The 144,179-nt window shown below is 41.0% G+C and overlaps 1 protein-coding gene across 2 annotated transcripts; it reads right to left on the bottom strand.

The window, feature by feature from the left end:
* Positions 1-33,735: 33,735 nt before the first annotated feature.
* Positions 33,736-139,698, bottom strand: sema6a (sema domain, transmembrane domain (TM), and cytoplasmic domain, (semaphorin) 6A). 2 transcript variants are annotated; one of them, XM_028577548.1, is made up of 19 exons: positions 139,353-139,698; positions 91,920-92,100; positions 90,963-91,080; positions 79,362-79,422; positions 78,003-78,065; positions 77,232-77,333; positions 69,895-69,985; positions 68,435-68,554; positions 67,842-67,930; positions 65,083-65,300; positions 63,186-63,317; positions 60,794-60,949; positions 58,116-58,289; positions 56,316-56,456; positions 56,065-56,142; positions 51,257-51,315; positions 50,392-50,412; positions 46,763-46,942; positions 33,736-35,641 (listed from the first exon to the last, which is right to left on the bottom strand). In XM_028577548.1, the coding sequence occupies exons 2-19, from the start codon at positions 92,017-92,019 to the stop codon at positions 34,479-34,481; spliced, it is 3,066 nt and encodes a 1,021-aa protein (XP_028433349.1). In that variant the 5' UTR covers positions 92,020-92,100; positions 139,353-139,698; the 3' UTR covers positions 33,736-34,478. The 2 variants fall into 2 exon arrangements, with proteins under 2 accessions (XP_028433349.1, XP_028433350.1); XM_028577549.1 differs by lacking the exon at positions 46,763-46,942.
* Between the last annotated feature and the right edge of the window lie 4,481 nt (positions 139,699-144,179).

The following is a 144,179-nucleotide window of genomic DNA, read 5'->3' as shown; positions in this document are numbered from 1 at the left end:
AGCTGTCAAAAACAATAAGAAGCATAGCACAGGTAGCACCACCACACAGGCTTTGTCATTCAGAGGTCATACCACTGCTGCTGTCCTGCTGTCCCCATTGTTCAAAGCAGATACATCATTATATCTTTCTGACCAACTTTCTGTCCTCCTATTCATTCCTGCTTTCTTTCTTTTCAAAGTCTTTGCTCCTCCAAACCCTCCCAACCATGACCGTGATGTCTTCCTAAAACTCCCATCTTTCTCTGTCACTCTCTGTTTCTGCTTCCATGCCCTGCCTAGCTGGCTGCACAGTTGGCAAAAATGATTAGGCACACTCATTCAACTAGCGCCTCTCTGTTGGTCCGCTGCCCTAGGTGGCAGCGCTGGGCACCCAGCCTAGTCTGGCTCAGTCTGGTCTCTTTTCCACTATAGAGCCAATCTGGCCCTGCCAGGCCTTACTCATGATTCACATCGTTTGCTTTCTCCTCGTTCCCCAACATTATTTCTTTGAGTCATCTTTTCATCCTGCTGCCAGCCGAGATGCTCAGCCAGGTGGGCAGATTTTCCAATAAACAAGTTGCAGTTTTGATCTTGCGTTATGATATTATGGAGCCGACCTTGGCACAGTTTAAGTGCACCTGGCCCAAATGAACTAAGTTTGCTACCGTGCCATAACATTTTTTAGTTTTTGTACTGTTTTCTCTCTGATGCATTATACGTATGCTGTTGGACATACTGTGGTCTGTATCTGTCACTGATGTGATATGGAAGCCTTGATATTGAATGTCCCCTTGACCTTTATGTCACAAACACAAAACAAAGTGTAGAGATAGGTCTATGCCAAACTTTATACAGTAGCTAACATCCTTAAGCCTGGCTCAGACTACAGGAGTTTTAAAATCCTAACCGATTTTGAAATCTGGTTGCAGCACACACTTGAGGAGAATCTTTGCAGATTTTCTTCCCTCAAATCTTAAACATGCTCACACTACAAGATTTGTAAATAGTGGGGCATCACACACTACAAGATATTCCTAAGATTATCTTGCCAGATTTAGCACCTCACGTGACGCGATCTCACGGGGAAGCGCATGTAAACAAAATGGATACTGTGTCATGGCAACTTGCTGTAGTAATACTTATCCTTTGTACCAATAAAAAACAAAAGAAAATAAAACGAGCGTGGACGATAATATTATTCAAACAAACTATCGTATTTTCCGGACTATAAGTCACACTTTTTTTCTCAGATTCTCATAAATTGGCCTAAAACTCCTGTAGTCTGAGCCAGGCTCAAGTCTGCCTAAGTCTGGCTTTTGGTTCGTCTCGACGTTGGGGCTTGCAGCTTTGAAATATCCAGTCAGCTTGGCGATTTTTCCTAATAGCTGTGATGTGCAAAAATTAAAGATGCGTATAAACAGTTGAAGAACAGCAACTCATTCATTGGACAATAAAGACAGCCTCCCCTCTTTTACTTTGTTGTTTCATATAAAACTGTAATCATACTCTATGTTAAAGGGAGACACTTTATAAGCCCCTTGGGGTTTCTTGTCTTCCTTGCACGTTTTTTATATGATGGATTGGTTACCGTGTACAAAATATTTTAATGTGCTTAATAAAGAAGCAAGAAAAAAAAAAGTTGAGGGTAAGGACCATTGATGACAATTTTAATATTTCTAAAATGCTTCTTGGCAATACTTGTGCCTTTATCTATCACCACCACCTCTCTCTGGCCATTTGGTCTGTTCTGGTTCCACACAAAGCAGTCAGGTTCTGAGCAGCCAGTGTCTGCTGAAGACATCTCTGGAGTCTAGCTGGCACCGCCAAGACACTACAGCACTGTCACCACGCACTAGTCTCTCTCTGTCTCCCTGGTCATTCTTTCATGGCCTTCTGTTACGCCACTTGCTCTGCCTCTTTCTCTCTCTTGCTATCCTCCCTCCTCACAAAACCTCATCATGTCTTGCCTTTTCTCTCAATACGTGTGACATCATTTCTGTTGTTTGTTCTTTCTGTCTTGTCCTTTCTTTCTCACTCTCTTGCATCTCTTTGTTCTCAGTGTGTAGCTGTGGCAGACACTGTGGTGGCTGTGTCGTAGTTCATTGTTTGCAATTCTGATAAGTTTAAATTTGTTATGATTAGTGTGATTTGCATGCGTTTCTGGGCATCATGACAGGGAACAGTCAATGGCTGTCAGTGCTGTTTAGGGTTGGTTTGTGTTGCAGGGTAACGAGCGGTGGCAGCACATGCTAACATGCTGCCATGTTTCTTCTCATTTTTATTCCTCTGTTCTGTCCCATTTGATTTTGTTTGGCTCTGCTGTTATTGCTGTTGTTTGTACCTTTCTTGTGATTGAAGTTTTTGGATTATTCTTTAATGTAAAACTTTATAATTGTTGTGTTTGGTGTTGGGCGAGTGGCCTTGCCCTTCCCTGACTTTGTTTTGTCGTCATCTTGTTTTTGCTGTAGATGTTATTTTTGTTGCTGTTTTCATTTCTGCAAGCATGCCACCGCCCTGCCCTGTGATGTCCTAGGCAAGGTGGTACGGGGTGTGTATCTGCAGGGCGTCTGCAGCAGCGGTGTGTTGCGTAAACAGTCTCAACACAGATGGTGCAGCATGCCTCTACACATGGCAGGTTCACAGCTCGGGGAGCTCACCGTCCTCCTCTATCCCTCCCTCTCTCTCTGTCCCCTGTGTCTGTCAATGTCTGTCACTCTCTGTGTCTCTTTCTGTCTGCAGCACCTGCTGCACCTGTCTCTATTGGTGTGCTTTGCTGTCTGTCTATGCTGCTCTCCAGTCCTGCAGAGGAACCGCACTTAAAGGATAAATACAGTTTATTATATCTTCAATCTTACTTTCATAATTTTTTAACACCATTTCTACTTGTTAAGATAACACTGTACCCACCCAAGTAATCTTTGAGATCAATCAGCAACATTGCGACCACTTTACTTACAGGTAAAAGCAATTGTAAGTGCACCCTTAGTTGGTACTGTATAATGTAAATATGTCCATCCTATGTCCTACAAATTACATTTATACACCACAAATTGGTTTTGCCAGTTATGTTTGTAGAACCGTCTTACTACAATTCTTTCTTTTTTCTTCATCCGATTTCTTTTTGATGATGTTGCTGTTTTCTCCACATATATTGGTGAGTGTGATGTTAGTAAATCATTCACCTGTTCTCTCTCTTTGTCCTTTTTACAATAATACAAACAAGTGCACTGCACACAAACTGTGACGTTTATCCAGCTGCCTGTATACTAAGAGTGTCGAATGTAGCTGAGTCCTGTGAAATGGATTGAAATGAAATGCAGGCAAGAACAAGTTGAAATCTGCAATATGTGTAGTCACCAGTTTTACCCCTTACAGGCTTGTGCAAAACACTCCCTGCCTTTATTGGCTTTCCTGCACTTTACGCTTTGGTCTGCTTGTCATCAGTAATAGAGAAATGAAATGAGAAAATGGAAAAATGGAAGTTTGCTTGCTTTTACAGCATGTTCAACCTGAAATCTATCAATTTTAGGGCGGCTGTTTCTTATGCTGTTTGGTTATCCTTTGCAGAAGTTTATATTTCATTTAATTTTGCATATTCAAATACTGCACATGTGAAATGGAAACTCAGGAATCTTATGGATAGCTAAATAAATGTCTCTCCTATCAAGGGTAATATATGCTATCCAATGATCTAAGCCCACAGAACTGCTTTCAATCTTCTGCTGAATTTTCCCAGATACATCCAGAAAGATGTGTTCTAACTTTTATTGATAGCACTTTAAAGCAATCAGACCAGTTCTGCTTTTTCCTTTCTGCGGTGGAGGGGTGAAATGGAGGGATGGATTTAGAGGGTAGGAAGATATGAGAGGTAGAGGAGGCTGAAAAGAGGGAAAAGAGGGAAAGTAGGACAGCGAGAAGACTGACTGTTACAGCCCTGTGGGTAGTTTGTAGCCGGAGCTGGTCTTGTGTCGGACCTGATGGGAGAAGTTCTGCTTCCCAGTTCAGTGAACACGGTGTGTTACAAACCAATCCAGCCAATTCAACACAGATGTCCTGCAGTTATGGTTAGGGAATTAGGTTTTCTGTCAAGTGATGAATTCTCTTTCAGCAGAACTTGCCAAGTCAGATTAAATGCTGTAGTTGACGGATCTTTTATTTTGTTGTTGACTCTTCAATTAAGACAATTGGAACGTCCACAGAAATCCTCTGTGTATGTTTTATGTAATAGGCCAGGTTTTCACTGCCTGGCCAGAACAGAAAGCACTGGACACATCATGCACACGTCTGACCTTGTTTTCTACTTTACCAAAGGTAATAAGGACTTAGATAACTTGATGGTTATTTATAAGTGAGAAATATATCAGCTCACCAACCAGCGCACTGAACATGTGAGGAATAGATCTGTCTGTATAAAATTCAGAGCCTCGTCTTGAACAATGTAAAATGTAGAGAAGAGTCGATTCATCACTTAATTGAAGAAGATGAAGAAGAGCAGCTTACAACAGTTTTGATAATCGATTGCTTCTTTAAGTCATTTAAAAAGTGTTAATTCCAAAAAACATATTTCTTGGCTACTCAGAAGAAAGAGTTGAACTGGATGTGAACTGGAACAGGAGCAGGCCTGTCCGGGCAGCATACTGTAGATATGAGATGACAGATCAGAGGTCAGGGCTGTGAGCTAAAACAAGGAGCTATCCACCTCCTAACCTGTCACTCCAGATCTGTGTTCAGCATGGCGGTGATGCAGCGCTGCAATACTTCAGCTCCTAAGTTCTACTGTCTGAAAAAAAAAGCTCTGTGTTTCTTCATCAGGGACTATAAATGAAGCGCAGATGAGGGGATTCAGGGACAACCATGTTATTATTGTGAAGACAGTAATACAAACTGACGTGCCTTTATCTAGTTTTATTTTCCTAGTGCCTGTATTTGTTTAGCTGTAGGTATCTTGAGGTGAATATGTAGAAATAGTAAATTCCATCTTCATTACTACGCTTATTTTAATATATATTGTTCAAAGCAGAAGCACAGTAAACAGGAATATAAAAAGAGAGGCAGAGACACTGCACTCAACTACTACTACTGTAGGTTGTTTTCAGTGGAGAAAGAAAAAAAAAAGAAAAATGTCGTAACATGCAAAGGTCAAGAGCTTGAATTGTCTCAACAAATCTTGTTTCACACATACATTAGTGCTCCCCAAGACCTGAAAACAGACCTCAATGTGTACTGTAAAATCTGTGGACTTCCCCTTAAAAAAGGGGGGATTTGTAGCTTTAAAACCAGACAATCATTCAGCTACACATATCAAATGTCCATTCCTGATGGGAAGCTATACAACCTAGTAACAACTGTTAGAGAACAATCACAGTTTTAAAGCAGATAATACAAAAGTGATGACAGCAGAGATTAGGTTGCTGAATGATAAATATATAAATATACTCTCAGGAATCAAAATTAAATAAATATTGCTTTGTGTTCACCCGGACTGTCTGCAAAATCTGTGAAAGTCTTGTTCAAAGTTTTAGGTTAGCATAATAAATTACTGACGAATAAGATTTTGATTGGGTTTTATTAAAATAATTGTGAATTTTTTTTTTAAAGACATTTGATTAGTTGTTTTTTGCATTACTTTTTATAATGTGTCTGTTATGCTGTGGAGAATGAGCCGGTAAAGTTTTTTTTAATTTCATTGTAATTTAAACAGTAGTGATTATACAAGTCAAAGGAGGCTTAGTCATCTTCTCTTGAGGACTATGCCTGTGTGTGACATTATGTTTATTTGTTTGTGTATTTGTGTGTGTATGAATGAGCGGGGTCCCACACTTGCTAAACCAACCAGCCTCATGTTTCATTACAACCCTCAGCCCTAAAAAAAAAAGAAATCAAATATTTAAACTCAAAGAGAAAGAGCGAAGAAGAACATCTCATTCTTGGGACCTTCCTAATCCCTTTGACTGCTCTCTCCAACTCCACCCCCCCCCCCCACACACACACACACACACACACACATACCACATGGGCTAACTCTTCTGAGCACGCTGCCCCATCACATCCACATTATTACACAGGAGTTAATCCTATTTCCCAAATCCCAGTACCTTGGACTCCACTGAGAAAATCCTATTGGTGCTGTGCATTTCTCCATACGCTTTAGCATACAGGAATCTACTGTCCTCTAGACTGCCTTTGTCTTCTCCAAGCCTGCCTTCCCAATGTTTTCTCCTGTAAATCACCCCCTAAATCCCTGCATCCCATCCATAATCAACAATGTCTCAAGATTATTATAGCATGCATTGTTGTGCGGAATATCTCAGGCAGACACAAAAACACACAGACAAAGGGGACAATTGCTGTGTTCCTTGGCCCGCCTGCCTGCCAGTCTGTTGTTTTGCTGTAACTAACTTGGTGGTTTATTTATTGCTCTTTTTGTTTATTGATAGAGTTGTAGTTAACAATTCATGAGGCCTTATTCTTTCCGGTGAAACTCGAGTGTTTGTTACTCATAGAGAGAAGAGGATGGGCTGTCGGATCACCTTCATTCAATCTGTGTGGCTCACTTTATAATTAATTGTATGACGTGTGTGCTTGTGAGAGTTTGTGTGTGTGTGTGTGTGTGTGTGTGTGTGTGTGTGTGTGTGTGCAGGATTGTACGTCTGACTAAATGTGTGATAACTGACAGGATTTTCTCAGCAGCCAGATGATGCCTACTTCATCGTGTGTAGCAGGGCAGCTGCTCCAAGACTCCTGTGCCAACAGCATGGATTAAGTTGTCTATGTGTGTGTGTCTGTGTGTGTGTTACTGAGAGTGTGTGATGGATATTCCGTGCTCTATGCTCAACTGAATACCTGTAAGTGCTTTAGTGGTATCTTGGGATTTCACTAAGGTTGCATGTGTAGTCGTGTGCTCGCAATTAACCATCTGTCTCTCAGTGTACAGTGTGTCTACCTGTAGCTATTGAGGTATTCATATTTATTATCATAGTTAGGTAGTTACTACAGCTACAGAAGCATTACAATTACCCTTACTATCATGCAATCATCATTGTTTGTGTGTGTGTGTGTGTGTGTGTGTGTGTGTGTGTGTGTGTGTGTGTGTGTGTGTGTGTTTTTCCTCCTTCATTAACCTGTCTGACCCCCTTTAACCCGTTTTCACTCAGGGACCTCAGATAAAAACAAGTGCAACAGTTTTCATCTCAGTATAACCCTGCAGGGTATGGTTGATTCTCAAAAAGAGTTAAGCATATTAACTTGTTGAAGCTAAAACATTTCATCGACCTCTGTAAAATTAATTAATTGGGTGCATGGTAGCTGCGATGGAGGTACAGAAGCCTTACTGATAACTGGTGGTAAATTGGGGGAAGATTGAGGAAGATAAATGGCCGTTTGAACTAAATTATATCAAGCCGACTTCGCCTCCCAATCATTGGATCAAAGCAACACTCGCTGGTGTCAGCTATGATTAAGTAATCACTTCCTTTGCATTTGGTTGTTACAGATTTATCACACGTGAAGGGACGATTCACTGGTTAGAGAAGCTGTTTGTGTATGTGTGTGTGTGTCTGTGTGTGTGTGTGTTTGTCTTAATCAAATAAGTGGAAGAAGGATTCTAAGCTTCACCCCATCCATCAGTGCTACCGTGCTGTGGTCCTCTTCAACCACTTGTCACTATATTTAGATGATCATGAACTATGTGAGAGATGGTAAAAGCTGCTCTGCACTTGTTGTAAATGAGCTTGTCTCCGAGGAGTAAACTGGGTCTCGCTCTAAATCTATGTGTGTCTGTAAGTGTGCATGCCTGATCCAATGTTTCAGACGGACCTATTTGTTCTCTCAGGCTTAGCAGATGTGTGGCGTGCAAGAACTACAGGGTTCATGATGATGAAAAACACTTTGCGACATGCATGATTACCACCCATTCAACCGGTGTGAACTACTATAATCGTGTGAGCCATCGACTAATGGGAAGCATGTGCAGGAGCCATGTGTGAAATCTGAAGGGAAGGCATGCTGATGTGCCGGTATATGTCTGCAATATGTTTTAGACTCTGCTGTCAGCTGTTTATGTTGTTTTAAGTGTCGACATACAAGGTGAATCTGTTGACATACAGACATGCTTGAACATATGTTTTAACATTATTGAAAACATTAACAGCAGTTCAAACTCATTCTGATCTCTAAAATGACATGCTGATTAAATTATACCTGATACTGAGGATTTGACTTTATTTGACTGTTGCATGGAAGTATAACTATGTTGATCTTTAGATTACATTCAAGCTAATCATACTTGTAATTTTCAGGTCATTAGTAATACTATCAGATATTCTGTTGGTTGTTTTCCAGGTGACGATGCTGATTTGCTCAAGAAGACCCTGAAGGCAAAGTGAATTAGTTTTTCTGGCCTTCGTTTAGATGACTAACTTGTTTGAATGTAAGTTGTTGTAGTTAATTACTTTGTTGTTTGTATGAGTTTCTACAGTCTGTTGTCATGTTAAGATAAACGTTAACCTTGACTCCTTTTAAAGTTGGTACAATGCACTGTACCTAGTTTGAATCCTGGCCTTTGACTGTCACTGTCTCTGTCAAAGGTCTTTCAGCACTGAGATTGAGGTTTTGCTGAAGTAGAATGTCTGTAAAAGCAATGGAAAAGAGTCACAGCCATGCTAGTGGCTTTGTGAGACTACTAAATCACAGCGGTGGTAAATGCTAACATCAGATGCTTTTTATATTCTGAACCAAAAATGTCAACCTGCTGCTCCTCAGGTGGATGTATCCTCAGGATACATCCACTGTGGACCATGAATGTCTGTATAAAACTGACTGACAATCCATCCAGTAGTTGTTAAGATATTTCAGTCTAAATCAAAGTGCTCAAAACTGCTGGTTGAAAAAAATTCAAGTACAGGACTTGGTTATATGTCTTGTAGTTCTGATTCAATATTCAGTATAATTCTTAAAAACACACCCAAAAGCATTTTGTTTCTGTCAATGGCAGTGGTAAAATGGGCACAGCTGAACACCATTTGCAAGTCCAAATTACTGAAATACACAGCCAGAATAGCTGGGGGATAAGGCCTTATCAAAAGAAAAAAAAGAAAAAAGAGAGAATGGAAAAACAATCTTTCATTTCCCATTCATGAATTTACCCATTCATATAGGTATTTGAAAGGCATCACACTCTAAAACTATAACCCTCACCCTTTCACATACCATATATCCAATCACTTCTATTGGTCTGAGATGTGCTCCATCTGTGTTGATAATTCACATACAGCAATAAAGCATTCATGTTTTTATTGTTCTGACAAAACAGATCACATTAATTCACATAAACATCGCTAACTTTCTGAACATTTCCTGTTCAACTTTGAATGATTTTTACTGTTTTGACAGAACATACCTTATGTTTCTGTGTACAATGTAAAGACAAATACTCATGGGTGCTGCAAGTTTAATTCCAGCCCACAGACTTTGTTTCATGTCTCCCTGTGCCCATTTTCCCTGTCACTCTCCCCGATGCTGTCTAGTATAAAAGCGCAGATGTCTCAAAATAGTCTATCTCTCTTGCCACATAACATCAGTTCAGTATATCCATTGCTTGTAAATCCATCCGGTCTCTTCTTTATTTGTAGGCCGTGATTCATGTGTAAAAGAGCTTGTGTTTTTGATAGAAAAAATGGCAACACGGTGTAGTCAAATAGGAGTCACAGCCTTATGTTTTATTCATTGTTGCTCCTCTATACGGCCGAGTTTTCACTTATATCGCTGTTTTTTTCAGAGAGATTTTAGAGAGCAGTCCATACCAATCAGTCCTTAGTCCTTCTGCCATCTGCTGGTTTGGTGATCGGAGGATGGTCAGATGTTCCCCAGGAAGCGGGGGCCCTCTCTGGGCTCCAGGCATGCCTGCGAGGCACCCTAACCAGAAAGAGCCACCAGACACCTTCCTCAGGCGACAGCATGACCCATAACACACCCCATGGGCCAATCAGCCACCATCATACAACAGTAACCTTCTGCGATGGTTTGAGACTGGTTTTAGTATTTGCTCATTATACTGAACTTTACCAATCATACTTTTAATATTCAGAAACCTTAGAAGTCATTTTATAAAATTGATTATACTGTAGCATGGTTTTATTTACTCTTGTTCCCTGAAAATTGACCAATTTAATTTGAAATTTGTTCCCCTTTACATTTCCTGAAAACTTATTTCAGGTCTCACACAGATTTGCATTTATCAGGACATTTTGATTAGCGTCTGTGCAAGGGTAGAAAAATTGGAGTGATTTTAAGAAGTGCAGTTTTTTTTACTTAATAAAATATAATAAAACATGTTCCATTTCAGTAACCTCGATAATAAATCCAATAAAAATAGACAGTCACATTGTGTCACAATTATCCAAAAAGAGTGTATGAGTGTCACGTTTGATAAATTAAGACTCACTGCATGTAAATTCATTATGTGAGGTGAGATATATTGCCTGTACTGTATATTAGAATATAAGATTAGCAAAGGGTGTGTGTGTGTGTCTTTTCCATTAAGAGGTTCTGATGTTCTCGCAGTAATTCAGCTTTTTCCACACCATACATCTTTATCTTGTGCGTGTGCGTGTGCGTGTGCGTGTGCGTGTGCCTTCCTTTGTACCTGCCTTCTCCTAACTATCTCCACCAGCCAGGAAGACACTTAACATCTGGAGAGGGACCCAGCTACGTTGTGGTAAAAGCCTTGGAGGAGAGTGCGCAAGAGAGAGACAGAACATAAGGTGTTTTTGTGTGTGTGTGCGCAAATTGCAAAGTGAGGTTTTTGTGTGTGTTTGTGTGTGTGGGGGATTGTGAATTTGTACTGAGATACAGATATAGATGCAGAGACACACAGGAGGAGGCCAAATGGAGACGAGGTGAAAAAGAAAGGCAGCTTGCTATGAGTGCTTTGCTGGAACCGAACTGGTAACCCCCAAGCTCCGTCAGCACATTAAATGGATAAGGGCCAGCAGGCATGTAAATGGGTGGACAAGATGAAAGGCAGGGGATGGAGGGGTGAAATGAAAGACGAAGTGGAAGAAGAAGAAGAGGAGAAGGTGAGCCGGAGACAGCCAAGAACAGCTGGGGAAAATCGGAGGGATGAGGAGAGATGGAGATGACCCCTGGGGAGCCTGATCTCCCACATCAATTATGAAAAGTGTGTGTGTGTGTGTGTGTGTGTGTGTGTGTGTGTGTGTGTGTGTGTGTGTGTGTGTGAGAACGAGAGAGAGAGAGAGAGAGAGAGAGAGAGAGAGAGAGAGAGACAGACAGACAGAGAGAGAGAGAGAGAGAGAGCAAGAAGAAAATACTCCAACCTCCAGCCCCCTTCATACAGATTCAAACACACTGATCAACCTCAGCCCAGCATCCAACAAATTTTTTGGAAAATACATAAAATTACAGCATAGAGACACAATAGATAATAGAAGCATAATAAGAAATGTGCTATTGTATGCTTTGGGAGAAGAAGTGCTAAGATCCTTAAAAATAGCAAAACTAAAATGAGAACAATACTACTACATTATTAGTAAAAGTCCTGCATGTAAGTGTTATCAGCAAATTGTATGTAAGTATCAAAAATAAAAGTACTAATGCAGAGTAATTTATATATTATTCAATTGGATTATTGTTGCTGACAGTGGTTGAAGGCCAAATCTTGAGATACTTTACTTTAGATACTCTATAATTCTACATTTTAGAGCCAAATATTGTACTTTTAACTTCACTACATATATTTGACAGTATAATATTTGATTGGTGGATCTTTAATGTTTAATCCCTGTCCCTGTTTAAATAAAATTACATTACATTGAAGTTACATACACAACCTTTATTGAGCTTATACAATCTGATGTTTTTATACTGTACATAAAAAAAAACAACATCATATGTATATAAAGTAGTTACATTTAATATATATATATATATATATATATATATATATACATATATATATACATATAGTTATATATATATATATATATATATATATATATATATATATAGTAACTATATAATAACTACTATATATATATATATATATATATATATATATATATATATATATATATATATATATAGTAACTAGTCACTAAAGCTGTCAAATAAATGTAATGGAGTAAAAAGTACAATATTTTCATCTGATTTTATGTTCTAAAGAAGACTTTTTAAAATCCAAACTTCCCAAGCTGCTTGTCGAGATTCTGAGAAATAGAAACTAGTCATACAATAGTCAGAAAATGAAAAAAAGAGGTCAAATGTGATGGGCTGAAATCCATTACATTGCATGACGCCAGATTATGGTTTTCATTTGTGGTAGCTTTTTGCATACATATCACCCATTGATGTCATCACTCATGTGGCTCCACTTACGCAGCCCTGACCTGTCATCAGGAACAGGGCTGTTAGCACAGCAATGAACAAGCCTTAATGGTAGTCCCCATTCACAAGTAATGTTTAAAGCCAGCAATCATTGCCTGAAATAAAAAGCTTTTAAAACGTGTGTGGGATGGGGGAAGTGTGGGGTGAAATTGGAACGAGTGTGTGCATGTGTGTGTCCACATGACATGCCTCCCTGCTTGTGTTTGTGTGTTTCCATTCGTTGCACCTTTGCTGATGAACTGTCAGCGCCCTCACAGCTTACGCTCTCTGCAGAGGTCAATACGAAAAGTCAAGTGTGACGGATGCTCCCTTCACAAAATGTACAACCCTTGACCCCTCGTGTAACAAGGCCAGACCCAAATAACATTAAAAGTCCATCCAGTGCGGGCGTAAACGCTTCTCATTATAGAACAATTGGTTTCTTGGTCCAATAATCGCAAATGGGGATCAGTACAGGGATTTGGGCAATTCATCAAGTCTTCTCCTCTCATGCATATTAAGGAAGAATCAGATGGAGGTTATCACTCCATTCATATTCATGTAGTAAGATTGAGAAATACTGAGGAGGTGGTCATTTGAATTTCAATAACATGTCAGACGTTTAAAATTTGAGAATAAAAATTTCAGATGAAACCTTTTCCTATGACCTCATTTGACAGTTCATCCAGATCCCAGAGAATACATTCCCAACCGTTCACTGAAACCATCAGTGACCTGTCAAAAACACAGCCTGATCCCTCACCTTTTACCCGCTAACTTTGAAATCATTCATCAGTTTGAGGATGATTAGTGTGTGTGTGTGTGTGTGTGTGAGAAAGAGAGGAGATAGATAGAGAGAGAAGGGGGGATGGGGCGTTGTGCAGTAAGAATTTCCATCTGGAGTGACAGGAAATCAATGTGGAAGTGCAGCAGATTGTGCTCCAAACCTGGATGCAGCTAAAGTATTATCACCTCACCACTGACCTTCAGGGCTGTGGGACGCACACACCCACAATACACATACAGTACTACATACGCACAACAGCTGGCACACGTACTGTAAACACATTTGTTGGGCCGACACAAATATGCAGGTGCACACCCATACACAAACTATTGAGCGTCTCTTATTTACAGACATACATACAGATAGAAACATATTGCTGGTTTAACTCTCCTTTGGGGGACTTATACATGCATTCCCTGTGGACCTAACCATTACATACATACACAGTGCTAGTGAAGGAATGGAATAAAAGAAAATTCACTACCTGGTTCATAACTGGCACATACTCCCCCCAACTGTATACGCTCCTTCTCACAAGATGACACATTTATTACATATTTATTACACAAAAGCTTATTTTTTTTATTAATATATAACATCATCAAAGAATCACTTTGCTACTTCTATGAGAATGGGGTCGCTGATGGTGATGAAACCACAGAGGAATATCAACTAAATCGCTATGAAACATGTCAGCACCTTTCAGCTCATTGTTCGGTTTCCTAGCCCGTTTTGGGTCACTCTCACTGATCTCATCGTGCAGATTGCTGCTGCTGCAGCAGGCAGATTCGCTGTATACTACCTTTTCAGCACCAAATGGCAGACAGACACAGTTAGCAACTAGCTGGTGAACATTGTGGAGTATTTAGCAGCTAAAGGGCCAGATATTTTTCTTAGGAGTTGGTGGAAAGCTAAATAGAAAACAGAGCTAAATGAAAGTGAATATTGAACCTACATTCATCAGGTGGCCAAAAACAAGACTCCAATTGAATAATAATGTTGCTCCGTTACTGCTGGATGTGTAAAAATGCAAATATGTGGTGTCAAGCTTGCCATTTTAACTTAATATTGGATAATATGTCAATGTTGTGGCAGCTTGTTTCTGCTGCCCCCAAATGGCCCAAAGAAATCAGTTAATATGGGTTTATGTCAAAGGTTATTTTATGTGTGGGACGATGCACTTTGTATGTGCATCTTAGCAACTTAATGATCATTGGAAAATATCTAGTGTTCCCATATTTATTACCATTATTCATGTTTATTTTCTTAGTTGTGCTAAACTTTGGATTATGGTACTTCTGATAATATGCACCTGAAGGCAGCATATATTAAGTCATAATAATATTAACCCATTTGGTCAAATCTGTGACACTTTATCAGTCAGCTCAGCACAGTAAAAAAAAGCAAAATGTACTTACATTTGTCAGGGGAAGAGATGTGGTGAACTACCTGCCACACACACTTTATTGAGTCAACCATGCAGACTGATGTGGGATCAAATATCATTGTTTTCAAATTATTTTGTTTGGCTGCTTTGAGACTCACTGATGTCCCACAGGTCGACTAACAAGACCGACATTGTTTTAGCTCAGACTGAATGCAGCTGCAGTGAAAACAAACTAAGGACACCAGTTCCGTCCCTAATCAGACAAGCCATCCCCAATCAGCTGGTTTAAATTCCAAATTTGTCCCCAAATGTTTCAAAATAATTCAGGAACACACACACACGGTAGAAACTCATTCCCCTGGAGGACTGACTGATCTCTACAGCCCTCAGAGAAGAGATGGCTAGACCAGCAGCTGAGACCCCACTGATTATAGTCCAGAGAGGCAGCAGGGGACAATCATGTACGTGTGTGTGTGTGCGTGCGTGTGTGCCTGCGTGCGTGCTTGTGTGTGCGTGTGTGTGTGTGTGTGTGTGTGTGTGTGTGTGTGTGTGTGTGTGTGTGTGTGTGTGTGTGTGTGTGTGTGTGTGTATAAAGGTTACAGACATCCAGCAGCTGTGTACCATAGCTCTGAGGTTTAAGTGACAGGTTGGTGGCTAAACTGATAGGCAGGAGGAGGAGAAAGATGGAGGGATTTGATAGCAGGATGCAGGGGCGTGGAGAGGAGAATGATGTGAGGTGATGCAACATTGGTAGGGGGAAGGTGAGGAGGGAGGAAGAAACAATAGATATAAATACTGTTAGAGGGTGAAGGGCAAGAAAAAGGAACATTGAAGGACAGATACAGGCTGCTATTACAGTCTATTAATGTTGATATATGTTACTGAATATATCTATAATGTTTAGTGTATTTTATAATTTGAACAGTTAGATAGTTCATTCATTGTGTGGGTGTTGTTTAAGATCTTTCAATTTTCCAGGGTAAAACAGATAAAGACAGCGAACATAGACTAAAAAGAAAGAACAAATGAAAGAAAAAGATCAATTAAAACCCATGTTAATAAAATGTGATTTGGTGGGATAGCATGGAATGACCCTCCTTTCCCATTCTATGATAAGGGCAACGTTTGAATGAAGTTTATCTGATATGAAAAAATAGTCATGGTATATTAACCTACATAAAGCATACAAAAAAGGTTTTAGACGTTTTACAGTGTATATAGCTTAAATCGGATTTGAGATTTTATTGCATGACATGCATTGAATAAACAGCTGCCAATATTTAATAGAATAAAAACAAATTGGCAACATCAGCTTGATAGCTTCATTTACTGGCATGGCGTGTGTGTTGTGTAAAGTGCATTTACAGGTTCATCTGCAGGTTAATGAAGGTACAAATACAGGTTCAATCAGGATAATGCTGTTTCTGCTTGTTGTCTAGGTATGCATTCCTTTTTGACTCTGTGTGTGTGTGTGTGTGTGTGTGTGTGTGTGTGTGTGTGTGTGTATTGCCTGCTGGCCCTTATACATACAATGTGTGTTTGTGTGTGTGTGTGTTGGCTCAGCCGCACTCAGGCAGACCAGATGGCCCGTGCTTTACCTTCTCTTCGTCACACATCATGTGATTATGGCTCCAGGTAATCCGTGCAATTATTATCAACACAGAGTTGTGTGGTGTGAATTAAATATAGAGACACAGCATCATGGCAACAACAGCAGGGTGTGTGTGCCCCACAGAGATACTGTAAAGGTGAACCGTATGTGATGGAAAATAGCGATAGTTTTATTTTTAAAACATGACTCGTTATGTCTTAAAATCTCAAGATCGAGCACATTAGGAGTGCTCTTACAATCCAGGTGTTCACAGAGGCAAATAAACAACCACAGTGAGAACTATTTAAGTGCTGGAGTGAAACTTGCCATCTGTTTTTCCTGTAAAACAGACAATTACAACAGCTTAGCAATTTCAAACCCAACACCCAGCAGTGCATGTGCAATTCACATAGTGTTGTTTCATCTTTTTTTCTTTTCTTAAAACAAAAACTAAAACTGGCCTCTTGAGAGGAGTTCTACAGCCATCGAACAGCATTGAACTTTTGGGGTTTATTTCATATCAGTGTTTGTGAATGCACCACTGCCCCACTATTTGACCAGCCTGTCAAAAAAGTCTCTCCAGATGGCCACTCCTCTGGCTCAGTGTTTGGCTTCCCTCTCTGCAGAGGGCTGTGATGGCTCTGACGGAGGCAGCTGCAATTAACCAACCTCTCCACAAAGCCTCAGCTGCAAAAGGTATATTAATTGGACGGACATTATGCCAAGCAATTAATTTATTCAGACTGGGGGCATCTTCAAACTATGCCATTTCTCTGTTTTTATGCAATTGAGATATGGGCTCTGAATGAATATTAGCCAATTTCACTTGAGATTGCTTGATCTTTAGTGATTGCGTCCAGACAACTCCAGCAAAAAAAACTACACAGTAAACATACTCACAACCCAACAAAAAGTGTGCAACTGTTTGTGTCAAAGTACACGTTCATCCACTTTTCCACAGCTATTTTTATGCTTTGTTAGACAACATATGGTGGAGAATGAGAGCACACATGGGAACCATGGAAATAAATTAATCATTAACCCCATTTGAACCCATGACCTTTAATGTAACTGGCGCATTCATCAACTTTCCACCAGGACATCCCAGTGATGTTTTCCTTCAACTCAAATTTGCATGATGTTTCTCTGTGTAACTTAATAAAGGTAATTAGTTTTGACACGTGTGTTTTGTTTTGTCATGTCAGGATTCAGTGATGTGCAGTTATAACACAGACATGCTGTATGTGTCACGATGATGCAAGGACAGTGTGTGTGTGTGTATGTGTGTGTGTGTGACCTTGACCAACCACCAGGCTGATGGATTGTACACTGCTCTTCATCCCAGAGCAGAGGACACTGAGCCAGCTCAGCCACGGTGACACCATACACACACACACACACACACACACACACACACACACACTGATGATAGCATGATCGTAAGGGTAATTGTAATGCTTCTGTAGCTGTAGTAACAACCTAACTATGATAATATATATATATATATTATCATTGGAAATGTGCTATTTATATATACAGTGTACATAAAAAGTTTCCTGTCAAAAAACTTCCTATCCACTCAAGACCCTGAACCTTTGCTTTGGGTGTTGATCTGCTATCTCACAAACAGTTTGGGCCTGTGATATCACCAGCCTATTTACTTATTTGTTTATTTTTACAGAGACGTATATAGCATGAACCAATGCCACATACCACCTCAGCATGTATAAGCTAAGCAAGTTTGCCTAGATGGTCCCTTAAAATACGAAAAACTCCAAAATACCGTAAAATACACACAGATCAGAGCAAGACACAAACAAACGATAATACAATAAAATGACTGTAAACCTGCAGTTTTACATCAGTGCAGTTGAGCAATCAGCTGGCACCTTAACTGTTACAGTACACCTCAACCTGCTAGTGATGATGGTTTTAAAGTAAAACTAGAGCTTTAAAATATGTCTGTCCTTTTGTGGAGTGACTCAACTCTTATGCTACTATACTATTGTAAATGTTTCTGTCCCTTTAAGTTACCATCTAATCCTTTTATCTGAAGCACTTGATAAATATAAAGCCATTATTAATGTTTATCTTATAATGGGAAGCTCAGTAATTTGTTGTTAAATAGGTCTCTCTATAACCTCTCTACCTCTCTACACCTGCTATCAACTGCTTAGCCAGCTTCTTCTCACATTTCTTAGGGCTGCAGCACTTCTGCAGGATTTTCTAAAAACTATTCCTCTGGGGAGCAGAGAGCCTACTGTCAGTGGCCACATCTGTGGCTCAGAAAGATATCCCTTTTTCATATTAGAACTGCAGTTTAATATGACAGCCACCACTACACAGAGCTACACCTGCATACACACACACACACACCGAAGGCTGATTCCATAGAGAGGCTGTAATGTGTGAAGATTTGGGAGGTGGCTCATCTGACAGAGGGAAAGTGCTTGCACAGGCATGTGGTTCAAGAAAAATGTTGACTAACACAGACAAAAACTGTCCCACATGCATATAAACTTAAAAGGAATATAAATTATGGAATTATGAGTGTGTCATCTTTTAAGGCATACATAATACTGAATGTGGAGACAATATCTTAAATTGTAACACATCATTGTTTTCATATGCATACAAGTAATCTGAGCAATGAAATTCTCTTTCAATGTGCAAACAGTACTTGCTGGTAATGGCAGCAAACTGAGTCTGCATAATCTGCATACATCCAATATTGTTGTATAGCTATCCCTCTATACCTACAATATATTTGTGCATTAGCGGTGATAATATCACATCCATCTAATTTGAGTTCACCTGTCTTTTGCAGATACTCACCTCAAGATTCTTCGAACAAAATAACATCTGGTGACCTCTCCGCTCCTCTCCGTACATTAAAGTATAAGTGCCGTCTTGTGGGCATGTTTCAGTGCATCCTCAGTCCTCAGTCCGAGGCTGACTCTGCTCGACTGTGTCAGAGCCGAAGATGTTACACAAGCATCTGTCTTCCCACGTACAGTCATTTATTTTCCTCGCTTTTTTTGCTGTTTTAATACACAAAGCTGGTGAACTGCTTGCCCTCTAATTCCATTCATATACATATATACTGCTGAGGACACATTTGCACCAATGTGAACTAAATAGAATTCAACCTTCGGTGTCCATTTTCCCACATAAGTAATTATAACACTATTGTAAGGATGTTTTAATTTGCACCCAGTCTGACAATGTATCTGTGGCTACCAGATGATGTGAAAAGTGTTTAAAATCCACCTCTACCTGCCTTTGCTGTAGAGATTCAGATAAACTTTCTACAGTATCTATCCGTCTCAGTGTCAAAGCTGTCCTTTTCGAGTTGCGTCTCGGATAGGAAAGTGAAAGGTTTGGTGAGATATGGAGACAGAGAGATATGATTATTACACCAAGCCTTTCACTTTTTCAATCTGATACAGACTGACATGGATGTCTGAGTCAGACATACCAGTTGACCATAAGGTCAGACAGTTTTTTCTTCAAGCTTGTATATATACTTCACTAAACCAAAACGATGAAATAGTTTAAGCTAGGAAACTTATTTATGTTAACTGGGTAATCGGACCCACTCCGCTACTGTCAGGGGTAGCTGATGCATGGTAAAACATGCTCACATGCTCCCTCTGTGATCTCAGTTAGATGTTCTTGTTTTCAGGATATGGCTGCTGAAAGACAAGTGTGATCACACTCACCAGGCAACATGTTCCTCCTTACATTTGTGTCTGACAAGCCCAAACAATCCCCTATGACAACTTATCAGCAGCCATCAGGTGCCACGTCTTGGCAATTAAGGTCCTGGTTGAATGACCAGCATGTGAGAATGGAAAGTTGACATGTTTTCATTTTCAAATATGTGGGTTTATTCTTCATTATCACAGGTATAATTTATTCCAGCATACAGTAGATGCCTCTATCTTGATAACTTTGTATAATTCACACTTTTTTGAAATTCAGTGGTCATTCCACAGCAGAAAACAGAAAGAAAAAAATAGTTTTAGACATGCTAGCAGCATGGCCCCAAGGATAACAATGCTGGTCCTTTGGTCGGTCCACCACTTTGGTCCAGAAATATCTGTCTCTAGTGGCCCATATTGTTGGGATAAATTGTTCATAGGCCCTTGAGGTCATATTTAATGAGTTTGGAAATTCCAATTTGGCAATCCCCATTTGTTGTTTCTAGCTATATGTTTCTATAAGGATGCATGTTTTGTATTTTATGTTTTTTATGTTCAGTGCTTATTAGCAATTTTGTGCACAATAATACACTACACTAAAAGGGAGAACGTGGTGAACATTACACCTGCTAAACATTAACATGTTAGCATTGTCATTAAGTCCATGTTAGCATGCTGCATCCAGATTTAGCTCAAAGCATCGCTGTACCAAAGTACAGCCTCACAGAGCTGCTAGCGTGGCTCTGGACTCTTTCCTATTACTGACATTTATACATAAAGTCAAGTCAGATGAATATTTACAATAATTCTTTACAGTACTATCTATAGTATGTACCTTTGTTGGGAAAAGTTATTTGTCCATTTAAACTGTCTGTCCTTAAATGGTCTTAAGAAGATAATGAATGTTTTCAGCCAAATATTACTAACAGACCCCTCTTTTTCATCATTTACTTACATTTCCATTTTTCATCCTTTCGTTAACGCCTCCTCTCCTGAATGACCAGCACTTAGGGAGAGAGGTGAACGGTAAACATTCATGAATCTCCATGAATCTCTATTGCTAATGACATGCTCATTAATTTTCCATGCTTGTGTTAATCTGGAGGCTTTTTTTTAAACTCTTTGACAGCAACAGCAGGGCAGGGGCTGTATGAAATAAATATACGATGAAAGCTTATTTAAAATAAAGAGAAATGACAGGACTAAAATAAACCCAGCCGAAGCATAAAAAATCAGCTCTGTTCTTAAGTGAAGTAAGATGTTACAGTACATTTCCACAGGCTGGATAAGCAAAACAAGATGACAAAGTCTATTCCCTTGTTCAAAGTAGATGGATGAAACCCTGTCAGCAAATTAGCAACTATGTGGCAGCTTTCACACAGGCATGTTTTCACTCCCCTCCCCTGTCACAGTGACCTGAGAGGGTTGGAGGGAGGAGACTTTTCACCACACTACTCTTTTGACCTCCTCCTCTCACGGTTTTAATGACTGCAGGCACACAAGTCCTAGGTCAAGGACCATAGTGGAAGTTCTAATAAAGATATCTTCATGTGAGTTAATACCACCTATCGTTTCAATATAATTTCAATTTAAGGTGCAGTTACATAGCAATATTCTGTATGCTTGAAATATTTCTTACATAAAAATTGTCTGTTGCTTAGGTTTGAATGAGCAAACAGCCCTGTTTGTTATGTTTGATAAAGCCTCATGGGGGCAATTCAAAATACATTTATGAAACAGTGAATGGAAAAAATCTTGTTTTGAAATAAAAACAGACTTTGGGAAAAAGAACATCCATCCATCCATCCATCCATCTTCGTCCGCTTATCCGGTGTCGGGTCGCGGGGGGAGCAGCTCCAGCAGGGGAGCCCAAACTTCCCTTTCCCGAGCAACATTAACCAGCTCCGACTGGGGGATCCCGAGGTGTTCCCAGGCCAGGTTGGAGATATAATCCCTCCACCTAGTCCTGGGTCTTCCCCGAGGCCTCCTCCCAGCTGGACGTGCCTGGAACACCTCCCTAGGGAGGCGCCCAGGGGGCATCCTTACCAGATGCCCGAACCACCTCAACTGGCTCCTTTCGACGCAAAGGAGCAGCGGCTCTACTCTGAGCTCCTCACGGATGACTGAGCTTCTCACCCTATCTCTAAGGGAGACGCCAGCCACCCTCCTGAGGAAACCCATTTCGGCCGCTTGTACCCTGGATCTCGTTCTTTCGGTCATGACCCAGCCTTCATGACCATAGGTGAGGGTAGGAACGAAAACTGACTGGTAGATCGAGAGCTTTGCCTTCTGGCTCAGCTCTCTTTTCGTCACAACGGTGCGATAGATTGAATGCAATACCGCACCCGCTGCGCCGATTCTCCGACCAATCTCCCGCTCCATTGTCCCCTCACTCGCGAACACAACCCCAAGGTACTTGAACTCCTTCACTTGGGGTAAGGACTCATTCCCTACCTGGAGAAGGCATTCCATTGGTTTCCTGCTGAGAACCATGGCCTCAGATTTAGAGGTGCTGATCCTCATCCCAACCGCTTCACACTCGGTTGCGAACCGATCTAGTGAGTGCTGAAGGTCGCAGGCCGATGATGCCATCAGGACCACATCATCTGCAAAGAGCAGCGATGAGATCCCCAGCCCACCAAACTGCAACCCCTCCCCACCCCGACTACGCCTCGATATCCTGTCCATAAATATTACAAACAGGATTGGTGACAAAGCGCAGCCCCTGGCGGAGGCCAACCCTCACCTGAAACGAGTCCGACTTACTACCGAGAACCCGGACACAGCTCTCACTTTGGTCATACAGAGATTGGATGGCCCTGAGTAGAGACCCCCTCACCCCATACTCCCGCAGCACCTCCCACAGTATCTCCCGGGGGACCCGGTCATACGCCTTCTCCAAATCCACAAAACACATGTAGACCGGTTGGGCATACTCCCAGGCTCCCTCCAGGATCCTTGCGAGAGTGAAGAGCTGGTCCGTTGTTCCACGACCAGGACGGAATCCGCATTGTTCCTCCTCAACCCGAGGTTCGACTATCGGCCGAACCCTCCTTTCCAGCACCTTGGAGTAGACTTTACCAGGGAGGCTGAGAAGTGTGATACCCCTGTAATTGGCACACACCCTCTGGTCCCCCTTTTTAAAAAGGGGAACCACCACCCGGTCTGCCACTCCTTTGGCACTGTCCCAGACTTCCACGCAATGTTGAAGAGGCGTGTCAACCAGGACAGCCCCTCCACACCCAGAGCCTTGAGCATTTCTGGACGAATCTCATCAATCCCCGGGGCTTTGCCACTGTGTAGTTGTTTGACTACATCAGTGACTTCCGCCTGGGAAATCGACGACAATCCCCCGTTATCCTCCAGCTCTGCCTCTAACATAGAGGGCGTATTAGTCGGATTCAGGAGTTCCTCAAAGTGCTCCTTCCACCGCCCTATTACCTCCTCAGTTGAGGTCAACAGTGTCCCATCCTTACTGTACACAGCTTGGATGGTTCCCCGCCCCCCCTGAGGTGGCGAACAGTTTTCCAGAAGCACTTTGGTGCCGACCGAAAGTCCTTCTCCATGTCTTCTCCAAACTTCTCCCACACCCGCTGCTTTGCCTCTTTCACGGCAGAGGCTGCAGCCCTTCGGGCCCTTCGGTACCCTGCAACTGCCTCCGGAGTCCTCTGGAATAACATATCCCGGAAAGACTCCTTCTTCAGTCGGACGGCTTCCCTGACCACCGGTGTCCACCACGGTGTTCTTGGGAACAAGAAGAACAAATTTAAATAAAAGCTGCTGAATTGAAATAAAATGGCCTGAACTAAATTCGTATTGTGATAAGAAACAGGATAAAATAAAGCAACATTTTTAATATTTATTGGATCATAATGTTTTATTTACTTATTTAAGCTTACAGTAGGCTTAAAACCACCTCTTCTTGAGGCTAAAGTGTTTATAGCTGTTCCGATGAACCACATTCCAAGTCGAAAAACCTGCTGTGCAATATGAGACATGGTAATCTTGGGGATAGCAACGCTTTGGGACAATCTTTCCTCAAAGGCATCCATAGTGTTGCACACATGAAAAGAAACACTTACGTAATAAGTAAACATCTAAAAAGAGAGCTTGTTAGAGAAGTTCAAGTCTGCATGAAGTTGATGTGAATTTCCGCAGCATCCCCAATTCCAATGTCAGAGATTTGTGGGGGATTAAGATGCTGTTTGACCACCCGCCAAGCACTTCAGTTGAAGCATACTGACACCTTTAGGTTACTTTACCATATTCAAGGTTAGAGATATATATCAATAGAAAATGAAAATAGAGTTCCAAGTAACTAAGAAATTCAAGAAATGTATCTTAGGTTTGCACACAAGCTCAAATCTTCTCGATAGATGGAAAGCCAGGCTAAAACTCTCGAAATTGCTTTCTGACCTCACATTAATAGCTCTATAGTAACTCATTCCCTCAAAACCACTTCTGTATTCACTTTTATTCAAGGAGCACACAGCAACAGAAAACAGTCTAGCTGCTCTGGGATGGAGTTGTTTATACTCACATGCACTGATCAGCCCTGTGCAAAATTAACAACGTATGCAAAATCATAAATCAGATGACATTTACCAATTATATCTTTGTCACCCCAGTTGTGACTCTGGCTCCTCACAGGATGACACCATTAATGGGAACTGCACTCCCATAAATTCTGACTTTTTGGGTCTCGGTGAATTATCACCACATTTTTCTGCTACTTGCTGCACCTACGCTGTTGGAGGAAGGCTACATCACACTAAAGCCTTTGCAGATACAACTCACACTATTTGTTCCACACTACATACATACACTACCCATATGGTGTTCTGATGGGGGCCAACCGTGGCTCTGAACTGTGACTATAAAAATAGCAGACATGTTTACAGAAAATGTTGAAATGCCCTTAAACGAAGGTAATTGGATGTAGCTGTGTTGTTATTTTCACTCCTCAAAGAGGCAGACAACATTGAGAAACCAGGTCATAGATTATTGTAGTGTAAAGTTGATTGGCATCTTCTCTCAACTTTTGGAGGGTATTTATATTTTCTCCTGGCTACTGAAACTAAGTTTCTCCACACAAACACAGTTTCACAGGATTATCCTTGCACCCCTGGCAATATCAGCCAGTTAAAGCCTTATGCTGTGTGTATGTGTGTGCCTGAATGCATGTGAGTTTGACTTTTCTCTCTTGGTGGTGTGTCTTTTTTTGGGTTATCTTTCCTTCTCTCATGGTCATTATGCTCTTAGACTTCTTGAATGTGTGTGAGTGTGCGCACGTCCAAATGTGCATGTGACCAGCAGATGAGGAGCAAACTTCCATCCCAAGTCCCTGAGCTCCCCTCCAACATAACCCATGGGCTTTTGTTTTGATCTCCTCGCCAGTCATTCTCCTCAGCCACCTCTTAAGCCCCATGCATACTGCACTGTATGTGTGTGCACATGGCTACAGGGATCCATGCACAGTACGCATACACTGTCTTGCCCTTATTCCCACTGCCAATTTCTCCCCTGCTCGTTCGTCTATGTATGCAGCACAGGGCTTATAACAACAGAACAAGGCTTGGCTCTTTTTCCTGCACACTCTGCCATCAGAAGTCTCAGAGTTATCCTCCTCTTGCTGCTTCTTCACAGCCCAAGGCTTTTTTCAATGTAGAGAGAGTTGCTCTCGCCTTCGTTCCTGTGAATCCTCGCTGAGAATCTTCTGCTGGATTCTTCTCAGGTTCTGAGAAGTTTGAGCTGAATGATGCATGCTTTGGTGCGCTGGAAATCTACAGTGTTCAGTGTGCTACGCATCCCTTCAGTGAGCCATCACCATTCAAGGGAATTTTAATGGATTCCTAGTTAATGTTCATGGTACAAATGCAGATGTATTACTAATGGAATACTTGAAGTGACACGTTTAAAATTTTGTATGAATGTGGGCATTGCATTTCTCAGAAAGATGCATGAAGGTACACTTACGTAATTATAAATACACGATTGACCACATTGTAGTTTGTGTAATCAGCTGAGTTTTACTCAGTACAACTCATTCCCCCTCTCCATTTTAATCTCTTTGCATTTTACAATTGTCTCTGCACTCTGTGGCTGCCAGGCGTCATTACTTAATAGCAGCAGCAGCAACGCATTGAGGCCTTTGCACCTTTACAGGTCTCTCCACTTCACAACAAGGCCACCTAAATGCCTTGAAGGTTCATTTAGTGCAGCCTAAGTACTTGGGATGTATTAATGTGCTTACTAGGATAAAATGTCTCCAGTGTGCTTTTCTGTATTTCAACAAGGCAATAATGTCTGCTCTGCACTGAATTTTGGCCAACATCCAGATTACTGCTAGACCTAATCAGTTTAATATGAAGTGGAGCAGATATTGTAAGACATAAGGTTCAGTGTGAATGATTGTTACTGGCTGTTAAACCACAAAGATCCTCAGCAGAGCAGAGATTACCACTGTGTTGCTTTTTGACCACTGACTTTTGTTTTTAAAAGTCATTATATTCAGTATTTAACAGCAAGATGCAACAAAGGTTTGGCATTGTATACCAAATTGAATCCAGTATGTATTTATAATATTCTTGTTTATTGTGAAGAGCAGACCGTTGAGGCGGGTTTAGAGCAACAATGAACTATGCATCTCCCCTGGAAGATTGTTTTTCAAGGATTAGAGGGATTCATAGAGAGAATGGTGAACATCCACACATCCACAAGCACACAAATAGGGGAATAATAATAGGGAAAACCTTGCATACATACAGACAGACACACTGTCAGGGTCATAGTCAGGATTTTAGAAACATTTAAGGTCAGGAGTCCAAGTTCCCCAGCTGCCCTTAGTTACTGTTGCTATGCCTGTCAAGCTTTCTACTCCAACACTGCCATACAGTTTACAATAACAGCGACAGACTTACCACTACAAGCCGGGGACTGTTAATTTTGCTGGCAGATTTGATCAGCTCCAACTAGCTGATTAAGCTAACGTTGAATTAAAAAAACGGTTAAAAACGCCGGCTGCTGTTTGAGAAGAGGCATTGTTGTTGCAGTGTAGAGCTTGTTAGTCCTTGTATTAGAAATATGATAAGGACAAATTTAAAATTAGGCTGTTATTTTGTTTTTGACATACCCTTCTTAGGCTGCTTAGCTCACATATATGTTTCTTTTTTTCAAACATGTTTTTTGCGAACATTACGTTACAAGAGAAAAAAGGCCTTTAGGATAAAGACTAATTAATGTGTATGCCAAATGAAATGCTATCTTGGGTAAAGTTGGCTGGGGTTGCTGTGATGTAAACTTCTCCAAATCCAAGAATAGTCCAAGACAGAGCTGTTAACGTTAGCCTAAACTCTGATAGCATTCAGGGCCAGGACTGGATCCAGGAGCAGATAGTTATGAGTGGGGCTTTAAAAAAAACAACTAATGTAGTTAGTTAAAGTGCTCTTTAGCGTTGAACTTAATGCGACTGTAGTTAGTAAATTAGTTTGCCAGATGCTATTGATTACAGTTAATATTAGAGCAGATTATTCATATAGATTTTCATATAGATGTTTTGTTTGTAGTTGTATTATTCAATTAACAGTTGAATTGTATTTTCTGTGTTACAAATAATATGTATTTTTGTTTGACATAATATCTTCAAATTTCTTATCCCTAACATTTTAGGGAGGTCCTAAGGTCTAAATGTGGCCTTCTCCACACTGCCAGGAATAAACTGACATTGAAATATAGAATCCTTAATTTATTTATCTGCCTAAAAGTAATACAATTTTAACAGTCCAAAAATACTGGGATTATCTCAAAATAATAACATATCCACTGTGTTTTATTGTTTAACTGTAGAATGTAAACTCCTTCCAGGTTTCTCAAACTCCCAGAAAAATAACAGAGGACAGGACTTTGGTGTCCTCAGCTACAACTCTGCACACTGTACTGACTGAATAACAGACAGACTCTGTACACACACACACACACACACACACACACACACACACACACACACGCTGTCACACTAACACACTATCACATTATTGTAAAAGAGACACACAGACTCCACTATGAAGCTCACATGTACTTACACGATGACACATTAACGACAAACCAACCAACATGGAGAACGGCCATTAAGGGGCCTATTGACCTCCATTAATGACTCATGGAGAGCCATATTAATTCACAGGGGACACATTACTCAGGAGTGTGTTATTGTGTGTGTGTGTGTGTGTGTGTGTGTGTGTGTGTGTGTGTGTGTGTGTGTGTGTCTCCCTGTATTTTGACTTGAATCTATGCAGGCTTTTTTGACAGGGCAGATAATTATCTCTTCTGTTTATTTATCTGTCTATCCTGTTGTGCCTTTATGTCTCTTTTGTGTATGTGTTGTTGTAGTTGCAGGGTTAAAAATTGGCAGAAAAATGCATGTAAAAACGTCAGGATGCCATTATAAGAGCAGCAGCTGTATCAGTATCAGTGACGGGATAATAATTGCTGAATGGGATGGCGTGGATTATCACATGGCTAAGCTTGTTGTGACCACAGATTGCGGGGCACTCGAAATGAGCACTGCCGGGCCACAGCCAGGGTGGATTAGATTTGTGTTGGAGTGGTGGGGGCAGAGGCTGCATGGATGACTACATGGTTTACTTAAAGGCTGGCTGGAGGGTTTAATGCCTGTCTGACTGGTTAGCTGGTTAGCTGGTCTGCTGGCTGGGTGGCTGCCAGTATTGTTGAAAGTCTGGCGGGCTGCCCTCTGTAGCTGTCGCTGGCAGTGAAATGAGCCATCCAGCTCTTGGGTCGACGGGTCATAATGTCGGGTCATGAGCCAGAGTGTCTGCTACTAATTTACATTTCCACTTCTACTACAAGATTTGCAGCATAAAGAGCAACTCATACTTACTACTAGATTACTAGATGCATTAAAGTATTAGTGTAAAGCACAGCAACACTTTAGCTGTCTCTTTTGGATTCTCTACTGGAAACGTAGAGTGTACAATGACAGTTTACATCAAGTAATCCTTTATCAATAGGTTTCTCTCTCTCTCTGCCACTCTTAGTTGCATCTCTGACTGAGAAACAGCGCAAACTATGTACACCCTTGGCTGACAGCCCTGCAATAAATCCAACTTTAATGAAGGTTATAAAGTCCATTTTTTGTTCAGAGGTGTCAATTACCCTTCATTGATCATTTTGGAGGCTGCCAAATTGTATTGCGTTATACTGAGAGGTGTTCCTAATGTTTAATCTACCCTCATTAATATAAATGGGGTGGACAAAATACAAACACCTCTTACGTAAGAACACCTAATAAACTGGCTAATGAGTGTACATTTTAATGATACCCCAAAATCATGCAAAACAATAAAATTATTGTTGTTGTGTAAGTAACTGGACTTCACTGAAAGAAGATGTTGTGTCATGAAATTATTAACATATCTACACAAAGTGTACATGGACATCTCTGGACATTGGAAGTTAACTAACGAGATTTATGACATAAAATAGATAATGTGATTAACTCTTGTTCCACTCACCACCTAAACAGTGCAGGCTAAAGCAACACAAATCTTGAACAGACACTGTCCATTCAAATTATCCTTAATTATATCATCTACATTTCTCATAATGCCACAAATGGAATCTTAAACTAATAAATGTAGCAAACATAGTGACAGCTAAATTCTTATTTTTATATATTATAATTCAATTAACTTTGTTGAGCAACAATTCATAGCATTAAGATAACTTATACATATATTTAATACTCTATAACACTATAATATTACATGGATACCATATTAAAGACAAGTGAGAAACATAATATCTGGTCTCTAACTTAAATGTGCTGAAATAATGAAACCACTCAATTACATTAGGACGGAGGTTTATATTACATTAGTATTGACGCGGATTAAGTGTCATGCGGTGAATTACTTACATGTGTTTCAAAGCTATAGCCTGATATCTATCCTGACTATGACATGCTGTCTTTATCTCTGGGACAGACCACACAAAGATGTAGGTTTCACCTGTTTTGACCCCTTAAATACCGACCTTTGAGGTCACGAAGGCGCCCTCTGACTACAACTCTGTGATAAAACCAGCTCACACTCGCACCATTAGATTTGATTGTGCTCATGTCATGTTGAAAAAGATTTAGTGGTGAATATCTGAATCTTGATCTCTGAGTAGTACAACAACACACGGGTGCCTGAATGGAAACTGCACAATGCGGCATTGTGAAGGCAGCGACAGGCTTCATTAGCTGCACCACATCCTTGTTATCTGATCTCCATGCACAGTCTGACTTGTACCAACTTATGACTCACCTCATAGATCAAAGGTATGAGTTGTCAACTTCCTGCCAAAGCTATATTTCCTGACAAAATGATACCAAGGATGTGCTTACATATGAAACTGGACACTTTTATTTGATATTCTGGTCAGTGTTAGTCAGCACTGATGCATCAAGGACAAGGTTGAGTTTACAGTATCATCAGAACTTGAAATTGAGGTGGGTGTTGGCATTATGACGACTTATGATAATCACTCTGCCAGAAACTTGCTGGCCACGGCTCCTATTACATTTTCAAAATTTAAGCTGACATTAGCACAGCAGAAACAAGTTGTAAACACAACACTGACATCATCTTATAAAGTGTCAAACTTGTTAACTTTAAAACTGAACTAACAGAAAATGTAACCCACTTTTTGTAATCCCTCTTTTGTCTTGCAATTAACTTCTGAATAGTTTATTGTTTTCCTATATGGGATTAAATGGATTCCCCAAACCTTCACTACACTTCTAATACCTCTGTGGACAATAATATATTATAGTTTAAAAGGTGATTTTTAGAGTGCCTCCTGTACCAGTCTACCAACAGAAAGCTGCCCCCAATCTCCATCAAATTGTTTGCTTCATTTAACCGACAGGATCAATAGTACCATACCTCGTTCCTCTGCTCATAACCTAGTTTTATTTTGACTTATTAGATATGAAGTTAAAGAAACAATTTCACTTCTGTTTCAAGTACTTTCATCCACTTAGACGTGCTTTGTATCAGAAGTAGAATCTTATTCTGAAGAAAAGTTTCTCAGATCTCGAGGGGTTGGCGGAGGTTTTACAAGCAAAGAAAAATAGTGTACTTCACAAAAGTACTCTATTTTTCTCAAAATTAATTCCTAATTGAAAGAACCTTCAAATCCTGTGTGAAACTCTGTTGCACATATTTCAACAATTAAAGATGTTTCAAGCATTAAGATAACCACCTCAGGCAGAGACACAAGTGGAAAAAGTCAAGGACATATCATCATCTTCATGACAAGAATTTTATTTTGTTTTTGTTGTTTTTTTTATTACATTTTGCATTAAATTAAAGAGTTTTTTCTTTACAACGTACATTAAGCTGTGAATCAGATGTTAAGGAAGTGGAGAGAGTAGGGCAAAAAACTGTGACGTCACAATATCTTACAAGCTTACAAAGTTCAAAAGGTTGAGAAGTTGTGAAGAGAGTTGATTTGCATCTAACAGCAGTGTATTATAACAAGGGTGAAAGACAAAAAAGGCACACACCAAAGAACCTCACTGTTCACAGCAGCCTTCACAGTCAAACCCAAGTCCAGTCTTAAAAATATTCAAACCCCACTGACATCAAACGTGTGATTTTAGAGAATCTTAAATGCAACCACAGCTAAATTTACTCGTTTACACAGAATGTGGACATTTAACCTTTTGAACCTAGATTTTCGTGTTCACATTCTGTGTGGACACGGCAGTTCTCCTAGGTGACAGCCACCACAACTGAACATTTCTAGACAAGAAATATTTAGTTGTAGATCAGCATTATTTCAGACCTGGGAAAGTTGCTGGGTCATGCACTCCTCAATACACTGGAAGGTGTAAATAACCCAGTAGTAGTGCCTAGTAACCAGTCTACAATGCAGTGGTATTCTGGAGTAAACACACCCCTTCATACTAATCTTGGGTCATTTGCACTATGAAGATCATAGCTTTAAGTAATCCCTGGGATAACTGTCTCAACTGACCCCAGAACATGTTTCTGAAGGGGCACCATCCTCCCGGTTCTAGCTTTGACCCAATCTGTTGCCTATGACCCCGTCATTTGCAACCGAACCCTGCAAGCGTATATGTACATGTGTTAGTCAGGTCACGGATCCTAAATGTTCCTTCTCACGTTAGCTGTGGATTGAGACATAGTTGGCTTTCCTCCATTGAGAAACAGAAGATTGCTTGATATCAAGAAAACCTTTACCTATCTACACATACAACACTAAGAGAGTGCTCCGTTGATTTAAGTGTTGGAGGGGGGGGGGGGGTGAGGGGGTGATCAATAGAAATCCTTAAGTAAAAAGGAAGTGAAAACAGAAAAAGGTCAGATTAGTCAAACTCTCAGCCATTCATAAGGCTTTGATGAGGAGAGTTAGTGAAGCAAAATAAAAACTACACTTCCTCAAACTGTGTTGTCTCTTACAAAAAGGGGGTTAAATAAGGGACTTTTTTAATATTGTTGTTTTAATCAAGTTCTTCACAGGAACCAGCCTGTTTATGCAACTGCCTAACAACTGAGTGTTAGGATGCACACAAGAAGCCTAGAACTGTGTTAGTACACTGGGTGCTTATGTGTATCTCACACTGTGTTTGCTAGTGTTGCAGTGCACCACAAAGATACCCATACACTGGCCTTCTCAAGTAATAAATGTTAATTGTTCAGTTAATCAGTCAACCAACCATCACTCCAAACCAACAGACAGCAAAAAAGTAAAAACAAATACCAGGACTTTAAAATTGTATAAAATATAAAATCAAAAACACTCACAACGTCTTCATCGACACTGCCAGCACAACATAAAGGGTTGCTTTAAGCGCATTAATGGCACAATCAGAAATGAACCACAAAGATGCTTGTGTATGTGTGTGTGTGTGTGTGTGCATGTGTATGTGGGTGTGTGTGAGAGAGAAAGAGTGAAAAAAGAAAGGGAAATCCTCCTTTTCTCTCTTCCCTCTGGATTGTAAGTGTGTTATGTGTAGGGACCAGAATTACAACAATAACACCTACATTCTTTAATTGCATTTTTATCAAACCAGGGAAATACAATGACGTAAGAAAAATAAAAAAATACTACAAGGAGACAAAGTTAACAGCTATTAAAAAAAACATTGTCACTACTTTAGGGTGTAAGGCACAAATTTACATGTGGAAAAAGAAGCAGGCGATACAGATGTTTTTGTAGTTTCCTTTTTCACCTGCTCATTTGTGTGACGCTGCTAGAAAAGACGATACGTTCCTGATGGAGGCATCGCTCTGTTTGCTTGCAGCGTCACTTGCAGCTTCTTTCTGTGTGTGTAATGCAGATTCCCGTTCTGTTGCTGCAGCTGCTTATCTTATATTTGCAACATGCAACAGTGAGCTTTGATGGCACCGGTAAGCCAGCAACCAATCAGGACAAATGTAACCGACTCACACAAAACCACAGTGCTGATTGGGGGCGTGGGGTAGGTGGGGGGATGCTCATTGGAGGAGTGAAAGGGTGAGATTCAGGAAGTCTTTTTTATGATTGCTCAAAAACAATGGAAATTCTGGTCCATGAAGGTAAAAGTCCCTGTCTGGCACAGTTTAAATAAATATCTCCTCCTCTTCACAGAGGTCACATATATCTCAAGCTGCAGGTCCCACTGAGCACACAGAAAGACCTAGTGGACCTTTAGTCATCAAGAAAGTTCTACAGGCTCCAGTTTAATGACTTTAAATATGTTTTTTTTTCTCACACTTGATTAATTAATATTAAAAGATCTCTTCTCCATCCTCCCTCTCTCTCTCTCTCTCTCTCTCTCTCTCTCTCTCTCTCTCTCTCTCTCTCTCTCTCTCTCTCTCTCTCTCTCTCTCTCCGAGCCCAGAAAGAAAAGAAAGTTTTTTCCAAAAGCACTTAATAAAAATAAATACAACAAGCTATTAGTATTAACAGTCATGTGTTATTCAGTAACCAGTACAGTAGAAGATTCCTCTGGTCCAGGCTTTCAGTCAAACCCAGGCAGGACTTGATTGCTGTAACACTGAGAGGCCTTTTCACAGTTTCTGACAGAACTCAGAACAGGCGTCTGTCCTTTCAGTCCGAGCTCAGTCTCTCTGAGTGCTTGATTTCCCAGTCCTCAAGATACTGTACAACGATTATTCTCCAAATCCCCCGTGCTGTCTTCTTGTGTGCTTTTCACCAGCGTGATAAAGTATCAAGTCAAGTCCCGGTGGCCAAAGACACCACAAACAAGAGAGCCACCGTCTTGGATGCTACAGGGTGCAGTTGGATAAAATATTCAGGACAAGCATCATCTTCTTCTGTTTCAGTAGCACATGTTCCCATGTGTGTTTACAGAGGAACTGGGAGCCAGCCAGAGCATGTGCTCAATGACGGCAACAAATGACGACAACCATTTGTATAATATTTACATATTTATATAAAAAGAAATTGTTTTCTTAAAAAACCTGTGTTTCATTTTTCACTGTACTGTACACCAAAAACAAACAAACAAAAACACTAAAAGGAGATGCAAGTTGTACAGTATTCCCTGTTTTTTCTCTCTTTCAGAAAAAAACCTTCACTACTGTCCGTTCACATTGGACTGACTGGATAACTAGCTGACTATGTGCAGGAGTCACTGGACTTGACTTTTGTCGAGAGTGAGACTACGGAGGGTTTTGGGGGGACATCAGGCTTGAGATATTTGATGCCTGTTCGAGGCAGTGAACCGTAGGAGCTCATTCCAGGCTGCCGTGACAGAGATATGCCCTGTGCTGTCATTTGTATGGAGTCCACCCTCTGAGGTGCAGGGGGTGGCGTCTCCATACGGTTGAAGCTGTGATGTCTCGCCAAATGGGAGGAGTTAGATGAGTTGGTGTTGTGCCTCTTGAGAACGGAGGATCCGGAAGCTCCGGATGCTGATCCTTTCCGGAGTCCGTAGACTGACGAGTGGACCTCCAAGCGTTTGCCCATCTGTGGGACAGCCGGAGGGACGGTGAGAGAAGCCTCTCGTTGGGGCACACGTGGCGGCAGTACCCCATCTGGATCTACCATGTTGAGGTTGTGACAGGGGCTCTTGACTGTCTTGTACTCCAGGGTGGCTCCCTGGTCGTCCATGACACTGTGGCCCATGCTATGGTCACTATGGTGGGGCTGCTCCACATACTCGTGCTGGTAGGACTGCTGGTGCTGCTGCAGGTGAGGCTGGAGCTGGTGCTGATGCTGCGGCAGAGGCAGGACTACCACGCTGGGGATGTGCCCCGGAGAGGCCCTCAGGGGCAGGTCTGTAGAGATAACAGGGGAGCCCATTGGTGGCATGTCCTTGGTGCAAGCGTTGATGAGGTTCTGGTTCCTCTCCCACTCCCGGCTGCCCCGGCTTGGCTTACGACGCGGCTGCATGGGGGTGGATTCAGGCGTTGGCAGAGCAGTGAGGTCCAGGTGGTGCTGGTCTGCTTTTATCAGCATCTTCCCATTTGGTGTCAGTCTCCCGTTGTGCATCAAAGGGGTGAGGATTGCCTCGGGTCGACCGTCTTTGGCCTGTGTCTCAAACAGGCCCGTCAGCTTGGTCACACTATTCATGGATCCTCGGCGGGAGTGGAGGTGGTGGCTGTCCTTGTCCTTGCGGCCTGTCAGGTCTATGTCTCGCCGCCGGTGGTCACAGACACAGTATACAATGATGCCAGAGAAGATGGCGCCCATGGCAAAGGCTAGGATGACAGCAATAGCCAACAAGGTCACGGGAACTAGTTGGTCACGACCCTTCTGGTAGCTCTCACGGATCACACCTGCAGAGAGATGTGGAGATGACATTCAGACTGGCAGACAATAATTAGAGATGATTCTGCCTCTGCTGTGTGTTGTGGGCACTTGTTTCTAAGAAAAATAGAGCTGTTGGGAAAGATGCTCATTATTAGACTAACCAAAAAATAGAAAACAATATTGAATTACAATAATCAAAAGATATTTTCTGGGTAAAAAGATTAGGGGTTTAAATCATTTCATGAAAATACATGCAAATGAAGCTGGGTTTATCCTTTCAAAACGGGCACAAATAGTAGCGTGAAGTAGCTACATTCAATATTTCCCGAAAATCCAATCTCAGATTGAAAATGTGTTTTGGAGGGGCGATTATGATTCACATTTTAAATCCTAGATAAAACCCTCTGCTGAAATGAAAAAAAGATATGAGTGCAGATAAAGGAGCCCGAAATACCCGAACCCTTTCTTCTCATAGATGCAAATAGGAGACTTTTCATAAATCTTGGATCCAATCTCATGAATCGCAGAGAATACATTAAAAAGCCTCTGATTAGGAGCTAAATCCAATGAGCTGTGTCATCAGTGTCTTATGAAAGCGCCACTTTCAAAGAAGCGCTGCGATACGGCCAAATAAAAGATAATTCAATAAAAGCAGCTATGAAGTATTCTATTGGTGGGAGAGTGGGAGCAGCAGGTTGTGTGTAATAAAATGGGGTCAACGACAATCTGCACACACATACACACATGGACACATGCACCTCCCACACACACACACACACACACACACACACACGACGCACGCACGCACGCACGCACGCACGCACGCACGCACACGCACGCACGCACGCGCACGCACGCACACACACACACACACACACACACACACACACACACACACAGATGATAACATTGAGCCTGTTGATGAATGTAGACATCTAATGCAGCACTTTGTTCCTTGGGTTAAACACAGCCGAGAGATTTATAATGCGTTCACACATGACCTATGACCAACACAGATCAGTTACCACAGACAGAGGATTAGGCAGGTGGGCTCTATCACGTAAAAAGCTTCCACAGTGCACCGCTGGTCTTGATAACGTGACTCAGTTACATGTGTGTACTCCAATCATGGTATATATTATTCACCGTACAGCGCATACATGTGGAAGACTTTTAAATTCTCTGTGCATGCTGTTTGTGTTCTGAGGTCATAAAAACCTGTAAGGCTGTAAAATGCAAAAAAGGATGGAAGCTTTCAGTCCCACTGGATGATATAACTAAGGACAATAACCTGATATTCATAAGTATGAATGGAATTCAACTTCACATAATCCATTATATGATACTACAGTATGTGTATGTTTTCCTCTACAGAGAAGGTGTATTTACAGTGAAACTATGATCTAAAATAAGCACTATGTGGCTGATATAATTTGTATAACAGTTATGACTGTATCTTTTTTTGTTTCACTTCTTAAGGATCAATTTTATTGACTTGTATTAATAAAATCTAAATAACAGCAAAGTCAAAAATATATTTTGAAAACCTACTATATAGAAACATAATATTACAGATATGTAAATACAATATATATACACATACAAACAGCTACATGAACATGGAAACATATATATGTGTTTTGATTGCCCGCAGGAAATCGGCAAAAGAAATACAAACATAGAAATCAAAACAATTGTCAACAAGCAGAACACTCGCAATTTTGTCTGTTTACATGTTGCTGTGTGCACAAATCACTTCACTTTTCTTGCAGATAATCATAAAAGTGTTTCAATTTGCTCTATAATTTTCCAAAAGAAGATGAGACAAAATGAAATGTTAGTTGCAATAATTCTGTAAAATCCTGAAGGGGCTCGGTAATCGTGTTTAGGCTTTTCAGCTCATCTGTGTCACAGAGGACACACTCAGAGAATATCTTCTTTCTGTGTCTCCTCAGCAAGACATAACACAGACACAGAGACAACATGGTAATCTGTTCTCATGGAACCGAAATCCAGACTCTCTTAAACTAACATCCATAATCCTCGCTCGCTGCAGTCATACATCATTAGTCCAAAGACACGACTTAAACCACGTTTTCCGAGCTGAAATGAAGCACTGAACAAAGCTTGAGTCTCTGCTTTGACTTTAAAGCTCAACCTGCTGAGCAGTTCCTCATTTATTGTAAAAACAAAACTTCACTTCTCTCTTTAATAGAGTGCTGACAACACACAGCTCAGCCATAACTCATTTTATGTTAAACAAAGGGGTAAAATATTTATTTTCAGGCCAAAATCGTTTCTTATCAAGGACGTGCCCTGTTTTGTAGATAATGTGAGAAGTGATGAGTGCGATCTCCAGTGAAGAATTAAGGGATGACGTGTTATGCTGTGGCCTCGTGTGACCAAATGGCCTGTCTGACAAAACATCTGCCTTCCATCTCATACAGTAACTTCTGAGAACAAGAGAGATACATTTCCTCGCTGCTATCTTTCATTTTGTCCTCACTTAGATCTTTCTTTCTACTACTTCTCTCCTTTTTTCATAAACAGTGATTCACTTTTCTGACTTTCTTCTTGTTTCTTTCACACTGTTCAGCTTCCATATGGTAAGTGTTCTATTCAGTGGAAACTGGGAGAACTATAATTATAACCTCGTGGTCTTTGTGAATTATCATACCTGGGCAGAAACCACAATGGTGACGTGTGGCATTTGAGAGCTCTTGGGTTAAGCGCTTCTGTGAATAAAGAAGCAAAGGAAGAGGAATATAGCTTTACTTGAGGTGAGGAGCCCTGAAGAAGAAAACCATTTACGTAGGAAAATGAAAGTGAAGGCATAAACAAATACTTTGGCAAATCTCTCCCATAATCCTTGTTAAACGTAAATACATCCATCCATCTCTGTCTACGATGCTTACATGCTGGAAGAGCCAGTCAAAACTGTTATGAATTTTCATGACAGTGAATTTATCGCCGCTAAAGGTTAACCTCCTTCGACCGGGAATTGAGATTTCACATTGAATAACAAAGACGGGGGGAGCAGAGCAAAACGGGTGTCCATTTTGGTGAAGTAGGCAAATTGTGGAGCTAGATCTTAGTCTTCTATTCCGGGTGTCGGAGCCGATGTTAAAGCCCTATTTAACATGCACTGCATGGTTCTTCCTGTCTGCGTCTTTTAAAAAACATCCTTTCATTCTTTTTCTCACTTTTTCTCCCCTTCCATCCATCACTCATGTCTGTCGCACTCACACACACTTCCAGAGTCCTTAGCCCAAGACCTTGGGTAAAACACAAAAGAAAAGAAAAGAGGAAACTTTGAAGACTTCCATCTTTCATGTTAGGAATTGTATCTCATCTTAACATCAAAGAGAATTTATGTAGCCACAGAGGACATGGGAGCTGTCTCTGTCGAATCACAGGACTTCAGGTTTTTGAATCAAGGTGGCTACGTCGCTGGTTTTTTGAGGCCTGTTTGTGATCTTGGCAAAACTTGGCAAAACTTTCACAACGTGACCTTGAAAACTATCAAAGTGTTGCTGAAATCCACAGATTTTCTGCTTCATTCTCATCTTGTTGAGGTTCTGACTGTACAGTGACTTATAATCGTCTGGTTTCAACTCTTTCCTCTCCCCCAGAATGCATCACGAGGCATCCTGCAGTTCGACACTTCTCTCAGCGGTTGAATTGATTTGAATTTCACACCGCCTCGAGCCTCAACATTCAGATATTAAACACATATCTCAGATACTGAGATATTTCTCGCTGTCAAAACAGCCTGAGTCCGCAACACTTACTTGTAAATCAGAAACATTGTAATCTGCTGTGACTGGAACTGGTGAATGCTCTCTTTCAGTCTGTCTGACACACACCCTTACACTCGTTTAATCTCTTCAGAAGCACCTACTGAGCCCACAGAGCTTGTCTTTGTGTTGGTGTTGGGGAAACTTCAAAGGTAGTTAAACATCACAGAGAGGTTACGGAGAGGGCCCTAACCTCTCACTACAGGCCCTTACACAAAGACACTGTCTGCAGAATGATAAAAATCTTAATCAAACTTAACTGCACTCATTGACGTGTCACTTGTTGAAAGGCAGAACAGTAGACCTTGACAACTAATGGAGGAGAATAAAAGATAAAGGAGAAAAGTAGAAAATGTTGCCTTATATTTACTCTGCTTCAACTGAAACTTCTTATTTGCTTTCAGGCACTTGCTTGTTGTCATCTTTTAAAAAGGACATTGCTGTTTCGATGCAAGCAAGCAATTCATTACATTCTATTAAATCCCCAGTTAGGATATTATCCCATTAAGTCTTGTGTATGTTTATGTTCGAGAGGCACTCACATTAATGGTGTTATTCAATATTAAAGCATTCATCAGACAATTGAGAGTCAGTGCACAGCATACTGATGAGCCAGTTAAGATATAATTAAAGCCCTAATTATATCATTCTGCACCTCAGGTATTAACACCAATGTACTAACCTATCCACCTCCATGCATACAAACGGAAGTATTTAATACTCAAAGGAAATCAACCTGAATAACACATCCTTGGGAAAATGTATCATCATCTGTTTGATGAGTAAATTGACACCAGCACTGTTTGTATGAATGGGTGATAGACATGTTAAACGGTGCTGCCCAGCACAGCTTCAACAATTAATCCAATTATTTCTGAATTTCACTGCTATCACATGTTGACATATTGAAGACGACCGCTCCCTGACAACACTGCAAGTGTTGAAATTATAAATCATAATTTATAAAACATTGTGGATTTTCCTATGGAGAAAAACTGTAGTCTGAACTCCTGTGAGCTTTTTCTTTAGTGTTAACTCCTGTTAATTAAGGGCGTTTCAGACCAAAGGCTACAACGGCACCGCTGCACTCTGAAACCCATTGTTTCTGCGCCATGACAGCTTTTTGCTGTGTCGAGTAAAGTGCTGGTGCAGCGGCAGCGCACCGCTGTGCTCAGAGTTTAACGTTGTTGAACTTTGGGCGCAGCGCGCTGTAGATTTGTGTTGTACCAAGAGGCAAGCGCAGCACATGCAGAGTCACTGTTATACAGATGTTGACCCACTAAGAGTATTTTAGCATGCTATAACTGCTGAAAATGTGTGTCAAGCTTCTGACTTCTATGTATGACTAAAGTGATGCGTTTTGTAATTCATCCAGTTATAAATGCCGGCATAGATAATCATTCATAAATGTTTTAGGTATAAAATGATCCCTGCGTAATCCTTCCCGAGAACAAAGACTCAGCTTGTATCTACTTGATGAGTGGATCACTTGTTGACATTGTGAACGTGACCATTTAAATTCAGTTCAAAGCAGAATAATGACAGCTGAATGTGAGTTAGACAAGCTTCAAGAGCACAAAGGATGAGCTGCTGTGATATGAGATTCATTCTCACGTGGCCAAAAAGACAAAGCAAAGCTTTTGTATGAGCCAGCAGTGGAAGGAGGTCTTACTGAAAAGTGTAACCAAAACATTAAAATGGTAAAGTGAGAAGTAAATGTGTGTAAAAAAAACAGAAGCGGCCTGAGACAACAATAAGCTAATCAGTGGAGGAAATTATGGCTTATAGCTTGACGTCAGTCCGGAAAGTGCGTAACGTCGGGAAAACATCCAGTACACTTTCTATTATGATTCACAATGACCTGCAAATAATTCATCAGCCTCACAATGGCCTATCACAATTTTTGGCCTGTAAGAAACAAAAGCCTGCTGTTAAAATACTAATGAAGGTGTTACAATGACAGGAATATGAGTTGTAGAATTATTTAATTCAAAAATTACTTAGCACTTTTCTTTTTCTTTGCTACAGTGCAGACATGTCTTAAAGGACTACCTCACAAACTTTTAACCTAAATCCTATCATCCTTTCTTATAGGATTAACCTAATTCCTATCATTCTACTGCATGGGCATATAAAACTACTAACATTAAATTACCCAATGAGGTCGCCCTCATAGGCTCCTGGAAAACGTCACCATCCAAAAGCATCATCTGACAGTGAGCAGAGTTCATGTTAAACTAAAACGTCTAATCTTGACGCCTTACTTCCGAGGACCGGTAATTTGAAAGTAGAAGAGTCTCCATAATCAGACAACCAAGAAATCCTTCTTCTGGTTTTTTATGCTCACTAGTGGTAGAAGAAATAAAGCTGAAAGGTAATGTGTGATAGCTGTACTGACCGTGTTTAAGAGAAATGGCTACTAAGCGCTCTCTTGTTCCAGTTGGCACTAGTTTGTTTTGGTTTAGTTTGCAGAGCTAAAATGGGGATACATCAGAGGTTAGACCGACTCTTCAAAACTACTACTAAGTTAACTTTCCAACAGTACAGGCATAACTGGGTTTGCAAATTTGCCAGAAAAGCTAAGATCAACATTAACAAATACAGCTTTTTTAGAAGAATTTAGTCCAGGCAGTGGAGGTTGAATTCACTGTGTGCATCATGTTCATATACTTTGCATTGTTAGGAAGTTTGAAACCAGAATTTTACTGTACAAAAATATATTTTCTCTGCTAGTATTGGACGTATTTGACCGTCCCCCCCCTCCCCCATAACTACAGCTAACATTCAAGATTGACATGGCATCTCCAATAATGATGCCTTCCAGAAAGTGAGTTGAAGTGAAATGCTCAGGCTATCAAGACTTTTTGGCATGAAAAAAATAGTGCTGCATCCCTGTGTGAGCAGGGTCATACTTTCTCTCTATCACACCAGCCTCACCTTGGCACACAGGTGTCAGAGAGCTGCCTGCAGCTGAAAATAACCCTTGCAGAGCAGCTGTCAGATGGTATAACCATGAAAAATACATTAAAGGAAATCATATCTCTCAATAAACTACAGAAGCTCTCGTCTAATGGCTAAGATATATTAAAATGCCATGATGTTGGAAAAAATATAGTGGTTCTTCAGATTTTAATTCAGAAATTAAGTTTCTGTTTACCAAGATGTAAACACTGCATTGTCTTCCGTCAATAGACACTTGTGAATACTCCTCCTGAGTCATAATGAGTATGAGAAAACAAAACCATCTCACCAGACAACCATGTCTCCCACCTAGTCATGGTGAGAAACGTAATTGCTACCTGGACATACATGTTCACAGGCAATGTTTTATCTAGTTTAGGAACTGCTATATTCAGTAGATATACCACATGCAAGTCACTGGGGGTGTTTGGGGTGGATTATGGGCATACAGAGTGCAGGGCCTTGACACCAGAGAGCGGGGTTCACATCCTGAGTCCTGAGCACTTTGGTTAAAGTTAGGGAAAGATCGTGGTTTTGGTTAAACAGTAATAAAGTAAAACATCCTGTCTGGTGCTTCAAGTCACTAATGAATTTTTTCAATACTTAATCACGACCCATATTTTCCTTAACTAAGTGAGTGCCTTAACACATCACCCCAAAAACGGTTGCACCAGACACTGTTTCAACCAAGATTATATCATGAAATAATCTGTTCAGGGTTAAAACTGTGGCCCAGTATAAAAACAAATGACCGAAAGGGATAGTGAGAAACACTGTTGTTCACTCTGTTCAGCTGCAATATGCAATATCTCACTATATCTTATGTCCTCTCCTATTCCCCTTTCTTCCATCTCATTGTTCAATTCTGCCTTTCAGCCAGTTTGTCTAGCTACTATCTCTGGGCTCTCTCCCTTATAACCTTCACTGCTACATTATTGTCCTGTTATGTTTAATAAATCTTTATCAAGTGTGTTCCTTTTCTCTCTCTCGCCTTCTCCTCTCCCTCATTTCCCATGTCTCTTCCCCTGTTGTCTCTCTCCATACCTCTTTTCTTCCACCTCTCCCCTTTCCTTCTACCCTGGATAGCTGCTGTAATGAACCCATAAATTGGAGCGACACAGCGGTGGCTACAGGTCGGTTGGGGGAGGGTGAATGTAAAAGGGGGGAGGGGGTGGGGGGATTTGAGCCTGACAGAGAGAGAGAAAGAGGTAGAAAGCAGGGCAAGGATTCATTCCTGCAGACAGCAGAAGAGATATGACTCCAGTTGGAAAAGAGACAGACTACAAGGGGAGAGATGGAGGAGGAGGAGGAGGAGGTGCAGAGATGGAGCAGGAAGAGAGACAGAGAGAGACAGGGGGGAGGGGCATTGGGGGAGGAGGCTCCATAAATTGGTTTCAGGAATTAATTTATACTAGGTAAGGTATAGCCTTGGAACATGCCAGTCAGATGAAAGGTCCTGTGGAAGGGAGACTGATCACAATGGCAGCAGATGGTGGAAAGTGGCGGAGCTGGGGGGTTACGGGGGCCAGGGTGAGCGATGGGAAGCAAAGGGAGAGGTGTATGGTAGGGTGACAGGGGTGGAGGAAAATATAACAGAGACAGATGAGGCCTAGACAGACAGACAGACAGACAAACAAACACCAAGCTCAAATGTACTGTGAAACACAAGCGGCCACCTGGCAACTGCAATGGTCCCACTGGAATGTCGGATAATGATGCTGCTGGGTGCTAAATATTATCAGTGTGTGAATACTCATCACTTTGCAACATTTGTAATTACTCTGGTGGTGTCGGGCTAATACATATTGGCAGCACTGTAATATTCATTAGCAGATAAGATTCCACAATGTCTCAACTGCAAATGAAAAAGTTGGGGAGTTATTGTAATTTATTTTAAATCACAAACAAGCTTGCAAACGACTTTGGATATGAACTAATGCATTTTCACTTAAGCAACAATTTTTTTTTACTTAATTTGAGAAATTGATGGTATGGTTAAATGTTTGTCTCTTATTTCTTTGGTAAAATGGTCTGCATGGATTTATCTCTGTGGCATTAAAATGCGAAACAAAATTAGTAATTTACTTAGTTTCTGACTTCATAATCATTTCTCATATATCGATTCAATTTTCACTTTAACACACGCAGTTTGCTAAGTTTTCACAGTACAGTTGACACCTGAAGCCAATAATACTGAGGGCGACAGGAAGGAAGAGGAGGCAGGATGGGTGGAGTGGGAAATGAATACTGTTGACTGTGGTGCTCAATTTGCCATGCTGAAAAGCATTAAGCTGCATGGAGGCAAAACTGTGCTTAATCCCATCAAAGCAATCAAAGGCAGGAAAAAGGCAAATATATAAATAGCAAAAAAACACACACACGCAGTATCAGACCAAGCCATGCAAAATATCAAGAACTGCTCACAAGAAACCAACACAAGAAAATCAAACGAATCTCATCAGAGCTGACTCGTACATGTATATAGAAAAGGAAAAGGAAAAGACTGTTGAGCTGAAATTGAAATAGAACTGATAAATACTGAAACAAGCTGCAAAGGTGTCTTATAAAAATCATAATAATAATGATCATACAGAAAACAGCAGGAAGCATTGTTTTGAAATGTGAAGCCCTGTTGCAGTTACCTGAGCTTAGATTGCCCTTATCACCCCCCCCCACCCTCCCTCCCAGGAATGAATTAGCCCCACCAAAAAAAAAAACTTCTATGATTGCAAGATAGCTTTTAGCTTTTCTTATGTTTGATTCTCAAAGTATATCATTCCTCACCATTCCTTGTGAGGCTCAAGTAATATTAAACCTGCTCAGGTAAAGGCAACAAGGGGAGCGACAGCATGTTGTGTGATGCTGGCTGTAGGCATGCTGTCTGAAGTTTCTGCCACCATTGTGCTTGGATCTACCCACTGGGGCCTTACTGCTTCCAGCTGACAGTCACTGTAGTCACTGCCTCTGTTCATTCCATAGACAGGTGATACTGGAGTATGTACTGTGACAGACTGAACCACCTCCTTTCAGTGTTTGAAATTATGAGAAACGGTATGTTTTTAGCTTGCTCTCATGTATTAACATAACATGTGAGTCGCATCACTGATGGTGGTAGTGCATCTGACAAAAATATAATATATTATGTGTGTCAGTCTTACCTTCCAACACTTTCCAACATCTCCTCTAAGATTTCTTTAACCATCTGGATGAAAGAATATTCTGTCTTCTCTTTTTTATGGTGGATAAGACAGAATACTTTTTTTAAATTCAGATGGTTGGAGGAGTCTTTGGAAATATTTTCAGAACAGCAGTAAGTGATGTCAAATGACCCTCTGTCTTTCTTGAAGATCACTGGGTATATATGTTTAGGAAAATTGGATGCTTGGCAGTGTGACAAGAATCTAATGTTAATATATGAGAGGCACAAACTGAGGCTAGTCGTCAGCATGAAAAAACACACTGCAGCACATTCATTTTTTAAAGCAACTTCATTGACAAAAATATCTTAGTCTTAGCTTATTAACTGCTGTTTTTCTCTCTGTCGCTATATACAGTCTGTCTACAGAAAGTCCCTACTGTGAATGAATCACCATTATTAATAATCAATATGTCCTCAAGGCCATGGTGACGCTACCTCTAATAGCATGAACTATGTAATTTAATGCTGCACAGACATGTTGCATGTTGTTTTATTGGGATCTGTAATAGGTATATCTGTGTCTGTCTACAGTGACCTTTTTTTTGTTACTTCCCCTCTTTGATGTGTGTTGTCCTACTCGTCTCCTTCCCTTCTCTCCTTTTATCTCTGTCTCATTTATCCAGTGAGCGAGCCGTCCTTGAGGCGGTACAGCATTAGGCAGGTTGTTAACACAGGAGAAAATGGCGTTCAATGTCATGTCACTGTGTCGCAAAGCATGACAGAGCCGGGGCCCGGGCCATCGTCTCCAGGAAATAAATACATCGCCATTTTCCTTTTTAGAGTGTAATGGTCTGGATATTACATCTCCTGTGGGACATTATGGTCCATGGATAATAAATCCATTCTACAGAGTGTGCGTGTGAGTGTTTGTGTGTGCGCACGTGTGTGTAATGAGCGCGGCATGTGTATGTGTCTGCATATGTATGTACCGCGTAGGTGTGTTTGCGTACATTTCTGTGGGGGGTTTACGTGCACAGTGTGAGGCAATTTGTCTTCTCCTAAAGAGAAAGTGATCCACTATCTCTACACTTTGTCAGCTGGAAGCAGCCAGGCAGCTGTAAATCTCAATTACACAAACCCCTCCCTCCCTCCTCCCTCCCTCTCCTCTCCCCTCTCCCCCTCTCCGCCCCCCTCTCCCTTGCCACAGGTGACAATGGACCAAATTGACTGCTGACTGTTCCAAGGCTTACCATTGACTTCTGGCTGAGTCTGAGAGGGCACGGCTACGTAGGGGTCCTCCCCTTTGTCTGAGCTCATGGGGGGGTCCTTCCGCTCCACCATGCGGCCCCGCCCCAGGGGGCCCTCGGCGGCCTCGGGTAGGGCCGAGGTGGGGAGTGAGAGGGTGTGGTGATGGCGGCGGTGATGGTGGCCTGCCGGACACAACACAGGTTAGCCAACGCTCGAGGCAGACAGGGACAGGCTACAGTGCATGTGAGCACAGGCCAGCAGGGGTGCACGTGCACATACACACACACACACACACACACACACACACACTTATTCCTCCTTTGAAGAATACATACAGACGCAGATACACACACACACACACACACACAAGGACAGCTGCTAGGCTGTGTGCGGCAAAAAAGTGTTTCTCCCTGGTGACCCTGGGTAACTCATTAGCAAATGTATGTGTGTGTGTGTGTTTCCCAGGATACACAAGTTCCTTTTTTTCTGTCACTCTCTGCCTCTCTCTGCCTTACTCACTCTCTCCCCTCCTGTTCTGACTGACATGTCAAAGCTCCGTTGGGCCTGTCAGAGCAGAGCAGAGTATAATGGCATTGCTCCACAGTCACCATAGGGTGCCCACCTTTGATATGAAGGACAAGAGACAAACTTTCTTTCCATTGATTCTGTTGAGAACTCTATGCTCTTCCCTACTTTTTTTTTTAAGCTTTCTGTTACTTTGAATCTAACTTACCAATCAATTTTGTAGAAATGTTAACGCTGTTCAGACAGACTTTGTTCAGACACTGTTAATTCATTAAGTTGGTTTTAAAGGTGAAACAAATAGTTGATTCAAAGAAACTTAAATGGAAATGCAAGTCAAATATTCTCCAGTTTCAGTTTCTTAACTGTTAAGATTTGCAGCTACTCATTGCCTCATGTGACATTTATCTGAATATCTTTGTGTTTTGGACTACACGTTAGGTTCTGGGGAAATGTGCTTGTGAAAAATGTAGATGTTTGTGACATTTTATAGACTAATTGATTAATTAAGAACGTAATTGGCAGGATTATCAGCAACAAAACTAATCGTACTGTAATCCCAAATTTGTTTCTTTTATCCTCCTCTCTTGTCCCTCCTTTTCTTTTCTTTGTTGTCTACTTCTCTCATATCCTCATAACCCCTCCACTTTTTTCTTATCCTCTTATTTCCCATTTATTCCCACTTTTCTTGTTTTAAACCAAAGATCTCCCAAATGTTTAATATCCGCACAGACAGCTATCTTTATTTAGCAAGGCCCTGGCTAGATCAATCATCAGAAATATGTCATTAACAGCTAATGAATTTTCTCTGATTTGACTCCTCCCTGTAATTAAATTCCTTAATGGCTAAATGAACTACTGGCCAATAGTTGGAGAGGGTATCATAACACAGCCAGGATGTTGCACTGATAATGAGACTATAACAAGAATAGCAAACGCAGGATGTCTCTCTGTGGAAATGCAACTTTAAGTGACAATCGCAACAATGTAGTCTTTCATCTGTGCATGATGGATCGTACCTATCTGCTCCCCGGCTATCACTGCACATCTCCCAAACAAAGTGTGTTTCCTGCATCCACCAGTCCCCTTTTTCTTTTTTAAGCTTTGTCTGACTGTTTATTTTTGAACCATGTTAATCACATTACCATCCCACATGCTAACACTTAAGCCACCCTACACAATTTCCACAAGCTACATACTGTATTAAACATAATGTATTTAAGCACGTTAAAGAAAAAAAAAAAATCCACCTAAGATGAAGAGTGACAATACTCATCAACAGCCTCTGTAGAGCTCAAACTCCCAATTCCCATTTTGACACGCTCTCTCCACGGAGGAGGTGACAGCAATGTGTGTGTGTGTGTGTGTGTGTGTGTGTGTGTTTTTGCAGATGTGCGAGTGCCTTTTCAATATGTGTTTATGCTTGTGTTTGAAGAGGGGAAGGCATTTCAGGGGGCTAACGCTGATGCTGCTGGTAGACTACGCGCAACAGACACCCACACACAACACCACCCAGAGCCTCCTCCTCCGTGTGGCGTGGCAATCATTAAAATGATTTATTTAACTATTGGCCCAAGGCTGAGAGATTAGTGTGACAGGCCTATTTTATAATTCATTCCCCCACCGCCAGGGGAAGCGCAATTCAGGCAGATGACACACATAGAGAGAGAGCTCGGAGCCTCAGAGCTCCTCAACGGATCAGGGGGGAAAAAAAGCCCTAAACTGCCGACGGATGCACATCCCTCTCTTTCTACAGATTAAAAGAGAGGCGAGGATGTCTAGTCTGGAGTAGAGGAGAGGAGAATGAAGAGGGGGCATTTATCTTCAAATCCATATCAACCACCGACAGATAGACGGAGAAGCTGGGGCAATGGCTGAGACTTTGTTTTTGGGGTTGTAAACTGGGTGTTGTCTGTGTGTGTTTGTGTGTGTGCCTGAAAACACACAGCCAAGCCGGTGGGAGCATATTCAGCACTATAGGGGTGCACACCAACACAGATGCCTTTTTTCTGACCCTGGATCTCCAAAAGGAGGGAGAATCACAGTGGGGGTACAGCCACAGGGGGGTGAGAGAGAGAGCTGGGCTTTCTGGAACGACTTCAAAATATCTATTCTTGTCATTCTGTATGGATCTGACTGTTTTGATCTGGCAGCTGCGAGGTATCGGTGTGTGTGTGTGTGTGTGTGTGTGTGTGTGAGAGAGAGAGAGGGAGAGAGAGAGAGAGAGAGAGAGAGGAGATTCACTGAAAACCAAACTAATGCACTCTCCTTTTAGATAAAAACAAGGTGGATGTGTTTGCTATGGATAAGAGTGACATCTGTTTATCATTCTTTAAAAAGAATCGAGTGATGAAAATGTTATCAGTGTGATTGTGATATTGCGGTGTGTGATTAGGAGAGTATTTGCGGGTAGAGGCCAGCACCAAAAATGTGCATGTTTACATGAGCCATTTTCAGCAGAGAGTCTATGCCAAATGCACATGCTTGGTGGCAGTTGGCAGAAACATATCTGATCTTTCCTGACTCTAAACAGGCCGTTTAATCTCTCTCTCTTCCCCTCTGTTCACACATCTCCTGCTAAATGTGCACACTGAGGCATTTTTTCACCATCAAGGCCCTAAACCACCAACAACCAGATCCATCCAATTAGCGAAGCAAAGGTCAGGGCTAATCAATGATATTGCACAGGGGATGAAGAGGAATGGGCAGAACAAGGAGGGAGAGGAGGTCTGATAGAATTAATAGAACCAGCATTAAAGACTTTTAATTCTACATGTTCTAATTCTACGTCCTTTATTCTAAACACCAAAGGGGCTGGATGAGGGGAAACACTATAAGAAGTAAAATTGACCGACCATGCTTTAATGTTTCATTACCTTTGTAACTGGAGGGAATGTCTATCAAAAAGAAGGAGCGAAATGAATTCAGTTAAAACCATGAGTCATTAATAACCCGTCTTTACACATGTGGGAGGAGTTTTCATTTCCTTGAGAGGGGATGATTGATTGACTAGATGAAGAGGTGTGGCTGAAGTTAAAGAGTGAGGGGAGATGAAATGCAGCGCCTGTCTTTTATTTGATTGCCTCTACAGTATATGTGGGATACTTACCGTTCAGCGCCACAAAAGTGTCTGGAAGAAGAAGAAAAGAAATGAGGGGAAACGTGTTATTGCTTGCAGTAAAAATAGCTTATGCTTTAACATGATCAAAAGCCATGACTTTGGAAGTAATTCAGAATCGACTGGCTGCTCGATATTCTCCTAACTTTGAATCAGACATGATCTATAGCTTCTACAGCTAATGAAAGTTTAACGCTATGGCTTCCCTTCACTAAACATACTGATGAAATTCAAGGGAATTTTTCATTTACTCAAAGTAAACAGTCAAAATTTAAATGAAATGGACTGAGATGACTGATTTGAGGTCAAATTGTTTTGAGGTTTCTCTTAAAACTAAGCAGCTCAGTATAATATCAACAGAGTATTACATTTGATGAATCCAAAATCTAAATCCAGACATGAAAAGATCAAATATACATTGTAGAGTAAAAGAGGCCTTTCAAGACTTTCTGGGCTGACTTGTTCTGTGTTTCAAGATGAGCCCTGTGACTGCTCACAAGTCAAGTCAAATCCCTTCCTTGTGTCCCTGAATGTGTTGTGTTTTGTTGCGAATGGCAAGAAGGAACCCAGTCTTTGCCCGAGTGGACACAACACTTTATTGACCGGGGGACCAGAGAAACAGTGGGGGGATGACAGAAGACGATGAGAGGGGAAAGGGACAGATGGATGGAAGAGGCTGAAAGAGAGGATTGTGAGGGCGGAACAGACGGGGAGAAAAAAGGTGACAGCAGCGAAGAAGGAAACGGAGGGCGGAGAGAAGAGGGAGACTGAGTTAACAGAGAAGAGAGGAATGGTAGGGGGTGGAGGGGGGTATAGAATAAAGGAGGAAAGATAAGAGTGAAGAGGGCCTGCTTACTTTGGCAGTCTCCCAGGCCATCTGTGTTACCATGCTCCACGTCCTGCTCAAAGGCTGATCTGCGGGGAACAGAGACATCATGGTCAGCGGCGGAAAGCAGGCCAGGCCATGCAGGCTCGCCACACCTAACAAAGTAACAAAGCTATAGGAAAGCTTACTACAAAAACACCAAACACAGCGTGCCCTATGCTTGCACACAGTGTAGGCTGCAGAGAGCCCTATACTGGAACAAAATCAAAGAAGGCCTAAAATCAGTGGTTATGAGGAATGCTGGCAGGCTTGTAAATCCATAGCTGGCAGAAGACTCATTGCCAAAAGTGTTGATATAAATAGAGTTATGTTGTATTTGACTGTAATACAAACTTCATCTTATGTTGTATAGCTTTAAAGGAATGGTTCGACATTTTGGAGAATATGCTTTTTCGCGTTCTTGCTGAGAGTTAGATGTTACCGTTTTCATGTCAGTATGATAAATATGTAGCTACCGCCAGCAGCTGGTTAGCATGGCTTAGCACCAAGACTGGAAACAGGGTAAACAAAAAATCCACTTATCAGCACCTCTAAAGAGCACAAATTAACAATGTATATTTTGTGTGTTTAACCTGTACTAAAACCAAAGTGTAAAAACAACAATTTGTCGTTTTATGGGGGTCATGTGCTGGACTTCTGAGTAGTTGCCAGGCAACCAGCAGAGACTCCAAAAAGTTACTGGGCCTGGCCAAGAAATAGACAGGCCCTATAAAACATAAACTTATTAATTAGTGAGCTTTAGAGATGCTGCTAGGCAGATTTTGTTACTGTTGGACAGAGCCAGGCTATCTTTCCCCCTGTTTCCAGTGCTTTATGCTAAGCTAAGCTAACCTGCTGCTGGCTCCAGCTTCATATTTACTGTATAGATAAGAAAGTGGTATTGAGCTTGACAAGAAAGCAAATAAGCAGATTTCCCAAAATGTTGAACTCTTACTTGTGTACAAAAAACTGAAAACGTTTTTTATGAGAACTTATAGAAAATATAATAAAAATATAATAATATAAAATAAAGTTTTTTTTATTATTTTCTCCTATTTATAAGTATCAGGCCTCATCTAGGTCCAGTAGAGATATGAGGCTTTAGTCCCAATCACATGGGCGAAGACCAGGGCAGTGAGGGGTAACCATGCTTGAGGGCCATCATATGACACAGAGGGAGAGGGTGAGAAAGAGGGGGCTGAGAGAGTTTGACATGTTATTTTCTGATGCAATCTGTACAGAGACCCGTTTTCTTCCTGAAAGACCACCAAGCAGGCAGTAAGGAGATCTGTGAAACAGAGCGGACCAACTGTCAACCAGGATCACAGTCACGCATGACAGCTTTTCACAATTCTCCTCAACTCCCCCCCTTGCTAGTCCTTCTCCTCCTGCCTGTCCACCCGCCTCTCATCTTCCTCACCCTCCACTGGTCACAATTATAGCATGAAGAAGAATGATTTTTCCAAAACAGCATCACCCACCCCTTATCCCCAGAATGGAAAGCATGAACCTGACAACAAGGAAAGGAGAATTGTAGGAGGAAAGTACAATTGAATTTCTGCTGTTCTGTTCTCAAATCAGAAACAATGTCTATGCCATTTTTATCCATATTTATATGTTTGAGATTATTGAAAAATATAATGCATTAATTTACTATTCATCTTTTCCTCTGGTTTCACAGAACCTTAATTAGGACGGAGATGATTAATTTTGCCCTCTTGATTACTAACTTCCCTTCAAAAGCAACCACAATAACAGCCACACAAACAACAACAATAACAGTGGCATCCTTTTTTTCATATCTGGGGGTACATTTAATCTGCTTATCTGATTTGCTTATCATACACAGTCATAATCACAAAGCAGACGCAGAGTTGCACAATTAAACCTATCTGAGCACAAATGCCGTCCAAGCACTCCTGGTATCTGCCGGATTTTCCTCACAGACTTCGCCGCCTCATCCCACCCTGCCATGAAATTTTGTTTGGCCTCTTCGACAACACCAAAACACTGGCAACCTTGTGATCGTGGTTTCCATGGTTGATAATAACATTACAGACTATGGTGAAACTGTGTTGAGATGAAGATTACAAGGTTTTAAATCTCATTCGTCTCGAGATGAATTAACAATGAATAATCACACTACAGATGCAGCGTCTGGGCCGTACATGTACTTGGCACACATAAAAGTGAATGGTATGGTATGAACCCTCAGTTAAAGGGTTTAAGTCCCATAGCGGCTGCATTATTATAGCAACATAAGTACAATGTGTTCGAATGTGACACTACAGACGGTTCAGCTGAGGGTTAAGATCCCACTGCAACAGCTTGATGCATATTTAAATCTGATTCAAACTGCACTGTACATAACTGGAGGCAGCCTATGGCCACATTTTATCTTAGCTTGCGTCAAATGTGATTATTATGTGAGATGTGTGGTTATACTGAGGGGACTTGGTTGCTGAAATGCAGGTCAGGCATAATAGCATTAATTATTCATATCAGAAGTGAATGGGTGACCAGAGATCTAATATACTGTACATAGAGTGTAAAGTACAGTAAGTATGCATAATGCTTCCTCAAAGTCGCCTATTCCTTTTGATTTACAAAGAAAAACCTGCAGTAAACCCAGACTTTATTAATCAAGGTTTCAGTATATGTGTGTGCAAATTTAATCAGTGTAAGACCCCACCCCTGATCAAGACAAGAGTCAGGGCCGGTGGCTGAGGCAATGGCTTAAATAATTCACTAATGATTATTTATATGCTGATCTGTTGGCAGTGAAACACTCATGTACCTAGTTTACATAATGTCAACCATACAGAATCATGTGTGATAATGTGCATAAAGAGGGGGTGACTGGGGACCATATTGCAGGAGACCAGAGCGTGAGCTGTATATAGGCAGCAGGTATGAGAGGCATAACTCCACATGGGAAAGCTGGCACTCTCGCGTTGAGGCCAGATGGAAGAAAAAAGGAGGGGAGGCATGGTAGAGAGAAAGAATATGTCAAAGGAAAGATAGAAAAAGAAAGATGGCTAAAAATCAACACGCAGACAGTGATAGGCAGGTAAGAATATAGATAGGTTGCTGGTTAGGTAGACAAATAGACAGACAGACAGACAGACAGACAAGGAAGATGTTTTTTATCTTAATGAGGAAAAGAAAAAGTAAGAAAGGGAGACTGAAAGAGAAGTCTTCTCTGCTATTTGTATAAGCAAACATTGTTATTTAACACCAAAATGCCTCTGACTCTCCCCTCCCTCGTTTCACCCCTCCTTCTGTCCAGCCTGACAAATGCTTTGAATAGCTCACCACGGACCAACAGATCCTACCGGGCCTAATCCCCCCCTTTCTCACTTAGAAATATTGTACAGTAAAAGAGGGAGGTCATCTGCCCTTTTAATGCCTCTGTGTTGTTTTCAGCTCCAAAGTGGAAACTCAATCAGAGCGGTCCACTGCAGCTTTACGGAATAATAATAGGATAGTTCTCTGTGTGTGTTTTTTCGAGGACAAGTTTTGTGTGTACTTGTGGGTATGTGTGCCTTTGGTGTATTGGTGTGTCAGACCAATCATTTTGCAGCAGGGGGATCAAATTCATTCAATGTCAAATAGCCACCGGAGCACTGGTCCTTTTGTTATGACTTCATCTGTAAAATGTTTTTCCCACCACAAAACTCCATATGCTGTTTGTTCAGAAAGCATAATCTGGTTCTGTGTCATAACTACAGCCGCAAATTATAGTTACCGCGACCATCGAGCTTTCCCCAGCCCTGCGTACCCAACCCCGAGCCTGGGGCAAACAACACTTTCCTTCCATTCATCCTTCCAATGGCCCTTTCAGCTGGAGGAAATTGCACTTACACACCATAAAATTAGAAAGATCACAGACACGACAAATCTTGAAAGGAATGCCACCAGGCATAACAGAGAGGGTGGGACACGGTTTTTAAAAAGTTGCTTAAAAACACAAGTGTATCAGGCTTTTTAAAATCAACAACATCATTCATTACTTCTGTCAGCTGTACACATGCAAATAACACAATGTTTTACTGTATTGTAACTGTAAGATATTTCACCATTAATGCAGACATTAAGGAACGAACAGTGACTCTAGAAGCAACATAACGTAAAATTGACTTAATTGTACAGATTTTACTATTCATTAAAGGTATTGGGCCCTATTTTAACGATCTAAGCGCACGGTGTGAAGCGCATAGCGCCGGTGCGTTTATTGCGTGTCCAAATCAACTTTTGCTAGTTTGACGGCGGAAAAAAGGGTCCGTGCGCCGGTCGCATGGTTCAAATGGGCTGTATTTCATTAATTCATAGGTGTGTTTTGGGCGTAACATGCAATAAACCAATCAGAGTATCATATCCCATTCCCTTTAAAAGCCATGCGCGTTTGTACCTGGGCGCATTGCTATTATGATGGCGGATTTGCTGTTAAAATAACAATGAAATGCTGTGATATTGACTTTAGACCAGGTTTTTGTTGGTCAATGGCGCGATCACTTCCCACTGCCTCAAGAGATGGCAATACGCCAAGAATGCACCTGAACACACCTCCCTGTAAGACCATGGGCGCAAAGATGGGCACGGGTGCATTTGCTATTTAAACGACGCGGGCGCTGGACGGGAAATTGACAACTGCATCGGTTTTAAACTAGCAAAGACAATTGCGTCGGGCTTTGCGGGTGCAAGATAGGGCCCATTATCTTGATGAAATCCTCAATGTTCATGTCTCTCCCCATGAAAAAAGCCTATATAGTGATTGCGTCAACCAACATGTTACTTACTTGATGTTTACAACCACCTGTTTGCAGGCTCCTTCAGACACCCAACCACAGTATGGGTCTCTGGAGGCTATACAAGACCTGGATGTGACACACACACATACACACACACACACACACACACACACACACACACACACACACACACACACACACACCATCAGCTCCTCATCATATTGTAAACTGGAATAGTGTTGTCAAAACCAATTGGCAGTTTGTGAATGTATGATGAATTTTATGTGCATCAAACTTACTTCTTGCATCTTCCGTGTCTTTCACAGCGAGACAGCGGCACTTTAACCACACAGGAGGAAAAAGCGACCCACAAAGCGTGACTTTTGCTGTCTATCTGCATGCCGATGATGCGCTTGTCGTCCACACCATCTATACTGCACCTAGAAGAGAGAGAAAAGGATTATTCAATAGTTCCTTCAACTATCTAGTTATTTAGAGACAAAAATATGAAAACATTCTTTGTGAGGAGAGATGTAAAAGGCCATAAAATAAGATTAAACAGTTCAAGAAGAAAGAGAGGAAGATTAAGATGTGGCAGAGAGACAAACTGCGAGGTCAGGGAGAACAGAGATAATGCTGGACTCAAGAACACAGGGTCAGGAACAGAGTGGGAGATAAAGAGAGATAAAGAAAGGGATGATACAGATACGACAGATAAACAGACAGATGGGCACTATGAGCAGTCAGCAACAACACTGCACTTAACTGTAAAACCCACTAACACTAACATAACCCCCTCCCACCCTACTCCACCAGTCTTCCATTCCTCCATCCCTGCTAGTTTTCTTTGTCTACTCGCCCCCTAGGAGCACTCACTCTAATCCCTCTGGGCGTGTCAAGCTTTCTGTCCCTCCATTTCTCTCCATCCATTCCCCTCTCCATCCCGCCATCCAGCTTTCGGGATTTAATCTCCTCTTCGCACTGCTCTGGTCCCGCATTAACGCTCTCAATTAGGGCTTAGAGTCCATCTACACTGGGTAATGCACGACAATCGGGCCAGGCAGGCAGGGAAGCAGACACGGGCAAAGTCACTTACTGTATGCGACTAAAGCCAGATGGCCAGAAGCCGACGAATGCTCGGCCCCAGCCATAGAGACAGAGAAGAGAAGATACAGGGAGGAAGCAAGAAGAAGACACAGCGACGGGAGAGGAGAGAAGGCAGGGCCTGCCCTTCATGGCCTCCATACAGCTCATCATATGGCCGCATCATGTTAGATAACAAACAGTGGTAACCTTGAAAGCCCTCCTGTCAAGTCCTAGCTCTCCTTCACTTCTTCTTCTCAGCTGTCTAACACAACAACACACTCTTCGCTGTGCTTCTTTCCATCTCTCCTCTCTGGGCCTCTCTCCTCTGTTCTTTCTCCTTCGTCTGTTTGTGCTGCCATTCGTTTCCCCTCATCTATTACTCCTCAACTAAATATTTGCTTTGGCAGGGTCATAATGTGGCGTATTTTTCCTTATTCACTTCTACTCCAAATACACAACAATGCTTAACTTGACTACCCCACCGTACCCAGCTCACACGCATTCATGAACACACTCACATCCATACATGCACCAACAGCCGTGTAATGTATTAGCAAGAGATTCCAGGCTGGCTCTGAAGACAAACACAGACCTCTGTGAGTGTGTGTGTGTGTGTGTTTCTTTAATCAGCCAACAGTTTGGAGTTGCTGGGCTCCACTGAGGTTGGGAACCACAGCGCTACATTATCCAGAGTCTGAGGGTCAATATCTTTAATTTAGTAGCTGTGGTTGGGCAGAGTGTAACTTGATAAAACTATTTTAAATGATAGAGTAGCCATCTGGCGTGCTGGCTTCACTACATAGCTTGGGTTGGGGGAATTGACTGGTACTGATGGAGCTGGGTTGGTGGGTTGGCTGAGTCTGGAGATGGTTGGAAACAAAGTCACACACACACTCTCTATAACATATGCAATAACTGACTTTCCCTTGTTTGTAGCAACTGTATCCATGTGTTTCTCTATTTCTATCAATCTGTCTCACACATACACATGCACTGTACACAGAGCTACATACTTGTCAGGGTTGTAGACGTTGAGCTCCTCCAGAAAAAGGCTATCATTGAGGATACCACTGTTCATGTTGGCCAGGAACTTGACAATGATGCCTTTCTCAGATCCCAGGAAGACCACTGTGTGGTTCTTATGGGGACCGGCCTCATTGTCCACCACAATGTGCGTCAGACGATACCTGGAAGAAGGAACACCAAGTGAAATAAATCAACCAATCAATCAGTCAATTGTCAGTTCGCCCATATTAAGAGATTCAGATGGTGATGAAGGACACCTATGAACTCTATCCCAGTACAGTGCGCTTTCAAATGGACCCCATTCAATAACTTGTGAGATAAAAATTGCATCCATAAAAAGATACTAGCAACTAGAAAAAAAAGAACAAAAAATAGGTGAATATAATTTCCCAAATAATAATTATATAATCAATCAATCACTTCCATCATTAATGGCAGATGTCTAAAAGAGAATAAGGAACAGCAGGAGATTACAGAGTCCTAATAATCTCATTAATTGATTGTTATTTAATTGGAAACTCAATCACATTGCCATAAGGCATGTCAGGTCATTATAAAAAGAAAAACATTACAAAAGCAACAGACAGTTACAAGCTCTACTTTCTTTTCTAATTGACAGCTGCTGATCACACAGTTTGGCTCAGCAGCAGGTGGATGAAACTCAATTTTCATTTCATTACTTACAATAATATATATATATTTTTTAAACGTACTAAGTTGATTCAAGTTAGCAAATTAGACACCTGCCAGTCAGTGTGTTTTGGATCGGTGCCATATTGTGCTTGTGGGTGTTATTTGTGACCAGATAACAAGAACAGGTTTTAAGAAATACCTCTTGAGGCTATATACTTTTAGCGTCTGATTTCATTGCATCACAGATGACGGTATTTATCTCTCAATTACTTTGTAGATTCAGGGCCAAGGACCTCTTAAAGTTATCAAAAAGGTACATATCTGCACATCAGTGTGTTTTATGCAAATGCTTGTTTTCATGATTTTTTAATTGAAGGAGATGGGATTTAAAGATTAAAAATTAGAGCTTATCAGGAAATCTAGGAGGTCCACTTTTACCCTCATTGATGATTATTGACTGTTCTCTTTGTGAAAATGGGTGAAAAGGTCCCGAATTTATTTAGAATGTGATGAATGTCAATCTAACCACCATGAGCCCATTAAAACAACAAGGACAATCCTCTTATACCATCTCCCTTTCTATTTTCTTTAAATATCTCTTAAAATGCTCTGTGTCACTGGCTTTATCCAATCAAAAATAACAGCAATCTGAAGGTCTATTGTGGTTTGGACCTATTGAAGCATTACAGAAGCTCCCAAGACTGTGTCAATGGGATTTGATCTTAGCGAAATAATACAATCTCAACGACTAACACATTCACTGTCTTTCCTATTCAGGATAATACAAATCTCAAGAGGGGTTCTTCAGAGTGCCCCCCCCCCCCCCTTTCATTTGATTCATTGTGTCCAGCCATCTGAGGTCTCTGCCACAGTCTCGGGACTGAAAAGCTTTTTTAAATTTGCAGCTTTTGCTGGATATTGGGTTGTCCTCTCCAGGGTGTAACAAGAAATCAAACCCTATTACTGATTTTGTTTCCAGTTGACTTCAGCTCAAGAATGGTATTACAGTACATTGAGACTGTGACACATACTATAAAAGACCTCACTCTTCTTCCACCCTGTATGCCTTCATGATGCTTTTTGAGCTTACATAATGCTTTTAACTACTGCGTCTGACTTGAATGCAAGGCTCTGCTCACTGTGGTATCATTTCAAATCAAATGAAATAGTCTGATTGCTGATTATGTAACGACAGAAACAATGTGCTATTCATAATATAGTTGTATGATATAGTGCACCAATGGGAGTTGTAGGGATAACTTTGATGAAAGCTGTTCATATTCTGACTAAGCCAGCGCAGTATGTAGGTCATACCTCAGGAAAGTAGCAACATGATGTGATACGATGCAAATCATTTGTAAAACCTATGAAGAATTCTTTATGTAGCTCATCTTTAAAGTGATGTTACCACCACTGAGGCCTGTCAACAGTCTGCCAAGCATTCTTAACCTTAAATCTTGAGCAGCTGCAATTCAGAACCAGGTCCAAATTAAAAGCTAGATTTTTTACTTTTTACCAAATGCTCTGTCAGCTAGTTTTGCCTCGCAGATGGAATGGCAGTGTTCTTTTGTATTCCCCAAGAGGCTGGCTGAAATGTCTCTGCGTAGTGTAGAAGCCAGACAGACCTTTATGATCAAACAACATCAGCCACAGTGCACTGGCTTTTAGGAAATGGGCTCAACTCCAGAACAAAAAGGATTCAGAGGATTCAAACATGGTTGAAAAATTTTTCTTAATAAGGGCTTATTTGTGTATACATATGAAATGACCTAATACATAAAGACAAACTTTCTTCCAATAGTTTACTCTGTCTTCATCACATCACTATGTGGTCACTCTGGGAGAAAAATAGTAAAGTGTAGATCAGTGTTTCCTCTACAGCGAAAATAGGTCAGTGGCTGGTTTGTGGTGGAGTACCACTGTGTTTTAATGAGCCTGACTCTCAGAGCAGCACTTCATGTAATTATTGTCCTGGGCTGAAAAGGCTCATAGACCTCTGATGACGACCGTCTTTGGAGTGTGTAATACTTACCGGACCATGGTCTTGAGGAACCAGGGCCTGTTGGCTATGGAGGGCACGGCCTCGTCCATCAGAGGATGCATCTTGATGAAGTTGAGTGTGTCGTCGGGGAACTCATTGGATACCTTGTACTTCTCCATGGATGGAGTGCCGGCACATGTGCCAGGCCTGCAAATGGAGAGGAGGAAGAAGAAGGCGATGAGGAGGAGGGATGAGGGAGCAGAAGGAGGAAAAAGAACTCTACATTGACGCTAATGGAATGAGCAATGTTTCACAGCCAGAGCTCCAATAGAAGACGGAAAGTTCTACTTCCCTAAAATTAATGAGAGTGCATCCTTAAATTACTAAACTCTCATACCAAAAGGCTTTGGTCAGAGCAGAGGACACAAGATGTCTTCTTTTCTCTGGACTTGGGGTAAAGCACTAAGACATTCTATCTATCTGATCCTTTTACAGGGAATTGGTGAGCTGCTTGTAAAAGAGAAGCTGCTTTTGATAGCATATCCCCTTTGCAGGCATCTCACCTCTGAGTGCTTGTAAAATCCCTTTACTGCGTGGTCTTTGATACCCTGCCACACCACATAATCCACACCCGGTCCTAGAAATATTAGCCAGCTGGCCACTGAATGTCTGACACTTTCAAAGATATATGTGTGCACTCAAGAGAAATGTATATTCATCTTCCAGTAAAAAATCTTTTTTAAAGTAGTTGTAGGCATGAGTATATCCAGGGAATCCAGTAATGAAGAAAAATCATTCAGCCATTCTGTGCATTCCTATATCTCTCTCTATCATGTCTACACAGGAAAAGGACAGCATTCCAAAGAAAAATGTAGTTAGGGTTAGTTTTTATAAAAACAGATGATGCTGCAAGAGAAAGTGAGGTGCGTTAACTATTCAAGGTGCGCTCCCCCTCCAGACAAAGTATATTAAAATTCCTCTAAACAGATGAGTTCAAGTCAGCTGCTGCTAATATTAAATTAACCTCCAAATTGATATTGTTAAATTAAGGGACAACATTTGCAGAACCATTTGTCACTGTAAAAAAAAGGGAAAGAGAGGAAGTAAAAGCCAGTGCTATAACATTTTCTTTGCTGTAGCTACATTTATGTCAGCGGACATATGGAGAACAGAACGGAAACAGACATGTCTTCGATACGAAAATCTGTAAATGATTCAGTATGAGAGTCTAACACATGGAAGAACAGTCTGCTGTGGGGCCAGACCTAGGTGGCATTGTTACAACTCTCCGTCTGTTTGCCTGCAGATAAAAGGTCTGAACGCACCAGTGGATGAGAAATTAAGTCAATCACATAAATCACTGCAGAAAAAAACAGCAGGTATATCTGATCTTTGCAACGTCTGACCTTGTTGAACATAAACAGGTAATTAAATGCTAATTGAGGCAATTCACACATATACACAGATGAATGCACAGAGTACAGTACAGGCTCTCTTTTGGTGAGGAACCGCCTTCTCAGCCATATGGGCTTACACACACACACACACACACACACACACACAGATACACAGGGTACCAACAATTATCGAGGCCCAGATCTTTGTAGTAAATCTGTTTTTTTTCTGGAGGATAGAAGAGCAGCTCTTAGCGTGCTAATTAGCAAGCAAAAGATGGGAGATTGATCAGGCTGGTGCATTTGTGGAATTAGCCAGCCATCTGTAAAATTATCTCATGTTTCATTTGCTGATACTGAGCCCTTCTTTGATGCAGCTGCATGTGAGGGAGAGGTGAGGTAATGGGTTAGGGAGTGCAACTGTGAAAAGAGGTGGTATAAGTGCATACAGTATGTGGCTGTGACGCAATGTGACATATAGGATGTGTAATCCCTTAGTGAAAAAAGTAGGGATCAGTGCCTGAAATGGGCCAGTACTCACCATTACTGAGTACCGTAACTTCTGATTCATGTCCACTTACTTGTTATTAACAGTATTATTAATAGGCTAATATCATACACAGTATATACAGTCTATAACTGATATTTATACCAAACTATACATCATGGGGAAAATTCTATGTAAAATCAGACATTCAGCAGCCCCACATAGCCTGAATGGAATGATCCTATGTTTTATAACCACATTTTCAGACACTGCAACGATTCGACTGTGAGATTGGCAGTCATCAGGCTCTTTAGATCGAATTGTGCAATAGTCGACTATTTGGGGTCACCCCTACAAGATATACATATGAATATAAATATATCCAAGACACATGCAATGATCATGTCATGCAACTGCTGAATTAGGGCTGGCACCTTTTTTGGTCAAATTCAGGCACTGGTAGGGATGTATTGAAAAATGGGGTAAAACATGTTGTGACTTTAACAAATCATAATGTTTTTGTGTGTGTGTGTGTGCTGTGGTTAATTAACTGCTGTTGTACCTTGGCTTTGGAACCTTGTCTTCAGGAAAAGGCGTCCAGGTGGAGTCTGGGGATTTCTGCTCTTTGAAACGCCCTGTGAATGTGTTGGCCACCTCCGCCATGTCATAGGCACACACCGCTGAGCCTGGAATACTGCCACAACACACACACACACACACACACACAAAACCTCACGTAAACAATCCTCTCAACTGAACATATCAAAGAAACACCTTGCCAAGTTTGGACTATAACCAAGAGACAGAAACATGGATTTCCAATCCCCTTTCAGAAGAGGTTAAATCCCTCAAGGATGGCTCATTTTAGCTGTTGCATGTTTACACTGGGTGATACAGTCAAGTTTGCCATGTTGTCGAGGTATTGCCAGATAAGAAAAATGAGGGGTTTCAAATTATTTATCCTCACTTCCCTCAAATACATTGCAATTTCCTCCATTTATTTTGTAGCTTTGGCTAATTCTGGTAGCAATCATTCTTATTTCTGTATTGATTAGTGTAGATGCTATTATATCAGTGCAAATACTGCAGTGTTATTGCATTTAATAGTCTATGAGCTACAGTGTCGACACCTGCCAAGGCTCATGAGGACACACATTCCCAACAACTCCCTCCAAGACTGGGTTTCCCCAAAAGCCTAGAGGCATCAAAGTTCATCACAAGTCCACTGTTGAGCAAGAATTACAGACAACTGATTATCTTATTACTGCCTTTTATTTAAGGGGAAAAAAACCCATCTTGTGATAGCAGCGGACTCACTGGCTTCTTTCTGTTTGTGTGGAATCAATGCATAACAGATTGCTGAGTCACTTTTCTATTTTTCATGCAGCTGCTCCTATAAATTAGAATTGGAACTAGGCATTCTTTATTCTTTTAGAAGAGAAATCTCTCTCAGCTGGCTGGATTTTCTGGCTGTTGCATCATGGGTTAAACTTATGTAGACATCGGGGAGACAGAATACACAAGGGCGGTATTATAGAGAGCAAAGTCAGAGAGTTGTTAATTTTTGGCTTAGCTACTACATTACAGTAATTACCCACTGTATTGGATATGTTCAGAAAGTTAAACAGTCATATGTCTGTTTATATCAGGCTGCTTAAAAGACAGATAGAGGGTGAGCCATCCAGCCAGCCAGCCAGTTAGACAGTGACTGGGCCAGGCAGCATCACAGCCAGACAGACAATTAAATGACACAAACCCTGAGTGCTGCCTTCAGTCTCACCCCGTAACTATGAAATGGAAAATTAAAGCCAGGATCAAAACCGGCGCTTATAGAAATTTTTGGAGGCACTGCTTCATTGGGTTTTAATGTCCATTAACCATGCTCAATTGCATTGTCACAAGCAATTGTCTTATCTGCTAAAAAGCAGCCATAAAATGGAAAATTACAATATGTGCCAGCTATCAGCCAAGCTCTATGGCTTTGTGGTAATTTTCAATTTAGATAACAACTCACCCTGCCCATGAATATGAAAGCAGTTCTGAGTATGAATTGTAAAAGTGGAAAATAAGATTAAACACCTTCATGTCAAAAGGGCACAAACTGTTTTGACAGAAGATGTAAATGTTGACCCAGTAGACTCAGGAATTACATATTGCCAAGAGGCACAGCAGGGGCACACGCTACTAACATTAACAAAGGTCAGACTGTCATAATGTTGATGAATTGAGGGCATTTTAAAAAGCATTTTAAAGCGAGAAAGATGATTGAGTTGATACATGGAAAGTGCAAAACAGTTGTTGACACACATGAACTCAATTGAGACAAGTGAAAAGAATATAGCTAAATAAAATAAGCTCAATAAATCACTTCTATCCGTTGCTACCTTCAAACCTCTTAAGGTGCAATACATGCTGCTGATTTCCTAACGCCTTATTTCGTTTCCTGTTCCTCAGGGTACCTGTTGTAAGGAGTGGAGAAGGTTGCCATCACTACGTCCCTCCCGTTGATGTGGATGACATCTGTCACAGCCTGCAGGATGTTGAAGTAGAAGTGGGAATCACCGGGAATGGAGCAGTTCAGGCGAGACTTGAGAAATGAGGTCCACTGCTTCTCTAGGACCCGTGGAGAGCCACCTCGGTCGATCTTACAAACCCTGGCCACCCGAGGAAACACCACCTGACGGAGACACACAGAGTTGAAAAGTTACATTTGAATAGCTCGGGATTTTACATCAACAGTCCCTATATGACTTCTGCAGTCTCCTTCTAACTGTTAAGCAGTCCATCAAAGGCGTATTCCACCTATTTAGCATTGCACTCCTATACCCTGTCGGACTCATGGACAGTTAAAAAACACATCAAAATTGACGCAGCAGAACCAAAGATATCGTCTTTTTTATTCCATGCATTTTTATTCCTTGTCAAACCTAGCACCTATATTACCCTCAATGCAACTCAGCAGTTCAGTTGTAGATTTGAGTGTGTTGTGCTAGTAGTGGCTGCAAGCCTCAAGCAGAGATAAGGAGCGGACTATAGAAATCTGGTGATCTCTTTCCAACTCTACACCACAGAAGTTTTTATACATTTTCAAACTTGTACAGTAGTCTTTTAACCACAAACATTACTTGAGGTAATTTGTTATATTTTGCGTAGCTCCCTCTGGAGCAGATAGTAAAGTTACTCCCCAAGACCTATAAACAGACTTTGATATGTACAATTTGAGTTACCCTTTTTTTTAAGCTAGAAGTTGGTTTAACAAAACTGTGACCAATGCATTCACTTTTTTGACATTTTGTCTTCTTTTGGATATAACATTATTCTATATTTGCATCTGAAGATCCTCTTCTAGTTTTAGGTTGTAAGCATAATAGCAACATTATTTCCTATATAAAAATTTTCAACACACACTTAACTCTAAATGTTTTATTTTCAACAATATTTTCAACAACTGGACAAACTCTTATAACTACTTATAATGCAGATCATTTGATGTAATCGAAAGCTCCATAACAGCTACTAAATGTACCTGGAGGTGAGATTGTTTCTTCAACTGCTATTTCCAAAGTCAAGAATAAACTTTGAACGTCAAAGGATAAAAAATGTTTTCATTTGATTCCCAGCTGAACATACCATAGGCCCTCTTTGGTTGCTTGAATGACAAAAATCCTTGGGAGACACCACAGTGTCTTAATCCAACATTTCATCACTTCATAGCAAATTAAAGACACATAAAAGTAAATTGGTGTGTTAGATATGTTGTTAAAGTCAGCACCTGGCAACAGAAAATTTAAAATACAGCTTCAAATAGGAGCCGACGGTGTAATTACATCTCTGCCGTAAGATCACACAGTCAGTATTGTAATTAGTTGTTTTCACACTATACTTAACAGCAATAAATCTATCACTGACCTGAAATTGTGCACAAGAGTAAACAGTGGGAATGGGAGCGAACATGCATTTAAACCAGATCTCTACACACATACGACTGCAGACAACCACACAAAAACACACCTTTACCCATGCGTATATTACGACCAATGCAAAATGTGTCAAACACACACAACTACATGGGCCTGTTCACTGTGAGATTATAGTGCATTGAGATGACAGATAATGTATTACACAGAACATGAGAATGTGGTATTTCGTCCACTTTACATATACTAGTTTCTCACATTTCTACTCGATAGCCGAACACTGACTTATCTGTGTGTTACCTGCACACACACACACAACACACACACACACACAAATCTAGTCTTGTTAATTCACTTGTGTAATGAAATATTTATCCGTCTGTATTTTCCAGATAACAATGTAACAGTCCAACATTAAAACTAAAGCAAACACAAACCTGCCACAGCAGATTGATCAATTTGCCATAAAGCATAAACGACGGCTTACATTGTCAGGGAAGGCCAATTTACTTTGCAATAATGAAGAGATATCATTCACTAAATGTTAAATTGCTCTCTGCACCATCAGTTCTACCACCACACACATAATTATACTGACATTGCTTTCAAAACACCCAGCAGATTGAGAGGCCTGATCTGTATTCGTGCTCTGTATAACACACGTTTGTCACTTCTGGCAGCGAATCCATTATTTCTGGGTTTCTTGTTACCTCCGCTCGGTTCTTGTTCCCTCTCTTTCTCACCCTCTCTTGTGTGTTTCCTTTAATTTATTACTGAAGAATACAAATTGAGCGATTCATTTCCATAACAGATTTTCTCCTACCTGGTATCAGATTAAACTCTCTCAGGGCAGAGTCCAAAACTGAATTGAGAAGATTAATAGAAAAATGTCACTGTTACTGTAATACCTTCTTCAACCATTCCTCTTATACTGCTAGTTTCCCAGACACACTTGGGTGGAATTCCTCTAAGAACACAGTAAGACAATAGGTCAAATGGAAGCATTGCCAGGATGGACGCGGACGTGCAATTCAAGTGGTATATTTAGACTTCAAAATGGGATCTCCAGACATCCACAGATTTTCTTTCTGGATCTATTTTAAGTCCTGCATCCTGCCCAGTGTTTGTCTGTTGCTGAAAAATGTTTGGCCACTTTACAGCTCCTGAAAGCCTCCTTCCAGTTATGTGATACCATATCCCATATCCTGTTAGTTTCCTCAGGCACTTCCCAATTCTCCCAGTAAATAGGAAGCCACCTCTGATTACAGTTCAAAGAATAGCAGAATAGGGCCCATGCTTACCTTTCCCATTGTGTTGTACTCCATAGCAATTTCCCGAAAGAAGAAGTAGATGAAGTCCCCGTAATCGACAGCCTGGACAAAGTAGGGCTCTGTAGGAGGAAAAAAAACTATGAGTCAAAGTGACGTTTTTACTGTGACAAAACAGTTCTGACACCATATTTCACAGTAAACAGCCGGAATATCTGTCATATTATGCAGAAAAGCACCGACTGTGAGCCTTGAGTGCCTCAATCTATCATCTATCATATCAGCAAAAAAATTTGCATGCAAGGGACGAGGGATCTCTCTATTTAGTGTTGACAGGTTGGACTTGTGCTTGTTTTTCCCCAGGGCAGAGCAATTTCCTGGCTACATCAACTCTATCAGGGCAGGTTGGCGAAATGACTGTGTGAAACAGAGCGTGCAGCATTAGCATACAGTAAGTGCTCCTGCTCTTCATACCTAGACTCATACACAGAGGCACACATAAACACATCATAAATCACAAACACATGGTCAAGCATGCATTACAAAACACAAGTTTGTTTTCTAACTTGTCAGTCAGCATGGTGCTTTCCAACCTCAGAAACTTTGTTTTTGTGTCCCCCACTCACCTTTCAGCCATTTGGAGTCATGTTTGACAGTGCGCAGAGTCGGGCTGTCTCCAAGGCTACGATAGATGACCGCATCGATCGCTAGAAAGTCTGTTACAGTGGCTGAGTACAGCTTGCCATCTGGCGAGGGAACACAGAGACGGAAAGAGCAATCAGAGGAAAAAAGTGAAGATGGAGACGGCAGAAGAATGAACAGAGAATAAAGGAGAGCCATAAAGGAAGAGAAAAAGGTGAAGAGAGTAAAGTTCAGTCAAAAGAAAAACACATAAAGCCACTAAGAGATGCATGCTCTCTCTGGCTGGACACACAAACGCGTTTCAGATGGCTCAGACCTGCAAAATGAATGAATCACTCAAACCGAAGAGACTACAAACAAGACGGTAAACACACTTAACCAGGTTGCACATTTGTAATTGCTCAAACACACTTCAAAAGCACCAACAAACACTAAAGCCCTGCATTCACATATACATTCTTAGAGTCCCACAGAAACACACACTTACACGCACATACTTACACACACATGCTCCACAAACACAAACCACCACCAGCATGACCTCAGCCTGCCTTGGCTATAACCACAGTGGAAACTCAAACTACATAATTGAAAGGATAGCAGTCAGAGGAACCCTCTTGATTACTCAGTGCTTCCAGCTCCTTCCAAGCAGCTCTGCTCCACATTAACTGGTCAAGCTAGGCGTTTATGCTCCTCATTGGCTTAAAACAGGCAGGGACAGCTCATCAATACTGCCATAAATTGGTTCACAGCAAATACGAATGGGGACTGAATGTCTTTAGCAGCCTTTGGAAGAATCTCACCCTTCCAACGGAAAGCTGACTCATTCTGGTCCCATCAGTTTGTGACTTATTTTTAATCTTGTGAATTTTGAAAGAAAGTGAACGAGAGACAAAGTGGACGGCAGAAAAGTGCAATAAAAGTGAGAGAAAGATGATTCTGTTTTTGCTGTTACCACAGAACTATTGATGTGTTTCCAAAGGGCTCTATAAAGCAGCGAAGTCCTGACGCAGAGTGTCAGGAATTGTGGCCTCAAAGTTGATGATTTACTCAAGTGCATGTAGCAGAGATTGGCTTTCATTCTTCACATGTTGTCAGAGTATTGCCATTAGAATAAACCGCAGGGTATCATGAACAATTTAAATACAACCGCAACTAATCCTCTTGCTCAAATAGACTCAACTTTCCCATCTAGCTCAAACATATTCCAATGTTTAATAAATGAAGATAGGAGAAAATTAGGATTCATGTTTTTGCCTTATGGCAGTCAGTGAGTACTATCACACATAGTTAACCTATTTTCACCTCATGGAAACTTTTTTGTGAGTTTCTCTCATGTTAAGCCACAAGAAAGGAATTGAAAATGATGATGAACGTAATCAAGTACTTTAAATACAGATAAGTACATTGTTAATTTGACATATACAGATGCATTTCATCTTACCAGCAAAGAGGGCAACATTGGCGTGCTTGGCGTCATATGGGCAACGTGCCATCCCACTGATATCCTCTCCCACAGCCTCTAGGGTGTCCATCTAGGGTCACAAAGGAGGTGAAAGGTCAACAACGGGTCAGACAATGTAGAGTTGTCAAACAAAACAATGAACTTGAAATACAACTAAGGCAGGAAATGTTGGTTCCCAGTTGGAGGAAAAGAACTAGAGGAAAATGAGAAATAAGCTAAAATGTCAAAATGACAATCTGAAGGCAATGGTAAAAAAAAAAAACTGCGTTAAACTGGAGAAATGTGGTGAGTCATAATAAAATAGTCCCAAAAAGCTGTGCCCAGCCCAGGAGTGTGTCCATCTAACTCTGACCTAAACTGATGTCCTGTGGATGCCACTTTAGTGTTGTTCTGAGCGCTGTCAAAGCAGCCCATCTGGGGGTATCTGGAAACCTGTCTTGGAGGGAGATTTACAAAAACTGACATTTTCCACAGCAACATGTTCCACAGCATGGGTGGATGTGGTTTGCTTCACCCTGCCATCCTTTATCCTTCAACTGTACTGGTGTTAACGCTGAGTTTTAACAACCCTCAAGACAGATCTTTAACCATACTGCTGGGCTTTCCTCTGCCCTGATTTTTAAAGTTTGTGCTTTTGCTGTGAAGAGGAAATAAATGAGCAGAGTAAAAATGGGTTGAGGCCCTGAGCGGGGAACGTGATAATTTTTTTACTAAACCACAATCGTTTTTAAATAGTATATCATACATTAGTCATATATTGTGCAGCCTCAACTTTGTCTTGTGTTCAGAGCTTTTCCTTGGGCAAGACTTGTTCCCTGATTTGGTATATTTCAGGAGAGATCCAAGTTTTAAATCGGCACCTAGACAAAGTAAAATATGTATTTTCTTAGCACTGGGAGTGTACTGCAGTTTATCCAAACTTACAGCTAATTTCAGTCACTCAGTAGTCCCATTTCCATTAGCTATTTTGACCATTGTTTAAGAAGCACTACTGGTATAGTTTATGGCTTAGTGGGATGATCTCTGTGAATTGAAATTTAAACAAGATATTCTTGTTTTGCGCCCAGTTCGGTTGCAGTGCGATTGGCAGGGCATGGCGGAGGATCAGATGTGGGTGAAAGGTCACTATCATTACATCATGGGTTGGCTTGTGTTCCCTAGCACGCCTTAGGACACTTTCTTACCCCGGTTAAAGACGGGAGATGCACACAAACACACACACAAGGGGAAGAAAAGCCATAGCCTACTGCACTGGCCAGAGGCTGAGGTCATGCAACATTACTGAATACATTGTTTGCCACTGGAGTTCACAATACATAGTCATTTTTCTTCTCTATCTCTGTTTCTATCTCTCTTACTCTACTTCCTTACTTCCTCACTTTTTCCCTCTCTCTTGACAAAGAGGAACGTAGCTTGCCAAGGCTGAAAACTGCTTATGCCGCCCTTTCTGGTCTCTAAACAGGTCATTTTGTTTTCTATTCCTGTCTCGGTGGAAACGGTTATCATCTGCCCACTAAAAAGGTCACACACACTCCGGCGCAATGCTGGAAAAGCCTGCCAGAGAAATTGTTGAGGCTGATTTGGCAGAGAAAATTACAAGTGACCTTTTACAACAAACACAGAACCACCAGCAGCAGCAGCACATTTCTTGATTTCTCATTCCTTCTGTTTCTTCAGAAAATATAGGAGGATGATATATGAAGGCATACTGGTTTGAAGATATTTATTGTTATTAGATAGGGGAGACTGTAATTATAGATTAGGTTGAGTTAATCATAAGGAACGTGAGTGGCTGAAGGTCAGGTGCATCCACTGAATCACAGCGTCTGGGTGTACAGAGCAACAGGGCAACTCAGTTAAGCATGAAACGTCAGCAGCTTCTGTGTCAGCTACCTAACACAAACAGTCCCCCCTCTTCTGACACATCACAAACACACACTCACATATCTCTCACGCCACAGCAGATACCCCCACCCCGCCAGCTCCTCAGTTGATTTCACCGAGGCAGTGACCTCTGTCTACAAGGCTGGGCTGGCTGTCACTGATCTATTCCTGCCTTTTGAACAGAGGAAGACTGCAGATAAACGTACAAATCCAGTCTTCTGTCAAGTTGGCATGAGCCAAACAGCAGCCGAGCGCTCACTTGCATGCTGTTAGCCTTGTCCAAAGCAACATCCAATATTTTGAAAATGGGCAATAGCAATCCATAAAACTGCCATACTGAACCACAACATTGCCGTGAAGAAATTTGATGTTTAATCAGCCAGGTGGATTTTTTTTTTACCTTGTCAACTCCACTCGCGTCAAAAAAGAAAGAAGTACTTCAGCTTTGTAGAAGCACAATTCAAATTAATAGGAAGAGAACAGTAGAGCTGTCATACTCCGTCAGCGCTGTCTTAACAACACAATATTCTGTAGGGATCTACTGTAGCTTAGCAGACAAATGTACAGTAACCTTGGCTTGGGGTGCAATGTATCTAGATGAATTAATTACTACAACAGCTCAATGGTGTTTTCCATAGGCTGTATGCTAATTAATTAGACAAACACAATGTAGATCCAAAACATGCCCATCAGGAGTGTTATAATTGGTTCAGCATCGGCTTCAGCACTCAGGGTGAGGGACACATTCTGCTTCTGTGTCTCTGTTGTTTTCATGAAGACTCTTTTATGGGCTTTATTTATCGTTGCTGAGGGATTTGTGAAATCTTACTGAGGACAAACCTAGGGTAAACTGAGCCAGTGTCCCACTTATTAACTGTTTGCTTGGAAGTGTTTCCTTGTTTTGTTTTTTATAGAAAAGCATTTCGTTACGCAAAACTAATTTCTGTGATGGCAGCAATTCTAAAATAACCCTAGTGGTTTACCTGGTTCATGAATATGTCCTAATTGTTGGTGTCAGAAAAAGCAGCCACAGACAGATTAATCATAATAAAGTAGAAAAATTAATATTAAAAAATATTTTTTTACACACATACATTTTCAGATAGGTGTCCAACAGTTTGCAGCTGAGTTGAATCCCCCCGACATTTTTTTGTATGCAATCCATATTTCCAACTGCACAACCATCTCTAGGTCAAGTGCACAAGTTCACACCTGGGCCAGGAGCGGCTGTGTAAACTAAACAAGGACACATCTCCCTAGGAGATTAATAGTCATGGCCCATTTCTCTGCAACCTGTTTCTGAGCCCTGGGAGGATGAACCCATTCCCTGGCCACCTTTTACACGAGAGCACGAAACTGGAGTCTTTGCAGCTGTTGAATGAAATGTGTTATTTTAACCAACAGAGGAAGAACCTCATTTATCTAACCCTTCAACTTCTAAAATGATGGATCTTTTAGAACGAGAATTGTGAACAAACATTGCACAAATATGACATTAATTTGATTAATTATGTGTCCTGACTGACTACACTGTATGATATTGCCTTTCTTTGTAATAAACATTGTGTCAATCTTCTGGAAAAGCTGTAGTACAGAAAGGCATGTGTGGTTTTCACCCTGTTGCTTACAATAAATCCCTCTGTGTGCATTAATCGTATTTCAAATGCAAAGACTTGGCACAGATGAAATTTCCCAGTACACCTCGGTCCACCAGTATCAAGTCGAGGAGGCATCACCTGGGACCCACTGCCTCCAAGCCTCCCTACTGATTCCCCCCCGCTTCACCCGGCAACAGGCGATGAAACTGACTCTAGTCATATATCAGCCCAGCTGGATGGGGTGTTTATTATTACAACACAGCAAGGGAGTGACAGAGGGAGAAAGCAACAGAGGGAAAGATGGCGGAGTGGTGGGAGCAATGGAGGGGGAGAGGAATTAAGCTGGCAGGGGAGGAGGAGAGAGGGGGAAGAAGGGAGGGAGGATGAATAGAAGAAGAGAGGGAGTTGGGTGCTGTGTGTGCAGTGTCCAGGGAGAGAACTGTGCCATGGCTGCCAAGGTGTCTGCCTGTGTGTTTTTTTCTGTATGCATTTGTGTATATGTGCATGTGTTTGTGTTGATACCGTGGTACCAACACAAGGTGACGGGCGGATAACGAGATGAAGCTAATGAAGAGAGAACATTGGTAGATTTGTAAAAAAAAAAAAAGAATCAGACAGAGGTAAAAATAAAGAGGTAACTAGGCAGGAAAGGTGTTAGAACAGAAGGCAGCATGGGGTGTTGCTGGTTTGGGCGGGAGCCCTCCCTGCCCCCTCTGTCTCCCTCCACCTCTGCTCCCTCCCCTTCCCTCCCCCTCGCCCTTGCAGCGTTGTTGATTAATGTGGGATGAGGCTGGCCCCGAAACAGAAGCTCTTTTCAGGGCTGTCACACTGGGGAGATGGAGAGGCAAACTGTGGCCAAGGTGGATTTAGCCACAAACACACTTTTGACCAGGCAGAGTGGATGAGCCCAGCACGCCATCAAACGCCTGGTTTCTGCCCAGAGAGGCTGCCAGCCTGCCAGCAGTACAATGTGTCTGTGTGTGTCTGATGATTTGTAAAATGTGTGTGTTGTATGTTTGCCTGTTTGCACAGTTGTCAGTGTTTGTATGGGTGCATGCACACTTCTGTTTTCTTTCCTTACACATGTGCCCAGGCATTTGTATGTGCATTTGTGTGGAAGTGTGCAGAGGTCATTTTGACAGTACAACAGTTTAAATGCCGTCATATCATAGTCATGGCATATTGATTAAATTATTTCCAGATTAAAATGGCATCTTATTCACCTAAAATAGTTACAGTGTAGTCAGTGGAATTATTTTTTACGGTATACAGCAATTGCAAGCACATTGAACTAACTCACTAAAATACACAAGGGCTAATTGGACTGAGGAAATTCAAAACATGGAAAAATACTTATATACTTATACGTAATACTATACAGTTAAATTTCATTGCATTGTTATGGACAGATGTGTTACTTGTCACAAAATGACAATCTTTTTCTTAAAGGAACACGCCGACTTATTGGGAATTTATCTTATTCACCGTAACCCCCAGAGTTAGACAAGTCCATACATACCCTTCTCATCTCCGTGCGTGCTGTAATGCTGTCTGACGGCTCCAGCGGCATCAGGCCAGCACAGAACATGCAGGTGAATGGTTCCAGCAATCCTACTGCTCCGAATAAGTGACAAAATAACGCTAACATGTTCCTATTTACATGTTGTGATTTATAGAGTCATAGCGTGTACAAATAACAACGTAACATGAGATACAGCCGTCTTCTAACTGTAAACAAACCGGGAACTATATTCTCAGGCGGAAGAATATAGTACTTGGGCGGAGTGATATGCTCGCAGCAAGCCTGTCTGAGAATATAGTTCCTGGTTTGTTTACTGTTAGAAGACGGCTGTGTCTCATGTTACGTTGTTATTTGTACACGCTGTTACTCTATAAATCACAACATGTAAATAGGAACATGTTGGTGTTATTTTGTCACTTTTGTCACAATTCGGAGCAGTAGGCTAGATGGAACCAGTTACCTGCAGGATCTGTGCTGGGCTAAGCTAATGCTGGAACCGTCAGACAGCGTTACAGCACGCACGGAGATGAGAAGGGTATGTATGGACTTGTCTTACTCTGGGGGTTACGGTGAATAAGCTAATGTCCCAATAAGTTGGTTAAGTTGTTCCTTTAACAAACATTCCTCATTTATTTTGAGATAGCATTAACATCGCCCATGATGTGCAACGATTTCGGTACAGTATGCATTGATTTTTAAGTTTGCACAGGCAAGCGTGCGTGTGTGTATGCATGGCTATTTTACCAAGCCTTGCTGTGTTTTACAACACTTCCCATTAACTCTACCAGACTAGCAGAACTATCAGTACAGTAACAGCTAAAACACAAACCTTGAGACCATAACTGAGGGGCTATAAAAGCTAACCACGTCTGATAAATGCGACATGAGACATAAATTCCACTTTCCTTGCAGGAGAAGTCAGTGAATTGAAAGATGTCCACTCTGTGTGCTTAGCATGCCGAACCACAAAGGCAACGGAGCGGAGGTGTCTTGTTTGTCTGGTAAACAGATCTAGTGAACCAAAGCAGGAGAGCTTTCCCCACAGGCCACCTAGATAACATCTCTGTGTGCTGTGACCATCACATCCTTACAAACCAAACAATAACAGCCTTCAGGACAGAACCTCTGCAGAGAATTTCTGTTTTCTTACTCCGTCTGATCGTTTTTTCTTGGCTGTACGGTGATATGTGATTCCTCTTGATGACAGCTCATAGTTACTGAACAACGTGACCCCTCTGGATACTTGAATGAAATGACAATGATGTTGAAACCATATTTCCTGCACTTTTGTTAGTTTTGAGCACACTTCAGGCCTTAAGGTTTGATAGAAATTTTCCAATTAAACTAAGCAATTTTTTTGCAGTGGCATGTTTTGCTGTCCTAACACTAGGTCAGCCCAGCTGCTACAGATTGCAGAAGTATTTAAAATTGTCTCGGGAATGACCTAAGATTTACATACTGTAATGTAATGCTGCTCACACGCATCAGAAAATGTTAAATTTATGTCTCTAGGGAAGGAACATTTTTTGGATTTTCAGCAGCAGTTTGAAGACAGCCCATCTGCTTTTTTATGTTTGTCTTCCTGTCTGCCTGTATGTCAATCTTTGTTTTCTCTCCATGTCTCTCTCTTCTTGACATTATTATTATCTATTTTGTCCATCAAGTCAATCTTGACATCTACCTGCTCTCTTTGTTGACCCAATGTCATTAAACTGCATCTTCTTCTTCAACATGGTTTTGCTTTTCCTGAAGGCATCTTGAAACTATCCCAGACTTGCCTGCATGAATATGGGGAGGCAGGCATCTGTTTACAGGGGAAGGTTGTATCGGATTTTAGGACCGCACCTTCAGTTTGTGTGTGTGTGAATTTGAGTGTGTATGCAAGAACGTAGGTAGTTAGGTTTCTCTGCTTCTAAATCGAGTGTGTCAAAGTACACCTGGAGATAAAGACATTAAAGAGAGTTGTGAAAGTCATCCATCTATGTCCATCGCTTCATAGCTCAACCACCCCCCCTAAACATACGCATGGTTGGGGTTGCATGTGAAAAAAGTGTGTGTATGAGTGTGTGACGGAGGGAAAAGTAAAATGAGATGCAGAAGAGAGAGAGAATAGGAGTTTTAAGAGACTATACGCGCACAGGATCCATGACGAATGCCTATCATTGAGATCAAAAAAGGGCGCAGAGCACCAAAAAGCTGTTTTTATATCTGAGCATGTGTGTATATATATATATATATATATATATATATATATATATATATGTGTGTGTGTGTGTGTGTGTGTGTGTGTGTGTGTGTGTGTGGATCCCTACCTTGTAGGTTCGACAGCAGGGGTTGAAAGCATTTGTTCCACAAACAAACAAGGTGTCATCATTTTGCTGCAGGAGGACTTTAATGAAATTGTGACACTCATCCTTCAGGGAGTGCAGGCCGGTAGAGACAGAAAGAGAAAGAAGAAAGGAAGTTCATGGTGACATTAGTGTCTTTTATAACACTATAACACTTTCACACTGAAAGTAACAAGAGGCTCTTTCTTTTCTTTCTTTCGTTTGAAGTACATCATGTAGTGCTCTACAGGCAAGTGAGAGGCACGTGTAACAAACATCAAGCATATAATCATGAAATGTAGCATTTCCTCATGGTACATTACAAGGACGTGTTTACATTTCAATGTACCTTTCAAGAACAATTATGAAATCATTATTGATTTTTCACAGTTTTGTTAGAACTGAAAATAGAATTATATTGCTATTTGATATAAAGATTCTGTGATTCTAAAGTTGTGATAGCAGAATGTTATATGAACTGCAGGGAGTGTGTTATTTAACCTGCAGGGTCTCTCTGTGCATGTGTGTGTGTGTGTGTGTGTGTGTGTGTGTGTGTGTGTGTGTGTGTGTGTGTGTGTGTGTGTGACTGTGAGAAATTACATCAGTTACAGCTCGTCTGCATTGTATAATGTGTGATTCGTTAAGAAGTGTCTTGTGAAGAATAAGGTGACATTTGTTCTATAAATGAAGATGAAGTAAGAGTGAAAGCAAAGAGATTGCAGTGTTTGTGTGTTTGAGTGTGTGCTTTTTCTCTACCTTATGTTTCCCTTTCATTCTGCAAGTGTCCACATCTGCCTGTTTGGACTTCCATGTCAATTTCTGAAGAAAAAGATGGAAGTAAAGAAGAGAATGAGAAAAGGAGAGGTATAGAGTCACAAAGCAAAAAAACACTATAGAGCTCAATAACCAATCTATACTGTGATCAATTATCATCATCTGAGATTCTCTGTCATCAATTCCCCTAATGAGGCACCTGCTCTGAGGTGAACTTTATTCTAAGCACTGATTGGAGATCAGTTTACCTCCTTGAACTTCTAATTCTCTGCCAGGAAATACGATACTGACCCCGGATCAGAACAGATCTGTCCAAGGACAGATCCCGCCTCAGACCTGAGAGCTCATTTCTGTGGATTGATAGGCTGGCCATCCTTGTGCACACACACACACACAAACACACACACACACACACACACACACACACACACTGCCTTGGCCTGCAGGTCAACGCTAGCCAATCCCTGTCAGTCGACTACAAACATACAAACGTACATGGCCTCTTTCATTGTCACACACACTTATCAGTCAATTCCCCCCCTTCCGTGGCCTGAGGGTCAGCGCTGATCTGATGGTTCAGACCGCCGTGTACAAGTCCTGTAGTACAACATGTTTGGAGCTCGGCCACTGATTAAAGACCCTCAGTCATCAATCTATCCGCACGTCGCCCATCGGCCTTTCATCTGCAGCCTGCTCTCATTAAGACCCACTCGCCGGGCTTTGACATTGAAGTGGATGAGGTGGAGGGATGGCGGGTTGTTGTATACACAAGAATGGCCTTGTTTGAATTCTGTTTGCATGCATTATGTTAAGGGCAAATGATGCCAGCGAGGAGTGGTTGGAATGAAATGGAGAGTGGGTTATTACAGCCGAGGGCCTATGTAAATATAAGGTGCTTTTTGAATAATCAGAAATAAAAAATAATGGGATCTTCTTCCTTTCTGCATCCATCTTGTCTTTCTTGCCCTTCTGCAATTCATCTCATTTGTCCCTTCATCCTTCTTGTTTTCCTGCCTGCTCCACCTCCCCTCCTCTCTCACTTCCTCTGCTGGCCTCTCAGCTTCCGTTACACACCCATCAGACCTTCCACTGTCCTACTGATGAGCGTGGATGACGCAGGCGGTTTACTAGCTGATTGATTGGATAATCTGCTTAACAGGGTCAGTATGGCGAGCACGGCAGACTCACACCAATGAGTAAGACGACTGACAGGCACCCGCATACACCCGTGTGCACACACAAACACACAGTGGCACTCAGAGCCAGGTTATTAGGGGTTACGTTGTCAATCACAGCACGCTGAGAACAACACGTCCACAAAGAGACAGATGTCTCACTCACCTTACTGAATAAGATCTCGTCACTGTTGGCAGTGTCTGTGTCCACCGTGTATATGTGATCCCTGCGAGCAAGTGAGGGAGGGCGAGAGACAGAGGGAGAAAGAGATTGGTAGAGGGAGAGAGAGAGAGAGAGAGAGATGAGAAGATAAGAGTCAGACAGCCACAGACAGTCAAAAATTCAACAACCAATACACCCATTTCGTTTCTTCCCTCTGTTTTCCCCCTGCAGGCAGCAAACAACGTCAGAAAAGGGGCTTTGTATAAACTTTGTTCAAACTTCAAAAAATGACAATAAACAAAAGGAGGCCAGAGCTATTTGCTCTGTCAGACAGAAACAGTCAACAAAGGTTTAGAGCGCTGTGGCGCAGGCCCGGGAACAAAAGCCTCTTTGTCCCAGAGAAAGGTCTTGAAGGGGGGTGAGTGAGGAGGGGAAGGTTGAGACGGGAGGTGCCAAGTCACTCAGAGCTGTTCAGGTCAATTAAGCATAGTGTTTGAGCCACAGGAAATCTATACTAACACTCATTATAGCTCAGACAAGACGACTTGTGTGTGCTGGCCTGGAAATATACAGACTTCTCCTGTATTACGCAGTCCTGCTATATAGGCCCCAGCAGGGCATATGGAAGGCATAAAACCCACAAGGGTTAACTACATCTCAGACAGGCGTGTAGCTACACCTACTTACCGTGGAGAATTAGGGTGCAGACAGGGAGAGGGAGGGAGAGGGAGGGTACGGTTGGGAGGAGGGGTAGAAGGTGTGAGCGGAAGAGAGACAGAAAAACAGAGGGATTTACCACATTTTAGGAGAGAACCAAAGGTGACCATGCCAAACAATGTAGCTGCTTTAATTTGTTGGAGATTAGCAGTTGAACGTGTTTTTAATCAAAATGTGTAACAGTGGCATCGTCAAGACTCACAGCTTAATTACGTTCCAGCTCCCCAACCTGCGCTCAGCCAGTCAGCCTGCCTTGCTCTCTCATTAACTAAATCTAATAAAGTCTTTGGAGGAACAGGCATCTTGAAATGAATCCACTTATATCGCTTTCCTGGGGGCCACCGCCATCTCCTAAAGGATAAAAATGCAGTCTACTGTACATTATCAGCCACAACGCTTAAATTGAATAATTAATCTTTGAGAGCAGTTGAAATTAACAGCACTGCTTTCTAGGTGGTAGAGGACACATTTCCGGTGAGGCCTCGGGTGAAATCTCTATCAGAGAAATATTTCCTTTGTTTTCTGTTACTTCTTTCCATGACTACACTGAAATTAAAGTCTGTCAAAATTATATCACATTGCACAACTCTTCTACAGTACATTATGCGTAATTCCCCTTACAAAACGTTTTTGGCTATCTTCCCTTCATCAGGGTGGTATACAGTCCATTGATCAGTTATGTGACTTATAAATCACTATAAGTATACAAAACATTAATCATACTTTATTTTTTTTACAAATTCTACTTTAAGATGATACAGAAACCTACAACAGATAAATGACCAATAATTTAATATTGCAATCATCTTTTCTGAATATTCTTATGCAAATACAATCTTCTAACTTAATCCATAAATGGCTGAAAGGTTGAATAGTTATTTTTAAATACAAAGCACTGAATTCTGATTTCCTTCAATGTCAGTAATTTAAAGCGCAGTTTATTTGAAGACATCTTCTTTTTTGAAATCCATTGAAATTAAAATCATTTTCATGTAATATTCAGCCATGAAAGGAGAAAAAGGAAAGCAGGAGGTCATCTTTAGGTCACTGCAACGCATGCCATGTCCGTCATAGATTCAAGTACAGTACACTAAATGCCAGATGCTGAAAAACTGAACATTTCAGGCTGAAACCGCAAACTGTGCAGCAAAATGTTTTTCATTAAGGGTTTCTTGCAGCACTACAATTTCACTACTCTGGCTAATTGATCTGGATTGAATTTCCAGGGTTCCTGAATGGCCCCTCTGTGTTTTAGTGTTTCTTTCACCTTGCTGCCAGGGTAACAGATACATATCATGTGGCTGCAGTAAATTTGATTATTACAATTGCAACTGTAATTTGTCAAAGATAAAAAAAAAAAAATTCTCAACATCACATTTAAGAGAGAGAAAAATAAACATTTAAATAGAAATAAAAGATGGGTGATAATGGTGATAAATGACATCACTATAATGTTCAGCTATGTCTCCAGGTCATTGAGTTGTTAATTGAACTTCATTTATATCTTTTTATTAAAATTCAAACTTTATATTAAAAAAGACAAAACTAAATCAAAAGCTATTAAATCGGAGGATTACTTGGCGGATTTAGTGTAATCCTGTGGGTTATTTCACTGCCTGCAATTTTAAAACAGCTCATGAGTAATCTGTAAAAGACTGCTGTATAATTTTTGACAGTAACCTTCCCAGCTATGCTCCCTGTCTTGTGCCTTTCTTGTCGTGGTGCTGACAGCATCTTTGAGGGCTAAGGCCTTCCAGCCGCAGGGTTTTTGGTTCCAGCTGAGATTAGAGTGAGCCAAGCGATGAGGCGTCCCTCAAACATCCTGACTAGAGATGGAGAAGAACAATGGAGTGGCTGTGTCTGTGTCAACACCAGCTCTCTAAACACACACATGTGCAAGAAGACCCCCACCCCTTAACCCCCTCCTTTTACCCGAACATGCTCATAGAAACACACACACATGCACCCTTTTCACCAATGCACCTGAACTCATATTACAACATATATTCCTCCCCTCTGGTCATCTAAATAACTTCACCGTGAAAAAGAAAGGACAGAAAGCAAAGGCAGGGTCTTCAAGGGACTACATTGGTTGTATGTTGTTAGCTACAATTTGACTATAGTTAACATTATTGCAGACCAACTGTTGTTTTAATATTGATTTACTATCTTCCAGGCAGCCAGTGGTTTCGTTTATTTAATAACCTATGAAAATCCACTTGCGGAGAGTTGAAACCTGCTTGAAATATATGAGCCAAAATTTCATAGACTTTATTTCCTGGCAAAGTTACATTGTTGTCACGAGGTATGATTGTTTTACCAAAAAAGCTTTGCATCCACAAACTATAAATAATAATTATTACTGGATAATGAAACCACTGATTAATCTGCCAATCATTTTCTTGATTAATTGTTTAATCATTTGGTTTATATGATGTAAAAAAAACAACTAGTGATGAAACCAAAAGATATTCAACCTACAATCACATTAGAGGAGCTGCTAATTGTTTGGCTTTTTTTTTTTACCTAAAAAATACCTGAAACGATATATCAATTATTAAAATAGTTGCCTAATAATTGACTAATGCAGCTCTGCAAGGGAAAAAGGACATGACAAAGAATAACCAAACATACTGGCGATGATGGAAAAAGTTAAATTTAGTTTCTTGTCTTAAAAAGGTTGCTGGTAAACTCTTAAATCTTGAAGGTTGAAGCACCAACAGGGTTATAAAATATATAGTATAATTATATATAACAATTATATATACCAGAAACCTAGTGTGGTCCTACAAAGTATAGCCCACTTTCAACTTAGTGATAACAGATATCAAAATTTCATCTTTTTAGCTTTTGAAAATATATTTCTTTATGAAAACCTGAAAATGGATTCTACTGACCTAGTAGCCTAAAGCCGAGGTCACATTTTAAGACAGTTCTTGCCCGCTGAGAACAGTTCAGACTAAACAACTGGCCTAGCCTATGTAAAAGCTGCCGCCCTGTTAGGGCAAAACTGTGGCAAAGAGTAATGATACAACCTTATTCTATTATGCAACAGCCAGTTTCCATTTGCACTGAGCAGTTCAGTGTGAATATGAAAATAGGTGTTCTATTGTTTATTGTTTCCCAGAGTAGAATCACTTCATACATTTACATTTCACTAGTAAAATTATTTATGAGAGTGAAAAATGTTGTATGAGTGTTCCTCCACTTAATTTATAGTTAATATAATAGTTTACTTTGTATGTGAACTTACCCAGGCATTTTAGATCAGGTAAATTCCTTTGAATACAGTTTTGTTATAATTCATGAAGTGCAGGACAAGATGGGTTACGCATACTCTCTGAAGTATGTGAGTAAAAATAGTTGTGAATTCCAGTTCATTTACAGTATTCTTTTCATCTTCACCACGAGTTGAACTGCCTCAAACTGTTGCCTCAGTAACTGTCACATGTCACGGTTAATCTTGAGCCACCCACACCAGATGTTTCAGACTGGGTCCAACAAAATTATTAAGAATTATCAGTGGGCTTATGTTTGTAGTCTTGAACCCATTAAAACTACATCACAATTAATAAAGGCGTTTTGGAAGTCTGACACTGGCCATCCCTGTGTGGTTTTAAAGCCTGCATTTCTTTATATCTTGTCAAAATGGCACAATTAAAAGAATGCTAAATTAGCTGTTAGCAGTTTACAATGTACCCATAGACGTTCAAACAACTAACCGGATTACTTTGATACTGAAAAAGACTTAAAGATGTAATGATTTTTCAGGCAAGTTCTGGAGTTCTCAAATTTACAGTAGGAATTTGTCTGGTGTGACTGCTTTTGGTTGGTGTACAAGCTACTTCACTTACTGAAATCCACCCAAAGATGTTTTGCTGCATGTTATTCTCTCTCCCATTATTTCCTCACTCTCAACCGTAAACTATGAATCAAACACGCTCTCAGAATAGCACAGTGCTTTTACACAAACCGAAGGGTCTACTGTTTTGTGATTGTGCTATGAAAATCGAAACAACGTGAGATTCTGAGGAAAACAAAATGACAGAAGCCTTTGACAACCAATGAGTGCAGAACATTGGCCGTCAATGTGAATTAGTTGGCGGGGGCTTTGCATTTACCGAAAATCAGCGACAAAAATGTGTGAGTAGGGCGGAAGGTATGCAAATATCCTCTCAGACACAAATATAGATTCACTGTAAAAGGATGGGTACAGACAGAGAGAAAGAGCTGAATGATCAAGGCAAGACAGTAGACCAAGAGCGCGGTGGTGGCAACAGGGTGAGATTGAGTGGCAAAGAGGGTCTCCGTCAGACATTTAGCCATGCATAGCCATGAGAACACAGAGGCTTTGTGTGGAAGAATGTCGTTTTCATAACAGCGCATTTCTTCTGGGGTGACGGCGAGCCAGCTTGGTCCATCTGCTGGGCCTTTGTCAAAATATCTTGCACTCCTTTAGCAGAAAAGAGAGGAACATGATTAGCATGCACCCCGCACCTTTTGCCACCACCCCTCTTTCCGCAAACTAAATGCCTGCACGTCCACCCTCCTCTCTACCTCCCACCCTTTTCTTTCTCATCACCCTCTTCACCCATATTCCTCACTCTTCATAACTGGATCATGGGTGGTAGAGGAGGGTCCATTGTACATTGTTTTGGCTTTCACTGGTTCAAATCCTCTTCACAAAGTGAATGGGAGGGAACCGGGGGAGCCAGCAGGCACCTTTGGGCTGTGAAGGGAGTTGTTGAGGTCCTAAATGGACTAAGGGCACTGAGAGGCCCTCAGTGATGTGGTGGCATGAAATACAACAAGCCAGAGTTCACTTAACCCCAAGCTGAGGCAGGTTGTTCTTTTGGAAGGTTGAAGTTCTCAGTATGGTTTTCTATATTCTGTCCACATCTGCTTTTGTGAGTGTGTGTATGTGTGTGATTTTGTGTGGCTGGGTCAGTAGGGTGAGGGGCATGTTTTGAGCTTTCACACTTAGCGCAGTTAGGCAGGCATGCATACTAACTGCATAAAATATGTGGTTTTTTTTTTAACATTTATTGATTGAAATGTAATCTCCATTTTTTTTGGAGCTAACAGTAAGTAAGGGAATTAGTAATCCATGCTCTTAAATTCGTAATATATGCTTTTAAGTAACTTAATTTGTGCGAATGAATTAGTTATGTGCACACCAACTAACAGAACATGCCCTTAAGTAATATTCCTGACATTTTAACATATGGTAAAAGTATGTTTCTAATCCACATATTTCAATATTTCAATTAGATTGACAGTTTTTACTCTGTATTTTCCACTGAATACACAGTGTTATATGTTCACCTGATAGTAGCCAAACCTAGCCAGTAATGCTGAAACTAAATAACATTGTAGCACTGCAGCTGTATAAAAACAAGTCTTAAGGGTATATGGACTAATCAATGGAATAGCCTAATAATGTTGATATAAAGGAAAGAAGTCAGCCACAACAACCTGTAACATCCTGCTGTTACAATAACTTGACACTAATACGAGAACATGAATTACTATTGCCAGGCTCTGTATGTTTTTTCTGGATGAATTGCTAAAGATGTTAAAACCTTTGGAGAAAGAAAGTATTTTACATAATTTCAGAGTTACGTTTTCAACCAAAACTTGTTCCAACTTTTTAATTCAGGTGATTATGATTACTAGAGCTGCAAGCTTTGTTTCAGAGTGTTGACGTGGCTGGATGTCGCCAGGGCTGCGATGAGAGGGAGAGGAGGCAACCGTGTAATCCCAGTCATTAGTGGGTTTTAACAGGATTTGGTGGAGCTACAATAATGGAGACTCTAGTGGCCTCCACTGCGAGTCCCAAAGAGACCCAACAGGGAAGAACTGTGGCCACAGAGGCACAGCTGTTCCAGAGGACTCAACTGAGAGAAGCTAATCTGGATTTTTGGTTCCTCTACTCTCACACTGATCTGATCTTTCCCTCTGTCTCTCACTGTACAACCCCCCCCCCCCCCTCCACACACACACACACACACACACACACACACACACACACACACACACACACATTCTGGTTCCCATGCTTCCCAGCCTCATAGAGGGGTGTAAACAGAGTGTGGTTGGTGTTACCATGGTGAAAGCCGACAGAGGGCCGGGAATGGCAACTATGCTCTGCATGTGGAGAGACCTTGGGCATGCTCGCTAGGGAGGACAGGCTATACTGTAACACATTCACTCACTCACACACACACACACACACACACACACACACACACTCATCACACACACATACACACACACACACACACACACACAAATATGTATGGAGTGTCTGTCTTATTCTGTGCTTGTCTCTTCTCCTCATGTCCTCACACATTCTCAAAGGAAAATTCTAGTTTCACCCAACCTGGGTTTTCATCATTTCTATCCGTAACGATAATACTGTAGAACACTAGATTGCTGAGATCTTGGAACTAGGTGACAATGCACAAAATAAGTCAAATGAGACGAAAGATTATAAACCAAACCATCTGTTGTAAATATCCATCATAGTCTACAGACCGACTTCTTCGTTCACCTTTTAACTACCATACTTGCCATAGATGTGCACACTCACAGTTTTTGTTGGTGATGGGTGAGTATTACCGATATTTTGAGTGCATTCACCTTCAGATTTACCTCCAAAAAAGGGATTTAGATAATCTGACGAAACTGTTGGCTTGTTTACAACCTGTCTGACTAATCGACTTTTGCCCGGTCAAACTTTATGTAGCCTATATGCAGCTGTGTCCCCAGATCTCAATAATTACTTTGGTGAGAACAGTGTTAGGCTATATAATGGAAATGATGGCTTAAACTAAATACACCTTTAACCAAAACTTGATTGTAACCTTAATCTTAAACATGTTGAAATGCTCTATTCTTCTCTATTCTCTTCAGCTTAGGTACCTTTGCAGAGATGATACTTTATTTATGTACTCAATAAGTCACCCATGTACATTATTGGGCAAATTCCTTGCCTTGTTGCTAGAGTTTTGACCTCTTCAGTTGATGGAATTCTTGCAAAAAAGTCCACACTCTAAAAGTCTAAAACTCAAAGTAGTTCTCACAACGTCCAGGAAAACACACACACACACACACACACACACACACACACACACACACACACACACACACACACACACACACACACACAATAAATATGAAATGTGTGAAATGAAATGGCTTGCAATGGCTACAGCTGTACACACACACACCCATATATTCATGCACACACCATGGCACACACTCACGTACACAGAGATGTTTTCGGAGATCAGAATGATAAATCTCCCATTGCACTGTGATGAATTCCCCCTGAATGCTGTACATAGTGTATCCAGACCATGAAATATGGACTGCTAGGATAGGGATCCTCCAGCGTCCATCTCTCACTGCATCAAGAACAGTTATTGCTTTTACTGAACGTGACTCGGCTGCTAAACTCAGACGACAGCGGACACACATAAAGCACTGAGCTTGTACATGAAGAAGTTTTTATGTTCATTACCCATACTTTAATATACATCATGTCTCCGTTTATCATGAATAATGTACAGCTGATTGCTACCATAAAAATGTATGAAACAGCAGCTGCACATAAGACGACTTGGTACAAGGTCAAATCTCACGTTCATCAATCCCTTCACAAACAAACCCCTCTTGCTATGATTCATAACTTTTTTCTCTTTGTGTGCAACTGTATTTGGGACTTGTTATGCATCCCTCTTTCTAAGCGCATATACTGTATTTGATGTGAAGTAAAATAAATCAACACTATACTCAGTCCAATGCCTCTTTTTTTTAAAAAGAGGCTTTTTGATAGCCTGCATATGAAAAGAAGCTATCTGATATATTATCAGGCAGTACCGTTCCTCTGGATTATGCACCTGATGGAAACTGAGTCATGGAATAAGATTCACAATATTAAGGGACTAAACTATTCATGTACTGAATTCATAATCAACTTCCAATATATGAGTCTAAGAGGGCTAATGATATTTTACACATATTGGAAAAGCCATGACCTCATCAACTGATGCCAATCTTTTCAATAACTGCCCACATATAATGGTTGAACACAGGACTGCAAAAGAGCATCTGGTTCCACCAAATCACTACATTTCATTCAAGGCTCAAACCAGAGGATGAATTATCAATCACTGCATCTTGTTGCTGAGTTCCTCCATTGCCAAAGACTTGCTTCTTTCCCTCTATGGATTAAGCCACTTTTGTCTATTTACAATTTCATCATTTGCTATGTTTGTATGCATCTCACAGCTTAAAAATCGTGTGATTTTATTGCCTGTGCCAAAACAGGAGCCAAAAGGATTTAATACACTGAGCAGCCATTCAAAAAAACAGCCTGAATCAGTGTTGAGCTTTGGACTGCGTTCACAGTAGCCATCTGCAAGCTGCTGCACACCAAGAACTGAGGCCCACTGGTCTAGAGGCATGATGGCAAAGCTGTGTGATGCTGGCCCTAGAATAAACAAGTCATTTGACTGGACAACCATCATAAAAGCAACTATTGATGTTGCCTATTTTTTTTCCCTGCAGCATTGTTCGTTGTTTCGTAGCTCAAGACTTGCTGGGTTGACTGCTGGCTCGCTTTCACATTGATTTCTGAAGTGGTGATTGTCTCCACTGTTTGCCTTAAACAGTTTGTCATTCAACTTTTACTTTATTGATATCCTGTTAGTGACGATGGATCTTTGTGCACTGGCCGTCATTTGTGTGTCCATGTTATTGAATCTCTGTGTCAGGATCAATGGCGGTCATCCGACTCGGTCTAATCTGAGGCAGCCATTCCAATTATTCAGGGGTCACATATTTGGGCCATGTGTCAGAATTCCTGTCTGCTTTAAGCAAGTATGCAAGTGTGGGACTGACGCAGCAGGTGACCTCACATAAGCACACACAAACACATGCACAACTCACTGCAGACACAATCACAGTCTGTACACCAACAGGCACACCAACACTTTTGCCATCCCAAAAGTACCTCCATGTGCACACATACGGCCACATATCACACTCAAGAAATAATTTTTAAATCCATGCGGCAACTGGTCGGCATACCAAGCTGGACAACACACACCCACTCTCTCTCTCTCACTTACACACACACACCACACACTTTGACAAACACACCCCTCCAATAAACCCTCTGTCTCATTTCCCTCCCCTACGCCTCAGGCCCCGACACCCCATGTGGAGCAGGTGGGAGACAGGCAGACCAAAGTCTCTGGCGTCTCACACACACACACACACACACACACACACACACACACACACACACACACACACACGGTTTCCTTTTCCACTCTTCACACACCTCCTCTTAATGACCACAGATATGTTAAAAAGCTATGCCACTTAAAGCAGCAGCCTCGCTCCGCCACTTAATTTGACATGCTTGGGAGGAAAACAAAGAAAGACCCCTATTGTGGCTTTTAACAGTATCCAATCAAGCCTGCCAGTCAATTAGCCATGGACGGCACAGAACAAACAGATAAGGATCCATTTTATTAAGACAGTTTCAATGCGGTTGTAACGTTATACTGCATATTCAAGACTGCATTGAAGGTAAAACCTGCCTGTTGATGCTTTGGACATGAATGTTTTTACAGATCGGTCACTTTGCCATGAGGTAAAGCAACATGAACATTTCTAAAATAATAATGACAGGAGGGAAGACAAAATCAATATCGGTTTACTCCATGTCTCCAGATGGTGTAATTGAGCTATATTATCTCTGAAAGATGAGTCACACAAAATTAAAGATGTGCAGGGGGAAAACACATTGACGGATAGACAGAAAGCAATAAAGGCAGGTGACAGGCAAGGGAAAAAAACAGCCAGACTGAGAAACAAAGAGTTTTTCAGAATCGATTTGCGAGGGCAACTATGCTGCCAACAAATAAAGAGTCAAAACTTCTGTATTAGTCCTGTATTACTGTTCGACAACGCAGAATATGTATTAAGGATGTCTAGATGGTGCATTTAGACCCTAAATGTGGATTATATCAAGTAGTTTTTTCTTTGAAAGCATTAGTGTTTAATTCATCAGTGGTTTTAATGTGAAATCTTACAGAAATTACAAGTCCTCTGTGTACGTGAGTATGTGCCATGGTGTGTGTGTGTGTGTGTGTGTGTGTGTGTGTGTGTGTGTGTGTGTGTGTGTGTGTGTGTGTTTGTGTGTGTGAGTGAGTGAATGTGTCTTGTTTAACTATATTCGTGGGGTCCAAAAACCGGGAGTCCAGTATACTTGTGGGGTCCCGACAGCTTTGTGGGGCCAAAATGCTGGACCCCACAACTTTAAAGGGCTGTTTGAGGGTTAAGAATTGGTTTTAGGATTATGGATATAATTAGGTTATGGTTAGGGTTAGGGTAAGGGTTAAGGTTAGGCATTTAGTTGTGATGGGTAAGGGGCTAGGGAATGCATTATGTCAATGACGGGTCCCCACAAAGATAGTGCCACAAACCTGTGTGTGTGTGTGTGTGTGTGTGTGTGTGTGTGTGTGTGTGTGTGTGTGTGTGTGTGTGTGCGTGTGTGTGTGTGTGTGTGTGTTTGTGTTTGTGTGAGTTTGTACATCTGCCTGTGTGTACAACAAGTCTGCAGGGACTTTATATGAGGTAAATGGGGTTTCGGCAGACAGCAAGCAAAATAGAAAACAACATAGTGTATGTATGTTTAAACATGATCACATGTTCACAATACTAAACTGCCAACAATTGATGAGAATCATTCATAGCTGTCATTTTAATCAGCATCTGTAGTATGAGAGTGGATGATGGAGGATTCAATAATCCTGGTGGAACCAAACGTTTTTGGCCCAATTTAATTAATCATAAACTATATTCACCCACCTGGCAGCGATGTATAACGTCTTGTTCATGATCATGATGAGCTGGATGTCCAGTTTGTGCCGCTGCGTGTTGTTCCTGCCAGGTTTGTGGCCTACAAACACTGGATACTGTTTTGTGTCTGCAAGGAGAGGACGAAAATGAATCCTTGCGTGTGTTACATTTATATCACCAGTAATCGTAATAACAACACTTTGTCAAAATGTCTCATGGGTTGTAGGTCAAATGTGTCTTAGCTGGATGAGAATACGCCACCACAGTTGCTGGCTGAGCTCCTCCTGTGGCCATACGTTGCAGGCCAAAACTGTGCTGCACTGTACCATGCAATCATTCTATTGTTAGTGGCTTTGGATGAAAGCGCTTGGTTTGAACAACCATTCTGATCGAGGAGCAGGTCTATGTGAGGCTAGCTGGCTTCCCTCTCAGCTCTCCTGGCCAGCAGTGTTAGGTACAGCATTAGGCCAAGAGAGAGAAGGACAAGGCAGGACAGAGGGAGAAACAGATAGAAACAGCGGAAACAATGACCGTATATTTGTAGCCTGCAACAGCGTTTACACTATCACACACAGCATTAGAAGCCCAACAGAAAAATAGCGGATTATCCTTTGATGTGGGGTGGGCTCCGTTTCAAATGTTGCTTTAAGTCCTTCATTTTATTGTGTGTAGAGGGCCTATCCTTGGGTGGCAAATTACACTCCATGCTTCCGAAATACATTCATGTAGGGGGATGTGGGGGTTGCAGAGGAAGCAAGGGTTGAGAGGGATGTGAAGGAGCAAAAGGATAGAACAAGTGAGAGAGATACCAATGAGGGGGATTTGTAAAGAGGAATATCAAGAGGAGAGGAAAAAGAGTGCAGGGAGAGAGCAAAGGAGGACTTGTAATGAGAGGAGGGACAGTGTGCAAGAAGAAAGAAAGAAAGAAAGAAAGAAAGAAAGAAAGAAAGAAAAAGATATACTTACAGTTGCCGTGTGAGATGCTAATAGGCTCGCTGTCTTCGGGGAAGCCCGCCCCGGCTATTTGCAGTAGCGTGAAGTAGAGTAACAAGGCCTCTGACCTCATGATCGCACCAACACTACTGCTGCTGCTGCTGCTGCTGCTGCTGCTGCTGCTGCTGGTCCTCTGCTACAGATTTACTTCAGCCTGCACAGAGGACGAGAAGGAGGAGATAGAGAGGGATGAAGGAAAAAAGATGGGGGAAGGCATGAAGAAAAAAAGACAGAAAAAAAACGAAGTTTGTTAAACAAATCTGTTTTCACCTGACTGCCTCCTCAATTACTTTCCCTCTGCGGTTTCTGCATGTCTTTGTATGAAACAAAGAAACACAGAAGCCGGGGGGAGCGAGGAGGGGAAGAAAAAGAAAGGAGTTAGCCAAACAAATTCAAGTCCACCTGAATTAGCTGTTTGTGCATTTTGCACGGCATGTTGCAATCTGTCAGAGATATATTTATTTGTGGATTTTCGATGACTCAAGTGAGCTGCGTTGCAAGCAAAACAAAATTAATTGGATTAGGGTGGTAATATGCATCATATATCGAAGTCAGACAGAGAAGATCTCTCTTCCTCTCTCTCCCTGTGTGTGACAGGGTCTTAGTGAAGTGGGAGAGCTCTTGTTGAGATTAGCCTGCTATAAAGTATCAGCAGTACCTGGAGATGGGGCTGGATGATGTGGCAAGTACCTAATTTCCCACTTGTCAGTCTCCTACAAGGATAGCAATCCCACATCCTAACTCCTACAGGCCGGTGACTACCGCGGCGAAATACAGTAGGTGCATCAGTATGGCTATTAAACTCTCCAATTTACCACAGCATTGGTTTACCACCTGCAGGCTTGTACTTTCCTTTCTTTTCTTTTCATCTCATTTCTCATTGCACTTGGTCTACCTTTAACGCCAACTGTTGACTCTCTATTCTCACTCAATAAGCAATAACGACTGCCCGTTTCCTGGAAGAGAAACAAATGGATGTTTTTTTCTTGATTATTAACCTTTACATTAAATAAAACACAATGTCCTCAACAAGCTATTTTTTAAACATGAGCCAACTGAAGTGGATTTTATAGGAGATGCCCTAAATTGTGTTGATCGAATGTCTTCATTACACAAACCATGGCAACTGAGCTTATTCTACTGCAGTTTGTGGCAACAAATTACACCCATAAATCATCCAAGACAATTATTGCGTCTGTAATCTAATCAAGAATAAAGCATTTAATTTGCATAAAGCACTTTCTTCATTTTTTTTTTCTCAGCTGAAGCTGCAGGGATGTTGCAGGGTAGATAGAGCAAGGGATGCTTCTGGGATGAAGAATTGAATAAAATTGTCAATTTCATTTGCTTTAGTCTGATAAAAGTTGTTTATCCCACGCTGTATTTTCTTTCGCTATTGTATGTCCGAGGGGGGAACAAACGGGGGAGGAAGGAAAAGGGAGAGAGAGGGGGAATTACTTTCTCTTTTCTTTGTCATCTCTCTCTCTCTCTCTCTCTCTCTCTCTCTCTCTCTCTCTCCATGCTCCTGTGAATCTCATTCAGGAGAGGAATGAAAACACTATTCACTGGGAGAATCACTTTAACACTGAGGAGAATACCAATACTAAAGCCTGGATACGACCTCGATCTCACAAGCCGCTCTGTTCTCCTCCCTCCTTCCTCACTCCTTGGCCTACTCCTCTTATTCTTACACTGTTTTATTTTTTGTACCGCACTCTATATTTTATGAAGAGAAAAAAACTAAAATGGATTTCCCCTCACCTTTATCATGCAGCGAAGGTTGACCGAGTGGCCGAGCAACGCTGTGTATTCCAACTTTCTACATATTAGAAATAACAATTGGCTTTTTCTTTTCTCTATGCAGTACAGTAAACCTCTGCAGAGGACTGAAATGTGTTTTTCTCCTGAACCTTGACCCGGAAGTCCTCCAGTAATTGACTGATTGATGAGCAGGAAGTGGCATGAGGCAGAGAGGTTAGCGCTGAGGGAGCTAACACAGTGAATGATGGAGAGAGGTTGCACTGAGACAGAAAACCTATCCGTAAAAATGTGATCCGGCTCTGTACTAGAGTCTAAAATGGGAATATTTAAGACAGGACTTGTTTATGTCAGCATCAAAACCTATACCAGTTAAATGTAGATGCTGTAGTATCATTGAAATGAATCTCATAGGGATTAATGTTACCCCAGACATTTATCTTGCACATGCTGAGAAATGCTGCTGCAGGCGAAGCACATCCTCCATCTATATCAATGTGGTGTAATAGAACGTTAAAAACTGTTAGCCAAACCATCTCACACTGCCTCCTGTAATACACAAAATAAATTGAGCACAACATTACTTAAGTGAAACCCCTAAGTCTTCCAGTGGCCATTTTGTTACCAGCTGCCACACATGGGTAACAGGAGGGAGCGAGACCGAGTCAGTCTTTACTGAATTAGGCTCTTTTTGTGGAAAAGCAAATTACTTCCTTGTGTGTTGAATCCTGATCTAAAATGCTACTTTTTGTACAGCACTGCAGACTGTATGTTCAAACACACACACACACACACACACACACACACACACACACACACACACACACACACACACACACACACACACACACACACACACACACACACACACACACACACACACACACCACACTTGCGCAGGTGGAAGTGTGTGTGGATTTCCTCTCTTGTAAAAGCTCTCCTTATAAAAAGCAACCAAAGAAAAGATATAAAGAGTAACAGTGGAGCCCTATGCCTCCTCCTCGGGCTTTTAATAGATAACATTTTTGAAAACCTTAGCTGCTATTCCCTTACACCTCCCGCACACTCTCAATGATAAAGTAGCTAGTGTGTGTGTGTGTGTGTGTGTGTGTGTGTGTGTGTGTGTGTGTGTGTGTGTGTGTGTGCAAAGTAAAAAGGGTAGAGTTAATCAAGCTGGATGCTGGCAGGAGGCCACCAGCAGGTAATAAAAGCACAAGGACCCCCCAGAATCCCTCTACATACCCACGCCATCTTATGAATAACTATACACACATGCATACTCTCACACACACACATACACATACACATACACATACATACTCCTCAGTCACCTTGTATCCTTGCAAGAAGAAAATGCACACAGCTAAGACCAGAAAAAAACATGAAGAAAACACACATAAAGTCAAACTATATTAGCAATAAACAATCCATACAACTCAAAGCAGACAATCAATCAAGTACACACACACAGACAGACAGTCACTTAGCCAATTTCTCTACCCAGACGGAGCAGCCCCATGGGGGCAATCGCCCAAAACTGCATTAGCCTTAACAATAAACACATTTTCAGGCCTAATGATGTTATTACTGCTGTAGCATCAACATGTTAGCTATGGGTGCTGGGAGTTTAAACATACACACAATAACACACATTTATTAGAGCAACAAGGTCAGCAACTTTGGGCTTCAGGTGAGGAAAAGGAAGGAAATGTTACCGACATTTAGTTTGTCTAGTTAAGTGTGCAAACGTTGAGCAGAGTTTCCCAACATACACATGCACATGAACATTCACACACATGCGCGCACGAACACACGCACACACACACACACACACACACACACACACATACACACAACAAGTTAATCTTTCATTTCCTGATGGCCCCTACTGTGCAAGCCATCAGAGTGTGCGATGAAGTGAGAGACTGCAATTTATTTACATCAGAGCAGACCTGTTGATGATAGACTGATGCTTCCAAGAAAAGCGACAGCATCAGTTGTTTAAGGAAATGCCCCAAAAACAACACATGTTTATGCTCAAGTGACAAAGCCCTCTAACGGCTTTGTATGTCAGGCGGAAAGGAGGAAGTAGTGTGACGTTGTTACAGAGCCACGAAGACCGCATAGGAAGGTGCTCGGGGTGGATGGATGCGTCAACAAAAAGACTTCAGACTTTAACACAAGAGACAGCTGTTTTTTCCTTAACCCTAACCAATTAGTTTTTTTGTCTTAACCTGACCAAACCTTAATCATAAAATCAGATAACTATTTTTTTTTCAAATGATAATTGAATGAATTACAAACAACTTGGAGGACTTATTTTTTATAACTTATAACAATCAGTGCTCTGTTACAAGTCTACTTATGCCCTGTCTTTTGTTGTCTGTTGTCCGTCCTGTCCCTTGTCTGTCTTAAATGTTCTACTTTAAGTAGTAATTACACTTTATATATAGTCTATAATGTGTGTGCACTAAATGTAGCCTGTCTCAAATGTCATTTTTATATATTTTAAATGTAACAGTGTGCTCAGCGTGTAACACCACTTGATCAATGGTGAAACGTTGTTTCGTCTCACTATATACAGTGTATATGGTTGAAATGACAATAAAACCCACTTGACTTGACTTGACTCTGAATAGCTGCTATCTATATACAGTAAGTGGCTTTACATAGCACAACTGTATGGAATAGTTGACCTGTTGGTTAAGGACAGACATTGTTTTGTCATCAGACATTGCTTTGTTGCGTCTCACATCATCAAATTGTGCATTAGCGGACATGATGTTTTCAGAGCATGTCATGTCCATATTGAGAATAAAATAAATTAGACTTTTTGCACTTAAGTTTTTGATCATATTTTGGAGGAAGCATTCAACGTGAAGGTAGTAGTAACTTCTTATGAATGCTGTCTGACAGCTTTGATACGAGCGCAGCCTGCTTGTGTTTATATTTGGCAGTCAGGGTAATGTCCGCAGATTGGTGCTGAAGGGTTTGCAGATGACAGGAATGTCAAAAAGAGCGATAGCTTACTGACAACTCGCTGTTACGTGTCTAATTGTGGCCAGATTGGAACTTTCTTAAAGACTACACAAGCAGAGCATAAAGAGTGATTGTGTTTTGCATAGGTTCAGGAATTTTGTGTAGTAATAAATGTCTTGGTGGAACAAAATTATGAGGAAACAAATTTGTCCCTGTTTCTTGTGATGAGCCACAGACATTTCTGTCAAACCAACTATTTCTTTGGTAGGAAGTAGTTCCAAAAAGAACAGCTCACATCATGTTCTGTGTACAATCAAGATATTGTTTCTGGATGTTTTTTTAAAGTCATTTTTTGTAATCCTGTGAGCAACTCGAGTCATCGGCATTGTGTTGGGTGGATGCTCAAGAAAACTCAGTGAGGGACAGCTCAAAACCAACCCTTTAAACATAAATAAAATTAGTAAAAAGCATTTCTGAGAGAGAAGAGTAGTAAGCCTATGTGTTGCTTTTCCAGGTCCTTTTCATGATTGCTGGAACTGAATAAAAGCCAAAGTGTTTTACAGGTGGATGAATAACAGCGGGGGAATGCCAGCAACTTTAGAAGTTTGTGCTGTGTGACAATCTCACAGCATTGCAGAGCAAAAACAGACCTTACACAGGGGTGTGAACACAACACCCGCAACACCAGACCACACTAAAAGTTTACACTTTTACAACTCAGCCACATAAATACCATAGTGCTCAAACTAACAGAGCTTCAGACCACCGTCCATAGTAACATCTGTCCACAGGCAAGGTGGAGGTAATAGTGTTTTGGGTGAGGTGTAAAAGTAAAAGAGAAGAAGAAGAAGAGACGGTTAGAAAAACAGCCAGGTAAGGATAATGCATTGATCCACATATGGGATAAAAAATGGAACACATCCAACCACCTAAGGCTCCCAAATGGGGAGGATCCTCTGGCAGGTGTTTACACTTGTCAGCCCTGGCCTGATAAATCAGAGAGAAAAGACAGGAGGAGCTGTCTGCTTGAACCCAGGGGGCCATGATAAGAGGAGGGAATGGAGTGGGAGCAAGAGGGAGGAACCCGCCTGTCTTTTTTGAGAACAAGAGCCAAACTAGCATCCAATATAAGCAAACAAATACAGACCCACACTCACATGCACACTCCCACAAGCAGTCCTTGAGCTATCAATAAGCACACTAGTGTTTTTCTTTTCTTCCCCCCATCTTTCGTCTCTTTGATGTTGCTTTTAAATGAATATCTGTATGGAGGCAATCCATCATGGTTTGATTATTAAAAGACAATGAAGTGGACATGAATAAGGCACCCTGTAGCTGTAGCCCCTTCATTGAAACAGAAGCCCAAATGCAAGTATGTCTCCATTTAAAGAGGTGAAGGATTGATTCTGGAAGCGGGCCAAAGACGACTCAAAAAGACGAGAGGGAACGAGGGACAGAAGAACAGCGAGTGAACAGAGGCAAAGCGCCAACTTAGAAGAACATGTACAGCAACCTAACAAAGAGATTCAGTGACTAGAGATAAGCTGCTATCTTTATAACTCTGCCTCTGTGATCTAAAAACCATTAGGCCTGGACATGCCTCTGTGCTTCTTAATCATTGAAAACAATTATCTGTCGCAAAGCAATGGATATCCTTTTTCTGGATGTATTGAGGACACTCTTTGTAGCAAATTACCATAGATTTAGAAATACGGAGAATAAAAAATCAAATGTACAAGGAGAGGAAAGGAAAAGAAAAGAAAATTGAAGACGGGAAAGATGAGGGAAGAGGAAAGGAAAGGAACTGAATGGAAAGGAGAAGATAGCAAAGCAGAGACGGGAAGAGGAGGAGAGGTTCATGGGTGTTCTCTGTCTGAGAATGATCCAAAGTAAACTGACATCACACCAACCCTGCCACCAGCAGAAATCAACCAAGGAGAAAGATGAGAGGAGATAACTACCTACAACTCACTACATTGTTCTTAAAAGTAGGTCAAAAACTTGTTAGGCTGCTGGGGCAGCAACGAACTCCCAAAACTCTGGAGAAACTCTAACAGCTAAAAGGTTTAGCTTTTCTGCTTGACTCTGTGGGTGTCTCACCCTCTCTTCCCCCCTCTTTTTGGCCATGCAAGCGCTGTAGCTCTAGGTGAGGCAATGTTGGTCAGTCAATCGGTAGATCCATTATTTTGAACAAGACTGAAACATCTCAACAATTTTCGGATTAATTGCCATAGCATTTTGTGCAGAGATTTATGGTCCCCAGAGGATGAACCCTACTGGCTTTGGTTAACCCTGACCTTTCTAATAGAACCAAAATAAAGTTGACATTGTTGTTTTTAGTGACATGTTTCAACAACTGCTGAATGGATTGCCATACAATTTGGTACAGACATTCATGCTCCCCTCAGGATGATTTGTAATCACTTTGGTGATCCTTTAACTTTCCATCTGGCGCCAGGATCAGGTCAAGCCATTTGTGCTCTATGTTCCCTCACTACCTCTTTAAGACTTCATGAAAATGTTTGTTATGGTATCACCACCATTACTCATGTTCTTCACTCTCTTCATCCTCCTAAATCTCTTTTCACTTCTCTTAATCTCCCCGAGAATTGCAGCAAAGAAGAAAAAGTGCTCCTTTGATTTGTCTGTGAAAAAGCATTTATGAATCAAAACAAGCCCCCACACCGTGACACACATTCAACCACACACACACAAACACAAAGCCCAACTCACATCACACACACAACTGGTGCTTAAGAGATTGACCCCAAAAAGGGAACGAGGTTACATTTAAATATCAGAACCTTTTCCAGGCCTGTCAATCATCGCTTGCGATGATACAAGCGGGGAAATTTAATCAATCTGGATGCAGTTGATACAAAGCTGTGTGGGCTAAGAGAAAATTGCCACTGATAAGGACATGCTTGGTAACACATGGCCTTGTCTCTTTTTATCCAATTATCTCTTTGGTCTGATGCTACAGTACTCCGTCTGCCTTTCTCATTGTTTGACATCATCACCCTGTCTATCCCTTTTCTCTTTATTTACCTCGTAACATAAGGTCACACCTTTGTCAATCCATAGAGGAGCTGGTCATTTGGCGTAAAGATCATTCATCTAGAGTTTGACCCTGGTCAATGGAGCAGAAGGAGCTGGAGGATACAAACTGAGACACAGTGTTTCTCCTGAGGTGCAGCAGAGACAAAATAGCAGTAAAAAAAAAAGAAAAAAAGAAGAAGGCAGAATGTCACTGAGCTAAATGCCACATTAACTCCACAGAGAGAGCTGGTGGAATGAATAAAGCTCAGCACCCTGTGGAGCAGTGATGGGAGTGTTGAAACTGTCACACGGCATAATGCACATTTTACTTGGAAACTCACTTTATGAAGGCCGACTGTAGGGTGCCTTCAGGCTATGCTGCTCCATGCCATGCTATGCTTAGTCATGATACAAACCTGGGACTCCGAACCTGTAAGGTTGGTGAGTAAAGTAATGCTTTAAATTAGGCTGCCTGGGGTTGTAAACAGGTAACAATATGGTTAGAAATATGTGTCCAATACAGGATGAATTAAATTTAGCAGGAGATAAGACTTCAAGGGGTTAAGCACATCCTCCTCAGGCTCTCGTCCTCAGTAAACATCAGCTAAGCCATCAGCTGGGAGAAGCATAACAGAGAAATCTGCTCCTGTGGGTCTCTGGTTAAGTATTTCCAAATCCAAAATGCATGAGCCCTAAAATGATTTTTTGTGTAATTTCAAGAAGGGAAGAAAAAACTGTCTCGCTGACGGGAGGAGGGGAAAGCTTGATAGACTTGCAGCAATTCATGCATAAGTAGTACTTTGAGTCATAGCAGACATTCAATTGCTAGAGGAGTATGGGAGAAGTAGCTCAGGGACACTGTGTTCCTGGGGTAGTATTCCCACAAATAAAAGAGGATGCGCAATCAATAAAACAATAGCTGGCTGGCTCAAGAGTTACTAATAGTAACAAACCCTTTTCCTCGACAGACCTGGACTGTAAATGAGAAAAGTCTTAAAGTCAATATTCAACGGCAGCTCACTAAGTAGTTTTTACTATGGATATAACAGGCTCAAGGAGAGTTGGATGAAATAAATGGAATTTTTTATCGTTGCTGAACCTTGACTAAGTAGCCATAAAGTTGTAATAAATACAGCATGTATATGAAGGCATGAAAATCATATGAATCAGTATCTGTAACCGACATGACCTCTTCTTGGACAGAGGCAGAAACTTTGATGATAAAATAGCACCTGCATTTAACCTTGTATAGCAATTCAACTCAGTGGCAGAAATGTCAAGACATCTAGCAAAAAAGTATAAATGCCTCCAAGAATTTATATATATATATATATATATATATATATATATATATATATATAGTGCTGTCAAACGATTAAAATATTTAATCGCGATTAATCGCATTAATGTCATAGTTAACTTGCAATTAATTAATTAATAGCAATTAATCTTAATTTTTTTTAAAAGTAAACTTTCCATTCAGAATCTTATTGGCATCCATTTCGGCGTTACTAATTGTTGCAACAGCATGTGAAAAAAACTACAAAGTTTGCTAGGCCAAAAAGAATGTTAATCTTGCAATAAAAAAATGTACGCCATTAAAATGGGTTTGTGTTAACGCCGTTAATAACACGTTTAACTGACAGCACTAATATATATATATATATATATATATATATATATATATATATATATATATATATATATATATATATATATATATATATATATATATATATATATATATGTATATATATATATATATATATATATATATATATATATATATATATATATATATATATATATATATATATATATATATATATATATATATATATATATATATATATATATATATATATATATATATATATATATATATATATATATATATACACACACACTACATTCCTTTGCATATGCTTTAACACTCAACTTATGCAGCTGTTTTTGTTGTTATTTTTTTTTCTCTCCATGCACCTATACTGAAAAAGCAGACACAGGATATAAGCGAGTGGCCTGCAGGGACTGAATAAGAAGTGTGATGGTTTTCTGTCATTGTATCCATCTGGTGCAGTTTTCACATCTCACAGCCTCCTGCGTCTTCATAATAGGTGTGCTTCAGCGTTTTACAAGGTGTGATACAATCTCTATCTGTGCCTCATTGTGTACCTAATGCAATCCTCACTCTGCTGCTGTTCAGCAAGCTTTGCAGAGCATTGTGCTGCTTTTCAACAATCCATCAATCATGCATTATTAGTAACTGCACGATTAGTAATGTAATGCTGCAAACAGAAAGGAGCCTACTGGAGACATTAGCATACACATATCAGTTATACGTCCTTGTGACCAAAGAAAGAAGTAAAAGCCATAAAAATGCCATGTTACCTCGTGAATAATGCTGCTCGATAACACAAAAATACCATGTGCATCTGTTTCAGTCATAAAACCTGCAAATGTAGCATGATTTCATTTGCTGTTTCACCATCACAGAAAATCATTTCAGCTCTGTTAATGGCATTTTCTTTTTGAGATCCCAGTTTATTTGATGCAGGTTCCATTATGCTAAGTGATTGAGTCTGTGTCCTAGCTGATAACTGGCTAGCTGGCCTTCCGTTCCACAGCAACAGCCTATCAGATCTGGCTGAGCATGATGCTAATCTCTATTAAGGTAATGTGCTGACCACGGGTGAGGGGACAGCAGAGTGCACCACGAGCACACACTTTCTTAGTATCTCTCTCTCTCTCTCTCTCTCTCTCTCTATCTATCTATCTATCTCTCTTATTGTCTGTTTCTGTTCCTTATTCACTTTTCTGCACATTTTCTCTTTATCTTCCTTTCCCTCCTTCCCTCAGTTCCCATGCCCTCCCTGCAACTAAACACCACATACATCTTCAGAATGGAATAAAATCTCATCCCACAGACTCCGTTTCTCTCCATTTCCCTCTATGACAGGAAATATATATATTTATAATGGAGGATGAAATAAACTAAATACAATTATGTTATGTGGTGGCCCTTGATATGCTGATACTGATAACAGAGTATCTTGTTTTCTGTTAGTGCATCATATCCAATACCATTATGAATCATCTCCGATAAACCAGGACATTCAATCCTACTGCTGGTGCTGCAAAAGGCCACAGTCACTGACTGACAACACATTGTACCACAAACAGCTGTTGTATTGCCAATGTACAGAATGAATCTGTCTGAATGTTGTTATCTCTACGGACCATATTGTAGTAGTGATGTAGCTTGCATCCAGCTCTAAACTAATGAACAAGATGATGCTCTAGCGGGCAGAACATTGAGACCCGCCACTGTGCAAAACAATATGTATGAAAAGAAAATGTAATACACAATGTTGCATAGCCTACTGCAAGTAAATGTTGTCAGTCTGCCGCAGAGTGGTAATTGTCAATACCATTACCGTTATGTCCCAAGATGAAGTAACACAGCACAAGAAGCACAGTGATCAACATGGGAAATACTATTAAAGGCTGGTTTAACTGCCAATAAATTACACTGCATTAGGAAAGATGGCGAGAGATGAGAGGAAGGAAGAAACAGAAGTAAGTTGAGGGAAGAGATTTAAAAGAAAGAAGATGGTTTCAAAGACACATAACAGAAGTGATATAAGCATGTAATCCCTCAGGAAACCAATGTCTCTGTCTCTAATCTTGATTAGAGCCAAGCCAATCAGTGCAATTAGACTAGTTGTGTCACTACACCCACACTGCTGTTGACTAGCATGTCTGTTGCTAGCTAGATGTAAGACACTTCTCATGGCAACATGACAACATGACAAGGACTAGCTACAATCAAACCCCCACTTAGTGATAGCATGAGGTCATTTTTAGTAACATTTAAATCCTTCCTTGTCTTAGATCTTAAAGTAAACTCCAGCAAAATGTATTTCCCTAACTGTTATTATCCAAAAAGTTAGTTAATCTATTAAAAGTAAAGCAATTTATGGCCATGCCATAAAATCTATATGCAAGATGTTGAACGCATTACCTACAAAGCCTACTTAGTAGTGTAGGCTAATTATCCATTAACAATTAACTATGAGCCTGGAAACTAAATCCTTTTAGGTGTGTACGTACGTGGGGCTGGATTATTAGTTAACCTCAGTTAACTCAAGATGTGTTTATGGCTGCTGTGCATACAGCACTTTGGATCGCGTATGAGCTCATTTGCCAACCAGTAACAATGCAACAACAAGTTATAAATAGAACGTGATGTTTTCTAATGTCAAAGAAGTCATTTGCATGACTGGCAATGAAGCATAAGTAAAGAAACATTGAATGCCAGGTTTATGTAATGAGCTGTACGAATACTGGTGCCACAAGAGAGGTGCATTCTTTATAATGAGAACACAAAATCAATACAGGGAAGCAGCTCTGCAGAACCACCAGTTCATTTATGCAGGAGTGTAAAAGACAGCCTCGGGATAAAAGTGAATCGAGTAAAAAATATTATGTGATTAGCATAGGGAAAAGAACTAAAATTCTCTTGCTGTACGTGCTGTTGTTGCCTAATGTAAGTGATGTCACGGTAATGCAAGTGCCCATAGCACTTTAAACGCTTGGCTGGTTAGGTAGCATGAGCAAAAAGTACGCATGCTAATTGTAAATGTAACAGCGTGTGACAACTAAAAATACTTGCTGTTTTCTTAAGGGCAGCCTTTTGAAACAGAGGAAAGTTGGCTTTGACCTCTCTTTGACACAAAGAGAGGTTTTATAAGAGAAAATAAAATTAGGAAAGATGGAGATAAGACATACGAAAACAAAGGGAACCTGACCTTGTGTTTGTTTAACAGCTGTTTGAGACTCCCGTTTCTCATATGCACAGCAATTATGCTGTAATTACAGTGTACGGTTTCAGTAAGAAGAGCGTTCAAAATCACGTACTAAGTGGTGGAGAACAGTATGAAATGACATCCAAATCACCTCATTTGATATCATAAGTTTCGGAATACTGTGTGTAGAACCTAACTGGCTTTGGTGTTAGAATGTATTTTAAGTGTCAGATGAGACTTTTACAAGCTACAAGATCCTTCTCAGCATCTCACTCGCTCAACTCTGCCCTTCCACAGGAAGATGTAGCCCTATATATTGCATTCTCTGCCTCCCGTCACAAATTTCAGCAAAGCACAGATGACGGTTCTCCGATAAGTAATTTTCCATGCTGTGTCACAGCGTCTTTGTGATCGCTAACTTCTTATATCAGCTGTGTCATGCAATTTTTCTAATGGAAATGTTGCATTAATTCAGTGGCTGGGGCTATTCATCATGGCTATAAATTTCCCTAGTCGGGGTCTGAGCTGAGCTGGACCAGGCCAGGCCGGGTTAGCTTTCAAGGAACAGGCAACCAATAAAAGGGCTTTGTTTGGAGTGTTTAATGCTTACTGCTTTCTTCTTCTCCTGAGAGGACAAAGAAATTAAAAGGTGGAAAACTAAAACTTTTGCTGTGTCTGGAAAACAAAAGACTACTGCAAGCTCCAATGTTTTGGAAATTGTATACTACAACTTCAATTCAAGAAATACTTGCTCAAATGAATAGGTTTTGGGAATTCTACAGTCATTGGATAATCCTTTTTAACCATATATTTATGTTTAAATCAACTGCTATCATGTTAAAACCAGGTTAAATTCTGTGACACAATGTAATGATGTTACCCAACAATGCTGAAACAACAGATACATCATAATCCATTCAAAATAGTTCAACAAAGAAAATGGAACATTGGAATTAGTATAATTTCCAGAGTGCAAATGAGCTGTGAACTGGCAGGAAAACATGTTTACCGTTTGTGATAACACTGCAGTTGCTGAAAATTTGCAATCTGGAAGGTGGAGGATACAATTATTCTTTCTTATCTATATTCTCTTTTTCACACCATAACTCACTAAGTGTTGTTCCTCTCAAGTGATAAAAGCTTTAACAGCCTCCCATTTCACGCTTACAAATCCTGATTACTTTTTGTTTTTGGAAAAACTTTTTATTTCAGCCACTTGCCAGCAGACAGAGAATTTATAAGAATAAACGACACACGCGATGCTTCAGCTAAAAACCTCAGTTCCTCTGGCTTTCATCTTTAGCCTTGTAACCCTCTAATCTCTTCCATTACCCCACTCAGGCAACATCTAAAGATCTGCATTTACTACTTCCTGTCCGCATAAGGACAGAGGAGGGAAAATAAGAAGCGAAGGGAGCCAGACGGAAGGTGGCAAGATCCTCAGCCCTGACCCATAGTTCTCAGTCTGAGTGATAATGAAGGATGGAGTGTGAAGAAAAGAGACTGCAGTGACGGGTTGTTGCGCAATCCAGCATGTGGCTGTATGTGCTTGCCCTTGCAGGTGTTGTGTTACAGTCAACCGATCAGATGGTGGGCATGTGCATATACCTGCAGCTCCCAGGCTTTACACAGTGGAAACACAGAGGGAACCCGAAGCCTGTCAAGCCCACTCACCATGATGTTAAGCTAATGCCAAGATTGCTGCTTCCTTTCAATCAAAACCCTGAAAAAAAATCTAGCTAGTTCCCTTTCTACCTGCCTCTTTGTCTTTCTCTTTGTCTGTCTCCTGTTCTGTCTGGTTGACTGGCTGCCAGACAACAAAAGTACAGTACATCAGGTATAAAAACGATTTAAACTGGCTTCTCTTCATTATACGCTCTCACAGTTCATGAAAGGCAAGGCAATTTATTTATATAGCACAATTCAGACACAAAGGCAATTCAAAGTGCTTTACATAAGCATAAACACAATCAAATAAACAGAACATTAACAATCATAAAAACAAAAACAATACAAACAATAACAAAAAAAGCCAGTAGTTTTGAAAGACTTTAGAAGCATAGAAGAGTAGGAATGACTATATCTAAATGACCTCAGGGAAAGCAATGGCAAATAAAAAACTTTTAAGCCTTGACTTAAAAGAACACAGGGTTGTGGCAAGTGTTCAGAAAGTGTATACCAGATCTGTGGTGCATAGAAACTAAAAGCTGCTTCTGCATGTTTGGTTCTGACCCTGGGGACAGTGAGCAAGCCTGACAGTGGAAAGATCTAAAGAAGGAGTTTAAAGAAAAGTTAGGGAATGGTTGCTGAAGTGTGCTAGAGAAGGAGTAGACTTAAGAGAGAGAAACAAGCAGTAATGAAAGTTGCCTTTTTGGGTTAAGCAGACACATCTATCATAACTGTTTATCATGTCAGTCCACTTTTTAGGAGAGTTTGATGAATCACGTGGAGGGAGGCCCATTTTCTGTCTCAAACACTTTGGTATTTGAAAGGGACAAAAGAACTCTTTCTTAAACCTAAATGATTTAGAGCCAGAAGACATTGATACATGACCGCAGCAGCAGGTCTGTACACCTTTATTTTGCAGTACAGTACATTCTTTTATAGATGACTGATGATTGCTTGTTTTGTTGAATATCAGTACCAAATTTCCTGGCAATCCATCACAGTTTTTGAGACAACAAAACTACAAATGTCCAGCTCGTGGTGGAGCTACATAAAAAGTCTGAGGATCTTCAAAATTATTTTTGAATATTCCTCCAGGGAACATACAAAATGTAATGAAAATCCATCCAGTAGTTGTTGAGATATTTCAGTCTGACCAACCGACCAAACAGCCATTACCATCCAAAGAGCTATTACACCATGGCTAACAAATAGGAGTGGGAAAATCCACCCATCTCCAGTCTTCATTGGTTGAGAAGATGCAGCAGGCATGGGACACCATGTAGCTATTATTTCTGACACTGGGCTACTGCGAAACTACCATTGTTAGAAAGAGATAACGAAAGGAAACAGAGTACACAAAAGATGTTAGTGCCCAAGAGTTTTCAATTGTTTTGTGACATCCAGAGATTTGAAAAAAAAACATTTGTAGGCAAGCCCAGCAGCCCACGCAGTCTCTGGTACACTGTGTGAATATCTCTTCTTAGCTCGAGAAGCAAGCACTGTTCAGACATACACACTCCTACTTTGTGTACAAAGGTCAGGAGAGCTGTGGCATTTCATCCCTCACTGTGGCGATGTATACATGAGCTAACAGCCAGCAAATGTAACTTCCATTTCCTCAGTGATTTGTTGCATGACTGTATATCAGGGCAAGCATTTGTGCATTTGAATGCATATTCCTGTGTGAGTGTGTGTGTGTGTGTGTGTGTGTGTGTGTGTGTGTGTGTGTGTGTGTGTGTGTGTGTGTGTGTGTGTGTGTGTGTGTGTCTGTCTCTCTAACTAACCATCTCATTTCCCCATAGGAAGACTTAGTCTGGCTGTGACTGCATCCTTTGGCACACTTGCATTAACATTTCATCTTGATTGTCTCTGTCAAAGTAATTCATCATCATCGACTGAAAAGACTGTGGCTGGAACCTCCCCCGACTCTCTCTCTCTCTCTCTCTCTCTCTCTCTCTCTCTCTCTGTTTTTAGTTTCCTTCACTATTCCCATTCCTGCCCCTGTCTCTGGCTTTACCTTTGCTTCCTCTCTCGGTGTTCCTCTATCTCTCTCGTGTCCATCTGGCTCTTGAGATAAACACAAGTCTGGCTCTCCTCATGCAGACAAAATATCTATAAAGATGAGGGTAATCACAGTGAACTGGGCTGGTTTGGCTGTTTAGTCCTAGCGACCCTCCAGCAGAACATAATCCATCTGTCTACCTTATTTTTCTCTACCTCAGTCATTCTTTATTTCACTTCCTTCCCCTTACCCTCGCCAGGGTTCAGATTGACAAGCAGATAACATCCAGGGGAAAATGTGATTAATGAGTTTGTCTGAATAATGTAAATCAACTTAATAGAATTGAAGACACAGAATGAAGGAGCGAGGAGGAGTAAAAGCAGGAGGGAGGAAGAGAGAGCAGCAGAGGGAGAGGGTTGCTCAGGGTTCAAATATCCACTCAGCTAAAAGGCAGCAACAGTAAGCAGGCCTCAGCTGCTGTCACATTGGCCTTGGAGAGAAAAAACTGAGAATAGGCAATGTCCTCCTTTTTTTCTTCTTCTTCTTATTGTTTCCCTCATTCTGTCTTCTTCTGATGAGTCCCTGGGGTAACCTGCCCCTCCCTTCCATATATCCATCCATCCCGCCAATCCTCCTTTCATCCACCCAGATATGATCCCATCCAAACCATTACCAGCACCACCACCATCTCTAATCCAAGGACAGGGCCTGCAGCATCGCACGCATGCACACAGGCAGCTTCGCGTGCACGCAATAACAGAGAAAGCCTGCAGGACGGCACTTTACAGTCTGCAACAATGAGATCTCTGCTTTACTGACAGAGTTAGGGTCCCTAAAGACATAAGAGGATCAAATTGCTCATCCGGTTACTTAAACCATTTAACTGTTTGTGCATTTAATTCCACTGACATGCAATTTTTTAACGGAAAACAATGCAGGAGCTATCTTGTCAGACAATGTTAAGGCTTAATACCCTGATCAAGCTGGCTTAACGAGAGCTCCTGCAGAATTTGGAAGACTACTTATGTGAAAGGGACTTTAACAAACCAAGCAATCATAAAGTTGCATTTTTTTTAAGGACTTCAAAAGTGGCTTCTTTTCCCTGAAACCAAAACTCAAAACTAGCCTGTTACTATAAATGCAAACTTAAGTTGTTAAGTTGTTTATTTTAATTACACTAAGACAAAGTGCAGCAGCATGGATCCTCCAAAGTATCTAGTCTTATTATTTAAGGAGGATCTGCAGATTACTGTATTTACCTTAAACCTCTGTAACTAAATCTGCAAAATAGGGATAATACAAAAATAGGATAATTAGCAATACAACTAATAGAGTTTTTGGACTTGACACAGACACTTACACAGCATGAAACAATACCTATCCTAATACATCCATAACATCCAGTTATTGTTTTTAAACTGGTTTCTTTTTGTATAAAAACACTCATATTTTAAGATCTTTAGTCAAAAAAATTCCGAATTAAAGTAGTCGTAATGTCATGTGTAACGTGTGTGCAATTGTAGAATATAAACGTCAGTAAAATCTCCATATTTCCAGACACAATATGAGAACATGACTTGTCATGATGTCCTCAATGGTAACAATACAACTACAAGTCCTTTACTTCATATCATTCAGCTCTAACCCTGTTTTACAAATAGCCCAAAATACACCTGTACCAGTCCAGAAGATAAGAACTATATTAGACATAATTCACATTAAATTCAATGAACACATTTAATATACTGTGTGTCTAAACATTAACCATCTTTGTTTCTTTTTCAACCCGGGTTGTTAATCAGTAGTCACTTCAGTTCAGCAGTTTCTGAAGGAACAAATTCAGTGCTACACTCCAGAAGACTTCATTTTAATTTTTATTCTGCAAAGATAAGCCATCTGTGAAATAATGTCATTGAGATTCATTCTCTTTTGGCATATTAATGTGATGAATTAAAACCCCACACTGACAGGTTAGGAGGCGATTACTACAGATGGTTATGAGGTGATTTAGTGAAGATATTTAGGTAGATATGGCAGGGGGGGTCCAACTTCAGACACTGCGCGTCTAAATATTTTTCATCTGCAGTGAATATTACTGTATTTTAGAGCTGGTTAAGTGTCAAATGTTACCTATAGTAGAGACCAGTGAGGATGTTCTTTACTGGAGGGGGGGCAAGCGACAAGCATGTAAAAAGACACGTCTATATTTTTATATTGTAATGATTCTAAACCATTTCTGTAGAAACAGTCCAGAACACAAAGGTATGCCTTCAGCTGACATGTTTTCCAGAAGCACACAGACATCTGCTTTGTCCTTTGACACCATTTTTACATCAGTCAAAAGACTGAAGCTGACAACTGAAGTGCTGTTAAAGCTGCCTGCGTGAAGTACAATGGACCTTTGGGACTGCTCGTCTACATGTCCACCGTTGCCTCCATGGTGTCTGCTGACTGCCTGATGAGATCGGTTGGTGGACAAGGCAACACCCACAGGCAGTAGCAGCTAATTCCTTCGTGCAATAGCAGCAGAGCATGCCGTGGATACACAGCTGACTCACTGGAGGTGGGTCCGATGAGGAGAAAGGTCAGTGGCGACAGGTTTTAAAGACCAAGGCTGCCATGGAAGTAGAGACCTTTATATTAAATTAAAATGGAAAAACTGTGTTTTATAGTGGGATAAAAAAACTACAACTTTCAAACCTTTATTAGGTAAACCTTTTTGTCTCACTACAGTTCACTCTAAGGTAAAATCATACTGAGAACCACAGTTTAACAGCCTGGGAAAACCCTGACGAACTTCCGGCAAATTTGAGATTTGCTCTGCAAGTCAGTCTGGACAAGAAACCATTTCCAATTTTTCCATATCGAGGCACCAATCACCACCGTTGAGGCGGGCTTTACGCGACGACGATAGCGCAGCAACAGCAAGCAGCTTTTTGTTTACATTCAACATGACGTCTACCAAAGCGCAGCAACCCGTTGATGCCGCTGTCCCTGCCAAATACAAAGTGGTGGAAAGGACGTTTACTCAAGTACAATTTTTAATATTTCTTTATACTTCTACTCAAATATAAGCATTAAGCAAATATTGTACTTTTTACTCCACTACATTTATTTCAAAAGTAGTTACTTTTCAAATTCAGAAAAAAATATAATACAATACAATCAACAAATAAATTATGATATTTTATTTATTATAGGTTAGGATAAGATTAGATTTTCACATGCTACCCAATAGTATATAAAGTGATGAAAATTAGCTCCACCTTTACGAGCTGCAACATTAAAGTATGTATCAATATTTATAAAACAATAATATAATATACATTATTCTGAAATGGACTATTCTGCATAATAAATACTTTCAGTATATTTTGATGATAATACTAATATTGTATTTCTATACTGTGGTATTGCTATTTTCACACAAGTAAAAGACAAGAGCACTTCTTCCACTATTGCAAATAAATGTCAAACATTGTACTTATATTTACACTGAGGCATGTTTTGTTGTGATGAGGCAACCCTGTCTCTCAGAAAATATGTTTTGAAAGTAACATAATACTGTTTTCTATTAACATAATGAGGAAACTTTGTTAACGTGTTTGCCAATTAACAAAATGTTGATGCCGAACATATCAGCAAAAGGTTCACTGACAACTACTTTCCCTGCTCTTGTGTAAAACTGCTCTTGCATACAATATCTACTTGTAGCAACTAACCTTGACCATCTCCTTATCACTTGTGCGCAGTATGTAAAGGTAGCACTTTGGTTGCCAGGGAACATAATCTTTTCAATTGCCTTGCTGTACAACATATAATTGAAAAAATAAATTAGTAGTATATGAATGTAATTTCTTGGAGACAGGGTAGGGTTGGATGAGGGCCACTTGAGAACAGGACTCGTAGATTTGAAAAGTTCCTTTAGCGTATTTACATGTGTGTGACCACACCATTAAAATGCATACAGTGCATTACATTAATCCAAATGGACAGGATAATCTAGAGGCTGTGCAAGATATAATCTCTTTCAAAAACACAGTACAGTTCATTTCACTATCTCAAATGCAGCACACGCAGTGCAGCATACTGCACAATGTTGTAGAACTACTGTAAGATGTGAATCGGATTCAACCAATCACATCTGTCTTACATTTTTACATCAACCTCCCAACCAGAGCCTGAAAATTGTCGTTGGGAAATGACAGACATTTCAGCAATAGAATATCACTGGGCGAGTACCCAGAGACTTTTATTTGCAACACTGAATGCTATTTTTAAGAGAGCCCTGAATTCTACATGAGACAGATCCACAGATTTCAATGAAGTTGTGATTTCAACTGTTTTTGTTGTTGCCTTCCGCGCAAGTGTAACAAAGACACGTGAAGCAAGAGTCTAAAGCTTTGAAGCTGTGTATGCTTCTTTAACAGCAATACTACAATGTATGTTTTGCCAATAGCTTAAACATCACTGGATTTATGTTTTCTTTTATGAACTGCATACACCATCAGCTTATCACCACCCTCGATTCACAAATAATCATCTTACCCTTATATGCACTGCTTTCCCAGTATGTATAAGTGCTGCATTTGCATCTAGAGCTGGTGCTATATAGCTGAGAAGATGCAACAACACAAGCTAATCCGAGCAATGTGCCTCAGAGGGGTTTAGCTCATGGGAGGGACTTATAAGAGGGAGGAGAGGGACTTAAAGCAGTCATTGTCCCTCCAGGAGCAGATTAACTATTTTAAAAGCAAAGGTGACGTCTATCGCTGGCTGGCTTTGCAGGCCAGCCAACGCTCTCAAACTCGCTGGAGATGCCGTTTCTCTTTTCTAATTGTTTGTCTCTCTTTCTCTCTAGTCCACTCTTTTCTGAGCAAACATATTTTTTGCTCAGTCTTATTGTTTCTCAACTCACTCTCTCTCCTCATGTGCTCATTCTTTCTTTTCTTCTATTTAAGTAGCAGGCCAGCATAAGCTCACTGAGAGTGGCTACGGCAACAATCAGAGATGTCTGTGCAGGGAGCTGAGCCAAGGCCATAATGAAACTAGGAGCACAGGGAGTACTGTCGATTAAAAGTTATTATGCTGCCGCGATGGCACCAATGAGTGAATGGGAGATGTGGAGCCGGGGGGGCTCTATCCACGGGGAGCAGCACAAATGGGTGACGAGAAAGAGGGGAGTGTACACAAGGGATACAGGGGAGCGAGGGGGATGACACTTCTTGAGAGAAGAGGGAGGAGAAAGTAGGGCATAAGGGAGCACAGCATGCAGTGTGCATATGAGGTTTTCTTGTGAATGTGTGGGGGGTGAGGAGGGGCCACAAATAATCTACACAAGGGAGTAATGAGATAAGTGCTAGACTAGAGAGGGACAATGAAGGTAAGGGTGACGAAAGAGAGGGCACTACACACAGGATACAGTCATGTTTACTTAACGGAAAACAAAGACTGCCACGGACAAGCATGGCATGGAAATGCAAATAAATCCCCCCTTTGCAGTGTTTTTATTAACTCTAAGAAGCAGCATGAAAGATGGAGGGAGGCAAGGGAGAAGTAAAAAAACAACACTCCAATCATCGCATTTCTCTTGCCTTTTCTTTCTGAATATGTAAGAATGTGTAAACAACATCGTGTGCTGTAATAATTCACTATGGAGTCATACTCCCCTATCTCGCTCTCCTAACACAGCAAACTAGTCCTCTTATGCGATCTGCATAATGCATGAGTTGTGTGTATAGATTTTCAAGGGAAAATTTGGGCACGGCACTAACAATAGAAAGCAAGCAAACTTTATGTATATGTGCATAATATGTAGACCTTATGAATTATTACATAAAGCCCTTCAGTGCTTTCATAGACACTGTAGGGTTCCTCTTCCTTCGCAGTATGAAGACATCCCACCTTAAGTGTTCACTGAGAAGAAACATCCTGTTGATACACTCCAGCACTCTAGCACATAAGAATACTCCGGAAGCATGGCACACACACACACACACACACACACACACACACACACACACACACACACACACACACACACACACACACACACACACACACACACACACACACACACACACACACACACACACACACAGACTAAATGAACATGCTGCACATGAACAAACATGAAGGCCTTTATGTTGTTGTATCTCTCATTCCCTCTCTTTCTCTTTATATTGTTTTTTCTCTCTTGTCGACAATACAAACACACACACACACACATACACACACACACACACACACACACACACACACACACACACACTACACTCATAACCACACAATTAAGCTTCGGCCTTTTTTATACCACAGAGCCGTGGAGGCTCTGTGTGTGTGTGTGTGTGTGTGTGTGTGTGTGTGTGTGTGTGTGTGTGTGTGTGTGTGTATGTGGCTGCCAGGCAGGGTGGGCCTCAGTGGAGGGCCTACATGGCATGACCTCAGCAAGAGACTTCCCTCCTCCAGGCCCTGGCACACTCACTCACACACAAACTTGCACAAACACACACACAGTGTTCCCAGCGTTCCTGGCAGCACCGGTCAAACCAGACTGCTCTTCCACATCTTTCAGTTACTGTTTCTACTGGTTCCCTTTGGGTCTGCCCTCAGCTCTTTCACTGCCACATACATATCTATTCCACAGGGAGCTATAAGAACCTAATACAAAGTCCAGTCATAGCTCCTGAAGACATGTTTGACACGTCACAAAATATCTTTGATTTTTACTTGTATTTATCTCCTGGAAACAGTTAAATGATTTAAGGGCAGAAACACAAACTATGCCAGTTTTCAGAGTGCTTGGGTTTTTAGGATGCCAATGATGGTGTGTCATGGTCAGCCGGACGGTCAGCTCAAGCCAATTTTGTTCTAAGAAGGAGTAAGGGTAGCTGTCTTGTTATCTTCTGTCCTCCAATTCAAACATTTTTCTTCCATCTGTGTTCAGTTTGCCATGAATACATGTACTCTGTGTATTATCTGTCAAAGCATCTTCCCTTAAACATACTAATCATTTCCTCTGAGCTTGTGCTGAAGGCAGACTCGCAGATTTGCATAACTATGGCTAGAGACGCAAAGTACCGTACTGTACATTGCTTGCAAATTAATCTGCCTTAAAAGGTATCATCCAAGGAAAATAAATATTAAAACTCTGAAAACAAATCTACAAAAGTGAGGTGAGGAAATACAGATCTTTGTTTAGAGCTATATGCATAGTTTCTGTCGCCCCCATGAGGAATTCTAAGTAATGACAACACTGTAGGCACATCCACATGATAAAAGCCTTCCGTGATTGCGCACAGCCCCCACCCCTGCTCCACACAGTTGCTAGTAGCCAAGGAGGACACGGAGGATTAAAAAAACATGATGGACTCTTCAGAAGAGGTAATTATCTTCACTTATGTTTCTGCGCGCGAAAGTCACTGAATGACACAATCTTCTGAATATAGCCGTACTGAGAAATACAGAGAGAGTTTTGTGGAGCTTAATTATCTTTGTAGCAACTCATTTGGCAATGGCTTGAATGTAACGGACGTTCATTAATATCAAAAAGTTACGCACTAAAGCTTAAAGGACGAGCAAACTTTCTTGTGTATATTTGCTGAACTAGCCACCAGCCACTTTGTCATGAGGACAGATTGAAGTTTCACTTACAAAAAAAAACATGAAACAGATTTACAATTTCCAAACTCTATGCACAACATCAACACAAAATTAGACCTGAATCAAGGTTGAATGAGGTGATGTTGCATGCTTACAAATGAAAGCACACTGCCAAGAATACTCAATTGAGAGAAGTTTGTGCTCATATGAGATGTTAGGTTGTCACGCTAACGAAGAGAATGAATTATAGATAGCCTGCATCACCCCACCCACCCTCTATCCTTCCCTCTTTCTTTCTCTCTTTGTCTGTCAAAATGTGATGAGCTAAGAAACTCAAGAAGCAGCTTTGGGTGTGAAACTGTATCCCTCTCTAGGGGTTTCAGCCATTTTGTTGAATTTGCATCTTAACAACCTTTCTGAGTAATTGAAAAAGTGGTGTCAGAGCCCAGAGTCTTGATCTCTGATATGGTAATTACCTTCAATTTATGCCAGAGACTTTCAGGGAGTCCTGAGATCCAGAGGCAGCAGCTGTCTTTGAGGAAAAAGCTTAATGGCCTGCATATGTCTCCCTCTTCTTGGGAGCTATCAAAATGCATTTGCCTGGGCATTTTCATCTGTGGTTGACATCTCTGATTATAGGATCATAAGAAATGGAGGGATGGGGGTACGGGCGGAAGAATAGGGGCAGAACGTTCATGTGGTTTCCCCAACTCTGAAATCGGTTCCAGAAGGGAGCGTGCTGCGTACACACACCGCTTAAGTCTAAGCTTTTGATGACATGCTACTGGTTTGGTTTGGTGTGTGTGTGTGTGTGTGTGTGTGTGTGTGTGTGTGTGTGTGTGTGTTTGTGTGTGTGTGTTCATCAACGACAACCCAAACACAGACACACTGAGTCAGAACCATGTAACCCTTTGTCTTAACAAAAAAGTCAAGTAAGTAAAAGTAGGAACGTGAGCCGAGAATAGAATAATAACTATAGAAACAACATAAAAGTGTTACTGACTGAAGCACATAAAAAAAGCATGTAAATCAATACTTAGCCATACATTCTTTAATGCTACAACCAATTAACCGCGACAAAGCCTTTGATACGAAACTCTTTCTTAAGATGCCACATAACACTTCCACAAAGTCTTTACAATCCAACATGAAAAAGTGTTTGATCTTTGCAGATATACCTAAAAACATGACAGCTGACACACATCAGCTGCATGTAGGATTGTTGTTGTAACCAGGCACCTTTTATCATTCAACCATCTTTCATCTGTAACTGTGGACACCAATGCTGCAAAATGTCAAAACTAATAGCTTAGAGGGACTTCTTCAAGAAATAGAGATCTGACAGATGAATTTGTTTGCCTTGGGTAATGTAAACATCTTATTCAGTAAGTGTGTGGACATGTGTGTGTTTGTCAGCTTTTCTTAGACATGAGTAGGGGGGGCGCCAAGGAAAAAAGGTTGGGAACCACTGCTTTACATTGTACTTTTACATTGTTTTTTTTTTTACATGAGATTCCATTTAAATTACAGGGCCAATAGTGTCATATCAAGTCAGCAGTTGTTCAGCAATTCCTACCACATCTACATCTGAAAATATGCACTTTTTAATTGTGTGTGTGCTTTTCAGCTGCTAAGCTGCATATGAGGCAACACTTCTCTCAGTAATCATCACCACAATCACTTGATTAGCTAAAGTCATTTGTCAATTATATTGCTCTCTTTGAGAGCCGGGCCAGTCACTAATCATGGTCAAATAGAGAGGGAGAAGCGGTGGAAACGAGGAGAGAATGAGAATGCGTTAAATGATCCATGATACAGTCTTGCTCCCACTCCCTGATTCATCCTCTATATGCCTTTAAGATAAACTATGAGTATCAGCTTCATCAGCTGCTTTTAACTGCATAAAATGCCTGAATCTAGATTGAATATGGGTGGGGGCAGATAAGTTAAAAGGCTCATAAAAACTGCTAGCGGAGAAATTATGAAATGAAGGTTCTACTTCTTACATCTTTCTGATTGGAACTGATGGTTTCCCCCTTTACTTCAGCCCTAATGTCCTGTGCAATGTCACTATCAGAGCAATGGTGATAATTACATACAGGACATTATCCCATGGTATACATTTAAGTCTTCCTCTACTGTAAGTCCAAATCAATAGAGAGTTTGTTAAAGAGCCACTAATGTCCATGGCTCCATGCTTCGCAGACACTAACAACCTCGCTCTGGATTCTGCTACGACAGCTGAAGACACCCAGCACACACTACAATCAATACTTTCTCATAGTGGCTCAGTCGTTTTGCTCGCTGTCTGTCTCACTCTTTCTATCTCTCATGCCTATCTTTTGCTCTCCCTTCACCTCTGTCATCTAAGTTTCTTATCTCTTTCCCCTCCCCTCTCCAAAGATGCAATCTCTCTCTGTCTCTTTTACCCCAAATACTTTCTATATCTCCTATCTCTCTATGTGTACCTCTCAACCGTTCCCATCCCCTCTCAATTATTCACTCTGTCCATCTCAATCTCTTTCTCTCTGTCTCCCTCTTTCTTTCTTTCTCTTCCACCCATCTCCCCCCCCCCTCCCCTCTTCCATGTCTCTCACTCTTCCCAGCCAACAGCTTCATTGTCCTTGGGTCGGGCGAACAATGTCAGCCCACATGGGGCCCCAGTGAAGTCCCAGCCGAGAAAGCAGGGAGCACCAGAGAACACCCATAACTCAATGTTTCAACTGGGCTGCGATAAAGGGAAGCCTCACACATGGCTGACTATGTGGGTCAGCCTGGGATCATTTGTAGAGGAGGAGGCCAGCAACTGGCACCAGAATCCCCCACTGAGAGAGTGTGTGTGTGTGTATGTGTGTGTGTGTGTGAGTGAGTGAGTGAGCCAGTGAGTGAGTGAGTGAGTGAGTGAGTGAGTGAATGAGTGTGTCATGTCCCCTTGCAACCCAGTGGCGAGGCCCCCCTCCAGTTCATCCCAGCCAACTATTCTATGGGAAACCTGCTCTTCTCTCCGTCCCCGCTGCTGCCTCCCTCGACCCCCATCCTTTACGCGACGGCACCGCGACGCCTTTGTGAGCATCGGGAACAAAACAGGGAGTCCAATTAGTCCTCCCCCATGGGGTGACATGGCCGATGAATAGAGGGACCCCCAAACCGTCCACGCATATAATCTCAACCTTACACTGTCATAGCCACACAGATTCAACCTTGTTTTCAGAGAGGTCTCCTTCTTGATTTAAGGGCACGGCCGACTAGCCCAAAAGCGAGCATCCGGATGCCAGTTAGTCACTTTGTCAGGAGAATAGGATGGAACTTGTTCTTCTCACTGTGTGTTCATCCTGGAAGGCATACAAGTATGGCTTTGGGAGGGGAAGGGGGGTTAAGAGAAGGTGAATTTTTCTCATCAATCACCAAGTGACATAAACAACAATAGCAACTTGGAATCCATTACCAAAACAAACAAAGACATAGCAGGAGAGTCTGCAGCCAGAACCTCAGACGGAGGGAAAGGCTATGTAAACTAAAGTGGTGATTGAAGCCTATAAGCGCAGTAGGGGCTTTTGAATGAACAACCCAGATTGCTGGTGAACCAAAACACATGTCACAGAGATGAAATGTCTCTAGCTTTTATGGGGAAAGAAAGGGTTTTTGAAAGCCAACTGATGATATTAATTTCAATATCAGCATTTACAGAAAAGACAAATTTATCTCCGCCCTGTAGTTTGGGTATACGCTTTCCTGAGGAAAAATTATCCATAGTCATTACGTCTCTACTCAGACTCAAGAGGATTTCATCTGAATGACTTAGCTTGCGCCTTTCAAATATTCAACATTCAAACATCCCTTAAGTCTCCTTGTCTCTCTCAAAAACAGTTAGATTCTATTGGCTTTTTACATGGGAGATTAGGAGTGCAAGCTACATGCAGACAGTCTGGCACTAACTTTCACTAAGCACATTTATACAAACCTACACCTACACCTACACACACACGCACACCACACATGCTCCATGATGTAACGTGCCATTTTCTCCTCTCACCTCTTCTAGGCTGACCATCAGCAGAGAGCTTAAAGAACTTAATGCAAGAGAAGAGAGAAGAGTCAGACACAGAGCGCGAGAGGAAGATGAATGTGGGATAATTGTGGACCTTAGTTTTCTGCAGCAATCTTTCTCCTGCTGCTCACCCTCCTCCCCCCAATGTTACTGATCTGAGTCCCGAAAAGCCAGAACAGGCGCATCTTGCAAAATGACCTCATAATTGGTCAAATAAACATTAAAAGTTATAGTAAATAGCATACTGTGAGGTATTATTTTGACATTTATAGATTTTGTATGTGCATTTTCATAAGTGCATAAAAAACTGGTAAAAATTCCAGAAATGTGAGAAAAAAAAACGTTTTATGATTGGTTAGGGTAGGTGAGGTAGATCAGTAAATAAAAACAAAATTAGCAAATAAATCATCATAAATAAACTGCACCACCAGCTGTTTATCTCGATGCACCAAACTCCTAATACTCACATAAATAGTAGTGGATGGAAGCACACATTACTTACTTTGCATTTTCTTTTGCAGATTTTCTGGAAATTCAGTTAAAATGTCCACTACATTTGGATGGATATCTGACTATAGTGCCAAATATCTCCCAAAACGTATGAAGTAATCAGTAATTTCACATTGTTTTATCCATAGAAACAGCTTCTAAACCCTGATCCTGAGCTCCGTAAAGGGTTATCCAAAACAGAAAATGTGCAGCCACTCTTTAATTAAATGATGCATTTCAAAAAGTCGTTATATTAAAAAACGGACACAAGCTCTGAATAGTAGCAATACAGTAACAGAAAAAGGAAAAGATACTTTCAAAGAGTGGCGCATATGCTCTTTGTTCATCATCAAGCAGTTCATCTTTCTTTCAGTTCACATACCTGAGGAATACCTTTCTATTCTCAAACACAGCACAGGGCAAAGGTCTCAAGATCTATCATTTATTAACTAAAATTAATAGCATACCCAGCAAACACTAAGCAGAAACTTCTTTCAAGAGGTTCAGGGTGTTGTGATTTCCTCACAGTATAGCTGGTATGCCATCTGAAGGTGAAAGCTGCGGGGTAGAGATGCTTTGTCCGTTTTCACTGAAAGGAGGAAGGGCGGGGGTGCAGGAAGACAGCTAGGCAAGAGATCAATGACTCTGTGTTCCCACTGAGAGGTATAGGAAGTAGAGGGCAAGCAGCAGCCAGAGTCTTAAAAATAGCTCCACCGATTGCAGCCTAGCTTTAACCCAAATAATGGGAAGGCTGACCAAGGTCTGTGGAGGTCTCTACATTTTTGATTAGCTCCTGACCTCGGGGTAGAGTGGAGACAGAAGAGAGATTTCATACTGAAGAGATAGAAAAATGGGACAGGACCAACTTTCTGGCTCGTTCTGTCTCTATCTGTGACCTTCCCATTTTGGCTTTTGGTGAACGTTTGAGTAAAAGATCAGGGTGTAATGCACGTGTGCAATGTGTGTGTGTGTGTGTGTGTGTGTGTGTGTGTGTGTGTGTGTGTGTGTGTGTGTGTGTGTGTGTGTGTGTGTGTGTGTGTGTGTGTGTGTGTGTGTGTGTGTGTGTGTGTGTGTGTGTGTGTGTGTGTGTGTGTGTGTGTGTGTGTGTGTGTGTGTGTGTGTGTGTGTGTGTGTGTAGAGCTTCTGTGTCATCATCCATCACATATGTCAGATTAGACCCACCTAGTATTGGCTTCAGGGGAATATCAGACAGTCACATACTCAGACCCCCCCCCCCCCCCCACACACACACATACACACACACACACACATATATATCTGTCCACATAACACTGTGTTCTTTTGAAAAAGAAACTGCTTGACATTGAATATGTAAGCTTAGACAAATAAAGTATTATCAAAGCCTGCTCTTCCAAAGGGATTTTTAGAGTAGATTAAACTTTAATGATCTCAGTGGGTACAATAGTCTCAATAAATGACTCTTTCATCACAAAACTGTGAAAAGTTGATCAGTTAAATTCAGCTAGGTTACTAGGTTAGATAGTTATAATCTTTTTTTAGAGATGGCAATGTCAATCCGTAGGTTGGTCGACCAATTTGGTCCAGACTGAAATATCTAAGAAGCTATTGAATGGATTGCCAAGAACTTTCGTACAGACATTCATGGTCCCCAGATGTATAATCCTAATAACATTGGTGATTCTCTGACTTTTCATCTAGCATCCCCAGCAGGTGGACTTTTGAAGTTTTGAGAAAAATGTCGAAAAGTATCGGATATATTATCATAAAATCCTATTTCCCAAAGGATGAATTGACCATTATGTAAGACATGATGTCCTGCTGAACATCAGCATGTTAGCATTATCATTGTGAGCATTTTAGCATGCTGACATTAGCATTTAGCTCAAAGCCTAAGTACAGCATATATCTGTTCCTATGAAGAGAGGCTCCTCATAAGGAGACTGCCACATAATGTAAGGCTGGTGATCCCATGTACAGTAGGTGAGAAATATTTATTTTGGAGAGACCTTTCAAAACTGTTTCCCTGCTGAGCCATGAGGCCTTTGTGACTGTTATCTTAATCTAGCTTAATGAGAAAAGACACGACTCAGCTTTTCCCTGACCTAGAAAAGAAAACAGCGGATCAGCGTGCAATAAATAGAAAAAACACAAATGGAACCATAAATAAAAATGAAGTAAATAATTAGAAAGATGATGATTCTGGACAAGTTGGCTCATTAGCAGAAGAGACTTCAGAGGAATCCATCTCATTGTGCTGTGCATTCACCAATAAGACTTATCCTGTTGACTGAACAGATAAACAGATTCCAGCGGAGGGCTGCTTTTGCCATAATAGAGCGTCCTCTCTTTTCTTTCTTTCCTTCTGTCTCTCTCAATTTCTTCTTTCAGTGTTTGTCCGTTTCTCTCGCCCTCCCTCTTCCTCTGCCTTCGCTTCTTTCTGCACTAACCCTCCTCCTCCTTAACCCGCCTTCGCTTGCCTTTCTCAGGGTCAATTAAGCTACAGTAACTAAATAGCAGTGCACTCATGTCACATTCCATCCAGTCCCCCTCAATGAGTGACTACAACTTTCACTAAAACAAACGGGCTTTGAAGGAACCCGCTCCAGCAGCTATTACCATATGAACAACTCACTTCCTACTGCACAATGAACTACCTTGACAGACCTTCTCTGGCCTCAGGCTGTCCTTCGTGGAACTGTGTTATTAATGGGGTATAAAGAAGGGTCTGTGTGCAGGTTGTCTGCCCTGTTTTGCTTCTGCTGCTCTGGCCTGGTCCGCCTGGCTTTGCTTTCCCAGCGCTGCAATATTTACTTCATAGGGGGTCGACAGAGCAGCAAAGACGCTCGCTCACACGCACACCTAACTACACACAAGCTCACAGCGGGGCGGGCATAAGCGCAGGGAAAATGCATGAAACAAAACTTTTGATGTGCATACACTCGCACACATGTTCACACAAAAACATGCACACATTTTCAACTACAAGAGCACCATACTGTGCACTTGAGAGGCCAACCTCCACCAAAGGCAGATCTATTTCTTTTTTCTCCACGGTCGCCTCCTCCTCACAGAAACACTTCAAATCTTACAGAATGTCAACAACTGAAATCTTTCAGAAGGAGGAGAACAGGTACTTTTGCTCTTTTTTTTCTATTTTAAAGTTGTTGCAGACATTTTCATGTAAATAAATGTTTGTTTTGCTTCTATTTCTGATCACCACAACAGAATTCTGATTCAGCTGTGCTCCGACCATGAAAGCTTTTCCATTTGCTTTTCTAAAGACCTAGTGGAAGTCTGACCTTTTCTTGGAAACATCCCCTTATGCACAGGAGTTGATGTGGTTCTGACAACAGGTTTGTAAAGAGCAAGGACTGGGTAACAAGCATTACAGTAGCGGAAGAGACAAGAACAAGACCGATTTACATTTTCAAATACAGCACAGCAACTAGAAGGGCACTCGGAGAGTGCAGACCTCCGCAAAGGCCATGCTCTATCTCGCAAAATTAATGAATGGGACTTTTCTTTGTGTATATTCCCCGTGATTTGGATCCACTCCACTCCAACTTAATGAGTTCTTCCTTGGCCCATGCTACACTTTTCCACCAAGTTTCATGAAAATCCTGTAGTATTTCCCTTATCCTGCTGACAAACAAACAGACAAACCAAGGAACCAACCGGGAAGATAACTTACATATTGTGAAATAGAAATCTGAAAACCTTCTATGACATTTCTCATTAGAGACACCCCGACATACAATAAGGAAACAATCTTACACCTTTGAGAGAGGAATGGCATTGACTGTACTACCTAGAATGCAGATATGATCATGATACATATTTCTTTCTATCTTTTGTTTTGTTTTTCTAATTTTTTTTGGTACTGCTGTGTTGTTGCTGTCTTTTTTGTGTGTGTTTATGTCACCCATTTTTTTGTTAGTAATGCGGTATTGTTAGCGTAATGCTTTCTTATTGTGTTATGGGGAAGGGTCTGGGGAAGTGGGGTGGGGGGGACATTGTTTGTCCTTGTCATCTGCATTTAAAAAGAAAAACTAATAAACATTGTTGACAAACAAACAAACCGAACCAAACATTACCTCCTTGGCGGAGGTAAATGTCACTAATGTTCCTGTCTTGTCTTACATGGTCAAATTATCTGCATGTGCACAAGGACAAACTGTAAATGTGAGTAATATTTCCTGTGGTGACAAATATGGAATTCACACCCTGCAGGGAGCTAGATCTGCTTTTCTCGCGACCTGATACTTTCCTTTGCATCTCTATACCTTAAAGGCTGAGAGAACGGGTCCGCTACATTCAAAGGAACGGCCGTATCGACTGAAAGAGAGAAGGAGGAAATATCATGTTTGTTTGTCTTATCTATACATTTGATCTTTTTGGGGGAGGAAGTTTCGTTGAATGGCTCTTTGTGATCGACCTCTATAGCTTACACCCTCGGCCTGCAGGGTGGGTGGGCAGAAACACAATCAGATAGGTTCGACTGAACACTCAACTCACCGCTTAAAGGAATCATGTTTTTCTCTTTTTGAACACAAAAAACATCACATCTATAGTATGTTTCAATACAGGAAACACACCCTGCAATCATATCTACCTACGCTCACTGTGACATGTCTTTTCATCCCATCACAAAGAGGGAGAAATGCTATAATCACCACATTGCCAAAATCTGTAATTTAGGAAATCAAAAAGTCATGCTGTTAGAAACCATGACTCAGTGTTCTTAGTTTGGCCGCACGTTGATGTTCAAATTCCCGAGCATATTGTGATTGAAAGAGATTGGAAACAACAGATGGCAATGCAAAGTGTTATATTATGGAGCAGGATTGTGTCATACCTTGTTTTAGTGCTCCCAGCTGAGTTGTAGGGAGTAATGGAGCCAAAAACAATCAGCCAGAACAATCTTATGTTTGTGTTAAGTGGGTGAGGTCTACTATTCTCACTGTTATTACAATGCATTAGATTGATTATATTTTAGATAACATCGTTGCACTGAGGGTGGGCGATATGGATAAAATTTTATTTTATATGATGATGATTGCATAATGCATTAATGGTACTGTGTCCCATTTTATGGATTAATCAGCCAATGAATTTCTCGATTAATCAATTCATAATTTTGTCTAGTGACAAATGGCCACTATAATTTCCCAGAGCCCGAGGTGACATATTTAAATTGCAGTCCAAACCCAAAATATAATCAGTTTAATATCATATATGACAAAGAAAAAAACGTCACATCTTCATAACTGAGAAGCTAGAATCAGTTGTGCATTTTTTTGAAAATGATTAATCAATTCAATCAATCAAATGATTTCTCAGTTAACTTTCTGTTGATTACCTAAGTGATCAATCCACCAATGGTTTCAGTTTAGTCCATACATCCTGGCTGACCTCATTTCATAATTTAATTGTGTTCTCCAGCAGGCATCTGACGCCAACAAAACAAAGAAAGCCTGAGTCAGAGAATCAAGCTTCTCATGGATCAGATCTTCATCTGACCACAAAGCCATCTGACTCCCAGCACATGTCCGACCCACCAACACTTGATACACAGAACCCAGCCCAAAACCCTGATAGTAGTTACCAGAGAGGTACACGTACGCAACCCAGCCCATAGCATAGCGTGTCTTCACCCTGAGGCAATGTGTGCCGCTGTGTAGCTCTGGATATATGTGTGACATTGAGGGGCTATATCTATGATATATGATTGCTTCTGTACACATGCATGCATGCCTGAGTGTGTGTGTATACCTATGCATGTGTGTCTGTGTGCACTCCTGTATGCACATCATCTAGAATTTCCAGCTTACCATCACAATGACATAAAAGATTGTCTAAAGCTTGTTATCTCTCACACATGTATTTGTTCATCAAACTCCACCATAAACCCCCCTCAGAGGTGGATAAAGTTCCATCATCCACCAGGTAATAAAATACACTATTTGTTCTCTTATACAAATGGCTGCAATACAGGTGCGCTCCTCTCTGTGTCCATTTGAGAGATAGCTATCAGTTAAAAGGGTAACCAAAGCCTCTTCACTTGTTGGTTCTCCCCCTTTTCTCTGCACTGAGCTCCTCATTACATGTCACTGTGAATAATATCTCCTTTAAGCTTTGTTTACTTGAGGCATATGGCAGGCCTTCTGAAGTCAGCAAGCTGTTCCTATGACTAACCTTTCCACAATGGTTTTGTTACTGCACTTTTATGAGCACATCATGATGACAATATTGAAGCTCATTTGAGCCAGGAGCTGAACTCATGATAGGAGCAGTTTGGACTAAAAGAGGAACGTAGTGGTAATTTGTTAGAAGAGGAAAAACACACTGGGAAAAAAAACAGTATTAATGCTTCTATTGATTACAATCTCGCCATCAGCTCCTACACCCTCCTTAGATGTAACACAATGCATCCCAGGGAATGAATAACTATTGCTAATGGCTATAAAAAGCCCCTGAGAATTGACTACTGTTCTAGCCACTAAAATTGATATCTCCCCCAACCACAATCTTTAGTTAATCTCAATATAGTGGCACAAAGAATTACGGATGAGAAGCGGATGAGAAGCGGATGAGAAATTGCGCGGTCAGAACAGAATGGTAGACCTTGCTCCTTTTGTATTATTCTAAATCAACTGAAGCACTGCCACTACATCCCAGTACCTATTCAAAGTTTGCACACTACAACAGTATGTTAACTGGTTCAGACTGATTCATCCATGCTAAAAATCCACTCTGTTGCTATCCGGTAAGGTGCTTTAGATAAAAATAGCGCCACGCTTCCTCTGTTGTGTCAGACTGACTCCAATCATTCGCAGAGGATTCCAAATAACAATCAATTAATTAAATGCATCTCCCCAGTGCTCACCCTTTCCATTCAGTTGCTGCTGTAGTCACAACCCAGGCAATATTTTCTATAGTAATTAGCCCAGTGTTACAAGCATGGAAATCACCGTGATGAAGGAATAACTATCTGACTGCCTCCAGGGTGGGACAGGCAATGAGAGCACTCAAATAGAGAGTCACGCCTTATTATGCAAGTGGTGGAGGTAAGGAATACAGCCTCCCAAGGTAATTGAGGCCATGTAGGCTGCTTCATACAGACAATCACCCTGAATAGGAGTAAGACGCTGGTGTAAAGTGGAAATGAAAATAGTTGAAACCCTGCAGTTTTCTGCCCTCCGCAATCAGCATTTCTCACAGCCCAGAATGAAATATGAACTATTCAAATATTAAAAAGTGGAGAATAATGAGTGGGTTACACTATAGGTGAGTGAATTGCCTCAATGAAATTTAAATAACATGCTTGTACGTGGTGCTTACATGGCTCCCACATTATTCTTAAAGTGCTCATATTTCAGGTTCATAATTGTTTTTAGAGGTTATATCAGAATAGGTTTACATGGTTTAATTTTCAAAAAACTATTTTTGTTGTACTGCACATTGCTGCAGCTCCTCTTTTCACCCTGTGTGTTGAGCTCTCTGTTTTAGCTACAGAGTGAGGCATCACACTTCTGTTCAATCTTTGTTGGGAGTCGCACATGCGCAGTAGCTAGGTAAGGACAACTAGCCAGTCAGAAGCAGAGTATGAGGGCGTGCCACGCTAGCAGCTAGGTGAGCATTGTATGTGTTACAGAGTGACGCACGTTCGCCACGGAAGTAAAGGCTGGACTACAATAGAGCTGTTTGGAGCATTTTGTCAACAGTGTTTTCTGTTGGAGATGGTAAGTCCCTTTGGGTGGACTTTGGGCTTTTTAACTTTGTAAACCTATAATGTGCACAAAAAAGATATATAACACAATAAAGGAAAGGGAAAAAGCCAAAAAGCATAATATGAGCACTTTAAAAAAAACTTTTCTTGTTCTTTTTTGAGCCTACAAGCACATCATATATTGTATGAAGCAATGGCCAATATGTACTACCGTACTAGAAGCACATTAAACCACGGTAGCCATAAAAAGATTCCAGCTATGTACTAAATTCTATCATAGGATGTATTTCAAACTTGTCATTTAATTGCTCAGCTGTCACAGGTTTATTGGGTGTAGGTCCTGCTTTATTTAGCTCACATATGTGTGTGTGTGTGTGTGTGTGTGTGTGTGTGTGTGTGTGTGTGTGTGTGTGTGTGTGTGTGTGTGTGTGTGTGTGTGTGTGTGTGTGTGTGTGTGTGTGTGTGCCTGCAAGTGTGCATAAGGACAGTTTAGACCTGTGTGTACATCATGGGTAATGTAACCGCAAATCATTTTTCAGTGTTGTAATGACAGCAAATATCTTTGTCAGAGTAGTCTGTGCTCTCTGTGACTGTTCATTTACAAAAGTCTGGGTCACCAAGAGTTAGACAGCTTGACTCACACAAGAGCACACACACACACACACACACACACATACACACACACACACACACACTTGCAAACTTGTCCTTCACCTGTTAATGTGTGATACAGATGACTGCTGCAGTGGCGCCAGTGTGAACACACCACTATGTCCCATCTTATCAGCTGGCTGCATGAATACCTGTTTGTTCTAGATAGAGTCTGCAACAATCAACCAGTCAGCTTGAGGGAATTCAGTGGATGAGTGCACCTCACAGGACTGAACAGAGACGAACAATCCACCACACAAGGATGAAGATGAAAGTCAGGTACAGACTGAATGACAACAACAGGCCTACAACACAGGATCAAGTCCATGCTCCAAACTCCCAATCGTATCTAGGTCAGAGCTGCACCTCCAAAGACTCATCCCACCTCCTCTCCTTGCTGTCTGATTTCTTTGTTGTCATGTGAGGTGATGTAACATACTGTAACTTTGCAGTGTAAACCCAAGATAGAGACTAGTGCAGTCATTTGATAAAACACACCAAAAGAAGTACTACTCTCTCTAAAACCGAGTCAGTGACGAGGAACTAAAAAATAATGCTCCAAAACTTCCCAATGTCATAAACCCTAAATTACAAGTTTAAAAACAGTTTAAAACCTGGTTAAGAGCACTACAATCTTCTGATATGAATATAAATTAAAACAAAACAAAAAGACATCACTTAAAGAAAGAGAATTAGTTGTGCAAAGTTGTAATAAGAGCCATTCTCCGTTAGTAAGACGTAGCTACGATGCGTAAATGATTAACAGAGAGTGGTTCTGGATAGCCTCACCTGCCGTCCTGTGTTCCTATCTAGTTACCAGGCTAGCATTACTAGACTAGCAAGCATTACTAGATCTCATGCACCCAGTGAAAGCTCACATGTACTCTGACACAAACACGCAGAAGGAGAAAGAAAGATAGGACACTGAAGAGGGGGTGACTAATGAATTGGATGTCTTCTGTTTTTCCTATACCTGTCGAACAGCTGAGAGCAGCTGTTTAAAGCCTTTATGCAAACAGGATTTGAACACACACAGCCTAATAATCTCTTCCAAAAACAGGAATAATTCTCTTTGATGATGTCTGACCAGTTTTGACTCATCAAACTCCCTTCAGAGGAGCTGGGCGCATAGCCATTCCTCCTTACTCAGACTCCAAACCCAATTAAATAATCAAGAGTTCAATTGCTGGGTGATACCACAATCAATAAACGGAGGATTTGTCGGATATTTGGATGAAATTAAACAGATCCCACAAAAAACACAGAGAACTTATCAGTGAAACAGATGAGACGGTCTCAGATTAGTTGAGGATGGGAGTAGATCAAAAGACACAGCGTTTCAGTATGCAGCTGCTGCAATGACCAATCAAACCAAACTAGCCAGAGACCAAAATAGGCTTCATTGCAGAATTCTCAGGCCCTAAACACACCAATCTATGCACCAAGAGTGCATACGTACACAAATAAGACACTAGCTCAAAAATATGCAGATAGCCTGACACACCTTCATAAACCCAGAAGCAGTAACCTCATGAATAATCTAGTCAGCACACAAATCAAAACCGTAACAGGTTTAGAAAAGCAAAGAGGTTTTTTAACAAATAACGCAAAAAGGCCCCCAGTAGACTGTGATGAATGAATCAAGCCAAGCATGCTGCGAACATTATCAGAGTGGGGGATGAATGAATACATTATCATGCAAGGCACAACTTTTCTTCAACAACTCTTTTCTTGCCTCACAGCTTGTCTGTTTTCCTGCCTATCAACCTGCTTGCCTGATTACCTGCCCACATACAGAGCACCTCTGGTCAGAGAGGCATGGATGGGGGCGAGGTGAAATATTATTTATTTTCACAAGAATTCCTTTTGAAAGGAGTGAGTTGAGTGCCTTTGCTCTGTGAGTCTAAGAAAACTCACTGCCTGCTCGCCTCCCTTGCTAACCGTCCAGCCTCTTTCGATTAACTCTGTCTGACAGGCTGCCTTCCTTTCTAGCTGTCTACTACCCAGTTACCTCCTCCACATGCCCTGACCCCCGAATATCTGCTTCTACTGGATAATTCCATCACTGACTGTCTGTTTTTTTCAGCCTGTCCCTTTTCAAAAATATGTTCTAACATTAAATTCATGTACAACTACAGGAATTTGCATTAAAACATTTGGTTACACTTTGGTTACTTGAAGGTATCTACATAAGAGTGACATGACACTGTCATGAACGTGTCATAAACATTATTAACAAGTCACAAACGTTTATGACATAACGTTTCTTTTAGTAAGTGTCATTCGGTTTTTGTCATGACAAGTTATGGTTAGAGTTAGGGTTAGGGACATGTCACTCTTATGTAGATACCTTCAAGTAAAGTGTTACCAAACAAACTGATATTTGGATTTCATTTACACAAACACGGAATGTTTATATTGAACATATTTGCAAACTGTTCAATGCCAATGCAAAATGTTCATACTGAACATATCTATATCATGCCTTGGTAATTGAGCATGATGTAATGAATAGTTTGACATTTTGGATTTGCCAAAATCTGGCACATAACCCCCATAAAACCACATGTCGATTTTACACTTGAGGTTTTGTACGGATTAAACTAATTTTTTCAACCTTCAGAAAGAACCAGGCTGGCTGTTTCTCCTTATTTCCAGTCTTTGTGCCAAGCTAAGCTAATCAACTACTGGCTATAACTTTATATTTACCGTACAGACATGACAGTGGTAACAATCTTCTTATCTAACTCTGAGCAAATGCAAAAAGTGGCATTTCCCAAAATGTCAAACTATTACTTTAACATATTTATTGTTAACATATACAGTATTAGCTTTTAATAAGCAACTCAAAAGACTTGGTTAAGGTTAAAAGTGTGCTCTTGGGCTATGGTTAAATACTTAAAAAGTCAACACTGACTCAAAGCATGAGACATAGGAGAAAGCAAAAGAGCATTGACATCTTCACTAAACCACAATTTTTCCTGGGTTTTGCATGTCCAAGCATTCACCTTGACCTCTTCCCTGTGACTTCTTGTATAATGTTACACTTCTCTGACATCTCTCCATTAGTGCATGTATAGGTACTGAGCATGTGTGTGTAATTCAGACCTGTGTGTAATAACAACAGAGTGAAAACATTGATTAATAAAGTATACATTATTATTATTATTATTATTATTATTATTATTATTATTATTAATTAATTACTTCCTGGATTTTAAAAACATTCCCAGTAAATATAATAATAACATTTCCTCCACAAGGTATTTGGCAAAGCAAATTAAAATAATTTAAATGGTTTTCATTGGAGATAGGGCTGCCCGCCTACCTGACTACCTGTCTGCTAATCTCCATTTGCCTATCAGGCTCCATTCCTCCCAGTGTTGGCTCAGGCTGCTGTGACACCATACATTTAATCAGTCCAGCAGCCCTGGCTATACTGAACAGTTTGGGTGTGTGTGTGTGTGTGTGTGTGTGTGTGTGTGTGTGTGTGTGTGTGTGTGTGTGTGTGTGTGTGTGTGTGGGCCTTTGTGAGGCCTCCACTCAGCAGAGTGATGATAAGTACTCCCAGCCCAGCGCTCGCATGAGCTGATGGACAGACAGGCCAAGAACACTGGGGCCTTGTGGTTGGGCGTGTGTGTGTGTGTGTGTGTGTGTGTGTGTGTGTGTGTGTGTGTGTGTGTGTGTGGAGTGTGAGACTGCTTGTGTTTCTTTTTTTCACCAACCATGCCACCAGGCCATGCCACATGGCTGCAATTTGTTCATTAGCTATGTAATAAATGTACACACACACACAGAGGTAATATTGTTCTGAGTTCTGCCTGATTGGATTCTGAAATAGAGGACCCTCAGGGGAATCGCTTGTAGTCTGCCAGCCACTGTGACCAGGAGGAGACTGATTTCCTAACAAGGTTTGAGGCAAACTCGGAAGAAACACATGTAGCCTGTATTTTTATATTTGCTGTAACAAACACTGAGAATATGAACTAAAATAACATTGGTTGTTTATGGTTTCGGATATTAGCAACAATTATCCACAACTTGAACGCATCTAAATAGTTTTGATTGTTTTCATATGGCTGAATTTGAAAGTCTATCATTATGTTTCATGTTTACGTGCCAGAATAACTACAGGTCATTTACCAGTCACCTGGAAATAATTAATATTAACCCAGGACCAATCACAAGCAATCTATCATCATCATCAGTCTGTCAGATGAGTTAGGGATGGTTGTTACAAATTACCTGCTCTCGAGGATATCAGTCAATGCTTGTTTGAGCTGAGCTCGTCCTGCCAGGTTTAGGGCCAGCTAATAAATGTTTGCATCACGAGATAGAGAGCAATATTAGATTATGTGAAACTACATCCCTGCTGACAGATAATTTAAACAGAAATGTTGCTGTGGAAGAAATCCAGAAACATGGATGATAATCTAAATCTGTCTAGCCTTCTTAGGCCAGCACATGGAAACCAGCAGTGGGGCCATGGAAGAAGAAGCTGCTTGTTCCACATTCAGTGAGGCTTATAGCCTCTGGGAGAGTATGACTGCTGCTCTGCCATGAGCATACAGATCACCTTACACACTGGCTTTCCTCTGCTTTGATGACTGATGCACACACACACAAAAGCACTTCCACACACACAGCCATGCATGCCGGCTTCCACAGATACTCACGAGCGTTAACACGGCGGATTTGCACACACACTCACACACACACACACACACACACACACACACACACACACACACACACACACACACACACACACACACACACACACACAAACACCTTTACCTCACCCCCCACCTGGAAAATTCACCTGCTGCACCTGAGAATGCGACCACTATGATGTCACCTGCAATCTCATCACTTCAAAGGCACAAGAGCACCCTAGTGCCATCAGCACAAAAAGCCAACGCACCCTATCACTTCCTCCTTTGTCCTTCTGTCCCCTAATGGTAATTCCCCCGCAAAAAGTCCAGAGGCAGTGAAGGGAGAATTACACAGTGTACTCTACATTCAGGTATTCTTGGGTTTCTGCCCATTGGCACTCACAGTGCACCACTGCAACAATAACAATCTTTCTTTTATTCCTCTAACATAAAAGAAACTGCCCCGGTGCGTGAATCTCTGTGCACTTGTGTAAGTCTTTTGTGTGTGTATGAGTGAGTTTATGTGTAATTGTGTACACGCATTTGAGAGAAAGGAGGTTGTGTGTCCTGAGAATCCCATCATTACAGTGTTGCCGGTTGCCTTCTCTCCAAAAGCTTCCATTGGAAATGCTCCCAAGCAGGGTATGATGTGATGAGACAAGGCGATAATACAACCACCACATTAGTGCATGGTTCACCATTAAAAGACCCAAATGAGATTATGAGGTCATATGGGAGGTACGAAGCCTACAGCCAAAACAAGAAGCCCTTTTCTGATGTTCATTATTGCTTCTGCACAGAGAGGAAAAAAGTCTAAATGTGGAGGAAGGTAGAGAGAAAGAAAACAGGACAGGAAAAGGAAAAGGAAAAAAAGAGAGGAAGACAGGCAGATAAATACAGAGAGACAGAGACAGAGAGTCAAGGGTTGATAACAAGAGGTATTCCCTGCCTTGGAAATTTCCATCATGGTTTAGTTCCGTAGTAATTCATCATTGAATAACACATGAATTCAGCATGAATTACCATCAACACATCCAACTGAGCATGAAACAGGAGGCCCTGGCCTATCTTCCATCTCAGCTCAGTGGAAGGCCTTTCCATTGTAAAGTAAGGTGAAATAACAGCCGCTCAATGTACTGTAGCACACTCAAGATGCACCAGCCCCACAAACACGCTATTCACAAAATGATGCCTACTGTGAAAATATTCTTCTGCTCTCTTTAGGAAGGAGAGTGCAGAGAGAGAGAGAGATTGTACGTGTGTGTGTGTGTGTGTGTGTGTGTGTGTGTGTGTGTGTGTGTGTGTGTGTGTGTGTGTGTGTGTGTGTGTGTGTGTGCGAGAGATACTGAAAATACACGCACAGAAGGAGATAGAGGGTTCATTGCTGAGATAAAAATTGAATCCATTTTGGTTCTTGAAGCACACTCATCCACGGTGTGAGGATCTGCTCGGTGTGTTAGCCTCCCATTGCGCTTTCAATCACTTCCTCTCTTTCCTCCTCTGCTCTATTTCAATTGTTCTGCCTTCCCCTCGCTACACTGTTTATATCATTTCCTACATAGTCACACCACACTCCATAGTCCTTTCCTTTGCTCCTTTCTCCTCCTTCTCTTCCTCTCACTTCTCCTCTCTCCAGGCAGCCAGGCACCCCAACACTGTCTCAGGTCCTGAAACTATGGCAACGGAATGAGAGAGCAAGCGCTCTCTATGATTAATAGATGAGAGATGCAGTGCCAATCGTTGGGGCCTGGGGAGGAGGGACAGATGCACTCGAACAACGCCACGCAAACAGGCACGCATAGTCACAGAGAGTGCACAAAATGAGAAAACACACTTAAACCCCCCTCACCATCAGCCACCCTCCGTGCTTCGTGGTAATATACACAGAAAATAGGCAAAGGGTCTGACTTACCATACATAAACACATGAGTTTTCAGCAGAGTTACGGCTAAAAGAGCAAAAGAAGAATGTGACAGGGTTTACCTGATGCTTACATGACACACACCTCCTTATTGGCTTCCGACAAGCAAACTAACCACAGAAATAACCACAGCTTCAGCAGCGGATGCAGCCTTAATGGGTCTTAGCAGACTGTGGCTCTCTCCATGGATCACAGCTGGCTGCTCTCACCTGTAAAAGCACAACAGCAGGACGGGAACTAGGACATCATATTTTAATGCTGTGTACCACGATTCACATTATCTGATCTGTAATACAAGACTTGGCTCTTTTGAAGGCCAGTCATTCATCCATCTCCCATGGCAATCACACAAAGCCCTGCTGCTTGTGGATTATCCCTGCAAATGCATTTCCTCTCCATTCCATTTGAGTAATGACAGGCGACCAAACTCAGCTGTGACAAAGGTATTACCATGTGTTAATGTCGCATGTACTAAGTATTTAAAATATAAAATTTCCATGAAGAGAAACCTGATGTTATAAGCCGATTTTAGATGTTGCTTGAGTTTTCATTTGGCACACATATGGTGAAGTTTGGCTCCTCAACAATCTTCTCCTAGATGGGCTGGCTATCACTTTTTAATTCACTTAATTTCTAACAACAAAGCTTTGCCAAGGACAAACAGCCAAAACACCAACAGACTCACCAATTCTACCACTGACTTGCGGCGCCTGGCCCAAATAAGCCTTTTGCCTGGTCCTTCATGCCTCTGGCTTTCTTGGCACAGACAACACGCTCAATCAATTATGCTAATGTAACGAGTATGAAGAGTGTTTAACACATGGACGGTTAATTCAATGGATGCACTGTAGAGTCATTTATAGGGAGCCGGAAGGGTTAAGGCTGAGTGGAGGAAAGCAGCCAGATAGAACATAAAAAATGAAACCTAGAAAGTGGAAAAATGTGTGTGTGTGCGTGCGTGCATGTGTGCGTGCGCGCATGTGTGCGTGCGCGCATGTGTGCGTGCGTGTGTGCGTGCGTGCGTCCGTGAGTCTGTGCATGTGTGTGTGTGTGTGTGTGTGTGTGTAAGCCATAGAGAACATGAAACAACAAGCAAGTGATCAGCGAGTGATTACATTTTCAATGAGCCATGCTGTGAATAGAGCACACTGGACCATACTGCACGTTGAGATATATTAGGTCCCTATAGTACAATGAATATCATGTATCATCTCCTATAAACAGGGGGCGATATGTTCCAACTTAACTAGAAAGGATGGTGGGTAGTGAGCAAATAAACTGCTGGCCCAAATACATAAAAAAAAAACAGATACATGGAAATTTAGACAAATGTTTGCCATATCCTCTGATCCTGCATAATACCATTCAGTATATTTTCTAAGATAAAATGAAAGGCATTTATCAAACCTTCTGAATCGCAACATACAATCTCCAACGCAGCTAAAATCAGCAAATTTGCCATGTAAGATTTGCGATGGACAGCTCCATCAAAATATAAGCTTCATGGATTATGCTGACCTCAAACAATATGGACTAAAACATATACACACACTCATGATTATCCCTTTTTTAAATGTTCCATGACTGATCTAGGGGTTGGTCATTTAGCATTAAGGCAGTGTAATCGAAGCAGCTGCAATTTATAAAGATTTCTAGACTAATTGTTTAAAAAAGAAACACCATCCCACACACATAGGATGTGCATCAATAAAACATGGCTTTTATGAAATATGCATAAATACACATATTATTGAATGCTGGATATTTACACCGTCTGAGTGAGGACCAATGGTTAACAGCAGCTGACTAATCATTGTTTATAATAGAGGGCCAATTCATTTGAACAGGAGCAAAGCTACATATCAATTATTCAAACATACTATATTCAGGCTGCATCTGTCCTTAACTGGCAAAGGCATATACTAACTCTCCCTCTCTCTCTCTCTCTCTCTCCCTCTCACTCACACACACACACACACACACACACACACACACACACACGCACACACATACAGTGTGACAAATCCACATCAGTCACACACAATGCCATCCCCATTGCTATTGTTAGGGGATCTGCAGATCAAATGCTTTACGGAGCATTGCTCCAAATACAAGCAACGACACTGGTCGCTCTACTCTATTCTGCCTCTCCAGGAGGAGAACAGGCAGGCTGCTGTAACAAAGGTAATAATGCTGTAATTCATGTATCAGCAACACAACATGTCAATGTATAATGCGTTGATAGCAGGATTAGAACTCTGGTTTGTGGTTTTGTATGTATAAAAACAGTGTGGTGGGATTTACAGCCCGTGCAACAATCAAAAAATGCCCCCAGGACATTTGAATGCCTTGAGGCTGATATTGTAGGACGAGCAGTGATAAAATGTTACAGATGTATTAAAAGATGTATGTGTAATACCTAGCACAATATGTATACTGACTGCAAAAAAGCATAAGGTCACAGATGAAAAGACAAAAAAGAGTACCAAATATTTCCATTGATTTAAGGAAAAACAGATGAAATACAACACCCTCTTAGAGCTGCATGACATATTTCCTTTTTTTGTAAAGGTTGAAACTAGAATCATGTTTCCAAAACACTATGTGCTGTTGCTGCTGACAATCAGCTGACCAGAGGCACATTTTGCTGTGGGCATTCATTCCTCCTTAGAGTCACCCATTTATATCATCACCCATGCACACTTGATAATCTATAACCTACATTTAGAGTTGCTGAATCCTTTTTCCAGCTTTTCCTAGTGCCTCTGGGGGGTTCTTTCATACATACTGGGAGAGGAGAGGAGAGGAGAGGAGAGGAGAGGAGAGGAGAGGAGAGGAGAGGAGAGGAGAGGAAAGGAGAGGAGAGGAGAGGAGAGGAGAAGAGAGGGAAACCACCACTGGGAGTGACTGGGTGTTGGCAGTCAGGCTGCTGGATGTGGTTTGTGAGGCCTCTATCTCCTCTCCCAGCTTGTTAAAGAAATAATGTGCAGCAGCACTTCATTTAATGGCAAATCCACTTCTGAGGCCGGTGCAATTTTGTCTCCTGATCAAAATTACAAACATTTGATTGATCTTTTGGGCCAGAGTAATAGTGACCACTCTGCCTCCTGGTAGCTTGAAATCCCTGAACACACCCTGTGTGTGTGTGTGTGTGTGTGTGTGTGTGTGTGTGTGTGTGTGTGTGTGTGTGTGTGTGTGTGTGTACAGAGAGAAAAAGTCTCAGCCTTCAGAGTAACTCACTTGAGAACAATAAAAACATTCTGCACGTAAAATACCTAATTAATCCACAATCTCTGTGAGTCAGAATAGTTTTAAAGACAGAAAACAGAAAGAAAGATTGTAATCACTGACTGCGTCATTAGTTTACATGTATATTGCTGCTCTAATTCTGAATTGAATGTGAAAAATATTGGCAAATAAAAAAATCCCAACATGCACTGTTATAATGCATCAAGCACTTCAGTGTAGGCGTTTTCATAACAAATCGGGCATGAATGTTATTAGGCTCATATAAATACTGCAATTTTTATTTGGAATCTACAATTAGTGTTACGGCTGTTGTTATATTACATCTTTATAGAGAGTCAACGAGGTCGGAAAAGGCACTGTGACAGAGGACAAGCAATCAGTCCAAGTCCTGCAAGTTCCCTCAAGCACATTTCTTATTTGCCGTGCATGTACCTGCTACCCGGAATCGTACTGACATTGTTTTGCTTGCGTTTAGACTCAGTGTGATCCGCAATGAGACTTCTGAGACTGACACTTCGTTATTCCATATGTAAGAGGGATTACGCACGGGATTGTGGTCTGTTTCTATCGGCAGAATGCATTTTTCTTGAAGGAAATCATCGCAATTCTCATTTGAATTGAAAGAATTGCCACTTTCTGTTTTATTATAACTTTAAAAATGCTATATAAATACGCCAAATCACCGTAAGTTAATACAGTAGCCCTGTGAAGCATGTGCACTTGTCGCCCGGCAGCCTGGCTGTAGAAAACAAGCCTCCGGGGCTGGAGAAAGACTGGTACGGGCTATAAGCGCACCTAAAGTTTGAAATAAACAAAGAAATCTTACCTTCAGCTCATGAATGGGTATGCCTTGGAGTGGTATTACAGCTCTGTCTTTTAGTAATCCATGTGGTATGTCTCTCAAAGCAGTTCAGAGGTTGCTCGTTTCAGAATAACAATGCGAACGCTACTTTTCTCATGCGCTTCTTTTTGTTACATGCCGCGCTCAAATCAATGAAATCACACCTCTTCAAATCGGAATATCCATCGGAAATCCACACTAGAGAAGAAAAAACGACGTGTTGGCTCTTAAACTCCCCTCAGGTAAACTGAACGAAGCGGGTGTCCCAGAACTAGCTACGGAGCTGAATGCAGTCCCTTCCACAAAAGCCGACGGTCATCCTATTTGGAGATGAAGCTTCTTACCAGACTGGAGCGGAGCGCAGCGATCCCAGCTGTCACCCACCCGCTACACACACACACACACACACACACACACACACACACACACACACACACATACAGGGAGGAGCTACGTCCTTGGAATGGGAGATATTGTGTCAATTGGTGCCAGTTATTGACAACTGTATTTCTATTTTTACGCAGCGGCATTTCATAAGAATGCGCGTTGGACAAGGAGAAAGCATGGGTGCTATTAATAGTTTCGACACAGGATTAAAAAAAAGAAAGAAAAATGTTAAAAGGTTAGTTGGAAATTCAAATAAGATTAACTTGCGTTTTGTAGTCATGCAAACTGTCAGTGGTGATTTTAAAGACACAAAAGATACTGGTCGTTTTTTTGTGTACAGCCGATGCGAATCGGAATGTGATCAGGTTCAAAGCCTCTCTTGTCTATTCTTTCTGGTCTCTGGACTGCCCTTTCTTCCCAGGTGGTCCCTCCTGGTCCCAGGCTGGCTGGCACGCGCGCACGCACACAGAAACACATGCTTCCCGGTCATTGGGTTTTTAACAAATGGGCCCTTACTTTACTTGACCCTGATCTCATCAGAGAGGCCATTAAGTGTAGTCTAAAAACAGCAGCAAAGTTCAAAAAGTTGTTGCTTACATTTAGGCTACAGTCTGATGGGATGCATACTCCACATACATACCCCTCTCTCTTTAATACACACACACACACACACACACACACACACACACACACACACACACACACACACACACACACACACACACACACACATTTGCCTTAAAATAAGCCAATATCATCATAAATTTGTCAAATTGAAAACTGCATGCCTGCCCCTACTCTCAGACACACAAACACATATTACATTACAGTGTGCGTACACGTGTCGACATCTAGATCATATAAAGATATATAAGCTCCAGAGGGACAAGGCTAATGTGTGTGTGGCTTTGGGCTGATAATTATATAATAACAGGCCACCTGTGAAAGCAGTAGTGTGTGTGTGTGTGTGTGTGTGTGTGTGTGAGGTGTGTGTGTGTGTGTGTGTGTGTGTGTGTGTGTGTAATTGTGCTCCTGAGTAGTGGCCTGTCAGGCACTATTGCTGTCTTGTTACTGTAACAGCTCCGTACAGTGCTGCCTCCACAGGCCCAATGCCAAACACTATACTGTTGTTCTTTAATGTAAACCAATGCGCTCATGCCTGCCTATCCTCTCCTCATCTGATATCATACAATTTCCTTTAAAAGCAAAAAACATTTTCCATAATGGAATTAAACCATCAGGTGGGGCTGTGCATGTGAGACAGCATAATCACTCTGTTGTTTCTCTCCAGGAGATTTGGATTCTGTTTGTGCAGTTTGTTAAAAAAAATGTTATTCTAAACAGATGAGTTAAATATGGTTGAGGCATATGCAAATGAAAGCAGTATAATGTACAGCAGGCTCGTTTGAGTTCATTAAAATTCTGTTGGATAGATGTGCTGATGACACGTGCAGGTGAATCATTATGGATACTATACACAAAACAAGATGAGAAAAAACATTTTGATCTGCCAATGTCAAAGCAAATGTTGCAATCTCTCTCTCTCTCTCTCTCTCTCTCTCTCTCTCTCTCTCACACACACACACTTTGAAGTAGAAGTGTTGCTAAGTGTGGGAGGCGGGCAGTGTATAATTCGAGCTCAATAATGTCAAGATACACACCAGTTAGTTTGAACTCTGGAAATATGCTCGTGTCAGAGCTTATCTGGCTAAAGTTGTCCCAGGCGTATTAGGACTCCATGTGTGGAGGAGAGGCAGTTGAAAGAGAGCAACTATCCCATCCACAACTGGGACAGAGAGCAGACACACACCAGCCATTCTGCGGGGACCCATATCAGCTCCACACCCAGGCTTTTTTCATCTACTTACTAAAACACACCAGGTCTCTTCTCCTCCAACCCCTGGAACTTGATCTAAATATTACCTTTCCAGTGCCACTGAAGACATCTTGTGCTCATTTTATTGGCCTCCAGTAATTAACTAATTCACACTCTTGTGCTGGCCTGAGAAGACACTAATAGGAACTGCACCCACCTTCCTCTAGACAGTGCATGGCATTAAAATCTTTGTAACAACATGAAGCAATTTCCTGTGTCTCTGACACTTCACCCCGCATGTCCTCCTTTCTCCCTGTCGATGAAACGCTGTCACACCACACAAGTGGTGGAAGAAGTACTCAGATCCTTTACTGAAGTGAAAGTACCAATACATTAATGTAAAAAATGCTTCATTACAAGTTAAAGCCCTGCACTCAAAATCCTACTGAAGTAAAAATACAGAAGTATTATCAGCTAAATGTACTTCAAAAGTTATCATTCTGCAACCTTATTTATAGATTTACATATATAGGTAAGCACCCATATACACTAACAACATACAGCACACCAGTGATGATAGAATTATTCAGATACTTATGTAAGTTAAAGTAACACCATCATTTATAAATACACAAGTAAAAGCCCTGCATTCATTTGACTCAAGTAAAAATAATTTTTTTATCAGCTAAATGTACTTCGTTAAAATAAAAATAAAGTCTATTGAAAGTACTGAACTGGTCAAGCTAGTACACTGTAAATCCGAACGTTCAAAGTACTTAAATAGATTAAGTAGTGTATACTCAAAGTTTTAGAAAGATTTCTACTAACTTAATTTTTTCTAGTTGGTGTAACATGTTCTTCCTTAACTTAAAAACATAACTTAAGTACAACTTAATAGAATTGAGTAATAACATATTAATAATGATAAAGTCCTGCACTGTTAATTTTAACAAGTTGACTTTACTTAATAAATGTATGGAAACTCACTGCCTTGAAAATAGTAAGTTCAATGAACTTAGTAATAGTAAATTAGTGCAACTTTATTGTTCTGAGTAAACAATACTTAATAAACTTATATTTTCTAAGTGAACACAGCTTGTTTATTCTGAGTAAGTAACACTCAATAAGCTTAAACTTATTAAGTGAAGACAACTTGTTTATTTTAAGTAAATGACACTTAATTAGCTCATGGTTTTTAAGTTAATTAAGCTTGCTTTTTTAAGTAAATACTTAATTAGCTCACATTTTTAATATAATTGTATAACTGAGTATAACTCTGAGTATAACTGAGTAACTGTTAATTTTAACAAGTTCACTTTACTTAAAAAATGTATGCAAACTCATTGCCTTGAAAAAAGTAAGTTCAATGAACTTAGTAATGGTAAATTAGTGCAGCTTAATTGTTCTGAGTAAACAATACTTAATAAATTTAATTTTTTTAAGTGAACACAGCTTGTTTATTCTGAGTAAGTAACACTCAATAAGCTTATACTTGTTAAGTGAAGACAACTTGTTTATTTTAAGTAAATGACACTTAATTAGCTCATGGTTTTTAAGTTAATCAAGCTTGCTTTTTTTAAGTAAATACTTAATTAGCTCACATTTTTTAAGTGAGCACTACTTAATGCTACTGACTTGTTTTCTGGTTCAGTTTACACACTGTAAATCCTTGAACCTCACTTCGGATTAGGACAAATTCTTCCAAAAAACCTTTAACAAGGAAAATAAAGTACAAACACTTGGGTATAGTTTGTAAATGTACTTAGTTACATTTTACCACTGTGGTTGACATCCTAACATTGAATATGTATGTATGTTTATACTTAATGAGACATAAGTCAAAAGCATACACACTCACAATATCCAGTTCACATAATATTTGTTATGAAATAACTAACCCATAGATGGTCTGTAGTGTGTCTGTGGGACTCTGCAATTTTCGTCCTCAGCCTCCTGGAGTTGCAGGTGTTTTGTTGTGCTTTTAGATAACAATATGATGTAGGTGATGGGATGTCTATTTGAAGCCTGCTGAGCTGTGTGTATTACAGCTGGACCACTGGAGGAGCATCATTTGTTAAAACTGCCACTGCTGTTGCTGCCAGAGTCCTAATGGCTGCTGCTCACCTGTCGATCATACAGACAGCTGAGAAAGGAATAGAGCCCATTTACAGTGGTAACTGCCATTGTACTGTTGCAGGCCAATCATTGAATCTGTCTGCTATCTCTCATCTTAATACGCTAATGGGCACAGCAGCCAGTTTCAAAGGGTGTAAAGTGGAAAAGAGTAAACATGTAGTTACATCTAGAAATTGTGGCTAACATACTGCTGATTGCTAAACCTCTCCATATGTGAGTTGTGGGAGAACGGCAGCTATATCTCCTTTCATAGCATAGACTGTATTCTGCCGTTTCTGTCATCTCATAATTGATTCACTTGTGGATCGTGCTGAAAACAGACAGAATAGTGGGGAAATAAGGATCTAGTCAAACACTGGTAAACAGCCACAGGCTTGAAAGTGATACTGTGTTTTTGGAAACATTTCCAGGTTCAGTACAGTGAATTATGAGTGCAGGACTATAAGAGGGACCAAAATATTATAGAGAGAAGG

This window comes from Perca flavescens, chromosome 5 (assembly GCF_004354835.1).
Source record: "Perca flavescens isolate YP-PL-M2 chromosome 5, PFLA_1.0, whole genome shotgun sequence".
Lineage (NCBI taxonomy): Eukaryota > Metazoa > Chordata > Actinopteri > Perciformes > Percidae > Perca > Perca flavescens.
The sequence above is the reverse complement of the archived record's forward strand: the minus strand, read 5'-3'. Positions and strand labels throughout refer to the sequence as shown.

What these genes read in the sequence shown, in the direction of transcription:
- sema6a (XM_028577548.1), bottom strand. Translation starts at nt 92,019, where the DNA reads ATGAGGTCAGAGGCCTTGTTACTCTACTTCACGCTACTGCAAATAGCC. An exon ending in ACGAGATCTTATTCAGTAAG is followed by an intron (nt 78,066 to 79,361) that starts GTGAGTGAGACA and finishes CTTTTTCTTCAG; the next exon opens with AAATTGACATGGAAGTCCAA. An exon ending in GACAAGGTTCCAAAGCCAAG is followed by an intron (nt 60,950 to 63,185) that starts GTACAACAGCAG and finishes CTCCATTTGCAG; the next exon opens with GCCTGGCACATGTGCCGGCA.